The 144,179-nt window shown below is 39.1% G+C and overlaps 1 protein-coding gene and 2 long non-coding RNA genes across 7 annotated transcripts; 2 read left to right on the top strand and 1 right to left on the bottom strand.

The window, feature by feature from the left end:
* Nucleotides 1-28,884: 28,884 nt before the first annotated feature.
* LOC129656586 (uncharacterized) lies at nucleotides 28,885-34,934 on the bottom strand. The gene is made up of 3 exons (XR_008716410.1): nucleotides 34,716-34,934; nucleotides 31,309-31,426; nucleotides 28,885-30,188 (listed from the first exon to the last, which is right to left on the bottom strand). It is a non-coding gene; the product is annotated as an uncharacterized LOC129656586 (long non-coding RNA).
* A 105-nt stretch (nucleotides 34,935-35,039) lies between these two features.
* On the top strand, nucleotides 35,040-76,888 carry NUF2 (NUF2 component of NDC80 kinetochore complex). 5 transcript variants are annotated; one of them, XM_055587229.1, is made up of 14 exons: nucleotides 35,040-35,173; nucleotides 39,075-39,216; nucleotides 40,749-40,823; nucleotides 41,770-41,846; nucleotides 42,344-42,405; nucleotides 54,447-54,544; nucleotides 55,701-55,774; nucleotides 57,983-58,079; nucleotides 59,192-59,254; nucleotides 61,566-61,703; nucleotides 63,684-63,824; nucleotides 64,730-64,905; nucleotides 65,839-65,974; nucleotides 76,492-76,888. In XM_055587229.1, exons 2-14 carry the CDS (start codon nucleotides 39,094-39,096, stop codon nucleotides 76,627-76,629), a joined length of 1,398 nt encoding a protein of 465 aa, XP_055443204.1. In that variant the 5' UTR covers nucleotides 35,040-35,173; nucleotides 39,075-39,093; the 3' UTR covers nucleotides 76,630-76,888. The 5 variants fall into 5 exon arrangements, with proteins under 5 accessions (XP_055443204.1, XP_055443206.1, XP_055443207.1 ...); XM_055587231.1 differs by having other exon boundaries at nucleotides 35,041-35,173; nucleotides 39,082-39,216; XM_055587232.1 differs by having other exon boundaries at nucleotides 35,041-35,177.
* Nucleotides 76,889-98,340: 21,452 nt separating this feature from the next.
* Nucleotides 98,341-108,798, top strand: LOC129655912 (uncharacterized). The gene is made up of 3 exons (XR_008716135.1): nucleotides 98,341-98,516; nucleotides 105,553-105,643; nucleotides 108,372-108,798. It is a non-coding gene; the product is annotated as an uncharacterized LOC129655912 (long non-coding RNA).
* Nucleotides 108,799-144,179: the final 35,381 nt, after the last annotated feature.

Genomic DNA, 144,179 nt, shown 5'->3' with positions numbered 1-144,179 from the left:
AGCATCAGGTTTCTTAAATAATATCTTGTAGGTAGTGTCTCTGAATTCTGATTTTCCCTGGTGATGGTTGTGATTGTCCTACTTGCCTGGAAAAACTTGCAGAGCCTGATTCCCCGAAATGCTGGTCACTGATGTGTTTTTTTTTTTTTTAAGTTTGTATTTCTAGTGGTCACCACTGTATCTGCATAACTCAGTGTTTAGCCAAAGATTAGTCATATTGTACTCAAACACTTCACTGCATAAAAGCATTCCCTGTGGTCCAGTTGTTAAGAATCTGCCCTCCCAATGTAGGGGACACAGTTTTGACCCCTGGTCAGGGAACTAAGACCCCACATGCCACAGCCCCAGCTAGAGAAGCCTGCACACAACTATTGAGCCCACGTACTCTGGAGCCCATGCTTCACAATGAGAGAATCCCATGTGTGCCGCAGCTAGAGAAAGCCTGGTTGCCACAACAAAGACCAGTGCAGACCAAAAAAAAAGGAAAGACAAAAAAGCATTCACTCTCTGCTGATGGACTGTGTGTGTGTTGGTGTCCATTTTCACTTTTTCCTCTGAGATAAATAGAAAATTAACATGGTTCAGAGTGAAATTGTGTATGTCACATGTTCCCTGAGGAGAGATTTACTGATTTTGGGTCACAGCTGCAAAGTGGTTGTTCTTTCCCTTCTCAACTGTACTCTGCCTCACCTCCAGGCAGTTTCTCTGTGTAGAAGGCTAGGTCAAAGAAAATTTAAGAATGGTTCCTTTTTCAGCTTTATTCTCTTTATAGTCTTCATCTGGACCTGGTCTTTATAGAAACATTCCCCAACCTCTACCTGTCTCCCCAACCCATACTTCTTGCTTATTACCCACACTACTTGGTCTCACTGGTTCAATTAAAGAGCCATAGATGAGCTGTTAGGACAGTGCCATTTACTAGTTTATTCATACCCTGGCAGATGTTTAAAATAATGGTTATACACTGCTTCATGCCATTGAGTTATATTTTACAGCTGGTGACTACAAGTGTGAAATTTCTGAGAAGTTATTCCACCCAAAGAATTCTTCCACATGCCTTCTGGATAGACAAGACATCAAGAACCTCTTTCATAGGATTCCTCCAATATATCTTCCAATGCATAAGCCTCAATATTTCCACCACAGCTTTCTCATTAATTTGTCCAAATGTTACAAAACTGAATCGATTGCCTACATATTTTAAGGCTTCCTTATGTCCTTTTTTCAGTGTATTAAAGATGGAGTTTCATTCTAAATTTTTGGTTGTTTGTTATATTCACTGCTTTTCCTGAAGGCAGACCTTCAGTGTGTCATTGTGCTTTGAAGTCCCCAAATCTATAATTAACCCTTTCTAAATATCCTGATAAATGAGCACTTTGCAACCCATAAAGGCAGAAAATATATTAAAGCTTTTCTTTAGAAATTATATTAATTTAAAAGCACAGAGTCTTTATAGAGACTTTTAAGCCCTTCCCTTCTTTTTTTTTTTTTTTTTCAAGCAACAGACACAGTAGAACCTATACATTTAGGTCCAAGAAAGGACCTACTGACCCTATTAGCTCTTAGGTTATTTTAGAGTTCTGTATTTAAGCAAAAAAAAAAAAAAATGCATAGCAAAAATAATAATCTGCAAATGAATTTTGATGAGCGAGAGAGAGTTTAAAGTTTCACAACAATATTGTATAGTGGAAAGAGCTCTGGACTGGAAGCCAATGGAATCATTTGTTTTTCCACTGTATAATCTGATTTCCAATGCCAAGATTTTGGCAAAGATTACCCAACTTGACCCGATGGCCAAATTCCATGATTCTTTTCAAGCCTTATCTCTCTAGACCTCACTGCAACATTTGATATTGTTAACCACTCACTTTTTGAAATTCAACTCTCTCCTTTATCAGTTATAATCTAGTCCATCAAGTCTCCCTTTTTCTTCTCTGATCATTTCTCAATAGCTGTGTTTACGTTTTCCAGATTTTTAAACAGGGTCAGACATTCTTCATTATTTATGTGCTCTCTTTAGTTATCTCATCCACAATAATAATATTAACTAAGATCTCTAGGTTGATGACTCTCAAATCAGTTCAGTTCAGTTCAGTTGCTCAGTCATGTGTGACTCTCTGTGACCCCATGGACTGCAGCACATCAGGCCTCCCTGTCCATCACCAACTCCTAAAGCTTGCTAAAACTCATGTCCATTGAGTCAGTGATGCCATCCAACCATCTCATCCTGTTGTCCCCTTCTCCTCCTGCCTTCAGTCTTCCACAGCATCAAGGTCTTTTCCAATGAGTCAGCTCTTCGCATCAGGTGGCCCATGATTATCATGAACTACAGATTCACATATCCTTTTACACATCAATTGGATGTCCCACAAGCACCTCACACTCTTTCAAAACTGAATTCATTTTTAAATTCCAAACAAACTTCTCCTATTCTAGTACGTAGGCACCATCATCTCTGAAGCCACTCAAGTTGGAAACCTGAAAGCAGTCATAAACTCCTCACCCTTGACAATTCTACCTCCTCGTATTTCTTGAACTGCTTCTCGCTGGCATTTCTAGTTGGCATATTCCAGTTTTATCACCTTGGTATATTACAGTTTCATCACCGTGCTAGATCATGGCCTCATCACTACTTGCTCGGACTGCTCCAAACACTTCCTCATTGGTTGCTTTTCTTTGATACTACAACCAGAAGATCACATAAATTCACATTCAAAATATTCTCAGGCTTAAAACTCTCTGAAAGCCCCATATTACTGTTCCAAAGATTAAGCTTCCAGGTTCTGCCAATGTTGCCCTATAAGACCTTGTCCCTACTTAACAGAGCTCTTGCCACCTGCCTCCACACTTTTCTGCTTATTACTTCCTGTACACGCAATACCCTATCCCTTTGCTCCTATAGTTTACCTTTCCCTGGAATGCCCTTCCTGTCATCCTTGGTTTGGCTGATCTATGTGTCATCTTCTCCAGAAACTCCATATCAGGTACTCTGTTTACCTCTATCATAGTACGTACAATAACACCATGCTCAATATTTAAATCTAGGGAATGCATAGATTGCATTGCTCTCCAATCAGATAGTAGGTAATCAGGTCAAAGAAAGGATTTATTTTTTTTTAATCTTTGTAAGTGCTTAATATAACTATGTTGCATTAAACTTAATTGTGCTATTGACTCGGACCTTGGAAAAGTCCATCTTTCTGAATTTTATATTTTATACTTTGAAACGTAAACTTTTAGACATCTTCTTGATCTAAAATGCTGATTAAATAATTCTATTATATTCTGGTTCAGTGCTAGTGTATCCCATTTCGTATTTAATCTTACAAACAACATCTGACCAGTATCTCCTTCTGTAAAACTCTTTCTAAACTACTGAATAAAATTTATTCACTGTTTACTAAGCCATCCTAATATATTTATAGCTATGTCTTTTTAGTAATCCAATTATGCCTTTATTTGTTGCCAGCAAGGGTTTATTTATTCTCTTGTAATAAATATCAAATTAATATTATATTCTTCTCTCTCATGGCAACACATCCATATTCAAGTATGTTTCCCATAAGATACTTGTACCTCACAGAAAGAAAAATAATAAATCTTTCAAAAATTTCAGACTTCAGGGCTTCCATAATTGAAAGAGAAAAATATAGGCTTTCAAATATCAAAAAAGATTCTTCTATTCATTCCTTTTTCATATATTCACTAAAGAAAGTGTCCCTTTGATAGTCCATGATATCAGCCCAATTTGAAATCTTTTACTCACCTGGAATGTGAAGTCAAGTGAGCCTTAGAAACCATCACGATGAACAAAGCTAGTGGAAGTGATGGAATTCCAGTTGAGCTATTTCAAATCCTGAAAGATGATGCTGTGAAAGTGCTGCACTCAATATGTCAGCGAATTTGGAAAACTCAGCAGTGGCCACAGGACTGGAAAAGGTCAGTTTTCATTCCAAAATCAAAGAAAGGCAATGCCAAAGAATGCTCAAACTACCGCACAATTGCACTCATCTCACACGCTAGTAAAGTAATGGTCAAAATTCTCCAAGCTAGGTTTCAGCAATACATAAACCGTGAACTTCCAGATGTTCAAGCTGCTTTGAGAAAAGGCACAGGGACCAGAGATCAAATTGCCAACATCCGCTGGCTTATGGAAAAAGCAAGAGAGTACCACAAAAACATCTATTTCTGCTTTATTGACTATGCCAAAGCATTTGACTGTGTGGATCACAATAAACTGTGGAAAATTCTGAAAGAGATGGGAATACCAGACCACCTGACCTGCCTCTTGAGAAACCTATATGCAGGTCAGGAAGCAACAGTTAGAACTGGACATGGAACAGCTTGGTTACAAATAGGAAAAGGAGTACGTCAAGGCTGTATACTGTCACCCTGCTTATTTAACTTATATGCAGAGTACATCATGAGAAATGCTGGGCTGGAAGAAACACAAGCTGGAATCAAGATTGCCAGGAGAAATATCAATAACCTCAGATATGCAGATGACACCACCCTTATGGCAGAAAGTGAAGAAGAACTCAAAAGCCTCTTGATGAAAGTGAAAGAGGAGAGTGAAAAAGTTGGCTTAAAGCTCAACATTCAGAAAACGAAGATCATGGCATCCGGTCCCATCACTCCATGGCAAATAGATGGGGAAACAGTGGAAACCGTGTCAGACTTTATTTTTGTGGGCTCCAAAATCACTGCAGATGGTGATTGCAGCCATGAAATTAAAAGACGCTTACTCCTTGGAAGGGAATTTATGACCAACCTAAACAGCATATTAAAAAGCAGAGACATTACTTTGCCAACAAAGGTCCATCTAGTCAAGGCTATGGTTTTTCCAGTGGTCATGTATGGATGTGAGACTTGGACTGTGAAGAAAGCTGAGCGCTGAAGAACTGATGCTTTTGAACTGTGGTGTGGGAGAAGACTCTTGAGAGTCCCTTGGACTGCAAGGAGATCCAACCAGTCCATTCTAAAGGAGATCAGTCCTGGGTGTTCTTTGGAAGGAATGATGCTAAAGCTGAAACTCCAGTACTTTGGCCACCTCATGTAAAGAGTTGACTCATTGGGAAAGACTCTGATGCTGGGAGGGATTGGGGGCAGGAGAAGAGGATGACAGAGGATGAGAAGGCTGGATGGCATCACTGACTAGAGTGAACTCTGGGAGTTAGTGATGGACAGGGAGGCCTGGCGTGCTGCAATTCATGGGGTCGCAAAGAGTCAGACATGACTGAATGACTGAACTGACTGAACTGACTGACTCACCATTAAATACAGTCCTAAAAATGGCTATTATAATAAGAAATATCACTTGAATAGAATTCTTCAGGTTTAGGACTAGAGATTTAAAAAAAGGATAAAATTATGCTTGTAAGTGGCAACCACAGGAATTTAATAATTTGAAATAATAGAAGAGTTCAAATTGTTGTTTCCCACCCCATGGATTTTACTGACTTAACCAACTGAATCAAAATATTCCTTTGATAGCAGATGAATCCCTAGTGCTGCAAATAGTTTCAGGGCATCCATTCTGAGAAAGTGAAATGAGGCCATTAAAAAAAGATAGGGTCCTCTGTTAAAGAACTCTCCCTCCATTACTTCAATCACTGCTACAGCTTCATTATTTTATTTAATGTATTGTTAATTCCAAGGCGGGGCGGGATGGTGGGGAGGGGGGAGGGTGGGAAAGCATAGATGTACCAAAACAATTACTTTCCAAACCCAAATGGAAATGATTTTTGATGTTATATAATATTTAGGATTAGACTCATTTCTATCTCCTCCTTCTCATTATTCTGAAAAATCTGGAGTTGTCAATAGACCCAATGCAGCATAATCATCATACTTGTGGGACTGATAAATAATCTTTGTGATACAGACTAAATTTTAATAAGGAAAAAGAAAATAACATGTGTTCAGGTTCTGTCAGCCAGATTACTCTGATAAAGCAACGTTTTAAGCATACTGGTATCATCTATTTGTACCATTTAATGGTGGGTTGACAGTAAAACCACTAGCATTAATGGTCTGGGGAATATGTTTCAGGGGAAATCAGGTACTTCTTTTTAGTTTCATTTCTCCATTTAAAATTTAGTCTAGATAACTTTCATTTTAAGTAATATTTTAATTATTTGTCAAAGTAATCTAAGAATATTTAGGTGATGTCTAAAATATGTAAGAGTATAAAGAAGTACATAGAAGTCACCATGGTCTTACTCTGGAGGCAACTACAGTAAACAACGGGGATTAACCTGTACATATAGTGTTATGTTCCGCCTTTAAAAAATTTAATAGTATATTGTGAATATTTGCTTTAATGGCACTTTGAATAGAAACGGAAGCACAAGATTTTTATGTAAAAAAATATGACTGAAAACTAAAAGGAGAAAATCTATTCCATTAGTGAACTTAAAGAAATAAATAGATTATACAGATTTGAAAAAAGGGGGGAGCTTGAGTTATTTCCTGGAAAAGAACTGTAGAATGAGCACAGAATAGTCTCCTGTTAATGGGAAAACTAAAGTCACCACTGTGTTATGCAGGGAATTTGGAAACCAAGCAAAATCAGGACTGTCAGTTAGGACCATAATTGAAATTTTTGTTACCTGATCCAACATATATATGTAGTCCAGAAGAGGGGTCAAAATACTTGCATTCTTTCCCTATCAAAATACCCACCAATTCAAAAGAAACCGATTCAGATAATGATGGGTAATATTTATAAAATGATTAATTGTCACCCGTTGTTCTAAGAAATTTACATGGATAATTCACTTAATTCTTAAAATAACTCTTTGAATTCAGGACTATCTTCCTCATTTAACAAGGTGATAGATTCAACCTTAGGCATCTGAATCTGACCTTAATTACTACATCATACTGCTTCCCAGATCAAGATATGCATTCTTGGATATTCTTGCTCAGCCTTCTTCCCATTTTTTTCTCTTCCTTTTCTGCCCATCCACACTCCAATCCCAGGTACTTGATTCCATTTTGGAGGTATACCATCAAGATGTCAAAGGTTTAAGCAAATACCCTGTCTCCATCCTTGATGGACAGCATATTATAAAGCAGAGACATCACCTTGCCAGCAAAGGTTCGTATAGTCAAAGCTATGATTTTTTGCAGTAGTCATGTAAAGATGTAAGTTGGACCATAAAGAAGGCTGAGCACTGAAGAACTGATGCTTTTGAATTATGGTACTGGAGAATTCCTTGGACAGCAAGGAGATCAAACCAGTCAATCCAGAAGAAAATCAACCCTGAATATGCATTTGAAAGGCTGATGCTGAAGCTGAATCTCTAATAGTTTGGCCACCAAATAATAGTTTGGTGAAGAGCTGACTCAATGGATAAGACCCTGATGCTGGGAAAGCTTGAGGGCAGGAAAGGAAGGGGATGACAGAGGATGAGATGATTGGATAGCATTACTGACTCAATGGACATGAGTTTGAACAAACTGAGGGAGATAGTGAACGACAGGACAAGGAACCCTGCCATGCTGCAGTTCACGGGGTCACAAAGAGTCGACACAACTTAGCAACTGAACAACAATTCTTGATAGATGGCATCAGATTGGTATTGTGAATCTTCAGATGAGGCTTTTTGACCCTTAAATTCTTCAGATCATAGTATTTACAAGACAGAACATTTCTTTCCCTCGATATGCCAAATCTGAATCTTTTTTTTTTGTTTGTTTGTTTTAATCACAGTCTCCTTTTCACAGAACCAGGCAGAGCAGAGAAAAAAGGAATAAGGGAGAAAGAGAATGTCATCCTACTACAAGTGTAATCAGAACAAAGGGCAGAATGAAATACATTCCCAAAAGTTTGATAAAAGCACAATTCAATCATATTTGAATTTATGATGAACAATTTTTTCTGAAGAATCTATAACAGCAAAGCTAATGTTTTGCTTTATCTTATTTTTTGAGCTGGAAATTTTTGATTGCTAAGTCATTAAGGAACATCAGCAAGATTGATTTTGCTTGGAAACTGTTCATTTGGTTTTTTGGAGAAAAAAATACTGCCACTACTATCTACTATGGGTAAGTTTTTAGACTGAAGTTTGTCTTTATTTCATGTCATTTCTGACTGATTTGACAAATATTTGTTGAACACTACAAATACACAAGCTCCAATTCTAGGAATGAACAGGCAACAGGGCATAGAGATAGGAAATATCTATTATATGTGTATATTATTTCACCTGGAGTGGCAAGACATGTATAAGCATGTATGCATAGAGTGAAAGTGTTACTCACTCAATTGTGTCCAACTCTTTGCAACCTCATAGAGTATAGCCCACCAGGCTCCTCTGTCCATGGAATTCTCCAGGCAAGAATACCAGAGTGGTTGCCAGTCCCTTCTCCAGGGTATCTTCCCAACACAGGGATCACACCCAGGGTCTCCTGCACTGCAGGCAGATTCTTTACCATCTGAGCCACCAGAGAAGCCTATATATATATATATATATATATATATATATACACACACACATAACAATTGGGTAAAATTTAAACTACTCTAATGACTGCTATTATGTAGGTTAAGTAGATCACTACTCACCTTGCGGCTGCTGGCAAGAAACACAATCCACACTTCCTTTGAAAAGAATACTCAAATTTCTGTGATAGACACACACAATCTAGAGGACAGCCAGTTGTGGGTTTCCCTTGTCCCTATTCTGAAATCTAAACACTGTGTTTTCACAAGAATTATTAAACCAATAGTATGTTCTCTCCCCCCCTCCCTCCCCAGTGGAGGTAGGCACTGGAGGAATGCAGAAAAGAGCTGAATGTATCAACTCTTGAAACCACATGATTTAATTGGATACTGAAGTCGTACAACCTTACAAGAACAAATTATCCTCTTTTATCAGAGAAGTAGTTCTCTGAGCAATATCTCAGTGTTTAAAATGCAAGTCTGATCTTGAGAAGCCTTGGGCCTGCAGTGGCTTTGGTTGCCAACCAGAGACGGAGGTCAGGTCACAGTGGTGAAAGCACTAAATCCTAACCAGTAGACCGGTTGTCAGTGACAAGGCCCAGGCTCTTTGGCTTTGCAGAAAAGAATTTCCACAAAGATGGAAAGTAGTGAAACAAAAGTGAAAAGTGAAAGTGTTAGTCACACAGTCATGTCCAACTCTTTGAGACCCTATGGACTGCCACCCACCAGGCTCCTCTGTCCATAGAATTTTCCAGGCAAGGATATTGGAGTGACTTGCCATTTCCTACTCCAGGACAATGAAGAATATGTGGTCTTTAACCTCTTATCTGGGCATAGCCTAGCCTCCTCCATCATCCTGCTTTTGTGAAGTTTCTGCTATTACGGAGTTTCTGTCCACAGGGGAGAAACTGTTCAGCCTGGAGCCCATCTGTCTCCTGCCTCAAGTCTTCCTTCCTTTACAGCTTTTAAATATTGGGAGGAAAGGTTTGTAGAGAAGCCAGTTGGAGAATAGCAACTAATGTTTCTCCCTTCTTTTTGCATGTTGTTCCCAAACTTGGAGGGCTTCTGAAATAACAATACCAGGAGAGGGTTATCACTATAATGAACAATTAAGGAGCACATGTGAAATGCCTCAAAAAGCTATTAATAGAAGTGCATTATATACACAAGTTATCATTCTTTGTTGATAGTGAATCTAAAATAAATACTGGGATGTTTTCTCATGGAAGGAAACTATCTATGCATCACTGAGATGAAAAATTTTGAGAAATAATGATTTGGATTCTGTTTCCTAGAGGCCAGTGTTACGGCTTCTGAGTAAACAGCATTGCTCTATGAGTTTTACGTAGTAGGTGTTATTCTTTCCTAACTTAGAGACAGGGAAAGAGCCTTCTAACCAACAGTGTTCCAGTGTTTTAAATTTTATTTCATTGCTCTGGGAACACAGGTCTACCTCATTTTATTGTGCTTCACCGATATTGTGTTTTTCACAAAGATCTTCCCTGATAGCTTAGCTGGTAAAGAATCCACCTGCAATGCAGAAGACCCCAGTTTGATTCCTGGGTCAGGAAGATCTGCTGGAGAAGGGATAGGGTACCCACTCCAGTATTCTTGGGCTTCCCTTGTGGCTCAGCTGGTAAAGAATCCGCCGGCAATGTGGGACACTTGGGTTCGATCCCTGGGTTGGGAAGATTCCTTGGAGAAGGGAAAGGCTACCCACTCCAATATTCTGGCCTGGAGAATTCCATGGACTATATAGCCTATGGGGTTGCAAACAGTTGAACATGACTGAGCTACTTTCACTCTCACTGTCTCACATTGTCAAAAGATGGTTAGCAAGTTTTAGCAATAAAGTATTTTTTTAAGTCTTTATTTAATTAGTAACCCCTGCATTGAAAAGCAGAGTCTTATTCACTGGATCATCAGCAATAAAGTATTTTTTTTGTAAAGGTATGTACATTGTTTTTTAGACATAATTCTATTGCATACTTAATAGCATGCTGCTGCTGCTGCTGCTAAGTCACTTTAGTCGTGTCTGACTCTGTGTGACCCCATAGACGGCAGCCCACCAGGCTCCCCCGTCCCTGGGATTCTCCAGGCAAGAACACTGGAGTGGGTTGCCATTTCCTTCTCCAATGCATGAAAGTGAAAAGTGAAAGTGAAGTCACTCAGTCATGTCCAACTACTAGCGACCCCATGGATTGCAGCCTACCAGGCTTCTCCATCCATGGGATTTGCCAGGCAAGAGTACTGGAGTGGGATGCCATCGCCTTTTCCATGCAGTATAGTATAACTTTTATATGCACTGGGAAACAACAACAAAAAAAATTGTGTGACTCGTTTTATTGCAATATTCACTTTACTGCGGTGGTCTGGAACCAAACCTACAGACAGTATCTTGAAGTTATGCCTATATTTGGAGAGGTGGTAGAACTTAACTCTTCTAAAATGACTATACAAAAGAACACACACTATCCCAGAGTATCAAGCCCCACTTTCAACTTTATAGAATCTAATGCTGGTTTCAATCACCATTTATATTCATCATGTTTAACTTTCGTGTTTCCCAAGGCAAGCAGTAAACTTGTCCCTTTCCTAGAGAGGCAGAAAAACAAGTAGAAAGGAGGAAGTGACTCAGCTATCTCACTCCCAAAGTAAGCGACTGACTTTCGTGAGCCCCGGGGGGATCAAGCCTTGGAGCATAGATGGGATGGAGGCCAATGGTCTTGCAGTCAGCCTCACCCACATGACAGAGTGTTTTCTTGTACGGGGGCCACTCAGACAAATGAGAGCAGTGTTCTAAAGGAACCCGATCTCACTGTTCCCAGACTTTGAATATGATTGGTCCTAATTCTATGCTGTGATTAAGCTTCCTTCAGTTTCTCCATCTATCTTTAAACTCAAAATGTCAAGCACTAACCAGGTTTTCAAGTCCTAACCCAAATAATTTGATAAAAATGTGGTGTGATGTGCCTGACCATTCTGTTCTTCCTTTGTGTTATGGTCTTATTTTTACGTCAGCTATTTTAGGACTGAAGGTGCTCTAGCAGTTAACTAAGGACAGCTGTGATAGGTCTCAACAGAATTCATGAGTCTCATGGGAGATTCAGCTTGGAGAAGAGGAAGGTCACCTTTATCTAATTGGAAATAAATTTGAGAGTCTCACAAACATGAACCCAGAATGCTATTAAAAACAAATGAAGAGGCACTGCCAAAAATGTTACCCAGGGCAAATCACTCAAGGACTGGTCTTCTGGGGCTGAAAACACCATGTCCATGTGTTTAAAATCTGAAGGAATCCTACTGTGTCACAGCTAAGTACTTAGGGAGCTTACTGACCCCAAATACAAAGCATGAGGATGAACCTAAGACACAGCTTACTTTGGGCTATGTGAAGAAATAGACTTGAAAGCAAACTGCAGGTCTAATGGGGAGAGACAAGGGTGGTTTCTCTTCAGCTGTAAATCTGTTTTGGATACTAGGCAATGGGGATGGGAATGAAGTAAAGGAGAAAATATAAGAACAAGGGTAACTGCTGATGAGAATTCATTTTTGAAAGAAAAATGCCCAAATGGGGAGGCATTATCTGTAAACACACAAGCTCAGCAACGGTGGCTATTTCAGACAATGACAGGGCTCTTTGGGTAACCGTTCCTCTAGTTGCTACTCTCAGAGAACACATTTATCATGAGTCTTTGTGGCTCATTTTACATAAACAACTGAGATAGAATTCTAGGGGAGAAAACAAGAAACCAGAAGAATAATAATCTAGAATGGATCTCTACACAGATAGACTGTCCTAGTATTTCTCAAGTCTCTCCTTCCCTCTGGTTCTCAGACCGCACGTGCTGTTATTCCAACAAGCACGGAGCATGCCTGAGATTCCCTGGCTCACTAGCTGAGGTACAACTTTCACATCATCTGGTCAGGCCACAGATAAATAAGTAGAAATGGCTGCTTTCACTTAATAATCACCCAGAAACACTCAAGCTCTTCCCAGGATTCCCATTCTAACCATGTGATATTTAAGTTAGGAAGAAAACCAAGGTTTTGTTTTGTTTTGTTTTTTTGATATTGAAGAACCAGTTTAAAGCAAATATTTGGCCCCCACATTCCAAATATTGGTTTCTTGGTTCTTCATGTATTTTTCAATTCAGATGAGCATGCTGTACTTTATTTAAAAATACTAATTCTTTACAAAGAGAGAGAAAGTAAATATTTTTGAAAGGAAGTTTTCTAATTACTAGCAGCATCTTCACCTTTTACAATAAAATAAGAAACTCTGGAAGCTAGAGAGGAATAAGGAATAAGTAGTAAGCAAAATAATAACTCAGCAATTAGTATCTGGTCAGCTCCCACTGTGTTCCAGGTACACGGTGGTACCTACTCACAACATCCAAGCATAACAAGAACACAGTTCATCCTGCTTTACAGATAAGGAAACCATGCTTCAGAGACAGGAACTAAAGTCAGAGGGAAAATGGAGGTTTAAACTCAGAATACTTTTATAGCAAAGCTTACAGTTTTTGCACTTTACCACATTTCCTCTCCGCTTAGTACATATTTTAAGATGTGTTTTCTTTTGTGCACAAAGACAAAACTAACGAGCCATGTTTTCTTAGAGGTGGTTGGTTTGGGATGATCTTTCATACTCTCCTTGTCTCTTTGGTATGCAGTGTCACCTTGGATCAAAAACCTTTGGGCACCAAGCCAAATTCCTTGGCCTATTCAGACTTCCAGTCTACATCCATGGCCACCCACTCCAGTACTCTTGCCTGGAGAATCCCATGGACGGAGGAGCCTGGAAGGCTGCAGTTCATGGGATTGTGAAGAGTTGGACATGACTGAGCGACTTCCCTTCCCTCCCTATCTGTCTAGGCTCTCTTGGTATGACCCAAACTCACCTTTCCAATCTTCTCTGACATTATTTCCCTTCGTATAATCAGGCCATGGTCAAACTGAGTGACTAGTGGACCTCTCTCACTCCACGCTGTCCCTCCAAGACTTTACTGAAGCCATGAAGTCTACCAGGAATGCCTTCTTCCTCTCCCTACCACATTCACATGCCTTCATCCTACCATCTTTCTCAGCCCAGCTCAGAGATTTCCCTTGTTTTTTAAGCCTAGAAGTAATGTCTCCCTCTTGCCAACTTTTATAATCTTCTCACTTTATATTTCTGGTAAATTTATCACTTTTCATTTTGTAATGTGGTTTTACATTTGAATCTCTTTTGACTCAAGGGCAGAATCTATAATTGACTCACTTTTTCATCTTCCCCAGAGCCTAGCTTTTAATAATAAGAATGCCAGATTTAGGGAAAAAAAATTATGATACTTAGTTAAACTTGAGCTTCAGTTAAAAATTAATTTTAAGTCTAATATTTTGAGTATTTTGCATATTTAAATATTACATGAAACATACTTAGAAAAAGTCATTTCTCCTTAATTGAAATTCAGATTTACAGGTGACCTGTATTTTTATCTGGCAGCCTCACTAACAGATGACTGACCAAATAGTTCTTAAATAAATGAATTTGATCTAAGTGCGCCAAATCTGACTATAAGATCATTAGCACTGAATGAACTAGCCTCTCATTTCAGTCGCTCAGTGTCCAACTGTTTGTGACCCCATGGACTGCAGCATGCCAGGTTTCCCTGTCCATCACCAACTATCAGAGCTTGCTCAAACTCATGTTCATCAAGTTGGGGATGCCATCCAACCATTCTCATCATGTCATCCCCTTCTCCTCCTGTCTTCAATCTTTCCCAGCATCAGGGTCTTTTCCAATGAGTCAGTTCTTCGCATCAGGTGGCCAAAGAATTGGAGCTTCTTTGCATCAGGTGGCCAAAGTATTGGAACTAGTGTCTATTACTCATAAATTACAGGTAGCCTTGGAAAGGCTCATAGTGGCAATTTAGTCCAACCTTCTAGTTTTAGGATTACTTTTAAAAATGGTATCTTTCTGATTGCTCCAAATCATACAATTAGCCAATGTCTTAGTATATACCTCCCTGAAACTGGAAATTTTAAAAACATAAGGTAGATCATCAAAACTTCAGAGGGCTGTAAGGATGAAGATAACTTGAACTGCACTTCTTTGTGTGCTCTACTTTTATACACTGAGATGTTATGCAAAAGTCACGCGGGGTCAGCAGTCCTGACTTTTATCAAAGTCAGGTACTTCATACAAATGTATACAGAGGTCTTAGGGGTGTTGCATCATCTTCTGGCCAGGGGGCCTGCTGACAATTTATGACCCTCTCCTTGTGACAAGCGGTCAGTCAACCAGGACACTTATTTCTCCAGGGGTGATTATTCTTAAAACAGATGCCACCCAAATAAAGTTACATTCCTACAGGGTGAGGGTGTAGTGGGTTTTAATTAAGGAAAGAATTTACTTAGCCTAAGGTCTAATGTGATTAATATCAAAGGTTAATACTTATTTCTTCTATATATTCATTAATGTGTGTAAGGGCAGGGGATATGGAGACTTAGCAACAAACATTGGCTCAGCAAATGAAAAACCCTTCACCAATACAGTTTCTAATCAGCCCATTATACTTATACTAATAGTTTTCTAACTTTTCTAAGGAACCTGTTTTTAGAAGGTTTAAAGCATCTCGTGCCTCTCACGGTTGGGAGGCTGTGAGCAATCACATGTGGCCAGACAAGCCTGTCAGGCAGGCTAGAGAACCTTCAGAGGAGTTTGTAGGTTAAAACACTCGTCACGCCCAGGAGTTTTTATTAACTGGAGCTCTAAGTTAACTCCTTCTCCGAAAGAGGTGGTGGGGGACAGCCCCCCATAAAGTCAGAGGTGTAGATGAGCACAAAGTAGTAAAGTAGGCAGGCTCTGGTTATGGGGGTAGATGCTCAAGGATTTCCAGGGGGACTCCTGAGGCTTGATCCTGCCTTTTCGTATGTCGAGCCTCCTTCCTCATGACCTTTGCCACGGGCCGAATGGCTCACTCTGGCCAACACTTACTCATTCTGCTGCGAGCATTTGCACCTAGTTCAGGCCTTGTTTTATTGTCCTATATGAATATCCATCTGCATACATTGTTTCAAATAGCAAAGTCTTAAGAGTCAGTGACTGTCCTGTCTGGTGGACAGAATCCTGTATATGAAATATAATTTCAAAAAGAGCCCCTGAAATAGATCAATAGAACCAGGCCAGACCCAAGCAAAGTGATGTAGGCTACAGCTTTGTCTCCCTCCACTTCTGGCAGAGCTTTTCTTCCTAGTAGCCCTGCTGTATCCCTGGGGAGACTCAAGGAGCCCTGACTTCCAGACTTCACTCCTTGTAAGGCCCTCTCTCTCTGGCACCCCTTCCTTCCATCAGAGCTTCCCTGCTCTGCTCTCATCAAACTGCCAGGTGGAAAAACAACCTGATAAACTAATCTGAGCAAGGCATTAAAGGCTACCATGATTTCATAGGCTTAATGTGCACCTACTCCAAAGTGTAAGTCACTCAGTTGTGTCTGACTCTTTGTGACCCACATTCCATGGCATTCTCCAGGTCAGAATACTGGAGTGGGTAGCCTTTCCCTTCTCCAGGGGATCTTCCCAACTCAGGGATCGAACCCAGGTCTCCCGCACTTGCTGGTGGATTCTTTACCAGCTGAGCCACAAGACCTACTCCAAGAACCAGCTTAAATGTCATGCTTTCTGTGACACCTCTATGATTTCCCTAAGAAGTCAATTGCTTCCTCCTGGGTGTTACTCTACACTTCTATCCACTCTCTGGTATGTCTAGTAGTCCTCTGGTGGAGGTACATCAATAATCTCAGATATGCAGATGACACCACCCTTATGGCAGAAAGTGAAGAACTAAGAGCCTCATGATGAAAGTGAAAGAGGCGAGTGAAAAAGCTGGCTTAAAACTCAACATTCAGAAAACTAAGATCATGGCATCCAGTCCCATCACTTCATGGCAAATAGAAGGGGAAACAATAGAAACAGTGACAGACTTTATTTTTTGGGGCTCCAAAATCACTGCAGATGGTGACTGAAGCCATGAAATTAAAAGACACTTGCTCCTTGGAAGAAAAGTTATCACCAACCTAGACAGCATGTTAAAGAGCAGAGACAGAGAAGGAAAGGCCTGTCTAGTCAAAGCTATGGTTTTTCCAGTAGTCATGTATGGATGTGAGACTTGGACTATAAAGAAAGCTGAGCACCAAAGAATTGATGCTTTTGAACTGTGATGTTGGAGAACACTCTTGAGAGTCCCTTGGACTGCAAGGAGATCCAACCAGTCCATCCTAAAGGAAATCAGCCCTGGATATTCATTGCAAGGACTGATAGTGAAGCTGAAACTCCAATACTTTGGCCACCTGAGGCAAAGAACTGACTCCTTTGAAAAGACCCTGATGCTGGGAAAGATTGAAGGCAGGAGAAGGGCACAACAGAGGATGAGATGGTTGGATGGCATCACTGACTCAATGGACATGAGTTTGAGTAAACTCTGTGAGTTGGCAATGGACAGGGAGGCCTGGCGTGCTGCAGTCCATGGGGTCGCAAAGAGTCGGACACGACTAAGCAACTGAACTGAACTGAACTTATAAATACACACACAATGACCTTTTCAAGGACAGGCAATACTGTCTTTGATATCTATTTATTTAATATTTATTTAAAGATTTTGCAGCACGGCAGCTCTCTAGTTGTGCCTCACAGGCTCAGCAGTTGTGGCACGTGGACTTAGCTGCTCTATGGCACATGGGATCTCAGTTCCCCAGTCAGGGATTGAGCCTTCATCCCTTGCATTGTAAGGTGGATTCTTAACTACTGGACCATCAGGAAAGGCCCCCTTCTTTGTATTTATCCTGCCAACACCTAACATGCTTTCTGCCTAATAAGAGGCCATCGACATATATTTGTTAAATAAATGTTTTGTTGAATTTATTCAAATGGGGATTCCTAAATATACAACAATCAGACACTGACTCTTTAATGATTAGAAGGTCACACACTGAGAATAGCTAAAAAGACTTTTTTTTTTTAAGCCTTCCTTTCTAGTTATTTTAGCTCAGTTGAGTGCATGCATGCATGTTCAATTGCTTCAGTCATGTCCAACTCTTTGCAACCCTATGGACTGTAGCCCACCAGGCTCCTCTGTCTAAGGGATTCTCCAGGCAAGAATACTGGAATGAGTTGCCATTTCCTTCTCCAGGGGATTTTCCAGACCCAGAGATCAAACCCACACCTCTTACATTTCCTTCATTGGTAGGCAGGAAATTCCTTCCTTCTTTACCACTAGCGCCATCCAGGAAGCCCCTTTTATAAAAGCCCTGTGGTCTAATAATCATCTTCAGTTATCTCTAGCTTGTCAGACCTGAAGATCCCTTCTGAGAATGGAACTATGACTTGATTCAAGAGTGTTTACAGTGTAAACATTATAAACCTTAAACTGTTTCATTTCTTCTAATTATTACCTCCAACTAGGCCATCTTAAATCTCTCATTTAAGAGTATCTTAGACAGATTCCGTAATTTTCTGTTCACTTTTAATTACTAAACACAGACTTGTTAGTTTAAAATGGGAGGGGAGTAGGTGAAGCGTGGCATCTCCTCCACTTCTTCCCTCCCTTCTTGGGTCTATTTTCACTGAAATTAGGGGTGGGGCAGGGAGAGGGACAGGAGAACCAGAGGTCATCTTACAAAACCATCCATACACCAAGGTGTAAGGCATTTCTAGAATTTCCCTGCCTTGGAATGGCTCTGTCCTTTGCTGGTGGAGTGCTTAGTTCTTGAAGAGGTGTTCAGTTGTCCTAAGCCTAGTGTGTCTCCAGCCCAGCTGCAATATTTTTTTCTGGATGGGGGCTCAGTCTCTTGGTCCTATGGCTGTCTGAGGTACTTCAGGGATCCTGCCCCTACCCTTCCCCCACCAGTATATCCTTTCTCATGCAGCCTCATAACCCATGGGTTCTCTTCCCAAATATTCCTTACTTTGGTGCCTTTAAGCCTTACAGGTGCAGGCTACACTAGTAAGCCTTTGGCTTTCAGAATATCTAAATAAGAAATAGGCACTTTCTTTCATGTTTAAAACATGCTCTTTTGAATTCCTTGTCAAGCTTTCCTAATCTCTCCTACCCCACTGTGTTCCAAAGGGAACTCTAAAGCAGGCCTGTAGGTTCTACAGATGAGCAAGGAATAAGAGGACAAGCTCTCCCTTTTGTTGGCATTTCTATTTGTGATTCTCTTGCACAACACTCCCCTTACTTTATCCTCTCAGCCAGATTTTAAGTAGGGTTGCAGGTCCTCAGCTGATCAGCTGTGACTGACACTACAAAACTGTGGTGCCCAATGCTGGTATACGACTACCTTCAGAATGATATGGATGTAACATGGATCACTGAACACTGACTACACACATTAAAACAAAGTTTTTCAATGTTAGCAAGCTACTATGCTATCAGCAGGCTGGAGTTTGGGCATATTTTTAAAGTTGTTTCTAAACTGATACATCCTCACTCTATTATGTTCCTTTCAACTTTATTTCTGTGAATTCAATAAGTAGGCTTCCCTGGTGGCTTACTGGGAAAGAACCTGCCTGCTAATGCAGGAGATGCAGGTTCCATCCCCGGCTTAGGAAGATTCCCTGGGGAAGGAAATGGCAACCCACTCCAGTATTCTTGCCTGGGAAATTCCATGGACAGAGTACCCTAGTGGGCTACAGTCCATGGGGTTGCAAAAGAGTCAGACACAACTTACCAATGATAAAAACAACAATTCACTAAGTGCACAGTTTTAGAATTCAGGGACACTGTCAGTTCTCAGTAAATTAGGATAGCCGTCTATGGTCTTTTGAATGAAACCTACTTTTCTCTATGACAAGACCCAAAGTGCCACCAATTCAATTACCTTTGCTTGTTCCCTTTGAAGATATTCAGACAGTGCTTTTTAAGAGTTCTGTTTCTAAGAAAAATAAAATGAAACACATAAACTGAGCATGTTGCACTCAAAGGACATTAGTCAAAACAACAATAATAAATTAGTACTCAATTTAAAAAGGAGGTACAAAAAGGGAATGCATTTTGCTCTGAGGAAAGCATGCACATTTGTCCTGGTTTGAACCCTCAGGCTATTTATAGATCTTGTTCAGGAAGGGTGTTGTGAATCATGTTTTACGGATTGAATTACACCCTCCATAAGAAATATGCTGAAGTCCTAAGCCCCCAAATCTCAGAATTTGACCTTATTTGGAAGTAGGGTCTTTATAGAAGTCATCAAGTTAAAATGAGGTCATTCGGGTGATGCAATATGACTGGTGTCCTTATGAGAAATTTGGACACAGATACAAAATAGTGAGGATGTCATGTGGTATATCTGCAAACCAAGGAACACCAAAAATTGCCAGCAACCCGTCATAAGCTAGGGGAGAGGCATGGAACAGATTTTTCCTCAGAACCCTCAGAAGGGACCAACTCTGTTGACACCTTAATCTGAGACCAAATGCCCCCGAGACCAAAACCCCAAACTTTGTTTCCTCTGCAGAGTTTATGGTCAACCCCTCCATGCAAAATTGCATTCCCTTTCTTGTCCTAATCCTGTTCCCCTCAAGACTGAGGAGTATCAAGTAAAAGGGGGACTGAAACTGCATACAAGCTCCTATATCCCTGTCCTTTGAAGTGAAAGGCTTTGCTTTAGTGTTCCGGGCCTCCCCTGATTCTGCAAATGTTGGCTCAAGAGTTAATGAGCAGGAAATCTGAAGATGTAAAAATGAAGAATAGCTGTTGGGCTAGGAAACTGGTAACAATTTAGACTATAAACCAGCCACAGCGGCAGAGTCACTCAACTCCCAGTTCCCTGAAAGATATAGATAGATAAAGTACTAGTTGTTTTTACAGGAAGCAGACTTCCATCAGATGAAAACTGTTGACTTCAACCATGTAGATTGGTTGAAACCAAAATGTTGACAATGCTCAAAACTTCACTTTGATATCAACCAGCCTGAGAATTGTGCACAAGCCCTTCATGGCCTCTGCAGCCCCTTCCCTCACACTTGTCTTCAAAATCTTTGTCTTCCAACCTGAAACTTGGAGGTGGTCTTAGGACATTAGTCCACCAACCTTCTAGATATTTGGTCTTCTGAATAAAATGACTTCGCCTTTTCCACCAACACTTGTCTCTTGAATGCTGGACTTTCAGTTGGGAAGCAGCCAAGCTTGAGTTCAGTGATGGCCTTGTTTGCTTACAAATCTTGCACTTGTAGTCTTCAGAACTATGAGATGATGAATTTCTGGTTGCTAAAGATACCAAGTTTGAGGTACTTGTTATAGCAGCCCTAGCAAATTATTTAATAATACAAAATGCCTTTTTTCTAATCTTTCAATTTCCGAATTCATATACAAAAGAACTCATCTCATATTTAGGAGCAACTCCTATAAGAGGTAACACTAAAACAGAGGAAAGAGCTATGGGATTCTGATATGACTAGGCTACTCAAAGTGTGGTTTTCCCACTCTCTAGCCCCTGCTATCTCTCCCTAATGCATCTTCTTTCTGAGCCAGAGATGTCATCATTTATATAAAAATTGACTCTAGTTATTTTCCCTGAAATAAAATAGTTTTTTCCAATCTAAGTCTAGCATTTTACATTAGCAAAGTGGTAATAGTTGGAGAACTTAATAAAGACTTCTTAGTTTTTATTTATGAAACGAAAATTAGAAAATTTTGTCTTTTTTTTTTTAAGCAGGTAGGATCTATTAAATTATCTAGAATAAGTTCCTGTTTTATTGAGTAGGAAACTGAAATAATAGAAACAATGCCCTTGCTTCCTGGAACAATGTTCTTAAAACCTTTATAATTTAAGGATTTCTTAAGTGATAAAAGCACTAGGAGCATCTTCTGTTCTCATGTTCGGTCTTTGACCCTAGTTCTGACACAGAGCTCCTAAATTCCTTGGAATTTCCTGGATTATAGGAGTGTGTCTTTTGTTCTAATAAGGCCGTCTTGGTGGGCTCCTGGATAGCGTCCAAGAGGGCTGGTCCCCAGTAAGAGCAAGCTATGACTACAAGCTTGGGCCTTTTAGTTCCAAACCCCATTCTCTGGCAAGGGAAGAAAGGTTAGAGACCGAGTTAATGATTAATCATGCCTACATGATGAAGCCGTGATAAAAATCCCAATAGTATGGTGTTCAGAGAGCTTCTGGGTTGGTGAGCACATCTGGAAGGGTGAAAAAGTGAAAGTGAAGTCGTTCAGTCATGTCCGACTCTTTGCGACCCCATGGACTTTTTGGAGACCACCAGGCTCCTCCGTCCACGGGATTTTCCAGGCAAGAGTATTGGAGAGGGTTGCCATTTCCTGTTCCAGGGTATTTTCCCGACCCAGGGATTGAACCTGAATCTCCAGCATTGTAGGCAGACGCTTTACCATCTGAGCCACCGGGAAAGTCCATCTAGGAGGCTAGGACACTTACGCTCCACAAGGACAGAAACCCCTATGCTCAGGACCCTTCTGGATCTCATCTTATGTATCTCTTCAGCTGATTGTTCATCCGTATCCTTTATTATATCCTTTATTATAAACTGGTAAACACAAGTAAGAATTTCCCTGAGTTTGGTGTGCCATTCTAGAAAATTATCAAACCCAAGGAGGGGTCACGGAAACCCTGGTTTATAGGTGATTGGTCAGAAGTACAGGCAACAACCTGCTGCTGCTGCTAAGTCGCCTCAGTCGTGTCCGACTCTGTGCGACCCCATAGACCGCAGCCCACCAGGCTCCCTCGTCCCTGGGATTCTCCAGGCAAGGACACTGGAGTGGGTTGCCATTTCCTTCTCCAATACATGAAGGTGAAAAGCGAAAGTGAAGTCGCTCAGTCCTGTCTGACTCTTAGCGGCCCCATGGAGACTCCTCCTCCATGGGATTTTCCAGGCAATAACAACCTAGACTTTGTGATTGACATCTGAAATGGGGGCAGTCTTGTGGACTCAATTTCTTAACTTGTGGGATCTGATGCGAATTCCTGGTGGACAGTATCAGAACTGAACCGAACTGTGGGACACCCAGCTGGTTGTTGAATAATTGCTTGATGGAAACTGCACTCCCCCTCTGAGTACCCTCTTTCCCGCCCCCCCCCCATCCCCCATCCAGTGTCAGACGTATTGTGAATGTGAGTTAAGGAGAATTCCCCAAATAGAAATCAACACCCAAATGTTTTCTAGTCCATTTGGTTACTTGCTGGTAAGAAAAGGAGCAGCAGGAAACTGGGGATTAAGAAAGTACTATATTCCTGCTCCTTAATGACAAGTAGGATGACCTTGGCTTCAACAGCAATAAGAAAAAAAGATGAAAAAAAAAATTAGTAACACACAATTGGTTGCAGTCAGAGTAATGCCAAATAAATTATCAGAAACTATTCTACTCATCAAAGTGTAAAGGAATTTCAAAGGAAGGAAAGGAAGTTAACTAGTATTTATTGACCATACTCATTGGACCACTACCTTATAGTTACTATCTCACTTAGTCCTCATCTCAGCAGACTTATTAACCATATTTTCTAGAACAGCTGAGATTTGTAGATGTTAAGAAACTTTCCCCAAAAAATAATGACTAGTAACTGGCAGAACTGGGTCCTGAATCTAGATCTATAATTAGTCTGCCAGGTTAGCAGTTGTTCTCAACTCTAATGAACTACATCAGAATGACTTGGGGAAAGGACTCTAAAATGCTAAAATTCTTAAACCCAGAGATCCTGATTCTGTGGGTCTGGGGGTGGGGGTCCAAAAATTTGAATTTCAAACAAGTTCACCATCACAAATGATTTTGACTACTGAACTACGTTAAAAAAAAAAAACACACACACAAAAATTTCTCTGTGAGAGTGATTCTTAACGTTTAGTTCAGATCACTTTACCAGAGAACATGGTCTGCCAGACAACAACTGAATAAAAAGAATCTCTCCTCATTTCAGTGTTTACCAGCATGTTCTCAATGTGTTTAATATTTAATGCATTTTAAATTGAGTTGGTACTCAACTGAAACTTCTTGAATAAATGAGCCGTGCAACATGAATTAAAGTAACTAATCATTAAATTCTTATGTGACGGCAGTGACGCTCTGACTTTTGGATCATCTGAAGCAGTACAAGCAAAAGTGAGGCGCTGACACAGCACTGACAATTATGTACTTTGACAAACAGGAACATTTAGAAAACAGCCATCTATTACAGTCACCTTAGGAAGAAATGATAATTCAATGCAAAAAGTATAGAAAAGACGATGTAATATTAAGCTGATTTTTAAACCAAATAAATCCAGCTTTATGAGAAACTCACTACATTGTATTATTTTTCTCATTTAAATTGATAAAACTTTATCAGGGATCTAAATAGGTTCATGGGTCAGACTATATTTATAGACCAACTGGAGTTCACTGTTATAGGATGCATAAAGAAATTTTAGGACTTGAGAGTAATTTTAGGACTTTAAGAGTATTTGCAATTAAGATAATCAAATTTACCTGTATGGAAGAACTTATCCAAGAACTTATAGCATGGTATGTTACTATGTGGTACATACTAGGAGAACAAATAAAAGAGAGATCTGTGTGGACTAGAGCAGGAAGTGAAGGATGGGTGAAAGAAGTGATAGCTGAATTCAATTTGGCTAGATATGAAACAGAGGAAAGAGAACCCTAAATGGAAAAGGAACAAAATACACCAGGGTGGAAATAAGCTACTGAGGGCTGATGGTGATGGGAGCTGGGATTATGGTGAGGAGACAGTCTGATGAGAACAGAGGGTATGCTTTAAAAGACAGTTAAAGACAGAAAAGACTCACAGACATAGAGAACAGACTTGTGGTTGCCAAGGGGGAGGCCAGGTGCAAGAAGTGGGGGAGCAATGGAATGGAAGTTTGGAGTCAGTAGATGCGAACTATTACGTATGAATGGATGGACAACAAGGTCCTACTGCATAGCATAGAGAGCAACGTCTTGGGATAACCCGTAAAGGAAAAGAATATAAAAACGAAAGTGTATATATAAATGTATATATATATACACACACAAACACACATATATGTATAACTGAGTCTGAGTCACTTTGCTGTACAGTAGAAATTAACATATTATAAATTAACAACAGGGAATACCAGACCACCTGACCTGCCTCTTGAGAAATCTGTATGCAGGTCAGGAAGCAACAGTTAGAACTGGACATGGAACAACAGACTGGTCCAAATAGGAAAAGGAGTACATCAAGGCTGTATATTGTCACCCTGCTTATTTAACTTATATGCAGAGTACATCATGAGAAATGCTGGGCTGGAAGAAACACAAGCTGGAATCAAGATTGCCAGGAGAAATATCAATAACCTCAGATATGCAGATGACACCACTCTTATGGCAGAAAGTGAAGGGGAACTCAAAAGCCTTTTGATGAAAGTGAAAGTGGAGAGTGAAAAAGTTGGCTTAAAGCTCAACATTCAGAAAACGAAGATCATGGCATCCGGTCCCACCACTTCATGGGAAATAGATGGGGAAACAGTAGAAAACAGTGTCAGACTTTATTTTTCTGGGCTCCAAAATCACTGCAGATGGTGACTGCAGCCATGAAATTAAAAGATGCTTACTCCTTGGAAGGAAAGTTATGACCAACCTAGATAGCATATTCAAAAGCAGAGACATTACTTTGCCAACAAAGGTTCATCTAGTCAAGGCTATGGTTTTTCCTGTGGTCATGTATGGATGTGAGAGTTGGACTGTGAAGAAGGCTGAGCACTGAAGAATTGATGCTTTTGAACTGTGGTGTTGAAGAAAACTCTTGAGAGTCCCTTGGACTGCAAGGAGATCCAACCAGTCCATTCTGAAGGAGATCAGCCCTGGGTGTTCTTTGGAAGGAATGATGCTGAAGCTGAAACTCCAGTACTTTGGCCACCTCATGTAAAGAGTTGACTCATTGGAAAAGACTCTGATTCTGGGAGGGATTGGGGGCAGGAGGAGAAGGGGATGACAGAGGATGAGATGGCTGGATGCCATCACTGACTCCATAGACGTGAGTCTGAGTGAACTCCGGGAGTCGGTGATGGACAGGGAGGCCTGGCGTGCTGTGATTCATGGGGTCGCAGAGTCAGACAAGACTGAGCGAATGAACTGAACTGAACTCAACTGAACACTTAAATAGAACACATGTAGTGGAAGATTAAGTTAAATAAGAAAAGTGGACTGGATGATGTGAGAAACACACTAGTACTGAAATAATGAGTCTAAACTTGAGCAGATAAGAGGACATTGTAGTTTCTTACTGTGCTATTGTGATATAATAGAAAATTTGACTTTAGGCCCTGGCTCCTGGCCAGCGCTGCTAAAACTTTTGTAATTTGCCAACTGATAAAGGTGCTAGGAATATCTTTTGTTCTAATAATTGGTCTTTGACCCTAGTTCCTAACACAGAGCACCTAAACACCTTGGGTAATCCAAGCATCTTTTGCTCTGAGGAAATTTATGGTGAGCTCCTGGATAACTTCAGGATGAAGGCTGATCACCAGAAAGACCAAGCCATGATTAGAAGCTTGGAAACTTCAGCTGCAATCCCCATTCTTTGGAGGGGCCATCAATCATGTCTGCAGGATGAAAGTATGAGGAACACAAGAAGGGGTCTGTTATAAAAATTAACACTGCCCCTACCAGTTATAAGGGTTTGAGATTAGGTAGTACAGTAGAGTAGCTAAAGACAGCTTCCACTGTTAGACCGCATGGGTTCAAAGTTTGGCTCTTTTTCTAGATGTATGACTATAAACAAATTGTTTAAGTTTTCTTAAGTGACTGAAGTTTTTGGTTTTACATCTGAAAAATGGGAATGGAAAGTACTTCATGCAGTTGTGAGAATTAATGAGAAAATACATGGACCTAGCACCTAGAATACCTTCTATGAACATGAACTAGTATTACTTAAATGCTGTATGCAAAAGGTATATAAGTGGAAATTGTCTTAATGGGTTATCCTAGGGACAACATTCAGGTATCAATTTTAAATTTACATGGTCAATTTGTTTATCTGTTGCCTGCTTAACAGTCAGTGAAAACTGAAGGGTAATTTTTTCAAATACTAATGATGAAATTAGATACTCTTACCTGGTACTTAATGTAGAAATGCTTTGATAAAACACAGATACAGCCTTCTTTTTGAGAGAAATAAGATTAGGGGCTATGGAAAGAAGATGTTGAGAACTTAGAAGTGATTTCCTTCTAAGAGTTTATTAAATAAAGTCCATACTAGAAGATTTACTCTAGATAACAGAAGTCACTAGCATAAAAGAATCTATTGGAATGATGTGACACTAAAACTCTGACAAACAACCTAGTTATCTCCAGACTTTTCTGATACTGTCGTCATTGGTGCTATTTTTTAACTTCCTTTTCCAAAATTTGTTATAAATGATTAATTTTAACCTAAGTGTTCACATTTCCTACCCCTCCTCCCCCAAGAATCTCTTAAACTTCCTTGAAATAACTGTTAGCACTATAGGATATCACAATACCAAAATAAGAAATACCCAAAGTATAAAAATCGTATTTTAAAGTCACATTAGACAAATATTTTTATCAATACTCCATTTGTATGGGCCACTGATTTCTTAGGCTCTCTGCTGCTGCTACTAAGTTGTTTCAGTCGAGTCTGACTCTTTGAGACCCTATGGACCATAGTCCACCAGGCTCCTCTGTCCATGGGATTCTCCAGGCAAGAATACTGGAGTGGGTTGCCATGCCCTCCTCCAGGGGATCTTCCCAACCCAGGGATCGAACCAGCAACTCTTATGTCTCGTACATTGGCAGGCCAGTTCTTTACCACCAGCGCCACCTGGGAAGCCCAAGGTTCTCTATGCTATGTTACAATAATACAGGTTGATGTGAAAGTTGAGGATAGGATACTAGGAGGTTAAAGTAGAATATACCAAATTTTTGCTTCATTACATCCGGTTTAGAGTTCATCACAAATTAACAAAGAAAGGACATATATTTTATGGTTTCAGACTAAAAATTTCATTTGAATCAAAAACAAAGATACTGTTTAAAGTAACTCAAATGTATAGCCCAGTTCCCAAATCTACTAATAAAGATGGACACAAATGAGGAATGAAGTAGATTAACAGATTTGGAATGACTAAAAGGCAATACAAAAACAGACACCTACTTTGAATTCGCTGTTTGTCTTAAGCCTGAACTCTAAATATGTATCTTAAAGCCAACAAAGTCAGAATCTAACTTTTCCACCTAGAACACTGTGTTCAATGTTCATCACTCCACTCTACTTGCTTATGTAAAAGCAAATGAAACCGTCTAAATTGTGTAAGGTCAGCATTAATACAACAGCGCCACCCAGTGAATGTGCTGTGGAAACAAAAGTGCTACTAGATTTACCTCTAAATATCAGTCCATCTGTAGTACACCTAGAACCCCAACCTTAAATAAAACTATACACTAAAATGCCAATTCACAATATATAAAAGCATTATTACATATTCATGCATAATTAACTACAGTTAAGATGTAAAAGGAACATTCCAACACTTGTAAAGAAAGGGTTTTGCATGTTGGATACTACTTGTAATGTTAGCAAACAATAAATGTTAGCTGACAGGTCAGAGGCACACTGCTTTCTCGCATATGAACTGTTAGGCAGATATAAAAGTACCATACTCCTTTGGCTTGGTAAGTTTTAACTATACCTCACAATACATAGTTTCAAAGATTTCCTGATGCCCTTAATATAAAGTATGTGCTGATAATTTCATTTTTAAAGACATAAATAAATATTTATGTAAGTGAACTGAACAACAGCAACAATGATACGATCATCAAATTTGTAAACAAGTTGATAATGTGATGTGGTCAAAAAATGCTATTAACAGTATGACTTCATATAGCATTAATATTCTACTCTGTATCAGATCATAGGTGGAGTATTGTTTTCAGCTTAAAGTTCATACAAATTGAGCACTTCTTTTTCATCATTTTTATTTTTCATAGGAAATATAAGCAAATGAGGGAAAAAGCATGAAGAACCAAAATACATACAATAAAATCTTTTGAGCCCCAGTCTCCCTCCTCAGAGACTACTACTATTAATTTCTCCTATTAGACGAACCATGTTTAAAAAGGAGTAGTTCAGTTCAACAATGCCTGGGTGCCCGGTTTGTGCCAGACATGGTGTAAGGTGCTAGGGAATCAAGTCATTTAGAATCAGCCCTCGCTGCTTTGTGACAACCTGAAGGGGCAGGATGGGGGTGGCGGTGGCATGGGGTGGAGGGAGGCCCAAGGAGGTGATACATATATATAATTATGGCTGATTCAAGTTGTTGTACAGCAGAAACTAACAACATTGTAAAGCAATCTTCCTCCAATTGAAAAAGTTAAAAAAAAAAAAAAAAAAAAGGAATCAATCCTGTGTAGTAATGGAGACAGACACAAAACAGATCATTTCAACAAAATATAAAACTTTATTTTTTTAAAGTATAAAAGAATATGCCTGAGATTTCTCCCAATTGCATTGTATCTGTCATTTCCAGGTGTATCTCCCACAGGCATCTTGAGCTGCTGCTGCTGCTGCTGCTGCTAAGTCACTTTAGTCGTGTCCAACTCTGTGTGACCCCATACACGGCAGCCCACCAGGCTCCCCCGTCCCTGGGATTCTCCAGGCAAGAACACTGGAGTGGGTTCAACGCATGAAAGTGAAAAGTGAAGTCGCTCAGTCGTGTCTGATTCTTCGTGATCCCATGGACTGCAGCCTACCAGGCTCCTCCATCCATGGGATTTTCCAGGCAAGAGTACTGGAGTGGGGTGCCATTGCCTTCTCCGCATCTTGAGCTAGACACATCCAAAACTCAATCATCAGCCACCTCCCCCAATGAGTTCACCTCTACATTTCCTAAATCAAAAAATGGCATTTCATTTATCTAGGCTCAAGCCAGAAAACTCTCACTCAGCAGATATTTATCAAGCATCTACAATGTCTAAGGGCTTCCAGGCTGTGAACATATGATAGCAAATAGGGTCTTCACTAAAACTTGTTTGTGGAACTCTACCCTTTATTTCTCTCACCTCTGCCCTTCCAATTCAATTGTCAAATCTTGCCAGTTCTACTTCCTGAATTCCTCTGGGTTTATATTTCCATCCATACTGGCAATGCCCTAGTACAGGCTGCCATCTTCTTTTCCTTGAATCACTACAATGATGGCCTAACTGGTTTTCCTTCCATTAGTCTTGCCACTCCTCAATTCCATTTTCTCACAGTACCCAGAGTTATCACCTAAAATACAAACCTAATCATGTTGAAACCCTTCAAACTTACTATTATCTTTAGGAAGAAGGTCAAATGCCTTAATATTATCAGCAATACTTCTCATGATCTGGGCCTGTTTACTTCCCCTGCATCTAGAATCTCTGTTCCTGGACTATGCTCTCCTCTCATGTCTGGGCCTTTACAGTTATCTCTATCTTGCCCTCCAGCCTTTAATCTGGCTAATTCCTATCTATTCACAAGCATGGAACCATTCAGGCTGAACTACATTTTTAAAATTCGAGTTTCCCTTCCCTGTGAGAATATAAGCTTTGTCACGTCAATTATTAGATTGATTTTTACATGTACGTGTTCATTATTATATTTCCATATCTAGCTCAGTGTTTGGCACAAAATAAGAGGCTAAGTATTTTCTGGATAAATCAATCAACACTCAGAAAGTCAGAAGGAAAGTCAACTAGCTCAGTCTGTGGATTAGGGAAAGGCTTTTTAGAAGACATCTGAAAAATAAGTAAAGAAAGTAAGAGTTAGACAAAGAAAATCAAGACAGTCCAGACAGTGTCAATGATAATATGAGAGTTCTGTAAGTATAAAACAGTGTTATGAATGGGAAGTGGGTGTGATGGAAGATGACAGTGGAAACATAAACAGTGGTGAGATTACGGAGGTCCTAGGATACAGGCTATGGAGGTAGACTTTATCTTGTAGGTGATGGTGGTGGTGGCAGGGGGCGGGGGAGGGTTGTAGACATTGAAACAGACCAGTAAAATGGTCAGATTTACATTTAAGACTGATCATTCTGGCTGCTACTGAAAAGACAAATTGGGGGATGTAGGTGAGGGTTGGAGGCAACAGTGAGATAGATTGGTAGTTGAAATAAAAGGAAGGGATAAATTAGAATCTAAATGGCTCATGAGCCCTCCCAAATGGATCTATCTAGTAGGCAAATAAAAGTCTGAGTCTCAAGGAAGAAGTCAGGTATAGTAGTAGTTTTAGGATCCTTAAGCAAATAGCTTAAAACAATGAGCAAGTATGGTACTCTGAAGGGGAATATTCATGCAAAAAAAGAGAAAAGAAAAATCAAGGTTTAAACTTATATTATTTAAAGGACAGGCAGAGAAAGAGCCCTTAAGAAGCATGAGATAAGGAGAACAAACAGGAGAGAAGCAAAGGGATTTAGGTTTCAAGAAGGGTCTGATCAAAGGTGTCAAAGGTAACATAGGGTCTAGAAAGCAGCACTGATCAATAGCACAGGTGGAGTGGGTGCTATTCATTTTCCAAGATCAATAAGAGAGGCAGATAAATGTGGGGTGGACAGGAAGTTAAGATATGTTACTTGAATTTTCTTGAATTTTCTCAGTTAACTAGGTACAAGGTTGCTGGAAATGTTTGCAGCCCCTAGGAAATCTCCATCCTCAAACGAGTGGGTCTTTGATGGCAAGGAGGGCATAAGACCCAGTCTTAGTATTTCACCTATTCTGACCACACTAGACCAAGTGAATCAATTTTTCATCCTTACTAACCCACTAAAAAAAAGCAGAAACAATTTGGAAATCTTGTCACTTAAAAAGAGATTTAAAAAAATTTAACCAAAAGCACTAGCTACCGCAGGAACACCACCTGAGTTAAAGATGAAGTCCTAGCTGCAGGCTGCGATGGTCTCACTGAGCATCCCGTCTTGTCAGTTAAAGGTCTGCTCAGTCTTTACAGGTCTGTCATCTGGGATCTCAAGCACAATCTATAATAGAAAAAGAACACGAATTAAAAAAGGAACTGGCATAAAAATTGCAGGCACATGTGAATGTGTGTTAAGTGCTTGAAAAATACCTTTTAGACAACTCTAGTCACCTTCCAATAAAAAAAGTAGTTGAAGCTGAGGAAGGAGGAGTAGCTATCACTGAAAGTTATAAGACTGGGAGCTGACAAATGATAAAGGAGTGTCAAGACCTGGAGTAAGCTGAAGCTGCAGACCAAGAATCTGCTGTATGTCACTTTGTGTTATTTCCTCCAAGGTGCTCAGCTGGTGATTTATGGGGCAGACTCAGCATTAAGGTCTTGACAGGCACTGGGGTCTGAGGCAAGGAAACACAGGGCCTCTGGATATTGATAAATCAAGTGGTCTAGGCTGGGAAGGGCAGTAATGGCAGGAGGGCTGAGAGGGAAAATGAAATATAAGAGCAGATATGGACCATGTGAGGGTACATAGGTGCAGGGGAAAAAGATGTTGCAGCCATAAAGAGTAATGGAATCTAATTTTCTGCTGTAGTTAATGTCTTTATGAATGATGACAAAACTCTAGACAGTCTAGGTTGGGATTTCTGTATTTCTGATGTTCTGCCTTCTACTCCACAATGACCAGTAACAGACAACTAAATGTTGAAGAGTTAGATCTACCCTTATAATCAAGACAACCTGAATAAATACCTATTAGTTTTTTCTTAACTTTAATTCTAATAAACTATCAATCTGCCATATCTACAGTAAAATTATCCTTCAAATACACAACTATTATCCTATAAATACCATCATTCTGCTCTTCTTTCACCTCATTTTTCTCTCTCCATATCGTTCATTCTATTTTTGGTTTACAAATAGGTCACTTTTCCTTGTCTGGACTCTTAACAATGGTTGAACACTTAATATTTGCAGGATATTTTACTAAGACAGTGTATAAATAATAATAGTCAAAATAACTGGTAATATTAATACTTATTCTGCCAAATACTTTATACATGAATAAATCTATCTAATCTTCATGACACCCTATAAAACAGATATTATAGCTATTTTAAAGATGCAGAAACCAGTTTAGTTAGGTTAAACTAGCTGCCTGAGTCCACATAGCTGGTAAGCAGTGTAATGAGGGATTTAAAGCCAGCTTCTTCTGACTCAACAGCTGAGCTATCTATATTCTGCTATCTATATTACTGCTATCTATATTCCTTTTCTCTGTTTCTAAGAAGATATGGTCTAGTGGAGTTACATGCATTCACAAGTAATCAGCTTGATTTGGTAAGTGCCAATGAGAAAGGTCTCTTTTTTCCAGACTCTCAATGTTTTTAAAAAATCTATTTCCTAACTAACTTTTGAGTTTTATTAGATTCAGACTTTTGAGAATTACATCTGTAAATGGACATAGAAAGGGGAAAAGAAAGCCCTAAACTGCTGAATATGAAATGGACTTTTACTTCAAATCAGCATAAATTTCTGTATTAATAGGAAGAGCCTCTACTCCCCCATACAACAAAGTACCAGAATTTGTGTCTATTGTCAATACAATCTTTCCAGCATTATTTTTCACTTGATTCAGTGCAGACTTCCCAACCAGTACATCACCATCACTAATTAATACTGTAGCCTGCAGTCAGATGCAAGTTCTATTATATCTTCCAGTGTCCCAATACATAATGAAACTAAATGGTTGTCCCCCACTCTCCTGGACAACTAGGCCATACTATCGTCCCATCTTCTGCTGCAAGGCCTTGATTTGTGACTAGGTATGAGGTGCCTGCCCCTCGTTCAGGCATCAACTAAAGAATCCAACTCACTCAGGTACATGTGTGTTCAGGGAACAGTTGGAAGGCATCGGCAGTGTCTGGCTCTTGTGGCAGCATGAAAGAAGGGAGGCAGAAGACCAGGATTCTACCCACATGGGAGTAGGAACTAGCAACCCACTCCATTATTCTTGCCTGGAAAATCCCATGGACAGAGGATCCTGGTGGGCTATAGTCCATAGGGTCACAAAGAGTTGGACACAACTGAAGTGACTTAGCATGCACGCACGAACTTCTGCACATAGCTTTCGGTGGCATAATTTCCCTGAATTAATCCCTAAGTTGATGATGGTATCTATTAGCCCCTTTTCCCTTTTTAATGAATCCTAAAAGAGATATTGTGGATCACAAAAAACTGTGGAAAATTCTTTAAGAGATGGGAATACCAGACCACCTTATCTGCCTCCTGAGAAATCTGTATGCAAGTCAGGAAGCAACAGTTAGAACGGGACATGGAACAGACTGGTTCCAAATTGGGAAAGAAATACGTTAAGGCTGTATACTGTCACCCTGCTTATTTAACTTATATGCAGAGTACATCATGTGAAATGCAGAGCTGGATGAAGCACAAGCTGGAATCAGGATTGCCGGGAGAAATATCATTAATCTTAGATATGCAGACACCACCACCCTTATGGCAGAAAGTGAAGAGGAACTAAAAAGCCTCTTGATGAAAGTGAAAGGAGAGAGAGTGAAAAGCTGGCTTAAAACTCAACATTCAAAAAACGAAGATCATGGCATTCGGCCCCATCACTTCATGGCAAATAGATGGGGGGAAAATGGAAACAGTGACAGACTTTACTTTTGGAGGCTCCAAAATCACTGGAGATGGTGACTGCAGCCATGAAATTAAAAGAAACTTGCTCCTTGGAAGAAAAGCTATGACCAACCTAGACAACATATTAAAAAGCACAGACATTATTTTTCTGACAAAGGTCTGTCTAATCAAAGCTAAGGTTTTTCCAGTAGTCATGTGGATATGAGAGTTGGACTATAAAGAAAGCTGAGCGCCGAAGAATTGATGCTTTCGAACTGTGGGGTTGGAGAAGACTCTTGAGAGTCCCTTGGACTGCAAGGAGATCCAACCAGTCCATCCTAAAGGAGATTAGTCCTGGGTGTTCATTGGAAGGACTGATGCTGAAGCTGAAACTCCAATACTTTGGCCACCTGAGGCGAAGAGACCGACTCGTTGCAAAAGACCCTGATGCTGGGAAAGACTGAAGGCCGAAGAGGACGACAGAGGGTGGGATGGTTGGATGGCATCACCGACTCAATGGACATGAGTTTCAGCAAGCTCGGGGAGTTAGTGATGGACAGGGAAGCCTGGCATGCTGCAGTCCATGGGGTCGCAAAGAGACATGACTGAGTGACTGAACTGAAAAGAGATAATACCTGTAAGCATCCAACACAGAACCCGGGGGCTCTGTTCAAAAAACATCAGCATTATTACCACTCTGAGTCTCTATGACTTACCTTGCCCCATTGACAGCCCCACGTGCTCCTTTCTTTGTTACCCGGAGCTTAGCTTAAGTCTCCAGAAACCCTCTATTCACTTTCGCTCTTCATCTCTAAAGCCAAACACGTCCACTGACCTCGGGAATTCCGCGGCAAAGCCGGATTACTTCCCCAACCGCGGTTCAGCCACTTCCTGCAGAATCCAATTCCGACCGGACGTCAACTCCGTGAAAAAATAGTTCCGAATAGAGCCCAGCGTTCTCTCTCGCAACTCCAGCGCCAACCGCTCTAAGCATATTGAGCCCAACCGGTACCCGGCGCGATCGGAGCGCAGGAAGTGGGCGGGGCGGAACGGGGAGGGACTTCCAGGAGGAGGCGGCTGGTTTGAAAATTGACAACGGTCGATGTTTGCTGACTTTTGACTTCGCGTGTAGCTGCTCCACGGACTCGCCGCCGTCCTGTGGGCGGCTGCTGCGGTAGGTGAGAGCAAAGAGACACGCGTGGACGGAGTCCGGGAGACAGTGTGTGCTCTCTCGCTCTGGAGCCACGGGCCTGACAGTGTTTTCGTTACACGCGTCGATGGGGAGGAGGCTACAGAAGCCCGCCTTTGGGTGGTGCGGGTGAGCGCATAGGTCGTTTTGGTTAGATTTTAGTCCCCAAAACAATCTGAACTCATTTCCTACGAAACGACTGTCTGCCGTCTGGTACAGCAAAGATTACTCGAAAAGAAACTTGAGGTCCAGCTGGTCAGTTGAAGGTTGTATTTCTATGTTTTTAACCGATTTATTTAGAAGATAATGGGGTTCAAGATGCTGTCATAAATCTCCGTTACTCAAACATCGCTTAACCAAAGTCAAAACCAAAAATCGAAAGGCTAAAATATCATGTTGTTTTTGTTGTTCAGTCGCCAGGTCGTGTTCTTTGCGATCCACTGGACCAAGCTGTGGTGTGATATTAGAAATATCATGCTTAATCCAAAAGTCAGAGGAAGAGGGCGCTGTATATATAGCGCTTTGCGTGCATGGCACGATCATTTTTCCCTGAATAACTTCAGGAAACTTAACTTTTTGAGGTTGGGACTCTTTTCTCTTTGTTTAGCAGCGGTTCCCTGGGGTTTTGATTTCCACGATCTAGTTTATTTTAGAAAAATGAACCTACTGTGCGCTGGTTTGTGGTGTTGCAGATAATGGGACACCGAGATAATAATTATGAAGATATTGTGATTAGCAGTAAATGGCCTGCTACTTTACATAATAGGTCATTTATATATTTTATCTCGGAGAGGCAATGGCACCCCACTCCAGTACTCTTGCCTGGAAAATCCCATGGATGGAGGAGCCTGGAAGGCTGCAGTCCATGGGGTTGCTGAGGGTCGGACATGTCTGAGCGACTTCACTTTTCACTTTCATGCATTGGAGAATGAAATGGCAACCCACTCCAGTGTTCTTGCCTGGAGAATCCCAGGGACAGGGGAGCCTGGTGGGCTGCCGTCTATGGGGTCGCACAGAGTCGGACACGACTGAAGTGACTTAGCATACTTTATCTCACCAGAGAGCTCAAACTGGATTGGAAGGCCTCTCCACCTGTCTTTTTCTCTCCCTCTCCTCCCTGTTCCATTCTCCCTCCTTCTCTCCACACACTCGTGAATAAATTGGAACTGAAATTGTACTATCAAAGAAAGATAGAAGTTAGATAGGAGAGGTGGTTTCAAAGGGAAACATTGGAAGTTTGGGAAATGTCCTGGAGGAGACTAACTTGTAACAGAAAATTGATTAGGTTATTAAATTGTGGAAGTTTCTAAAAGCCAAGCAGAAACATTTGAATTTGATGTGATGGGTAGGGCAAGTAATTATTTTTGTAAAGATGTTACCTGATGCATTTGTTGTTCTATGCAGATTAACCTGATAGCAAAGTGCTCAAGACTTTAGAAGGGAGAGATGTGTGATAATAATTATGAAGATATTGTATTTTGCACCTCTTTCTCTATTGGAATAATCTCTGATCCAGATATATTAATAGTTTGTTTTGGAAAAATGACTTTTTCTGCAGTCTTTGGGCAATGATTTTTAAATCTATGACTTAGATGAAAATACAGAATGCATATTAATGGTAAAAGGGACATATAACATGTGAGGTGTCAGAATCTGGATACAAAAAGATTCTGACAGTAAGAGTTGGACTGTGAAGAAAGCTAAGCGCCGAAGAATTGATGCTTTTGAACTGTGGTGTTGGAGAAGACTCTTGAGAGTCCCTTGGACTGCAAGGAGATCCAACCAGTCCATCCTAAAGGAGATCAGTCCTGGGTGTTCATTGGAAGGACTGATGGTGAGGCTGAAACTCCAATACTTTGGCCACCTCATGCAAAGGGTTGACTCATTGGAAAAGACCCTGATGCTAGGAGGGATTGGGGGCAGGAGGAGAAGGGGACGACAGAGGATGAGATGGTTGGATGGCATCACTGACTCGATGCACATGAGTTTGGGTGATCTCCCGGAGTTGGTGATGGACAGGGAGGCCTAGCATGCTGCGATTCATGGGGTTGCAAAGAGTCGGACATGACTGAGCAACTGAACTGAACTGAACTGATAGAAGGAAAGTCTGGAATTATGAAATTCAATAATAGGAAATGCAAATTATGAAATTCAATAGTATGAAATAGGAATAATGGGAAATTCAATCATAGGAAATACAAATCCTTAAGGTTCAAATAATCAGTTATGTAAAAAGAGCATGGAGAAGTCCTGGCTTGTGGACTACAAAGTCATGTAAGAAGTCATGGAGAAGTGGGCTACGTTGAAAAAGTTCTGGGACTTAGAGTCAGATGCACACACACACACACACATATGTTTGTCAGTAAGTGTTATAGTAGCATTAGATCAGCAGTGACTGTTGCTGACTGTATTGATATTCCACCGTAATCAGACCATATCTAGAGTATTATGTTCAGTTTGAGCATTACATTTTAAGAAGACACTCATGGAATAGTTTTAGAGGAAAGTGAGCAGAATGATAGTTTCTAAAACAGTCATAAATGGAGTGGGTATTCTTAAACTATACTTACTTTAGATCAGAGAGGACTAAGTAGAGAGATATGATAGCTTTCTTCACATTTTTGAAAGTGAAGTCATGTGACCAAGGATTAATAAATTCTAGTTAGTTGTAGTGACAAGAGGTAGGACCAGAAGATGAGTTATAACAAACAGATTTCTGTATAGTATTAGAAAGAGTTATCTGATTATTAGAGCCATACTAAGGTGGACAAAAAGTTGCCTTGAGAGTGAATTCTGTGATGTTTTAGATGTTTAAGCAGAACTGGGAAGTTATTTGTCAATCACCTTTCAGGGTGTTTAGCAGCATGCTGGGGTTGCTACCCACTAGATTCCAGTAGGATCCTCAGTCTAGTGCAGACAACCAAAAGTGTCTCCAAAATTGTGAGAACAACTGCTCTAGGAGGACACAGGTGTGAATATTTCACTATTGAAGTACATGGTAGGGAGTGGTTTTTTTGTTATTTTGTTTTTCAAGTTCTCACTCTGGTGATTGGAATTCCTGCCAGTTACAGCTATTCATGGGTTTCCCTGGTGGCTCCAACGGTAAAGAATCCACCTGCAGTGCAGGTGACCTGTGTTCAGTCCCTGGGTCAGGAAGATCCCCGGGAGAAGGGATGGCAAGCCACTTCAGTATTCTTGCCTGGAGAATCCCACGGTCAGAGGAGCCTGGTGGGCTACAATCCATGGTGTTGCAGAGTGATGATGACATGACTGATGACTTTTCCTCCCTTACAGCTCTTCTATTCGTACTCTGTTTTTTTCTCTCTTGTCCTGCTTACATCTTAAACCTTATTAATCATCTCACTGTGTGTCATTAAATAGAATGTCAAATCAGAGTACAGTACAGCTTATTAATTATTTACCCTATGTTGCTGTTGTTTGTATAGATTCTGCTGATAGTGTTACCTGTATATTTTACTTTGAAGATTAATTCTCAGGATCTTATTGAACTCTGCCTCCCAAACTTTAAAAAACAAAAAACATAGTTTCTCATCTGTCTGTTCAACCTAAGTCCTCTTTCCCATGAAAAAGAAAACAGTATAGTTAAATTAGAAAATGACTGTGTTGCTTTAGAATAAAAGCTGTTTTAGAATATTTTAGAATATATGTGTGTGTGTGTGTGTGTGTGTGTGTGGTGTGTGTGTGCGTGTGTGTATATTTGTTTTTAATGTCACCTTACTAGGATGTGTGATGGTTTGATGATAGCACCACCATAAATACAGCTCAACCCTGGCTTGTGAATTTTGTCCTTACATTTGTCAGCTTCCAGTTGGTGAGAACTGCTGGTTGTGCCATGTTTCTGACCTTTGTTTTTAATTCCTTCAAGCCAACAGGAGACTCCCAAGATGGAAACTTTGTCTTTTCCCAGATATAATGCAGCTGAAGTTGTGGTTCATATTCGAAACAAAATCTTAACAGGAGCCGATGGTAAAAACCTCTCCAAGAATGATCTTTCTCCAAATCCCAAGGTAAAATGTGGTTCTTTTTGCAAGTGGTTAGTATACAGGCCACACTAGGTCTGTAATGTGTGGGGAAAGGCATGTATATCACTGTTTGATATAGGCTAGTAACTTTAATCCAGAGAAAATCTCTCAACTAGAGTTATTTTAAAATAACATTGTTTTTATGTGGGGCAACTTCTGCATTCCCATTAGGAATTCAAGTCTTTAATGCAGTTGTTTTCTTCCAAAAAAAGCTTCTAAACCATAGATGTATTACAGTATATTAAACTTTTTATTATGGACAGGGAGGCCTGGCGTGCTGCGATTCATGGGGTCGCAAAGAGTCAGACACGACTGAGCGACTGAACTGAACTGAACTGAAACTTTTTATTATTGGAGTAGTGGTCTGAAGGTATCATTTATTGGTAAAGCTTGAAGGAACTTACTCCAGGTGGTTTCCAATCACAAAAAGTGCTTAGAAGCAACCTTCTTGGGAAGCTTACATATTAATTTTCTTGCATTATGCTCCAACGGGGAATTGACTTGTTTTGACAGATAGTGTTTTTTTTAATGTCTTTAGTTGTTAAATGCAAAAATGAACTATTCATGTGTCACAGAAAATCCCAAAGTCTCCTTCCATTTTCCTGTGTTCATCTTGAAGTGATAACATAATAAAACCTGGTTTAATGATGTAGAACTTAAACTTTTTGATCTTGATGACTCTTTAATCCTTTAAAATGGAAGGAATAATCTCAGAATAAACAAACTTGTTTGTATATGGATGAGAAAAGGTTCTATAGGCCAGTGTTTGGGAATTGCTGATTTAGAAGATGAAAGTTAAAAATCCCATACTATCCTATTAAATGTATACCTCCTGAATCATAGTAGTCCCTTAAACAACTAAACATCTTAATTAACATCTGAGGCATCAACCAAGGTTTCCCATGTTCTTTTTAAAAACAAAACAAAACAAAAAACACCCTCATTATTTTTGTCATATGTTTGATGACATGTTTTGAAAGACTAACCTGTTCTTCCATTCCCTAATGTGGATAGATTGCCTGGATTGGATTTGAATATTCTTGTTATCATTCTGTGTATAAGCCTAAACAACTGATCTTATTGACCAGCACATATGACTTAGCACATATGAGCAAACTGATGAGTATATAAGGTGTTTTAAAATATGGAAAAATTAAGGATGAGATGTATGGAGAGAGTAACATGGAAACTTACAATACCATACGTAAAATAGATAGCCAACGGGAATTTGCTGTATGACTCAGGGAACTCAAACAGGAGCTCTAACAATCTAGAGGGGTAGGATGGGGAGGGAGGCTCAGGAGGCACACGGGCATACCTATGGCTGATTCTTGTTGATGTTTGACAGAAAACAGCAAAATTCTATAAAGCAATTATCCTTCAATTAAAAAATAAAGTGGCAAAAAAAAAATTTTTTTCAAGGGAAACGGAGTAATGTTGTCACTCTTTTTATCTGTTAACTACAGTAATGGTGATAGTGGTACAACAGAGTATTAAAAGTTATTTTTCTGTTACAGCCTGAAGTCTTGCATATGATCTACATGCGAGCTTTACAGATTGTATATGGGATCCGACTGGAGCATTTTTACATGGTGGGTTTAAGATGAAGCAAAATTATGTTCTTTTGCTGCATTTCTCCTGCTCACATTGAATATTGGTTTTCAGGATAGGAAATTCTTCACTTTATTTTTAGCAAAATCAAAGGCTTATTTAAAGTTAATGTCATTTATAAAGGAATCTTAGGTGTAGTAATGATTTATATTGATAGCTTTACTAGCATTAAAACTATTACTGAAGACCTAGATGACACAAGTTATTGATTCCCTGAAGTTATTCACAGATTTACAGGCTTGTCTTCAGAGACTACAATAAGAAATAACAAAGTCTTCACAGATACTGTTCTCTTCTCAGGAAGAACTTCCAAATTAGAAAAAGAGATATGCACTGAGATTGAAAACAGTTGAAATAAAGCAGTTGAGCTTTAAGCAAATTAGGTGTTTCTAGTAGGAAGATTATTTTTTGTAATTTCTTTACTATTATTGTTAAATCATCAGGGCATCAACTGAAGATGTACAAAAAAGCAATATCTGTAGAATCTCAATATATATTGTTTGAAAATCTAAGGGTTTGTTATTTATTTGCTATGAAACCTTATTAAGGCTTAGTTTCTTTGTCTATAAAATAAGGTTAGTACTCTGTCCTACTGTTGTTATAAAAATTAAGAAGGAATATATGTTAAGAATATATTTATAATTTAGCAGAGTACCTGATATTTAGCAAATGCTAACCATTACCCCTTTATTTTTTCATTCATTTAAACAGTCTTTATTGAGCACTCACTATGAACTAAGCATTATTAAAATTAGTGACATGTCTAGTTTTGTGCCAGGATCTGCATGGTTTGTTTAAATTAATGATAGTAAGCAGTAGCAGCAAGTTAATATATTTTGATTTTAATCTGTGATTAAACTTTCTTGAGGTTGAAAATTTTTCTCATTTTGTCTAATCAATTTGGACTTTGTGATTTATTACATTTAGATGCCAGTGAACTCTGAAGTCATGTATCCACATATAATGGAAGGCTTCTTACCAGTCAGCAATTTGTTTATCCATTTGTAAGTAAAGAGTCATTATTTTCTTAGTCCACATTCGTATTTACATTACATTTGGCTTTCTTAAAGACATGATTTTCTTTGGAAAGGAATTTCTACCATTTTTCTCTCTACTCCCTCCCATAAACATTCAAAATTGTACATTTCCAGCAAATACAGCTAACTGCCCCCACTTTAGTTCTTTCAGTTGATGGATTAAGACACTGGGAGTCTAAAATCGTTAGTTTTGCATCTTAGAGAGTCCTAGTACTTCTAAGAGTGTGTGTTGTTTATTAGAATCTATAACTATACCTTGGTATTACATGAATACTTGTGTAATATACAGAAAAAGTAGATTTCAGTGCTATATGATTATGTATTGTAGTAGACTTCTGACTCAGTCCTTTGACATTGAGAAATATATCCAGAAATCTTTCTGATAAAAAGATGTTTATCCTCTTTGACTTAGTATGTAATTCAAAAGATACTTTTCAATATACTTGCTCCACTTTATCTTCAAGGGACTCATTTCTGCCCATCTGTCGGGTGAATGACTTTGAGATTGCTGATATTCTATATCCAAGTAAGTGAAAATTAAAACAGTTTTTAATGTTTGGCCTTAATCTAACATTTTACCTTTCTATCAATAATGTGAAAAAAGAAAAGACTTAAAGGAACTTGGATTTAGAAAATGTGTCTTGATTCTCAAGGATGAATTTTTTAATATCCCATTATTGGAAATTTTTCCTTTATAAAGTCACAGAAAAGCTGTTTTTTTTGATTAATTTTTCTTAACTCCTTACATTTGAAAATGTTCTGTAAATTTGAGATTATGAATACAAACAATATGCAAGCTGTGGTGTTGCATAATGAATTAATCATACCAGTTTTATCAAATATCATAATTACTTTTTACCATGAAGAAAACACCTTTTAACACTGATAATCATGATAATCATTGTATTGTATTAAAAGGTAAAGTTCTCCTAATTTTGTGTCTCTTAATTTATTTGACTCTTTAGCATTTACAAATCAAGTTATTTTATGTTTCAAGATATTAGGTGTACTATATAAAGATTTATTTTTTATCCCATTTTGGATCTCTTACTTTTTTTGTTGTTTATTGGCATATAAATTATACAAAATAAAAATTCACTAATTTTAAATGCATAACTGAATAAATCTTAGCAAATGTATATATAGTTATATGACCAGCACCAGTCATGACCCCTCAAACCTCCCTTGCACCCCTTTGCACTTAGGTTTCTTTGGTCATGCACTTAACCTGCAAGCACTAATCTACTTTTTATCACTATAATATTTTGACTTTTCAGAACCTCATGTAATTGAAATCATATAGACTATACTCTTTTGTGTCTGGCTTCTTTAATTTAGCATAGTGCTTTTGAGATTTGTCCACGTTGATTGCATTTATTAGTACTTTGTCCTTTTATTTTAGAGTAGCAGTCTATCATAAGTACACAGTTTATTTATCCATTGTCCAGTTGGTAAGACATTTGAATTGCTTCCAGTTTTGGCTATTGTGTATAAAGTTGCTGTGAACATTAGTGTACAAATCTGTGTATGCACATATTTTCATTTCTATGGATAAAGGTTGCTGTTGTTGTTCAGTTGCTCAGTCTTATCTGACTCTTTGTGACCTCATGGATTGCAGAACACTATGCTTCCCTGTCCTTCACCATCTCCCAGAGCTTGCTCAAACTCATGTCCATGGAGTCAGTGATGCCATCCAACCATCTCGTCCTCTGTCGTCCCCTTTTCTTCCTGCTTTCAATCTTTCCTAGCATTGGGGTCTTTTCTAATGAATCGACTTTTCACATCAGGTGGCCAAAGTATTGGAGCTTCAGCTTCAGCAGCAGTCCTTCCAATGAATAGTTAGGACTGATTTTCTTTAGGATGGACTGCTTTGATCTCCTTGCAGTCCAAGGGACTCTCACGAGTCTACTCCAATACCACAAATCAGAAGCATCAATTCTTCGGCATTCAGCCTTCTTTATGATCCAACTCTCACATCCATACATGACTACTGGGAAGACCATAGCTTTGACTATATATATCTTTGTTGTCAAAGTGTTTTCTCTAATTTTTAATATGCTGTCTAGGTTGGTCATAACTTTTCTTCCAAGGAGCAAGTGTCTTTTAATTTTGTGGCTGCAGTCACCATCTCCAGTGATTTTGGAGCCCAAGAAAATAAAGCCTGTCACTCTTTCCATTCTTTCCCCATCTATTTGCCATGAAGCTATGGGACCGGATGTAATGATCTTGGGTTTTTGAATGTTGAGTTTTAAGCCAGCTTTTCACTCTCCTCTTTCACCTTCATCAAGAGACTCTTTAGTTCCTCTTCACTTTCTGCCGTAAGAGTGGTGTCACCTGCATATCTGAGGTTATTGATATTTCTCCTGGCAATCTTCATTCCAGCTTATGCTTCATCCAGCTCGGCATTTCACGTGATGTACTCTGCATATAAGTTAAATAAGCAGGATGACAATATACAGCCTTGACGTACTCCTTTCACAATTTTGAACCAGTCTGTTGTTTCATGTTCGGTTCTAACTGTTGCTTTTTGACCTGCATACAGGTTTCTCAGGAGGCAGGTAAGGTCTGGTACTCCCTCTTTAAGAATTTTCCACAGTTAAAGGTTTTCAGGTCAGTTCATTTCAGTCACTTAGTCATCTCTGACTCTTTGCGACCCCATGGACTGTAGCACGCCAGGCCTCGCTGTCCATCACCAACTCCTGGAGTTTACTCAAACTCATGTCCATCGAGTCAGTGATGCCATCCAACCATCTCATCCTCTGTTGTCCCCTTCTCCTCCTGCCTTCAATCTTTCCCAACATCAGGGTCTTTTCAAATGACAGGGTCTTTTCAAATGAGTCAGTTCTTTGTCTCAGGTGGCCAAAATATTGGAGTTTCAGCTTCAGCATCAGTCCTTCCAATGAATTTCAGGTCTGATTTCCTTTAGGATGAACTGGTTGGATCTTCTTACAGTCCAAGGGACTCTCAAGAATCTTCTCCAACACCACAGTTCAAAAGCATCAGTTTTTCAGCGCTCAGCTTTCTTTATAATCCAACTCTCACATCCATACATGACTACTGGAAAAACCATAGCCTTAGCTAGATGGACCTTTATTGGCAAAGTAATGTCTCTGCTTTTTAATATGCTGTCAAGGTTGGTCATAACTTTTCTTCCAAGGATTAAGCATCTTTTAATTTCATGGCTGTGGTCACCATCTGCAGTGATTTTCATTTCAGTTCAGTCACTCAGTCGTGTCCGACTCTTTGCGACCCCATTAATCGCAGCACACCAGGCCTCCCTGTCCATCACCAACTCCGGAGTTCACTCAGACTCATGTCCATCGAGTCAGTGATGCCATCCAGCCATCTCATCCTCTGTCGTCCCCTTCTCCTCCTGCCCCCAGTCCCTCCCAGCATCAGAGTCTTTTCCAATGAGTCAACTCTTTGCATGAGGTGGCCAAAGTACTGCAGTTTCCTTACTGCATCATTCCTTCCAAAGTAATCCTAGGGCTGATCTCCTTCAGAATAGACTGGTTGGATCTCCTTGCAGTCCAAGGGACTCTCAAGAGTCTTCTCCAGCACCACAGTTCAAAAGCATCAATTCTTCGGCTCTCAGCCTTCTTCACAGTCCAACTCTCACATCCATATGTGACCACTGGAAAAACCATAGCCTCAACTAGATGGACCTTAGTTGGCAAAGTAATGTCTATGCTTTTCAATATGCTATCTAGGTTGGTCATAACTTTTCTTCCAAGGAGTAAGCATCCTTTAATTTCATGGCTGCAGTCACCATCTGCAGTGCTTTTGGAGCCCAGAAAAATAAAGTCTGACACTGTTTCCACATCTATTTCCCATGATGTGATGGGACCGGATGCTATGATCTTTGTTTTCTGAATGTTGAGCTTTAAGCCAACTTTTTCACTCTCCACTCTCACTCTCATCAAGAGGCTTTTTTGTTCCTCTTCACTTTCTGCCATAAGAGTGGTATCATGTGAATATCTGAGGTTATTGATATTTCTCCCAGCAATCTTGATTCCAGCTTGTGCTTCTTCCACCCCAGCGTTTCTCATGATGGACTCTGCATAGAAGTTAAATAAGCAGGGTGACAATATACAGCCTTGACGTACTCCTTTTCCTATTTGGAACCAGTCTGTTGTTCCATGTCTAGTTCTAACTGTTGCTTCCTGACCTGCATACAAATTTCTCAAGAGGCAGGTCAGGTGCTCTGGTATTCCCATCTCTTTCAGAATTTTCCACAGTTTATTGTGATCCACACAGTCAAAGGCTTTGGCATAGTCAATAAAGCAGAAATCGATGTTTTTCTAGAACTCTCTTGCTTTTTCCATGATCCAGCGGATGTTAGCAATTTGATCTCTGGTTCCTCTGCCTTTTCTAAAACCAGCTTGAACATCTGGAAGTTCACACTTCACGTATTGCTGAAGCCTGGCTTGGAGAATTTTGAGCATTACTTTATTAGCGTGTGAGATGAGTGCAATTGTGTGGTCGTTTGAGCATTCTTTGGCATTGCCTTTCTTTGGGATTGGAATGAAAACTGCCATTTTCCAGTCCTGTGGCCACTGCTGAGTTTTCCAAATTTGCTGGCATATTGAGTGCAGCACTTTCACAGCATCATCTTTCAGGATTTGAAATAGCTCAACTGGAATTCCATCACCTCCACTAGCTTTGTTCATAGTGATGCTTTCTAAGGCCCACTTGACTTCACATTCCAGGATATCTGGCTTAGGTGAGTGATCACAGCATTGTGATTATCTGGATCGTGAAGATCTTTTTTGTACAGTTCTTCTGTGTATTCTTGCCACCTCTTCTTAATATCTTCTGCTTCTGTTAGGTCCATACCATTTCTGTCCTTTATCGAGTCCATCTTTGCATGCAATGTTCCCTTGGTATCTCTGATTTTCTTGAAGAGATCTCTAGTCTTTCCCATTCTGTTGTTTTCCTCTATTTCTTTGCATTGATCGTTGAGGAAGACTTTCTTATCTCTTCTTGCCATTCTTTGGAACTCTGCATTGAGATGCTTACGTCTTTCCTTTTCTCCTTTGCTTTTCTCTTCTCTTCTTTTCACAGCTATTTGTAAGGCCTCCCCAGACAGCCATTTTGCTTTTTTGCATTTCTTTTCCATGGGGATGGTCTTGATCCTAGTGCCCAGAAAAGTAAAGTCAGCCACTGTTTCCACTATTTCCCCATCTATCTGCCATGAAGTGATGGGACTGGATGCCATGATCTTAGTTTTCTGAATGCTGAGCTTTAACCCAACTTTTTCACTCTCTTCTTTCACTTTCGTCTAGAGGCTCTTTAGTTCTTCTTCACTTTCTGCCATAAGAGTGGTGTCATCTGCATATCTGAGGTTATTGATATTTCTCCCAGCAATCTTGATTCCAGCTTGTGCTTCATCCAGCCCAGCGTTTCTCATGATGTGCTCTGCATATAAGTTAAATAAGCAGGGTGACAGTATACAACCTTGACATACTCCTTTCTCTGTTTGGAACCAGTCTGTTGTTCCATGTCCATTTCTAACTGTTGCTTCCTGGCCTGCATACAGATTTCTCAAGAGGCAGTTCAGGTGGTCTGGTATTCCCATGTCTTTAAGAATTTTCCACAGTTTGTGGTGATACACACAGTTAAATACTTTGGCATAGTTACTAAAGCAGAAATAGATGTTTTTCTGGAACTCTTTTGCTTTTTCAGTGATCCAGCAGATGTTGGCAATTTGATCTCTGGTTCCTCTGCCTTTTCTAAAACCAGCTTGAACATCTGGACGTTCACATTCACATATTGCTGAAGCCTGGCTTGGAGATTTTTGAGCATAGTTTACTAGCGTGTGAGATGAGTGCAATTGTGCAGTAATTTGAGCATTCTTTGGCGTTGCCTTTCTTTGGGATTGGAATGAAAACTGACATTTTCCAGTCCTGTGGTCACTGCTTCGTTTTCCAAATTTGCTGGCATATTGAGTGCATCACTTTCACAGCATCATCATTTAGGACTTGAAATAGGTCAACTGGAATTCCATCACCTCCACTAGCTTTGTTCCTAGTGATGCTTCCTAAAGTCCACTTGACTTCGCATTCCAGAATGTCTGATTCTAGGTGAGTGATCACAGCATCATGATTATCTGGGTTGTGAAGATCTTTTTTGTATAATTCTTCCATGTATTCTTGCCACCTCTTCTTAATATCTTCTGCTTCTGTTAGGTCCATACCATTTCTGTCCTTTATCGAGCCCATCTTTGCATGAAATGTTCCCTTGGTATCTCTAATTTTCTTGAAGAGATCTCTAATCTTTCCCATTCTATTGTTTTCCTCTATTTCTTTGCATTGATCACTGAGGAAGGCTTTCTTATCTCTCCTTGCTATTCTTTGGAACTCTGTATTCAGACCGGATAAATACTAAAAGTAGAAATGCTGGTTTACACAGTAAGTGCATGCTTAACCTTTTAGGAAACTGCCAAACTGTTCTTCTAAGTGGCTGTATCGTTATGCTCTAGTGCATTGCCGTTGGCAGTATGTGATAGTTTCAGTTCCTCTACATCCTTCTTGTACTCGATACTGTAGGTTTTTAATTTGACATGCTAAAGGCTGTCTCTGAGTTTCCCAGGTGGCACAGTAGTAAAGAATCCACCTGCTAATGTAGGAGACACAAGTACATGGGTTTGATTCCTGGGTCAGAGAAGATCACGTGGAGTAGGAAATGACAACCCACTGTAGTATTCTTGCCTGGAAAATTCCATGGAGAAAGAAGCATGGTGGGCTACACTACATGAATCATAAAATGTGGGACATGACTGAGCCCGCATGCACGCAAAGATTGTCTAGTTATATTTCATGGTTTCAATTCACATCTCCCTCATGGCTAGATAATAATGAGCAAACTTTCATATGCTTATTTGCTATCCATATATCTTTGGTGAAGTATCTATTTGAATCATTTAGCTACTTTTTAAAAATTGAATTGTTTGTCTTATGATTGAGTTGGAAAGTTTCTTCAGATATTTTGGAAACAAGTAGTTTATCAGATATGTGTTATACAGATTTTTCCCTTGGTCTGTTACTTGCTTTTTCAGTTTCATAACCATGTCTTTTCAAAAACAAGATGTATTTCAGTTTTGAATATTCTGATATTTTTTATTTTGTCATTCATAAAACTATTTTTTGCATTCTATCAGAAAATCTTGGCCTCGAGGATTTATTTGGCTAAATTTTACTCCTTTATTTTGCTGTAAGCATATTATAGTTTCAGCCTTTATTATTTAATGCCTAAATTTTTGAATATCATGTGAGGCAAAGGGCAAGGTTCCTTTTTTCCCTTTATGCATATGATTATCAAAGTATTCCAGCATCACTCATTGAAAAGTTTATCCTTTTGCCGTTGAACTACCCTGACACTTTTGTCAAAAGTAATTGATTCTGCACATCTATTAGGATGGCAGAAATTTAAAACACTGAGAATACCAAATGCTGCTGAGGAACGATATGGAGCAACAGGAACTTTCATTTATCTCTTGTGGGAATGCAGCCTTGGAACACAGTTGTCAGTTTCTTACAAAGCTAAGTGTATTCTTACTGTATGATCTAATAGTCATGTGCCTTGGTATTTATCCAAACATCTAGAAAGCTCATATCCACACAAAAACCTGCTAACATCTTTTTGTAGCTTTATTCATAATTGTCAAAACCTAGAAGCAAGCAAGACATCCTTTAGTAGGTGAATGGTGAAATAGTACATCAAGCCAGGGGAATATTACTTAGTGCTATAAAGAAATGAGTTATGAAGCAATAAAAAAACATCAGGAATCTCAGATGCGTATCACTAAGTATAAGAAGTCAGTCTGCAAATGCTATTTGCAGTACTGTTACAATTATGACAATCTGAAAAAGGCAAAAACTATGAGGATAGTAAAAAGATCATTGTTTGCCAGGGACTGCGGGGGGAAAAGAATAGATAGCCAGGGCGGAGAGGATTTTTTACAGCAGTGAAACTATCCTGTGTCATACTGTAGTTATACAGTGTTATATTTGTGTCATTATACCTTTGTCATATATATGGAATTTAGAAAGAAGGTAGCGATAACCCTGTATGCGAGACAGCAAAAGAGACACAGATGTATAGAACAGTCTTTTGGACTCTGGGAGAGGGATGATATGGGAGAATGGCATTGAAACATTTATAATATCATATGTGAAACAGATCGCCGGTCCAGGTTCGATGCATGAAACAGGGTGCTCAGGGCTGGTACACTGGGATGACCCTGAGGGATGGGATGGGGAGGAAGGTGGGAGGAGGGTTCAGGATGGGGAACACATGTACACCCATGGTGGATTCATGTCAATGTATGGCAAAACCACTACAATATTGTAAAGTAAAAATAAATAAATAAATAAAAAGGCCTATACCTTTGTCAAAATCTGTACAGATTTCTACGTACATTCCAAGAGTGAATTCTGATGTAAACTATGAACTTTGACTAATAATGACGTGTCAGTGTAGGTTCATCTTTTGTCACAAAGGTACCACTCAGATGGGGGATGTTGATAGTGGAGTAGGCTATATCAGGACATAGAATACATGGAAACTCTACTTTCTGCTTAACTTTTCTGTGAACCTAAAGTGTGCTAAAGATTCTGCATTAAAAAGTCAATATGGTAAAACCAATACAATATTGTAAAGTTAAATAATAAAAAAAAAAGTCAATTGATATATATATTTCTGGCTTTGTTCTTCGCTCCATTGATCTCTATGTCTGTCTCTGCACCAACCATACTACCTTGATTACTTTAGCCTTTATAATAAGTATTGAAATCAGGCAGTGTTTAAGTTCTCCAACGTTGTTCTCTATTTCATAATTGTTTTAGTTATTCTGGACTTTTGTATTTTCATATAAATTTTAGAATTAGCCGGTCACTTTTATGCTCCTCTACCCTCCATAATCTCCTAGAATTTTGACTGAGATTACTTTGAATGTATAGTTCATTTGGTGGATAATTGAGACAACTTGATAATATTAGGTCTTGTAATCCAAGTGTATTTACCTCCATTTATTTAGGTTGTCTTTAATTTTTCATGACTATGTTTTATTATTTTCAGAGTACAGGTCATATACATTTTGTTAAATTTATCTGTAAGTGATGTATATTTCTTTCAGTTTAAATTTTGGATTGGTCATTACTAGTGGAGAGAGACAATTGATTTTTATATGTTGACCTTATTTCTAATAGATTTTTAGAATAGATTCCTTAGGGTTTTCTACACTGGCAGTCCAGTTGTTTGAGAACAAAGAAAGTTTTACATCTTGCCAATCTAGATGTATTTTACTTATTATTCTTTCCTTCTGCAGTGGCTAGGACTTCTAGCATAATGTTGAATAAAATGTTGAGAGTATGCATCATTGTGTTATTCCTATTCTTCAGGGGAAAGCATTTAGGCTTTTATCAGGAAGTGTGTTAGTTATAGGATTTTCTTAGATGGCCTTTATCAGGGTAAGTAACTTCTCTTTGCATTTTGTATCATGAGTGGGTGTTCACTTTTGTTAAATTTCTTCTCTGTGTCTAATGAGAAAATCATGTGAGTTCTCTTCTTCAGTCTAGTGGATTACATTGTTTGATTTTTTAATGTTAAGTCAACTCTGTATTCAGGATGAACCCCATTTGGTTATGATATAGTGTTTTTTAACATATTGCTGAATTTGATTTGCTAATGTTTTGTTGTCTTTTGTGATCATGTTCATGAGAGCTATTGGTCTGTATTTTTTTTTGTAATGCCACTGCAGTGACAAATTTGGATATCAAGATTTTGCTAGCCTTTCAGGATGAGTTTATAGAGATTCCCTCTTTCATTTCCAGAAATAGTTATGTAAAACTTGTATTCTTTCTTTCTTAAATGTTTGATAGAATTCACCAGTGAATCCAACTGGGATTGGAGTTTTCTCTGTGAATTATTAATTAATTTATTTTTTAATAAATAAAGTATTATGCTGGTTATTTCCAGAGCTACTAAATGACCTTTTGTAGGTTACCTTTTTCTGAGAGTTTATGTATTTACTTTAAATGGGCAGATTTATTAACATAACATTGCTCATATTTTTCCTATATCATTGAACAGTCTTTGGGGTCAGCAGTGATGTCCCTCTCTCATTTTGACATTAATAATTTGTTTCTTCATTCATTCACTTTTCCCTGATCAATCTGGCTAGAGGTTTATCAATTTTGCTGATCTTTTGAAAGAACCAGCTTTTTTAGTCTCACTAATTTTTTGGTATTTTATTTCTGTGTTTTGTTTTATTGGTTCTTGTGCTCATTGTTATTCCTTCTTTTTTCATGCTTACTTTGGGTTTTCTTTTCTTTCTTTTTTCCTCCAGCCTTTTAAAGATAGAAGCTGAGGCCATCAATTGAGACCTTTCTTCTTTCCTAACATAGATGTTTAGTGCTATAAATTTCCCTCTAGCTTTGCTTTAGCTGCATCCCATGACCTTATTATAGATGTTTGTGTGATAGTTTCAATTCCTCTACATTTCCTTGTACTTGACACACACACACACATGCATTTGTGATTATAAATTTAATTTTGTCTTCAACAGAGTAGTCCTGTGACACTCTGGCTTTGGGAATTGAGGCCACATCCCTTCTGAGATATCTTCTTTTTGGAAGTTATTTCAGGATTATCATTGGTCAAAGACCAATTTTTATCTAAATGCCTAATTTTGATAGTTCTTAGATCAAATATATAGTTTAAAATAAAAATCCTTATTGCAGTGGGTCCAAGATTTAGAGTTCTCAGAGATTATTTCCTCACAGAGACAATGCAGAAACACTACTAACTTTGTCATTTCCCTGCATTTTCGCCCCTTAATCTACTATTTCACTAAGGATGTAGCCTTTCTAGAGTCCCACATCTTTTAGGGACCTCAGCTCCAGTTCCCTGTGTCATGTGAGTCCAAGGTATGATCAGCTGTTTCTTCATGAAAGTTAATAATCCAGACTAACTGCTTACTGAGCCTGGAGTTATTCTCTCTTGATTCTCCTCATGTCTGGCTGTTTTTAATAAGACTTTCTCTTATCACAAGTTTGCAGCAATTTGATTATCATGTGCCTTTGAAGATTTTATTTTTGTCCCCCTTTCTTAGATATGTTTATAGTTCCTTGGATATGTTTATGTGTGTGTGTTAGTCACTCAGTCATGTCTAACTCTTAGTGACGTCATGGACTGTAGCCCTCCAGGCTCCTCTGTCCATTGAATTCTCCTGGCAAGAATAGTGGAGTCGCTTGCTATTTCCTCCTGCAGGGGATCTTCCTGACTCACGGATTGAACCCACATCCCCTGCATTCCAGGCAGATTCTTTGCCATCTGAGCCACCAGGGAAGCCTGGATATGTTTATGGTTTCTGTCAAATTTGGAAAATATTTAGCTATTCTATAAAAGTTTTTTCTACTGTTCCTTTTTTGTAGGACTCTAATTACACATTTATTATGCTGCTTAATATTGTCCTTAAGTTCCTAAATACTCTATTCATTTTTTTCTCTCTGGCTTTCATTTTAGATAGATTTTATTGCTATGTTTTCAGTTTCACTAATCCTTCATCTGTAGATATAATCTGCCCTTAAACCTATCTATTGTATTTTTCATCTCAGGTATTTTATTTTTCAACTGTAAAAGTTTGATTTGGGTCTCTCCTTTCTGTCCTTATAATACTATTGCTTTTCTGAACCTTCCTGAACAAACAGAATGTATTTATAGACCATATTCATGAAGACTGAGTCAAGAAGATAGAGTTTTTATATATTCTAGCTTCCTTGGCCTCTTGAAACTTTAAAAATCCTAATTTTTGTTCTCTCCAAACTCTTAATTCTGTTTTCATGTCTCAGCAATACCCAAGAGTTCTGTTTGTGATCTCCCCCAGGATATAGCCTAAAAATTCACTCAAGTGGTAGACTAGTGCATTAGTAGGGTTCAACTCATTTACCTTTCTTGGAAATTGCTATTGTATATTACTTACAGTTCAGTGTCTACACTGAGAAGGCAATGACACCCCACTCCAGTACTCTTGCCTGGAAAATCCCATGGACGGAGGAGCCTGGTGGGCTGCAGTCCATGGGGTCGCGAAGAGTCGGACACGACTGAGCGACTTCACTTTCACTTTTCACTTTCATGCATTGGAGAAGGAAATGGCAACCCACTCCAGTGTTCTTGCCTGGAGAATCCCAGGGACGGGGGAGCCTGGTGGGCTGCCATCTATGGGGTTGCACAGAGTTGGACACGACTGAAGCGACTTAGCAGCAGCAGCAGCGTCTACAGCTTGTTATTTTATACTTTTTAATCTGCTTTTCTGGTTGTTTAGGATGGGATAGTATATCTGGTCTCTGTTCTCTCATGGCCAAAAATGCTTTTTGTTTTTTGGGTTTTTTTTTTAATTTAGATAATTGTGATCATTAAGTTAGAGCAGATATTCTTACTTTGGTTAATTAGCATACAAATATTTTTGTTCTGTATACTATAAGCAGAATATATGGTGGGAGAAAATAAATTTTCATTTTTCTTGTTTCAAAGATTTATTTAAGGAGGCTTGCTTTCTATTTTTAGAGGCAAAACGGACAACTCGGTTTTTAAGTGGCATTATCAACTTTATTCACTTCCGAGAAGCATGCCGTGAGACATATATGGAATTTCTTTGGCAATATGTAAGATTCAAATGTATTTTGGGGATCATATACCAGTTCAGTAACATCATTTATACACCAATAGTATGTCTTGAAATGATTGATACAGATAACTAATTTTTTATGGCCATTAGAATCAAATTTACATATTATATTTATATGAAATTTCAAATTTAGTAAGCTTATCTCAGAATGAGATTTTCTTTTATATTTGGTATCATTAGGGAGAGGCTGGGTTTTTTATTTAAATTTTGTACCAGGGACTCCTTTTCCTTTATTAGGAAATGGAGGGGAAGACAATAGTGATAATCAAATTCTTTTTCTTTAGAGTTTAATAGATAGTGTAATGTTCTTTAAATAATTGAGAAATTTGAAGTTTATATTTGCTTTCTAAATAATGGCCTAATTAGGTGTTTTGTTCTGTTCATCTGTTTGCTCAGCATTGCAGTATAAGAATCAAGTAAATCACTTTAAACTCCTTTCACCAACAATTTAGAGAATTTGGAAAGATTTTGGGTCATCTGTGTGATTTGTTCCCATCTGCCCTCAGTTTGGGATACCATACTTTTAGAAAAGCACTTGGGTAACACCAGAGAATTAGTATTTAAACAAGTGAGCTACATAGATAAATATTTCCTTATACAAATCATGATCAGCCTATATCACCTAAACATCAAATACTCTCCAAAGCATACAGATGTGTGTGCCAACACATACTAACACACAATTTTGCTTGGCTAATTTCTCATTTTTTTTAAGATATGGCTCAGAGTTCTATCATTTCTGTGAACCCTCTGTGATACTTCTTCCCAGACATTACCCAAGTTGGGTTGAATGTCATTATATTCAGTCCTATGACAAGTTGTATATATTTATTTTTCTGACTCGTTAAAGAGACTGAACTATGTAAGTCTGGGGACTACAAGTTAGTCTTCTTGGGAGTTATTCCTGGTTCCTAGCACCATGATTACCTGTGTTAACAAGAACTCAACATTTGTATGTTGAATGAGTAAAGAAATTCCTAACTCATATGTCATAGGTGCCTAATTCTTTCTTAAATTTCTTAATTCTCATGGTGAAAGTTGTAGAGTGTGCAAGTACTGGTAGATATTTTTTAAACACATCACTGATTATGTTGAAAAATGTTAATATTAAATTGTTAAAATTGCTTTAATAGAAATCTTCTGTGGACAAAATGCAGCAGTTAAATACTGCTCACCAGGAGGCATTAATGAAATTGGAGAGACTTGAGTAAGTAGGAAATTTACAAATAAAATGCAATTTCAAAATGCAAAATGAAGGTAAAGAGTATTTTACAATCTACAGTCTACTTCATCTCTTTTATCTTCCTTACTAAATAGAGTGTTTAATTAAGTTGACCTTTTTTGAAGAAGAAAAACTAGTGTGTGCTTCCTTTAACTCTTAATATACACATAGTGTATTCTTTTATTTCTTTTCTTGTTGTTAGCACATTAGCCAGACATGTTTAGAGCCATTAACTAACTCTCCTGAATTATATCTAGTGGTATTTATCTTACGTGTAAGCAGTAACTGACAGGATTCTCTTTCTTCCTTCAGATCAGTTAATTCTTTAAAATTTTTATTCCTTCAATGGAGGTTTATTGTTTGGTTTGTTTTGTTTTAACTTAAAGGTCAGATAGGAGAAGAAATCATTCAAGGGTTATAATTTCTTGGCTTTATATATATTGATTTTGAACAAAAGGATTTTTTAATCCCTTCTAATATGTTGATGTTTTGGGTTTTTCTGTTTCAGTTAAAAACTTTGTTTTTAGCCTGCTCTAGCATAAATTGCCTTTAGAGATAGCCCATTTCCTTCTCCAGGGGATCTTCCCGACCCAGGGATTGAACCCGGGTCTCCCGCATTGTAGGCAGACGCTTTACCGTCCGGGCCACCAGGGAAGTTAGAGACAACAGTAAACTGAAAAGACTGGGAGTAGGAGGCCAATAATACAATTTAAGACGGCAGATTTGTACAGTGTTCAAATATCAACAACCTCAGATATCCAGATAATACGACTATAATGGCAGAAAGTAAAGAAGAACTAAAGAGCCTGTTGACAAGGGTGAAAGAGGAGAGTGAAAAAGCTGGCTTAAAACTCAACATTTAAAACATTGTGGCATCTGACCCCATCACTTGATTTCAAATAGAAGAGGAAAAGTGGAAGCAATGACAGACTTTATTTTCTTGGGCTCCAAAATCACTGTGGATGGTGACTGCAGCCATGAAATTAAAAAATGTTTGTTCCTTAGAAGGAAAGCTATGACAAACTAGACAGAGTATTAAAAAGCAAAGACATTTACTTTGCCGAGAAATGTTTGTAAAATCAAAGCTGTGTTTTTTCCAGTAGTCATGTATGAATGTGAGAGTTGGGCCATAAAGAGGGCTGAGCACCAAAGAATTGATGCTTTCAAATTATGGTTCTAGAGAAGACTCTTGAGAGTTCCTTGGACTGCAAAGAGATCAAATGAATCAAGGAAATCAACCCCAAATATTCATTGGAATGACTGAAGCTGAAGTTCCAACACTTTGGTCACATGATGCAAAGAGTCAATTCATTGGAAGACTGATGCTCGGAAAGATGGAAGCAAAAGAAGGGGATGGTAGGGAATGAGATGGTTAGCATCACGGACTCAATGGATGTGAATTTGAGCAAACTCCTAGAGACAGGAGAGAACAGAGGAGCCTGGCTTTCTATAGTCCAGAGGCTCCCAAAGAGTTGGACATGACTTAATGACTGAACAACCACAAAATTTATGATAAACCAAGTCAAAAGAGAAATGGCAAACTGGAAGTGAAATTTGCAACATTTGCAGCAAAGTGTTTCAATCTCTAATGCCCATGTAGTATTCCTAAAATACAAAGAACTACAAACTGATGGGAAAATATAATTTTAAAAGTGGGCAAGGAATTTACAGAGTATTAAGTGCAAATACTAATTAAAAATATGTAAAAATCATTAAACTCAATAGCAGTCAAGGAAATGAAAATTAAAGTAACAATTCTATACCACATATCAAAACCTAAAGTTGAGAGCATTCATATGGAAGAGACTAGAACATGTGACAGTGCTCTTAGGAAGGATTTGTGGAGCAAAACAAATGCATGATACAGTAGAGAGATGTGAGGAAGTGAGAGCCACAGAAAGATGGAATCAGCACTAAAATTAGGAGTGGAGTTAGGGTAGATGTGTATGCAGATGAGTCCATATATAGATTGGTGGCAGAAATTTAAAGAGCTCATCTGATTTTTATTTTTGCTGGATAGTAGAGTCCAGGTCATGGATTTTAAATTATTGTCATGTGGAAGGATGAGAATTCAGAAACATGAAAGCAGATAGTTTTTTTTTCATTTAAGTTGTTGAAGAGCAGAGACCTTTTTTGGACTTTCTAGGTTAAGAACTTGATACATCTTATTTTAACTTATTTTGCTCTGTTCAGTTCTGTTCCAGTTGAAGAGCAGGCAGAGTTCAAGCAGCTTTCAGATGATATTCAGGAGCTGCAGCAATCGCTGAATCAAGAGTTTCGTCAAAAAACGGTATCTAAGCAGGGTACCCAAACCTGGTGCCCGGGTATCCAGCCTGGAGGGATGGGGTGGAGAGGGAAATGAGAGGAAGGTTTGGGATGGAGGGGCACATGTATACCTATGGCCGATTCAGACTGATGTATGGCAGAAACCATCACAATATTGTACAGTAATTATCCTCCAATTAAATAAATAAATAATAATATATTTTTTTTTATATATATTACATATATAAAAAACAATTAAATAAAAACTGTCTATTGTTAGACACCTTAAATCTTTTTCAAAAGTTTTTTGTATATGTGATGTGGAGGGGCCAACAGCACATTACTTTCAGTTACTAAACAAATAGGATATACTGTTCACCTTACAATGAATATATATTTCTGTTGTCCAGGTCAACAGAATTTTAAGTATTGATGGTGTCAAGGGTATATGCTATCTTGTTGACTAGAATTAAGATTTTTTTCTGTATCTAATCCTGATGTTTGTAAATTGTGCACCGAGGCACCCTGGGGGCTACAGCAAGCCCTCAAGGGTGCTTCAGGATATTTTAAATTTTAAAGGAAAACAACATTCAGCATCTGTCATACACTGCTTGAATATCTAGCTCAAGGCAGTTCACAGTTTCAACATGAACTCGTGTTACCGTCCTTTCATATCTTTTGAACCTGGGTTTTTGGCTTTTGCCATAATAAAAGGCAAGTGCTGTGTGAATATTATCATACAATAGGAAATGAGAATTGCCTGTGACCCATGGTTCTAAGATGTGTACAGTACTCAGTTTTACAGTATACCATACCCATCCAATTTGGAAGTAGTTGTAGCTGTTTAAGAATAAAATAAAAATAATATTTTTCTTCCAATTCACATGTATTACTTTTTCAAGGGGCTACTAAATTGTTAGGACATAAATACTCAGTTATTTGAATTTAATGACCCAATAAACGATCTGTTACAGGTTTATTATGGCCTTAGGGTCATAATGAACAGAGAAAGTTTGAGAATATCTGGTCTAATCTGTTTAATTCCTCTACTTTCTGACTTCTATTTTGTGAAAAAGCATTGACTAAATTTAAATCTGTTTCAATCATTGTAAAATAGTTGTTTGCTTTTTTCCCTAGATAGTGCTGCAAGAGGGAAATTCACAAAAGAAATCAGATATTTCAGAGAAAACCAAGCGTTTGGTAAGCATCTTTTCATTTAACTAGCATTTAAGGTTTGAATCTTGTGTGTAGGAGTATTTTAACTGTGCATTATTATTAAATGTTTCTCTCTTTCTTCCCTTTAAGTGAAGCTAATTTACCTTTTTCCAATAGAATAGATGACTATTGTTTTAAAAAATACAGAAACACAGAAATGCATGACAAAAGTAAAAATCACCTGCAAATTCACCACACAATTAGATACATTCACAGATTACATTTCTCTAAGCAAATATACATATATATGTGTAATTTTACATAAATGATATTATACTCTATGTGACTCAAACCTGCCTTTTTTCACTTTATAGTATAAATAGTTATCATATCTATGTAGATCCCCATTATTTTGATAACTGCACCTTAATGTCGATCCTGTGTCCTATTGATAGACATTCACATTGCTTCTAACTTTTTTGCTATTGAACAATGGCATATGTGTGCTACACACCTATACATGTACATGTATATTTGCCCACCAGGCTGCTTTTTATCTTAGTAGATTCCTAAATGCAGGGTTTTGGGGCTAAAGAGAATTACACTTAAATTTAGCCCATGTTGCCAAACTGACTTCTAAAAAGATAATCAGTATAGAATATGAGAGTATTCCTTTCTCTGCATTGTTGTCAAAATTGGATATTTTTATGTTTTTTTTTTTCTTTTTAATCTGTGTCATTCTTATAGAGGAATAAATGTCTCATCTTCATTTTGAATTTTTTGATTTTCAGTGATTTAGACCACCTTATTCACAGGTTTGTTATTATTTCTTACTTTGTGAATTACCTGTTTATGTTCCTTTTTAATTTCACTTTTTTTTAAACCTCCATGAGTTACGGGTTTTAACTCTATTTGTCTTTCAAATTCATCATGTTTTCTTATTAGAAGGTTCATGTTTTTATGTAGTAAAATTGATAGACATAGCCTTTTACATTTGGTTTTAATTCTATGTATAGAAAGGCCTGTCTCATTCCTCAGTTTTTTAATCCCATATTTTCTCATTGTACTTTTATGATTTCCCTATTATTTTGATATTTATATTTTATAACTATCTGAAACTTACTTTAGTATAATATATTCCTTATTTTTCTATCACTCTTTTTATTGCCAGATGTTTTTATCAGAGTAGTATTGACTATGGTTCAATTTTATTCATTTCTCTGTCCCATTTAAATCTATACTAAAATCACTTTGTAGTTATATATAATAGCAAATTTTGGAATTTTTGTGAAGGGACTAAAAGTGATAAAGAGTCAGTGCTAATGTAAGGAAAATGATCTTTAATTTCATAGGGTATTAAAAGAGTAGATAACATGGTATGCTAAATTCTAATAATAAAATGACAAATATATTGTTTCAGACATTCAGTTTTGGCTTCTGAGTTAGTTGATGAAAAAGTGAGAACTTTTAAAAAATTTTTTAGTTAATAATTTAGACAAATTATACAAGTGATACAGTAATACATTCCTGTTGTAAATATATATATATATATAGAGAGAGAGAGAGAGAGAGAGAGAGAGACACACACACACACATGAAAGACCGTGTTCTCTCAGCCAGCCTTACCAGTCCTTTTTCTGTGCTATTACATGCACATGTATAGATGCATATACTTACTTGTTGCTATTTTGCTCTGTTTTCATAGGACTGAATTTGTGTTATGTAAGAGAGTTCTCAGAGACCCTTCATTCAGTTCCCCAGATAGTCTGAAATTCAGAAGGAAATTTGTTTTAGTTCAGTAACCATATACTGAGTACCTTCTCAGTGCTATTACTTTCTTGGTTGTGGGAGAGCAAAAATAACTGTTCACAACCCCAGGTTGCTCAGTTAATTCAGAAACACATATTAAATACATAATTATAATTATCACATACATGATGATACTGTTTATAGAAAGAATACAGAGTAGGTAGGAATAGGATTTTCAAAGGTTAATGGAAATTCATTTGCAGTACAGGAATCGGATGGCAGTATTCTGAGATCAGAGAGAGATCGCTTGTAATTGTCCAGACATAAGGCAGACTGGAATTACCAGATTGTAGGGTATAGTAGGAAGCTGGTGGAAGATGACACTGGACCGGAGGGTGAGAGCTACGTGATGTTGTACAAGGGAGCCTGATCTCTGGCCTGTAGACAGATGTGAGCCATCAAGCAGGAATGTGATATGGTCAGAATTTAATATGTTGTTCTGACTACAACAAAAATAGAGCCATTTTCTTTTTTCTTTTCCATTATTATAGTGGCAAATCACTAGTTTTATTATAATATCTAATATATTTAAACATTTTTTCAACAGAATGAACTAAAATTGTCAGTGGTTTCTTTGAAAGAAATACAAGAGAATTTGAAAACAAAAATTGTGGATTCTCCAGAGAAAGTTAAGAATTATAAAGAAAAAATGAAAGATACAGTCCAGAAGCTTAAAAATTCCAGAGTGAGTTTTCTTTTTATTTTAATGCTTTTCTGTCCCTCTTTTATTTTTAAACAAATGTTATTTAATCATGTGTTAATTTTCTAATTTCCAAATTATCTATACATCTCTCCCTCTTAGACTTTTTGTCCTTGTCTCTAAGTTTTAGCTCTTCTCTAAAGTGGATATAAGAAAAGAAGTATAATTTCAAGATATTTTTTTTAATTATGCAACAAATTTTTTTTGCTGTGGGTGATCAAAAACAGAAGTGATTTGTCCTCATAAGACTTAGTCACTATATCTTAAGGGAGAATGGTGTTAATTTTATAATCCGTTATATAATTTTAAGTTGTAATATATACTATGAAAAAGTATAGGATATGCATGTATGGAGGAAAGAAGTATATGGGAATTCTGTACCTTCTGCTTAATTTTGCAGTGTACCTAAAACTGCTCTAAAAACAGTGTTGTTGTTTTTTTTTTAAGCACCAAAAAGAGAAACAAATAAATAAAAAATAGCATAGGGTGCTTCAAAAAAAGCATAATGAGAGTACTCTAGTTTAGTATTGTGAAAGTTAGAGGTAAAGATGGGAAGGAAGTAGAAATTTATGCTTACATCTGAAGGATGAACAGAGGTTATCTTAGTAAATGTATACTCTGAAGAGCATTCAAGGCAAAGGGAATAGCATGTGCCAGTTGTATGAGGTAGTAGTACAGAGGAAGTTATATTCAAGGAAGAAAGTATGATGTATAAGAAGGAGAATGGTATGAGATGATGATGGACAAATAGGCCACTGGCAGGTTTTTCAGGATGCTGGATTTTCACAAGAGCAGGAGTGCACCATTGGCTAATTTATGAGTCGGGGATGTTGGAACATGGTATGATTTATGTTTAAAAAAGATTATGAGCTACAGTGGGAGGTAGATTTAGGAGGGGAGAGAAGTGGGTAGACAATTTAGCATCCTTTATGAGGAAAGGTTTTAAAACTATTAATTGAAAAAAAGTTTCTGGTTTATTTCTGAATTTGTTATTTAAGTCATTTCTGATAATTGAGAATTATCACATGAGAATAGACAAAGATTAATAGAACAGTAGTGAGAGCCCAGAAATAGATCTGAGTATTTGAGGTCTATTTATTTAATAAGCAATTTTGGTTCAATTGGCTGTTCATCTAGAAGAAAAGCAAGTTGGGTCTGTACCTTGTACCATTTACAAAGATAAATTCTAATTGGATTGAAAATTTAACAGTTTTAGGTGAACATTAATATTATCTTGGATAGAATTTTAAAATTAAGATTGAAAATCCAAAAGCTGCAGAAAAAGTAGACCTGTGAAACATATATATAACGCATATGATAGGTAAAGGGATTATATCCATAATATGCAAAGACACAAAAGAGTATTTACAAATTAGTAGGAAAAAGACAGCTTAATGGAAAAATGAGCAGTGCTATGATTAAGCATTTCACTGAAGACAAAATCCAACTGGTTAATAAAGTGGGAAGAAGCGGTAGACTTGGAAAGAAGCCTTGGTATTATTGCAGTGCTTGTGGTAAACATGTGCTCATTTCCTAATTTTGGAAGAAGAATTAATCTTTTTGAAATAATTACTTGTAGTAATAGTTATACAAATGAATCGGAAGATTGTAATTGGTAATATAATTGCCCAGGAGTAGTTGGGAGTAATTTGAGTATTAGCAGAAATGAACTCTTTTAAAATCATTACGAATAACCTTTGGAAGGTACTTCAATGAGTGGTTTAGTAAAATTATGGTATGTTTTCTTTGTTCAAGGATATTTAACGATTAGGAAGCCTAATTATATGTGCTTAGACACATGTCAGTAATAGTGCTTTGTTACTGACCTAGAAACCTAATTGTTCTTTGCTCTTAAGCTTTCAGTATTAAGTACAGAAATTAAGAGCAAACAAATTGACATTACTGCAGTTTCATAAAGGAGAGTGTCAAACTGGTTTCTGTGTTTTTTTCTTTTTTCTTTCAAAGCAAGAAGTAATGGAAAAATATGAAATCTATCGAGACTCTGTTGACTGCCTGCCTTCATGTCAGCTGGAAGTACAGTTATATCAAAAGAAAATACAGGACCTTGCAGATAATAGAGAAAAATTAACCACTATCTTAAAGGAGGTTTGTATTGTGTGGAATTTTTATGTCTTTTTATTATATAATAGTTTACTATAGTCCCTCGGGTTTGCTTTTACTTTCTGTTGCTATTTTCTTACTGAAAAGCAGGATCATCCTACAGTATAATAGATGTGGCAATGTATGCTCAGAAATAAAACACTATTCTTTTTAAACATAGCAGTAATAGACCCATTGTTACCTTCAGATGAAATGAATAATAAATTAATTAACATAGCGTATTGCCATGTATATTTTGGGGAAAAGTCATGGAATTTTAAACTCATTCTGACAGTTGGAAATGATCTTCTAGTCAGTAAGCATAAAGTCCCAACTTACTGCCTAACACTGTAGCTAGGATATATAAAGAGATTTTAAGGTTCATGATACAGACCCTGCCCTGAGCGATGATGGACCACTAATGCCAACATTTTTAAAGTTTCTCAGGCTAAAAACTTGAAAATCCTTTTCACTTCATCATCCCAATCCAAACTGTCCCCAGGATCACTAACATAGATTTTGATGAACGATTTCTCTTTTGAGGGAAGAAGGGGCTGGAAAGTGAGATTGTCTGGGATATTCTTTCCCAATTGCATACTTCCCTTTTCTCACATCAAGAGTCAGAAAAAAAGAGATTGAGATCTACTGCTTTGAATTGTTTCTGGGGTCTACCCTTTCCTCTTTCTTCCTGCTCCTTTAATTCAGACCCTCGCCCCCTGAAACCTAGCCTGTTGGCTGATCTTGATATGTTCCTCTGTTCTGGCCTTTGCTGATAAAATGACGTGATAAACACACTTCTCTAGTTTTATCACATTTTGAAATTGTATTTTCAATTTCATCCTCGAAGACAGTCCTTTGTTTGTAAATTCTAATTTGTTGTATTGACTTTAAATGCATCTCATAAAATATAGAGCCTGAACTTGGAGGACCAAATTGAGAGTGATGAGTCAGAATTGAAGAAATTGAAGACTGAAGAAAATTCCTTTAAAAGACTGATGATTGCAAAGAAGGAAAAACTTGCCACAGCACAGTTCAGAATAAATAAGAAGCATGAGGATGTCAAGCAGTACAAACGCACAGTGATTGAGTATGAACTTATTTTCAATTTAATGTATTAGAAAGTAATTAGAAAAGCCTAATTCATTTTATTTTCCTTAAGATTCCAAACCTCCTCTAATTTCAAAAAGGTATTCCATGTTTGGGTGACTAAAGCAGTTAGTTATGACTCATAATGCTACTACATCTAAATGTATAGAGATGTTTAGGTATTAGTTTTTTTAATTTATTTTCCTGATAATCACAATTCTAAATCCTTTGCATAATTCGTTAGAAGGGTTCTAGTGCTATTGCTTATTTCAGTACACTTCAGAGCCAGCGATCCAGAGTTGTATTAGAATAAATCAACTAGTTCATGTTATTGTTCAGCTAGTCTAGAGCATTATAGCACATTTTGAGAAAAAGTCTTACTTTTTAATTTAAGTACCAAGTACTTTGCAAGAATTTCGTCACCATGGTTGTTGGCTAGTATGTTTGGATGTTTCATTGGTAGAATCTTCTTCCCATCAGTTCTAAAAATGTGTTTTTAGAATAAATGCCCCAGATATGTCTATGAGATGACACTATTTCAGTTTGTAAAAGGTATATTAGGATGGTCTGAAGATTTCCTTTCCTCTTCCTCATGCAGATGAAGAAAAAGGGCAGAACCTGGTTTTCATTTGTCACCTGCCTTGCAGGAAAGTTGTATTAATTCACACTCCCACCAACAGTCATGAGTGAGTGCAGCTGGGAGAGGTGACTTAAAAATCTCATTTTTAAATAACAGCTTTGTGTGGAAGAGCTTACTCTTCCTGATTATAGCAGCACCTTGTGATTCTCATCTGCATGCTTTTAAATCTTGAGATGTAGGTGTGTCAGCCAAATATTGATACAAATACTCTCTTTGGAATCAAAATTAGATTTAATGTTTGACTGTTTAAATGCTTAAGTGGAATTATAATTTCACCCATCTCTTTTCCTTTAGAGACTGTAATAAAGTTCAAGAAAAAAGAGGTGCTGTCTATGAGCGAGTAACCACAATTAATCAAGAAATCCAAAAAATTAAATTTGGAATTCAACAACTAAAAGATGCTGCTGAAAGAGAGAAACTGAAGTCTCAGGTGAGTATATGTTCATAAGAAATAATTTCAGATAATCGCATGAGTTTAAAATGTAAATTATGTCACCCTCATTTTGAAGATTTTGTCAGTTCTTCAGAGTAAAAATTGACCCCTCAGGCCTGTTGCTTTTCTTTCCATTTGTAGTATCTTTTCCATTACCCTGGGATAGTTTGCATGTATGTCTCCTCACACTTTTTCCTTACTCACCTTTTTTCCCTGTCAGCACCTAGAATCGTGCTTTGCAGCAAGAGTAGGTGCTCCATAAAGTTTCTGAATTTTTTTGATAAATTAACTTAGATGGTGATTTAAAGTCAAGTCTTCCAAAAAATGTTTGTATCTTTTTTCTGGTAAAAGAATCTCAAAAGTATTTCTTAGGATCAGTTTAGATGTATTTGAGTTGTTACCTGAAACAAAGTAGCTTAGATCTGTTCCTGTATTTTGAGATTTTTTAATGATAATTTTATCACAATTACCAAGTTACTTTGCCTGTTTCAAGTATATTTATTTTATTGTTTCATAGACAGTCTCAAGTTTAATGTGGACAGGCGTCTTCTACATTTTTATTTTCCAGAATATCAGTACAGCGCCACACATGTTCCCTGCTTCTGTTTTTCCTTGACTGCCAGAGACCCAAAGAAGTTGTCTATTCCTACTGTTTATCACATTATCATTCTCTCTTTAGCCTTTAAAGTTTGTCTCGTATTCTCAAGATGGTCCCAAACTGCTCTACCAGGAGTCACTAAAAATAGCCCTTTATCATGTAAAATCCCTTGGCCTCTTTTTTTTTTTTTTCATTTTGCTTCATCTTGCCTACATTGATATCCTACAACCTCTGAAACCTGAAAGATATTTAAACATGCTGTCATTACCTTTCACCATTCACATTTAATTTGCAAGGATTCTTAAAAGAAAGAATCACAGTAAACAATCCCCTCACCTGTTCTCAGGAATCTTTATCCTCCAAAACATTAGATTGTTAGCATGTGCACATATAAGTTGGAGAAGGCAATGGCACCCCACTCCAGTGCTCTTGCCTGGGAAATCCCATGGACGGAGAAGCCTGGTAGGCTGCAGTCCATGGGGTCGCTAGGAGTCGGACGCGACTGAGCAACTTCACTTTCAGTTTTCACTTTCATGCACTGGAGAAGGAAATGGCAACCCACTCCAGTGTTCTTGCCTGGAGAATCCCAGGGACAGGGGAGCCTGGTGGGCTGCTGTCTATGGGGTCACAGAGTCGGACATGACTGAAGCAACTTAGCAGCAGTAGCACATATAAGTGTATATATACAGAAGTATCTCAGGGCTGCTTTAAAAGGAAGGAAAGAAAGAAAGAAAGAAAAAGAAAATAGTTGAGTTTCCTCTCCCATGATGCCATCCAGCCAACTCATCCTCTATCTTCCATCGTCTGCCCTGATTTTTTTCTTTCTTTTTACACTCCAATTACTTTTCTTTTACATTCCAACTACTTTCCTTCAACTGGATATTTGCCAAGCCTTTGGCCCTCAGTTTATCTCTGGAATGAGGGTTAGAAAAACCTATTTAATCCTACTTCTTAACCAAATCGTATGAGCAGATTTATTATCACCTGGTCAGATATAATTAATGAACCAGTTACTAATGTAAGTACCTTTTGTCTGTAGTCATAACAGGTGCCTGTGCCTGCTTTAAATTCCTTTTAGTTTTGTACATATGTGTCTCACCAATAATATTTTAAATTTCTTAACAATAGTGATCAAATTTTTACCTTAGTATGTCATGCCAAACCATGCCAGAATGGTGCCTTATATTGTAGTATGCTTTCCATAAATATTTGTAGCATGCTGTTTCTTAAAACTAGCAGTGTATTAGAATACAATAAAGAATTCAAAAGAATTAAAGATGAGCAGCCCCTCATCCAAATATATTGAATTAGAACCATCAGCAGTGGGGCCCATGAACCTAAATTTTTTTAGCATAACTCTTGAGAACCATTGATGTATTCTGCTTCATTGTTTCAGTATTATAAAGCTCTTCACCAGGCAAGCTGTTCTACTAGGACAGCTTAGTTATTAAACTATTACTTCTTGTTTTGAGTTTAAAATTTTTCATTTCTGTACTCTCAGTTCAGTTCAGTTCAGTCACTCAGTTGTGTCCGACTCTTTGCAACCCCATGAATCGCAGCTCGCCAGGCCTCCCTGTCCATCACCAACTCCCCGAGTTCACTCAGACTCACGTCCACGAGTCAGTGATGCCATCCAGCCATCTCATCCTCTGTCGTCTCCTTCTCCTCCTGCCCCCAATCCCTCCCAGCATCAGAGTCCTTTCCAATGAGTCAACTGTTCACATGAGGTGGCCAAAGTACTGGAGTTTCAGCTTTAGCATCATTCCTTCCAAAGAAATCCCAGGGCTGATCTCCTTCAGAATGGACTGGTTGGATCTCCTTGCAAGGGACTCTCAAGAGTCTTCTTCAACACCACACTTCAAAAGCATCAATTCTTCGGTGCTCAGCTTTCTTCACAGTCCAACTCTCACATCTGTACATGACCACTGGAAAAGCCATAGCCTTGACTAGACGGACCTTTGTTGGCAAAGTAATGTCTCTGCTTTTGAATATGCTATCTAGGTTGATCATAACTTTTCTTCCAAGGAGTAAGCATCTTTTAATTTCATGGCTGCAGTCACCATCTGCAGTGATTTTGGAGCCCCAAAAAATTAAGTCTGACACTGTTTCCCCATCTATTTCCCATGAAGTGATGGGACCAGATGCCATAATCTTCGTTTTCTGAATGTTGAGCTTTAAGCCAACTTTTTCACTCTCCTCTTTCACTTTCATCAAGAGGGTTTTGAGTTCCTCTTCACTTTCTGCCATAAGGGTGGTGTCATCTGCATATCTGAGGTTATTGATATTTCTGTACTCTAGTGGACCGAGATCATCTCTCTGGAACAAATCTGTACCCTCTTCTACTTAATAAAATTGTGCTTAAGATATTTGAGGATAAAGATCGTGGGTTTTTTCAGCCTTCTCATCAGGTTACTTAGTGCTCGTTTCCCAGCCATTCTTTATATAGTTTAATTTCCATTCTGTTTGCTGTCCTCTACTCTGTTTCCTGCTTTTTTATTCTGCTTAATATGTAGAGTTCAGTACTGAATGTAGTCTTCCAAGTAATGGTGTCACCAGCTGCTGAGCACTATACTATTGTTAAATGGAGCATAATATCAAGTTGGATTTTTAGCAGCAGCAAAACTTTCGATGCAGTTAGTTGTTCACCTTGGTAAGTTGTTCCAACTTTACTTTACCCAGATGACATTGTCATATCCATTTGTTGCAAAATAGCTTGGGAGAGTGTCTAAGTCCTATGATGACATTGAGACACATTTTGTCAAAAAATACCCATTTAGCTTACTTTATAGTCATCTTTCATGAAAATGAAAGAAGGATGTGTTAAAATTGCCAATTTCTCTTTTCGTAATTTTGTTGGATCCTAATGATCCTTCTTTTTCATTAAATATTCCTTTCCATAGACATTTCATCACTTCTAACTTCAATTGTCATCTTTATTTATAAAGCTTTTAAAAATTTATTTTTCCTATTCTATCCACCTCAACTCTACTCCTTATTTTAGCTGCCTGATGGATATTTTCAGTGGATAAGCTTATCATTACAAAATAACATTTATGAAATTTAACATCTTTCAGTGTCTTTCTTCTTCCTCACCCTCACTTTCTCCTTCCCCCTCTGCCTCTGTCTCCTTCCCCTTCCCTCTCCCTCTCTTTTTCATTTAGCTTCCTCATATTCTTCAGTGGCATCATCATTTTCAAAATATCACAAAGAGTTGCAGTTTTGGATTTTCTTTAGGTAATCCTGATATCCAAACAGTCACCAAGTTAATGTCATGACTTGTAAAAACTCATTGATAACTATTCATAACAACTGTTTTCTAATCATATTTCTATCATGTAATTTTCTAATATTCATGAATTGCAGCAAAAACTTGCTAAATTTATTCCTTAAGATTCTCCTGCATCAAATCTGCCCTGAATCCTAAGTATAGTGAATTTTTCCTATTAAAATATGACTCTTATTGCTACACTTTCTTGTTTAAAACCCAAATTCCCTGTTTTCCTGTAGTTATTCCTACATTTAGTCAACCATTCAGCAAACGGTCTAAATACCTACAAGATTGTTCTTGTTCAGTCACTAAATCGTGTCTGACTCTTTGCGGCCCTATGGACTATAGCTCACCAGGCTCCTCTGTCCATGAAATTCTCTAGACGAGTACTGGAGTAGGTAGTCATTCCCTTCTCCAGGGGATCTTCCTGACCCAGGGATCAAACCTGGGTCTCCTGCATTGCAGGCGGATTCTTTACCATCTGAGCGACCAGGGAAGCCCTATATCTCCTGGAGTTTCCTCAAATTCATATCCACTGAGTTGGAGATGCTATCTAACTATCTTATCTTCTTCTGCTGGCTTCTTCTTTTGCCTTGACTCTTTCCCAGGATCAGGGTCCTTTCCAATGAGTCAGCTCTTTGCATCACGTGGCCAAAGTGTTGGAGCTGCAGCTTCAGTCGTTCCAATGAATTTTTGGGGTTGATTTTCTTTAGAATTGACTGGTTTGATCTCCTTGCAGTCCAGTGGACTCTCAAGAGTCTTCTCCATCACCACAATTTGAATGCATCAGTTCTTCAACACTTAGCCTTCCTTATACTCCACCTCTCACATCCGTACATGACCACTGGAAAAACCATAGCTTTGACTAGGCAGATCTTTGTAATATGCTGTCTAGTTTGTCATAGCTTTCTTCCAAGGAGCAAGTGTCTTAATTTCATGGCTGCATTCACCATTTGTAGTGATTTTGAAGCCCAAGAAAATAAAATTTGTTGCTGCTTCCATCTTTCCCCTTCTATTTGCCATAAAGTGACGGGACCAGATGCCATGATCTTAGTTTTTTTGATGTTGATTTTCAAGTCAGCTTTTTTATTCTCCTCCCTTGTCAAGAGGCTCTTTAGTTCCTCTTCACTTTCTGCCATTAGAGTGGTATCATCTGCATGTCTGAGGTTGTTGATATTCTCCCGGCAGTCTTTATTCCAGCTTGTGATTCATTCAGTTCAGCATTTTTCATGATGTTATCTACATATAAGTTAAGTAAGCAAGATGACAATATACAACCTTAACTTGAGTAATTTTGAACCAGTCAGTTGTTTCGTGTCTGGTTTTAACTATTGCTTCTTGACCTGCAGAAAGATTTCTCAGGAGGCAGGTAAGGAGATCTTGTATTCCCATTTCTAAGACTTATCAACAGTTTGTTGTGATCCACAAAGTCAAATGAAGCCGAAGTAGGTATTTTTTCTGAAAAACTCTGTTACTTTCTCCCTGATCCAACAGATGTCACAATTTGATCTCTGATGTTCTGCCTTTTCTAAACCTAGTTTGTACATCTGGAAGTTCTCTGTTCACATACTGCAGACTCCTCACTTGAAGGATTTTGAGCATAACCTTGCCAGCATGTGAAATAAGCGCAATTGTACAATAGTTTGAACATTCTTCGGCATTGCCCTTCTTTGGAGTTGTAATGAAAACTGACTTTTTCCAGTCTTGTGACCATTGCCAAGTTTTCCAAATTTGCTGACATACTGAGTACAGCATTTTAACAGCGTCATTTTTAGGATGTTTAAATTGCTCAGCTGGAATTTTGTCATCTCCACTAGCTTTGTTCGTAGGAATGCTTCCTAAGGCCCACTTGAGTTCACACTCTAGGATGTCCAGCTCTAGGTGAGTGACCGCACCATTGTGGTTACCTGGGTCATTATGATCTTTCTTGTATTATCCTTCTGTTTTCTGTGTATTCTTGCCAACTGTTCTTAATTTTTTCTGTTTCTGTTGCGTCCTACCATTTCTGTCCTTTATTGTGCTCGTCTTTCCATGAAATGTTCCTGAAGAGCTCCCTAGTCTTTCCCATTCTATCATTTTCCTATGTTTCTTTGCATTGCTTCTTTAAGAAGGCCTTCTTATCTCTTCTTGCTATTCTCTGGAACTCTGTATTCAGTTGGGTATATTTTTCCCTTTCTCCCTTCTCTTCTCTTCTTTCCTCAGCTATTTTTAGAGCTTCATCAGACAACCGTTTTTCCTTCTTGCATTTCTTTTTCTTTGAGTTGGCTTTGGTCACTGCCTCCTGTACATTGTTACGAACTTCTGTCCATAGTTCTTCAGACACTCTGTCTACCAGACTTAATCCCTTGCATCTTTCATCACCTCCACTGTATCGTAAGGGATTTGATTTAGGTCATACCTGAATGGCCTAGTGGTTTTACCTACTTTTCTCCAATTTAAGCCTGAATTTTGCAGTAATGAGCCATAGCCAGCTCCGGGTTTCTTTGTTTGGTTTTTTACTGACTGTATAGAGCTTCTCCATCTTTGGCTGCAAATAACATAATCAGTCTGATTTTGGTATTGATCATCTATCTGGTGATGTCTATGTGTAGCGTCGTCTCTTGTGTTGTTGGAAGAGGGTATTTGCTATGAGCAGTGCCTTCTTTTGGTAAAACTCTGTTAGCCTTTGCCCTGCTTCATTTTGTACTCAAGGCCAAACTTGCCTGTTATTCTGGATATCTCTTGACTTCCTGCTACTACTGCTGCTAAGTCACTTCAGTCGTGTCCAACTTTGTGCGACCCCATAGATGGTAGCCCACCAGGCTTCCCCATCCCTGGGATGCTCCAGACAAGAACCCTGGAGTGGGTTGCCATTTCTTTCTCCAGTGCATGAAAGTGAAAAGTGAAAGTGAAGTCGCTCAGTCGTGTCTGACTATAGCAACCCCATGGACTGCAGCCTACCAGGCTCCTCTGTCCGTGGGATTTTCTACGCAAAAGTACTGGAGTGGGTGCTGTTGCCTACTTCCAATATAATCCCCTATATTGAAAAGGGATGTCTTTTCTAGTTCTAGAAATTGTTGTAGGTCTCATGGAACAAGTCAACTTTAGCTTTTTCTGCATTAGTGGTTGGAGCATAGACTTGGGTTACTGTGATATTGAATGATTTGCCTTGGGAACAAACCAGGATTGTTCTGTCATTTTTGAGATTGTACCCAAGTACTCCATTTAGGACTCTTTTGTTAACTAAGAAGGCTACTACTCCATTTTGCTAAGGAATTCTTGCCCAAGTAGTAGATATAATGATCATCTGAATTAAATTTGCCTATTCCTGTCCACTTTTAGTTCAGTGATTCCTAAGATGTTGATGTTCACTCTTGCCATCTCCTACTTGACCACATCCAATTTACTTTGATTCATGAACCTGACATTCCAGGTTCCTGTGCAGCATTGTTCTTTATAGAGTAGTATCATCTGCATGTCTGAGGTTGTTGATATTTCTCCCGACAGTATTTTTTTTTTTTATTGAAGAATAATTGCTTTACAGAAGTTTGCAGTTTTCTGTCAAACCTCAACATGAATCCGCCATAGGTATACATATATTCCCTCCCTTTTGAAGCTCCCTCCTATCTCCCTCCCCATCCCACCCCTCTAGGTTGGTACAGAGCCCCTGTTCGAGTTTCCTGAGCCATACAGCAAATTCCCCTTGGCTACCTTTTACATATGGTAATGTTAAGTTTCCATGTTGCTCTTTCCATTCATCTCACCCTCTCCTCTGGCAGTCTTTATTCCAGCTTATGATTCATCCAGCTCAGCGTTTCACCTGATGTTGTCTGCATGTAAGTTAAATAAGCAGGATGACAGTATACAGCCTTGGACTTTACTTTCACTACCAGACACATCCATAAGGGAGCACTGTTATTGCTTTGGCCCAGCTGCCTAATTCTTTCTGGTGCTATGAGTAATTGTTCTCCGCTCCTGCTCGGTAGCACGTTGGGCGCCTTGCAACCTGGGTCACTCATCTTCTGGCATAGTATCTTTTTACCTTTTCATATTGTGCGTGGTGTTCTCCAGGCAAGAATACTGGAGTGGACTGCTATTTCCTTCTCAATTGGACTACATTTTGTCAGAACTCTTCACTATGACCCATCCATCTTGGTTGGTCCTGCACAGCATGGCTCATAACGTCTTTGAGTTACTTAAGCTTCTTTGCTGTGACAAAGCTATGATCCATGAAAGGGATCTATTAGGTAGTAGCCTTTATATTTGATTCAGAGAATAAGTATGAACAAAGAAGCCATGATCCCTACCTTCTCGGATTATTAAAGTTTTGTATCTAAACTAATCGTTTTCATTGTTTAAGGTGTAATGAAAAATATATTCTCCGTATAACTTTCCGTGGCTCCTTTCAGATATCGTTGATTTCTCTCCTCACATACTATAGCATTATTAGTCTATTCTGATCTGTGCTGTCCATAGCTACTAGCAACATGTGGCTGTTTACACTTACATTTAAATTAATTTAAATGAAATAAAATTTAAAAAAAAGCATGGCTGCTGCCCCGTTGTCCTGTTGCACCACCTACAGTGCTGTTGTCGGAGGCACTCCATGATATGTTGCTTGATGAGTTAATACATACTCGGTGGATAAATGGCTATACTGGCCGTAAAACTCCAGAGATATTATATAATCCTGTTACCTCTGATTTGGAAAGCGAGGTAATTACCTAGACCAACACTGTCCCATAGAAGTTACTGCTGGGAATGTTCTGTACTACTGAGTATGGTAGCCATTAGGTATTGTAGCTACAGTGCATTTGAAGGGTGGCTAGTGCAGCTGAGGAGCATGCAACTGTTTAAATGTAAATTTAAATAATCACATGTTCCTAGTGGTTGTCACGTTAGACACTGTAGAACTAGAGTTTGAGTTTAAAAGTATTTGACTTCAGCCAAGCCATCACAGTAAGACTTACTTATTATGCAAGTTAATATAAAATTCCACTTGGATACAGAGTTAATTGGAAATTGAAATACATAGCTTTTGTGAGGGCTCTGATCTATTGCTGTTAACATCCTGTGAGGATTGGCTTGGAACTTCAGATGTTTGTTTGCTTCTATGGACGTGCAGTGGAACTGGGCTTTAATATTTCATTCATTTATTCATGTGGGTCTACCTGCCAGATTTGGTTCCTCCTTGAGAATATAGTTGTCCTCAGGATAAAGTTGTTCCTCTGAGTGTGTCTAAATGGTTGGTTCAGATATTTACAGATTATGTATCTTTATTTAGCTATACTTAATTTTAATAATTTCTCCTGAGTAATATCTTTCTACCAAGTTTATTCAGCTTTCTTTTAATATGAATAAATGCATATTCCTATATAGAACCATGAAATTAAATTGATCTGTACCTGCTGATTGTGCCAATTTTAAAAAATGGTGTTTATATAAGCTAGCAACTAATTCACCTTATTTTTCCTATAAGCTTTAAGAAATAAAGATGTCAACATTTTTTTATTTATTTCCCTAATGATTTCTATTCCATCATAGTTGTAGTCGTTTTATGTTTGATTAGATGTTGGGAATCTAAGTACACTCTTCTGTTTTTGTATTATGATTTAATAATGATCCATGTTTAGATTTTAAGAAAGTGTTTACCTTCACCTTCTATTTATATTCACTTAATCTAGAGCAATAGTTCCCAGATTCCCAGCAATAGTTCTTGTATAGGTAGCAGTCTCTGGAAATAGTGTTGTTCTTTTTTGAAACATTTTGAATTCTTACTATATTTAATTATGACCTATATAATTTGCTCAAAATCAGATAGTATCTACACTAGAATTTAAGATAAGTACTAGCTATACTATGGGTTTAAGAAAAGTTTAATGGGAGCAGCAGTTAAAATTGAGAATATTTATAACCATTATACCCATTTATTGCTTTTGGAAAAGGCCTGCTGTTTTATTTCAGTGGTAGAACACCTTTTATAATCTTTCAGAATACTACTTTTTCTTGTATCAAGATTTGAGAATTGTTTTGTGTAAGAAAAATCAATAATAAATGGATCAAAATTGCATTTGCTAAGCATGAGATAAAAGATAATGCATGCAGACTAATTGGTTTATTATTTTATTCAGTCTATAAAAATTGTTTTGTAGTTTTTTCTTAATTCTTAACGTATCCATATAGGTTTATATGAAAACGTTATTGCTTATAGTAGGACTGCCCGATCAGTTTATTAAAACAAAGATATTGGTATATATTTCAGTTCTGTAGATTACTTATTAAACCTGTTTACATGTAATTTAAATGATGATCAGAGTCAAATGCAGAGGTTATAGCTGTTTACAGAAATCTAGGTATTTGCCTGGTAAACATGAAAAGCTCCAAAGTAAAAACTTTTCTTTGGTTATTAAAAATATGTCCTTAATGTCTTAGAATTCAAGCCATTGTTAATGTCTGCGCTTTGTTCTTTCTAAGTAGCTGACTTTTTGGTGCATCTGGTGGCTTAATAAGAGCAGGCACATGCATGTCTGTATGTGCGTGTGCATAAGGTAATGTAGGCTTTAAAATATTATGAATAAATACGAATGAGACTGTTGGAATTCTAATAACTCACTTTTAGTTTTGGTCATTGCATGGAATAATCCTTATTGTGTTTCATTTTCTACTTAGGAAATATTTCTCAGCTTGAAAGCTGCTTTGGAGAAATACCACGAAGGCATTGAAAAGGCAACAGAGGACTGCCAAGCTAAAATAGATGCGAAAACAGCTGAACTAAAGAAGAAAATGTTCAGAACCCAACCTGATTAACAGAATTACACATCTTTTTATAAAAAGCTTGTCAACTTTTAATTTTATATTCTGAAAGGGGAATAGTTAAGTTGAAGTTAATGAAAGTATCAAAAGTACTAAATAATGTTGGCTCGGTCATTTTTTATATACTCTCATAGATTATTATTTTGTAAGATAATACATTTATTCTAGACTTCCATGAACTTAAATTGTGCAGGTATTCATGTCTCTGCTCCTTGTTGTAAGTAGTGGTTGAAATAAACAATTGCATTTGAAATTTTTTTTCCCCTGTTATTTTCATGGCTGTTGTCGCTTTGTTTGTCAACATACAGAGGTATAGTATTACTGAGCCCTGACTTTGCACTAAGCATTGTGGGATCTCATTTGATCTTCACTCAGGCAGCTCTAGGTAGACATTTTTATAACTACTTGATGGGTGAAGTAACTATGAAGGTCCTGAAAGAGTAAATAGTTGAGCCAAAACTTGAACTGTGCTTTGTATAATACTGAGATCTGGAATGTTTTCACTATACCATACTTTCTAATGTAATTATTTGAAAGATGAAATATGAGAGTGGTGGTCTTATGCTATGACATTTTTATGAGGAAAATAAAATGTGCAAACTGCTTAGAACAGTGCCATGGTAGACAATACATATTAATTAATGGTATTTAGAGTTCCAGTTCGGAGAAGGCAATGGCAGTCCACTCCAGTACTCTTGCCTGGAAAATCCCATGGACGGAGGAGCCTGGAAGGCTGCAGTCCACGGGGTCACTGAGGGTCAGACACAACTGAGCGACTTCACTTTCACTTTTCACTTTCATGCATTGGAGAAGGAAATGGCAACCCACTCCAGTGTTCTTGCCTGGCGATCCCAGGGACGGCAGAGCCTGGTGGGCTGCCATCTATGGGGTTGCACAGAGTCGGACATGACTGAAGCGACTTAGCAGCAGCAGCAGCAGCAGAGTTCCAGTTATTTTTCTCTTTGACAGAAATATAAAATACTACAGTAAGTAGAGAGTAGGCTTTCAGTAAGAGGAAAAGCCGTAGGAAGAGTGGAAAGGGCTAGGGGCTAGGTGTCCAATGGAGGAATAGGTGGGGCACAAAATTGAGCTATTGCCCTGTCCCTTTCTTGCTTTAAAAAAAAAAAGTTCAGCCCATGGAAAGGTCTATTTATGGGGCTGGGCACCAGGTGTAAACATGACCATGTCTCTCATTTTATGTTTTAAAAATGTTTAACTCACCAAGACCTGTCTCCACCTTTAGCTCTTATTCTCTTTCTTCCCCCACAACCAAATTTCTAGAAAACCTAATTTATACGTACCTTTATTTCTTTCCCTGCCCATAATGGTGTTGTTATTTCTATTCATACTGGTTCACTGAACTTTCTAAAATAATTTTACTAGTTATCAAAATTCCCTGGACCATTTTAATCTTTATCTTCCTTACATTCTACCTGTCCAATACCTTTTCCCCTGTGTCTCAGTAACACTGCTTTCTTAGTTCTCTTAATTGTCTGTTCCTTTTAGATATTTGCCCATGAGGGTCTCATTCTCTGTTCTTCCCTAGAATGTTTGTATTCTCTAGGCGTCTGCCCTTGACCCTCCTTCTCTTCTCAGCCTCTGTACCCCTCCTTGAAAACTTTCATCTACACCCACCACTTCAATCATGAATTAAACATCCATGCAACTTTTACTGCATTATGTACATTGTTAACATTTGTCATATTTTTCCTGAATTTCAGACTTGGGTATTCAATAGCCAATACAGTATACCCTGACAACACTGCTGTGAACTGCAAGGGTCTACTTTTACGTGGATTTGTTTCAGTAGAACTTTTGAATAAATGATCCACAGTTGGTTGAATCCATGGATGCAGAACTGTGGATACGGAGAACCACTATGGCCCTTGGAGCATCAGCAGACACAATCTGAGACCCCCAGTCCTGGGGCAAGTCCCCTGTGGATACTGAGAGGTGACTAGATATTTTTAACCTTGTGGCATTCTGGTGAAGCCTAACGGACCTTTTCAGAGTGATGTAATGTTTTTTGTGCATAAAATAGAATATAGGATTTCAGGTGGAACCAATTGAATTCAAATATGATTATCAAAATACTCAAAAGTATGTTATGGAAAAGGAACTTAGCCAACTTTCTCTTATGCCAGTACTCACTCCTTATATCCATTTAGTTAGCAAGAACTACGGATTGATGTACCCAAGTCTCCTCTTCTCACATCTTTGCCCACGTTGCAATTTATATCATCTTCATTTCTTAGCTGGTGTACTTGCAGTAATCTTTTTTACTAGGTTTACAATCTCTAATCCACCTCTTCAAAGGCACTTGGTTATTCTAAACACGCTAATTGCTTCCCTGGTGGCTCAGACGTTAAAGCGTCTGCCTGGAATGCAGGAGAGCCAGGTTCGCTCCCTGGGTCGGGAAGATCCTCTGGAGAAGGAAATGGCAACCCATTCCAATACTCTTGCCTGGAGTATCCCATGGAGGGAGGAGCCTGGTAGGCTACAGTCCATGGGGTTGCAAAGAGTCGGACATGACCGAGCGACTTCACTTCACTTCAAACACGCTAATTAGATTATGTCAATTATTTTTACAAAAGCTTTTAGATTTTCAAATTGTGCTTGGGTATCATAGTAAACTCAATTTTTTAAGTTTGCAAAGGAAATAGAGTGATCGTTGCTATCTGTTGGACACCAATGCAAACTGCTAGCTCAAGTTAGTTCACAGTTTCAATGTTAGATCACACTAAATTCCTTTCAATGATACCTCTTTATGAAGCTGGGTTTTGGGTTTTGGCATTCACTGGTTTGCTGTAATACAAATCAAGTATCACATGAAAATCATTATGGAATCAGAAATGAGAGTGCCAATATCCAATCTGATTTGTACAGTTCCGAATTGGCATGCACACTGTTAATTGCTATCCAGCAGAAGAAAATACTCTTTCAGTTTTGTTTTGTTTAAATGAACATTGCTAGGGCATAAATACCTATTAAGTTATTTGAACCTAACTACTTGATAATGGAACTTTTCAGCTTTTGGGTTTTGTTTTTTTGTTTGTTTGTTTTCACCAAGGGGCATAGTAAAAGAATTTCGGATACACTAAGAGCTTCTTGAACTGAGAAAGTTTTGGGACCTGTCACTTAGAGGAGAAATTTGCATGAATTTCAAGACCTTTTGTACTCTAGACTCCCATGCCTTTTCTCTTGCCAGTTCTCATTTGAACTTCATCCACGAGTAATACCTATTTTCGCTTTCTTAGCACCTCACACTTTCATGTGTTTCCACGTTTCTTCTCATTGTTTTTGTTTTTTTTTTTTTTGTATGTCCAACTGAACATACAGTACTCATTTTTAAAGTCGCCAACCCAAACTATTGCTGTAATACCTTTTTAAAGGTCAGGTTTTCCTCTCTTTTTTTGTTATTACTTTCACTGTAATTTGTATCATATTGTAATTTTTTATACATCCTCCACTTGCCTAGGCCAGTGACTGTCTCTCTTTAGTACTAATAGGATAGTATAGTGCCAGGCACCTGGTAGCTACTTTGTTTACTTAAGAAATAGGGTTTTTTTTTTTCCTCTTTGACCAAATAATATATCCACTGAGGCCAAGTTTTCTTAGTCCAAGAAGAAACATTTATCTTTCATGCATTTTTTTTTTCACACCAAACATAAGCATAGGTTCTAGTAGTTCAGTATCTTCACTCATCTTTGTTTAGTCCCCAAACAGATAAAAGCCTTGATCAAGAAGCTGTCAGTATAATGCCCATTAAAACCATTATTTGGCTGTTTTGATTGGAGGGCAAATTATAAAATTTAGAACTTTTTTCTAACACCTTCTTGAAAATGACTACGTGGGCTTATGTAACCTTGAAAAGTTTATTAATAGAGGGAAATTAATGCTCTGAAAAAAGGCGATGGTATTATGTATATGTGACATATGCTAAAGTCTGATCTTAAAGGAAATTCTGTATATAGACTTCAGTTATGTTATATGAGTGCAGCTACTTATTAGCTATATGTAGAGCAAATATTTAATTTCAAGTTCAACTGACATATTTCAAGGAGCTAATCAATTTTATGACAAAGCAAGGAAAATTGAAATATGCACCTTACAGGCTGAAGTTAACACATCTGATTTTAGTTTTAACGGGATGTTTCCTATTTTTAGTAAGACCAGAAAAGTTTTATATGAAATTCCATTTCAAGTTCAGGACCTGTCCCCTGTTTCAATTAAGTCGGCTCTCTCATTTTGATTGAAATATGCTTCTCATCTTCCTATCCTTATTGCCACCAGGGGGCATAACACAACTTGTATAACCAATGATATTAAATAGAATAACTCGATTTTAAGATTTGAAACAGCAGAGCTGAAAATTTTTAAAGTGATAGTAACAACTCAAACGGAAGAGCCTGGTAGGCTGCAGTCCATGGGGTCGCAAAGAGTCGGACACGACTGAGCGACCTCACTTTCCCTTTTCACTTTCATGCATTGGAGAAGGAAATGGCAACCCACTCCAGTGTTCTTGCCTGGAGAATCCCAGGGATGGGGGAGCCTGATGGGCTGCCGTCTATGGGGTCCCACAGAGGTGGACATGACTGAAGCGACTTAGCAGCAGCAGCAGCAGCAACTCAAAAAAAAAAGTATCAGAATTTATAGACAATATATTTAGGAATTGAAGTAGGTTCTAAATAGTAACTTAAAATTATTTTAAAAGTTTGCTAAGAGGATGACTCTGCCAAAGCTCCAATTCTGACCCTATTTCGTTATCTTTCTTTAGATTACCTAAATTATCCTCCTAGTACTTGGTTCAGGATTTCTAGCTTAGATTCCATGCAGCTCTTAAAACTGAACTTTCCTGCACACTAATTTGAGATACCCATACTAGAATGAACAAGTCACTTAGGAAATTAACCTAGACCACCACCTGGCCTTATTTTAGTGTGATATTGTTTGTCTTCATAATAAGATGATAAAGTCCTCTACTACTACCATCCTCCTTTAATCCATTCATACTGCCAATACATAGATCTCCCTAAAATACAAATTTAATCATCTCTTTGCCACTGCTTTACAAATATTTGATGCTAACTCATTTCAGGATATGATCCATAATACTTTGAAGGATAGTATACTTTGACAGAGGCCATGTGGTATAACGCTGCTGCTGCTGCTGCTAAGTCGCTTCAGTCATGTCCGACTCTGTGGGACCCCATAGACGGCAGCCCACCAGGCTCCCCCATCCCTGGGATTCTCCAGGCAAGAACGCTGGAGTGGGTTGCCATTTCCTTCTCCAGTGCATGAAAGTGAAAAGTGAAAGTGAAGTCACTCAGTCATGTCCGACTCTTAGTGACCCCATGGACTGCAGCCTACCAGGCTCCTCCGTCCATGGGATTTTCCAGGCAAGAGTACTGGAGTGGGGTGCCATTGCCTTCTCCGTGATATAACACAGTAGTTCCCAAACTATACTGTCTATAACATTTGCCTGGGGTGCTTGTTAAATATGCCTTGGTTTGAGGGGGTCTCTGGGAGGCTACACTTAAGTGTGCTACATGCTGTTAACAGTGATCTTTGGAGATCACTTTAAGAATCTCTGCTGTGTGATTAAAAGCATACACTTTAGAGTCAGTATTTATATTTCTTATAAAATGGGAATAATAAATACATCTTTAGCTCATAAGAATTGAGTGAGTTTTAAAAAAAAAAAAACAGCACAGTGCCTACTACACAGCAAATACACGGTAGCTGGTGCTGTTATAAACATAACTGGTAGTAGATTGCTCCAGGGAGTAGTCTTTCTATTTTCTGCACTACCTCTATTTGCAGTCCTTTATACCTACTTGGTGATGAGTGAATGTTTGCTGAATTAAAGGATCTTGTCAGCTTGGCCAAAATGAGCAGAGGATTCTAAAGCATATCTTTTACCAGGTAGCAAATCAGCTTTGTATTTTTAGTACAAAGAACATAGATCATGACAGTTTTATCTTTCTTACCAGGAGCAAAAGGCAAGTACACTCAGCAAACATGCAAGCTTCCCTTGGCTCCACAGGGTGTCACTGCTGACTCCTCGCTCCAAGCAGAGCACAGGTGTGAGGATTGTACAACCTTTGAAGGATGGGTCTCAAACCTCGGGTTTCATCAGAATCACATGAAAGGCCAAGAAAGGCTTGGAATTTCTCATTCAGAAGGTCTGGGGTGGGGTTCTAGAATGTTCATTTGAAATTCCCTGGTGAAGATGACATTCCTGGTCAGGGATCCCACTTAGAGAATCACTGCAAGAGAGAGATCCATTCACAGGTGGGGATGGGTTTTTTTCATAGGTCTTCTATAGCAATTGAAATGCATTGATGTGCTTACAAGTCACCTAGACTGATCTTGTTAAAATACAGATTCCTATTCAGCTGGTTTGGGTGGGATCTGAGATCCCGCAGGGCTTCCCAGGAGAGTCTGATTCGATCCCTGGGTCAGGATGATCCCCTGGAAGAGGGCATGGCAACCCACTCCAGTATTCTTGCCTGGGGAATCCCATGGACAGGGAAGCCTGGTGGGCTACAGTCCATGGAGTTGCAGAGAGTCAGATACAACTGAGCACACGTGCAAAAAACTGAGATCCTGCGTTTCTAAACAGCTTCTGGGTGAAACACACTGCGGGACTCCTGACAACACTTTGAATAGCAAAGTCAATATCAATCAATCGTCATTGATTCCATGTTCATATCACCAAGTCCTTTATTTTCCAAGGAAGTGATGGTATGTGTAAAGTGCATGGCACAGCACCTGTGCATAGGCAAGCACCTTACATTATGTTAACAATTATTAGGATGAGCTATTTAGTCTAGTGGTGAAGAATGTGGGGTTTGGAGAGACTTTGAAATTCCATGTTTGCGACTTACCAGCCATGTGAACTGGGTCATGTTATAGAATGTCTCGGAGCCTCAGGTTCCTCATTTGTAAATTAGAGATTATAGTAGTCTTTACTCCACATAGTTGTTGTAAGAATTAAATCAGAAAATCAATGTGAGCTTCTTATCACTCTTTGTAAATGGCTAGTATTACTAGTAAAACCCAAGAAATAGAGATGACAAAAATAGCTGCCAGAGGTGCTAGGTGAGCTTTTACAATTTGAAAGAAATAGAATCTAACCAGAAAAAAAAGCATGTGTTACTCGCGACTGTGACCTACCCACTACTAATGTTTATTGCTCTCAGCTATGTCACCTGGCATACCTGAGAAAGGATTCAGAAAACAGATGCTTAAAGCCATCTTTTAGACTAGACTTGAAAAAAAAAGTTATAGAAATATTAATATCTTTTAAAAAGTTCTCAGTAATCAAATATATTTATCTTAGAGGCAAATTTGTCCTAATGTAAATCAAGGCAACTTTATATAAGTACTCATTCAAGTCAGAAGCCACAAAATTTTAATCTACAGAATTTAGCATACAATAGAAGCAAACTAATATTTGTTGAAGAAACAAATGGAGAAACCCTACTGTATTCAAAGGTGTAGTCATCTGTCCCTCAGGTTCTCCAATTTTCTATTTTTCTTAGAAGGGTTTCCTTTAGTTCTCTCAGTGTCCTAGTTTTTAACCCTGCATGTCCCACATTCCAGGAAACCCCTCAGTTCAGAGCAAGCCAGAATGATTGGTCTCCCTAAATATGTGAAAGATACACACGTATCTTCATATACACACACACATACATACATATGGGCCTCCCAGGTGGCACTAGTGGTAAAGAACCCACCTGCTGGTGCAGGAGACATGAGGCGCAGGTTTGATCCCTGGGTTGGGAAGATCCCCTGGAGAAGAGCGTGGCAACCCACTCCAGTATTCTTCCCCAGAGAATCCAGTGGACAGAGGAGCATGGTGGGCACAGAGTCAGACACAACTGAAGTGACTTAGCCCACATATATAGCTATACATGTGGCCCTATTTGCTCCCTTACTCATATCCATGATTGGGCTTCATTTACTTTCACAGAATTTAGGTGTCCACTTCAATCCACAATACAATGGTCCTTTACTAAGAGTAATTATACCACATGCAATATGAGTATATACACTGGAAGAAGTCAAGTGAAAAAGTCAGTTTCTGCTGTCAAGAAGTATCCATGGACACTGTCAACTCTTAAGGGCTTTCTCTCCATGCAAATGTTATGCTTTCCTTTTTGCCCAAATCCTTTATTAGTTATCCACTGCTATGTAACAAATTAGGTTACCAGGTTCCAGAGAGTTCTGAAGAAAACTCGCTTGTCTTTTGCTCATACAGAGAAAAGGTAACTTTTTTTCCTCTTTTTTTTTTTTTTTTTGCTTAACTTTTATGTTCAGAGGGATTATTCTTCCAACTTCTCAGAAAGGTGAATGGGGAACAAAAATCAGCTCCACACGCCTTACCCACACTACAGGGCATCTGCCCAGAGGTACACTTCTCTCCCCCAACACCTGGTTCATCTGCGGAAGCGAAGGCATTCCAGGGTAAAAGCCCTTCTCCTTTCTACACACTCAGGCCCAAAGTCACCCTTACCCCCTCCCCTCTGTAGATATATGAAAAGGAAAAGAGAAGCAAACCTTGGGATTAGGGCCGGAATTCCCCCAGGTGCTCCCTGATTTTGTTAATAAAGTTTTATTAGAACACAGCCAGGCTCATTGTTTACATATTGTCTATGCCTGTAATCAAGCCAAGATGGCAGAGTTCAGTAATTGTGACAGACACCACATTGTTAGGGGAAGCACACTGAAACCACCCACCCTGTCCAGGCACTTTAGTAACCATTTAGATGAGTTATTTCACAACAGGAAGTCCTAGTAAGAAACATGGAACTAACAAACCACCACCAACCAGAAGAGAAAAGAGAGGTCCCATCACCTCCTAGAATCCTTCTCACTGGCGTCCATCTTGCCTGAGCAATGCATGCGTCACTAAGAAGGACCCTGAGCCAGAATGATGGATTAGAGACAACCCAGAAAATAATCCCGTCACCATAAATCCCAAGACTGGGAGCCACATGACAGAGCAGTGACAGAGCAGTCCTCCTGGGTTTCTTTACCTTCCTGCCCTCTTCCCAGGCGCCCCTTCCCAATAAAATCTCTTGCTTTTTCAGCACAAGTGTCTCCTGGGACAATTCATTTCCTAGTGTTAGACAAGAGCCCCCTTTGGGGCCCTGGAAGGGGTCCCATTTCTGAAACAATATGACCTACATTTCCAAAAATATTTACTATTTGGCCCTTCACAGAGAAGGATTACGCCCCTGATCTGGTAAATAAAGGTGGACGCATGGGAAGCATGCCTATATCATATGAAGTCAAAGTGTTAGTTGCTCAGTCGTGTCCGGCTCTGTGATCCCATGGACTGTAGCCCACCCGGCTTCTCTGTCCATGGGATTCTCCAGGCAAGAATACTGGAGTGGATTGGCATTCCCTTCTCCAGGGGAATCTTCCCAACCCAGGAGTCAAACCCAGAGCTCCCACATTGCAGGCAGATACTTTACAGTCTGAGCCACTTGGGAAGCCACATATTTATGCTTCAAAAGAAAACATGCACCTCATCTCTTTTCTGTCACTTTCTTCACATTGCCAGACTGTATTTTGCTACTTCTTACCTCATCCTATCTTAAAAGAATGAATAGCAAACTACGTAGAATATTTTAAAATAATCTCAATCAATGTGGGTCCCATATAATGCTATCAGCCCTGAAGTTATGTTATCATTCTGTCTTTAATCTAATCGGTCAGTACAGAAACGTATCTTACTTCATAAGATTGTTTACCAAAAATTACCTCCTAGACCATAAACTACTGAAGGACAGAGGGAATGTCTTCAGATTCCTCTATAACCCCCTTCCCCTTCCCTCCTCCATCTGCCCCTCGTTCAGTGTCCTGCTCAAAGAGGTCACTCCATAAACGCTGGCTTGTGGCTGGTGATATTAGCATGCCTGGATTTACCTGATTACATTTTGTAAGAAATAATTGTGGCATACAGACAGGTGTGGGATGGGTGCGGGGCAGGCAAAGGAACAGAGGGATGCAATGGGAAAAGGTGGTTCTAAAAGCATTTGCTAATTTACAACTCCCAGGGCTGCTGAAACCATTTTCAAATTTTGCAGCCTTTGACATTTTTGCAAATTTTCCCTGTCTTTGCTGCTGTTCTAGTATCACAGATAAGAAATCCCTCTCAAACCTTGCTCTGTTCTGGAATAATGAGATTGGAAAAGATTTTTTTCGTCTTTTTAACATATTAAAAAAAAAAAAAAAACATTTAGCCACAGCCCAGCAGTTCAACAAATATTACTCATGTCGCAGCAAGAAGAAAAGGAGACTTTTGAATTAAAAAAAAAAAAAAAGTAGAAAAGACGAACACAAGAGGCATTGTTTGCATATCAGAAAAATTAATCTACATAGGAAAGTGTAAGAACCTGCAATTCAGAAAGCAAAGAATTAGGACAGCCCAGCTGAGAATAATTTTGTAGCCGGTTAATTTAATTGCATAAATCATTCCTTTGTTAGCAATAAAGAGATATAATTAAAATGAGATTGCCTCTAGTTTCTATTCTCTAGAAACTAAAGGAATTGATTTGGGGTAAAGCATTCTTCCAAATACCAGACCGGCAAATTACATTTACCTTTTAAGAAAAGCTAAATTATTTTGCCGTAATATCATGGTGGGTTTAATTAATTATAGATCTGCCATATGATCTTAAAGAAATAATTTATTTAATGTCCTTAGAACAGAAGTTTGCAATCATGTGTGTATCCCTTTGGTAGATGGTGTGCAGATTTTTACAAACAGGTCAGAAGTTTAACAGGCAGCTGTCAGGAGGAATTTGAGGCAGTATAACGATTGTTTGGGGTTTTGGTTCACTGTCCTTGTTTTAAAAAAAAAAAAAAAGCCACTGCTTAGTATTACATAATTTAACTGAGCTCATTTAGATTGGCTTTATTCTAAAATTGCTACTGGTAATTATTTGCTCTCTCTGAACCTTTGGGATTTAAAGAGCCTATAATTGTCTATTAAATAGGGGGAAATCAGATCAAAGAGGAATGCAAAAAGTCTCCTACTATAAAGCCCAGGTCTGCTGATCAGTCAATTGAATGTCAGAGAGAATTGCAAGCTGTGACAGAAAAGAGGCTCATTTTTATGGTAATAAATTTGAATTTTTAAAAATGTACTAAACTACACTTGCTTGCTCCAGATTTTTAAAATTCATTGGCATTACTCCGCAACAGGGATTTACACAGAGGTGGGAGGGGATTCTGCCAGCCTTCAGAGGGCCTGGTTTCAGGGAAAACCATGCCCCTGCACTAGGCCCGCCTTGAAGTTTTCATACCACAGCTTGCCCCACTGAGACTGGTGACCCATTTCAAACTCTAATTTCATGTAATGCTGACCTGAGAGCAGTGAGAGAGCTGTCATTGTGGAGGGCTACCAGAAAGGGTTTCAATTGTATTCTTAAATTTTTCTTTTTTAAGTTAGGCTTTGGAACACGGACATGAGTTTGAGTAAACTCCGGGAGTTGGCGATGGACAGGGAGGCCTGGCACACTGAAGTCCATGGGGTCGCAGAGTTGGACATGACTGAGCGACTGAAATGACTTGGAACACGGATGTTCATTATTATTCACAATGTGGTAGGTCACCTTGTATATTTCTGGAAAAGAATCCCTCTCTTAAAGGAAAACAGACATGTTGTAAATACTTCATTTTTGTACTAGATAAAATGTTTGATTTTGCTGTTGGAGGCTTACATTATTGACCTGTTAGAACAAGAAGTTTGTTGATTTTGTTTTAATTGTTAAGTCATATCTGACTCTGCAAACCCATGGACTGTAGCCTACCAGGTTCCTCTGTCTGGGTGATTTCCCAGGCAAGAATACTAGAGTGAGCTGCCATTTCCTTCTCCAGGGGATCTTCTCAACCCAGGGAGGGAACCTGCTTTTCCTGTGTTGGCATGTGGATTCTTTCCCCCTGAGCCACCAGGGAAGTCCAAGAACAAGCAGTGCAAAGCACTATTTATCTGGATTCCAGTGGCTCATAAGCAGACAGCTAGAGGAGAAATATAGCCCAAGACTCAAGAGAAACAAACTTTTCCTGCCTGATTTCCACTACTCAGTGAAGATATCTTACCAAAGGAGCTAGGCAGTGAGGTACATTATTCTGACACTTCTTTTTTTTTTGTTTAATAAATTTATTTATTTTAATTGGAGGCTAATTACTTTACAATATTGTATTGGTTTTGCCATACATCAACACTTCTTAACTCCACCTTCAGTCCATAGGGCAGTACAGATGATCTGAGCTCTCTCTGCTCAAAAAGTTGCAGAAGATTCCTCTCTCTGTTGGGCAATCTCTACTAGGGACATGTTCTATCCTAAATACTTTGTGGATTTTCCACCTAATGCCATAACTTTCAGTCTCACATTTCTTCTCTTGCCTCACTGCCTGACATCATGAAGACTGGCTGGCCCCTTGTCAAGCTTTTCTATGTGCTCAAAGCTGGCATTATCTCCTTCCCTTTGTGACTAAGACCATTGACTTGAGTGGGGTATTAGTGCAACAATAAATAAAATATAATGTTGAGGTTAATCAACAGATGTCCTGATTTATTTGGAAAGTCTGGACTGAAAATTCATGTGAAGGGCATATTTTAGTGTTAAAATGATGGCATCAACCAGAATTGTTATCCAATTTAAATAATATTCAGTGTTAGGACTAAAAACAGCTGTTTACCCTCAAGTAGTTTCAATTTATCACCTGATTCTGGATAATCTCAGTCCATTAATCTCAACTTTAGGCCTGCTTCTATGTACTGTCCCCCAGACAAATGGGGATTCTGACTTGCTCCACCAATAATGTGGTTTTGGTTATACTTTGTCTTCAGTAAGTTTATTCATGATTGGTACAGATGATGTTGGTAATTAGATATCCCAAGATGTAAAACCTCACCCCATGTACTTTAAATGTAATGTCTGTCCTAAAAATAAATCTAAAAGTACATATTAGTGTCACCAGGTGTAGTAAGAATACTTAGATATCTTGAGCCATCTGTTTCTGGGACATCATGACATTCATCCTCAAAACATTTAGTAGTCACAAGTTATGAACTAGATTACCGATAGGGAACTTTAAGGTCGGAGCAGCTTAATATCACACATTTAGCTCAGGAAAAGAAGAAAAAGACCAGCAGTTCCTAGTAGCAGTCTCTGGCTTTCCTACCTTAAAACTTAGACCCCATTCAGTCAGCTGACCAGTACCAGGTAATAGTGAGCTGATATTACCCAAACTATTTTGCACCAGTACCCTATAAAGCTCTCATTACTGTAGTGTTTGAAAATAGATTCAAAATACCCACCAGTATTTTATGAACTGTAAGGAGTTTTAAGGGCTTTATTTTTGCAAGTACTGATAAAGATTAGTAAGATTACATGATATAACCTATCTCAAGGTTAAGTGTTTGGCCTGCAACCTTGGACTAAGCTCATCAGCTCCTCTCCATAGTGTTCTAGACTGTTGTATCAGCTGTCTCTTCCAAGTCCTGTAATTCCTTTACCTACCTCATCATGTCTTATTATCATTTCTCTGTATGAATAACTTCATCATCATCTGTGAGTTCTTGGGCTCATTCACTGTTTAATTGCCAATATCCAGCAGAGTGCCTGGCATAGAGACAACCAATTACTGTTGTCATTATTAACCAATAGGGAGTGGGGGACTCCACATCCCTGGCTTCCAGAGCATCCTATCCATATTCTTGGCTAACTATACATGGTTAATATCAACAGGTATGTTGAATGCATTATACTATGCTTAGCACAGGCCCTTTCTCATGCTGGGTATTTAATAAGTTGTGCAGAATGAAAGTCATCCTGCAGTATGACAGGCCTTTTAACAGCCACCAGGAGATGTGGCTCCCATCAGGAAGCTTCCATAAGTCTCTTAACCTTATCCTTCAGAGGGCAAACAGAACGAAAATCACAATCACAAAAAACTAATCAAACTGATCACATGGACGGCAGCCTTCTCTAACTCAATGAAACTATGAGCCATGCCATGTAGGACCACCCAAGACAGATGGGTCATGGTGGAGAGTTCTGATAAAATGTGATCCACTGGAGAAGGAAATGGCAAACCACTTCAGTATTCTTGCCTTGAGACCCTCATGAACAGTGTGAAAAGGCAAAAAGATATGACAATGAAATCCTCAGATTGGTAGGTGCCAAATATGCTACTGGAGAAGAGTGGAGAAATAACTCCAGAAAGAAGGAAAAGATGGAGCCAAAGTGAAAACAATGCCCAGTTGTGGATGTGGCTGATGATAGAAGTAAAGTCCAATGCTGTAAAGAAAAATATTGCATAGGAACCTGGAATGTCAGGTCCATGAATCAAGGTAAATTAGAAGTGGTCAAACAGGAGATGGAAGAGTGAACAATGACATTTTAGGAATCAGTGAACTAAAATGGACTGGGATGGGTGAATTTAATTCAGATGAACATTATATCTACCACTGTGGGCAAGAATCCCTTAGAAGAAGATGAGTAACCCTCATAGTCAAAAAAAGAGTCCGAAATGGAGTACCTGGGTGCAATCTCAAAAATGGCAGTATGATCTCTGTTCATTTCCAAGGCAAAGCATTCAATATCACAGTAATCAAAGCAATCAAAGTCTATGCCCCAACCAGTAATACTGAAGAAGCTGAAACTGAATGGTTCTATGAAGACCTACAAGACCTTCTAGAACTAACACCCAAAAAAGATGTCCAGCAGCTGAGAGGAGCAACCCCACATCCAAGGAGCGGCAGCTACATGGGTGCAGGAGGGCCGAGAGGAGCTACTCCACATTCAAGGTCAGGAGGGGTGGCCGTGATATACCCCTCATCCAAGGTAAGGAGCAGCGGCTGCGCTTTGCTGGAGCAGCTGTGAAGAGATACCCCATGTCCAAGGTAAGAGAAACACAAGTAAGATGGTAGGTGTTACGAGAGGGCATCAGAGGGCAGACACACTGAAACCATAATCACAGAAAACTAGTCAGTCTGATCACATGGACCACAGCCTTGTCTAACTCAATGAAACTAAGCCATGCTGTGTGGGGCCACCCAAGGTGGGCGGGTCATGGTGGAGAGGTCTGGCAGAATGTGGCCCACTGGAGAAAGGAATGGGAAACCACTTCAGTATTCTTGCCTCGAGAACCCCATGAACAGTATGAAAAGGCAAAATGATAGGATACTGAAAGAGGAACTCCCCAGGTCGTTAGGTGCCCAATATGCTACTGGAGATCAGTGGAGAAATAACTCCAGAAAGAATGAAGGGATGGAGCCAAAGCAAAAAAAAAAAAAAAAAAAAATACCCAGTTGTGGATGTGACTGGTGATAGAAGCAAGGTCCAATGCTGTAAGAAGCTATATTGCATAGGAACCTGGAATGTTAGATCCATGAATCAAGGCAAATTGGAAGTGGTCAAACAGGAGATGGCAAGAGTGAATGTCGACATTCTAGGAATCAGCGAACTAAAATGGACTGGAATGGGTAAATTTAACTCAGATGACCATTATATCTACTACTGTGGGCAGGAATCCCTTAGAAGAAATGGAGTAGCCATCATGGTCAACAAAAGAGTCTGAAATACAGTACTTGGATGCAATCTCAAAAATGACAGAATGATCTCTGTTCATTTCCAAGGCAAACCATTCAATATCACAGTAATCCAAGCCTATGCCCCAGCCAGTAGAAGAAGCTGAAGTTGAACGGTTGTATGAAGACCTACGAGACCGTCTAGAACTAACATCCAAAAAAGTTGTCCTTTTGGTTATAGGGGACTGGAATGCAAAAGTAGGAAGTCAAGAAACACCTGCGGTAACAGGCAAGTTTGGCCTTGGAATACGGAATGAAGCAGGGCAAAGGCTAATAGAGTTTTGTCAAGAAAATGCACTGGTCATAGCAAACACCCTCTTCCAACAACACAAGAGAAGACTCTACACATGGACATCACCAGATGGTCAACACTGAAATCAGATTGAATATATGCTTTGCAGCCAAAGATGGAGAAGCTCTATACAGTCAGCAAAAACAAGACTAGGAGCTGACTGTGGCTCGGATCATGAACTCCTTATTGCAAAATTCAGACTTAAATTGAAGAAAGTAGGGAAAATCACTAGACCATTCAGGTGTGACCTAAATCAAATCCCTTATGATTATACAGTGGAAGTGAGAAATAGATCTAAGGGACCAGATTTGATAGAGTGTCTGATGAACTATGGACGGAGGTTCATGACATTGTACAGGAGACAGGGATCAAGACCATCCCCATGGAAAAGAAATGCAAAAAAAGCAAAATGGCTGACTGGAGAGGCCTTACAAATAGCTGTGAAAAGAAGAGAAGTGAAAAGTAAAGGAAAAGGAAAGATATCAGCATCTGAATAAAGAGTTCCAAAGAATACGAAGGAGAGATAAGAAAGCCTTCCTCAGCAATCAATGCAAAGAAATAGAGGAAAACAATATATGAGAAAGACTAGAGATCTCTTCAAGAAAATTAGAGAAACCAAGGGAATATTTCATGCAAAGTTGGGCTTGATAAAGGACAGAAATGTTATGGACCTAACAGAAGCAGAAGATATTAAGAAGAGGTGGCAAGAATACACAGAAGAACTATACAAAAAAGATCTTCACGACCCAGATAATCACGATGGTGTGATCACTCACCTAGAGCCAGACATTCTGGAATGTGAAGTCAAGTGGACCTTAGGAAGCGTCACTATGAACAAAGCTAGTGAAGGTGATGGAATTCCAGTTGAGCTCTTTCAAATCCTGAAAGATGATGCTGCAAAAGTGCTCCGCTCAATATGCCAGCAAATTTGGAAAACTCAGCTGTGGCCACAGGACTGGAAAAGGTCAGTTTTCATTCCAATCCCAAAGAAAGGCAAGGCCAAAGAATGCTCAAACTACTGCACAATTGCACTCATATCACTCGCTAGTAAAGTAATGTTCAAAATTCTCCAAGCCAGGCTTCAGCAGTACGTGAACTGTGAACTTCCAGATGTTCAAGCTGGTTTTAGAAAAGGCAGAGGAAGGAACCAGAGATCAAATTGCTAACATCTTCTAGATCATGGAAAAAGCAAGAGAGTTCCAGAAAAACATCTACTTCTGCTTTATTGACTATGCTAAAGCCCTTCACTGTGTGGATCACAATAAACTATGGAAAATTCTAAAATAGATGGGAATCCCAGACCACCTGACCTGCCTCTTGAGAAACCTATATGCAGGTCAGGAACCAACAGTTAGAACTGGACATGGAACAATAGACTTGTTGCAAATAGGAAAAGGAGTAAGTCAAGGCTGTCTATTGTCACCCTGTTTATTTAACTTCTATGCAGAGTATATAATGAGAAACGCTGGGCTGAAAGAAGCACAAGCTGGAATCAAGATTGCTGGGAGAAATATCAATAACCTCACATTTGCAGATGACACCACCTTTATGGCAGAAAGTGAAGAGGAACTAAAAAGCCTTTTGATGAAGGTGAAAGAGGAGAGTGAAAAAGTTGGCTTAGAGCTTTCAGAAAACGAAGATCATGGCATCTGGTCCCATCACTTCATGGCAAATAGATGGGGAAAGAGTGGAAACAGTGTCAGACTTTATTTTTTTGGTCTCCAAAATCACTGCAGATGGTGATTGCAGCCATGAAATTAAAAGATGCTTACTCCTTGGAAGAAAAGTTATGACCAACTTAGATAGCATATTGAAAAGCAGAGACATTACTTTGCCAACAAAGGTCCGTCTAATCAAGGCTATGGTTTTTCCAGTGGTCATGTATGGATGTGAGAGTTGGACTGTGAAGAAAGCTGAGTGCTGAAAAATTGATGCTTTTGAACTGTGGTGTTGGAGAAGACTCTTGAGAGTCCTTTTGACTGCAAGGAGATCCAACCAGTCCATTCCGAAGGAGATCAGCCCTGGGATTTCTTTGGAAGGAATGATGCTAAAGCTGAAACTCCAGTACTTTGGCCGCCTCATGCGAAGAGTTGACTCATTGGAAAAGACTCTGATGCTGGGAAGGATTGGGGGCAGAAGGAGAAGGGGGCGACAGAGGATGAGATGGCTGGATGGCATCACTGACTCATTGGACGTGAGTCTGAGTGAACTCCGGAGTTGGTGATGGACAGGGAGGCCTGGCGTGCTGCAATTCATGGGGTTGTAAAGAGTCAGACGACTGAGCGAATGAACTGAACTTACATCATAGAGGCTGGAATGCTAAAGTAGGAAGCCAAGAGATTCCTGGCATAACAGGCAAATTTGGCCTTGCAGTACAAAATGAAGCAGGGCAAAGACTAACAGAGTTTTGCCAAGAGAATGCACTGGTCATAGCAAACACCCTTTTCCAACAACACTAGAGAAGACTCTACACATGGACATCACGAGATGGTCAATACCGAAATCGGATTGATTATATTCTTTACAACCAAATATGAAGATGCTCTATACAGTCAGCAAAAACAAGACCAGGAGCTGACTGTGGCTCAGATCATGAACTCCTTATTGCAAAATTCAGACTTAAATTGAAGAAAGTAGAGAAAACCACTAGACCATTCAGGTATGATCAAACAAATTCCTTATGATTATATAGCAGAAGTGATAAAAAGTTTCAGGGGATTAGATCTGATAGACAGAGCGGCAAGAATACACAGAAGAAGTATACAAAAAGATCTTAATGACCCAGATAGCCATGATGGTGTGATCACTCACCTAGAGCCAGACATTCTGGAGTGTGAAGTCAAGTGGGCCTTAGGAAGCGTCACTATGAACAAAGCTAGTGGTGGTGATGGAGTTCCAGTTGAGCTATTTCAAATCCTAAAAGATGATGTTGTGAAAGTGCTAGACTCAATATGCCAGCAAATTTGGAAAACTCAGCAGTGGCCACAGGAGTGGAAAAGTTCAGCTTTCATTCCAGTCCCAAAGAAGGGAAATGCCAAAAAATGCCCCAACTACCATTCAATTGTACTCGTCTCACAGGCTAGCAAATTAATGCTCAAAATTCTCCAAGCCAGGCTTCTATAGTATGTGAACCGTGAACTTCAAGATGCTCAAGCTGGATTTAGAAATGGCAGAGGAACCAGAGATCAAATTGCCAACATCTGTTGGATCATTGAAAAAGCAAAAGAGTTCCAGACAAATATCTACTTCTGCTTTATTGATTACGCCAAAGCCTTTGACTGTGTGGATCACAACAAACTGTGAAAATTTTTTCAAGAAATGAGACTACCAACCACTTTACCTGCCTCCTGAGAAATCTGTATTCAGGTCAGGAAACAACAGTTAGAACCAGACATGGAACAACAGACTGGTTCCTAATTGGGAAAGGTGTACGTCAAGGCTGTATATTGTCACCCTGTTTATATAATTTATATTCAGAGTACATCATGCAAAATGCTGGGCTGGATGAAGTACAAACTAGAATCAAGATTGCTGGGAGAAATATGGATAACCTCAGATATGCAGATGGCACCATTCTTATGGCAGAAAGTGAAGAGGAACTGAAGAGCCTCTTAATGAAAAAGTGAAAGAGAAGAATGAAAAAGCTGGCTTAAAACTCAACATTCAAAAACTAAGATCATGGCATCTGGTCTCATCACTTCATGGCAAATAGATGGGGAAACAATGGAAACACTGACAGACTTTATTTTTCTGGGCCCCCAAATCACTGGAGATGGTGACTGCAGCCATGAAATTAAGACACTTGCTCCTTGGAAGAAAAGCTATGATCAACCTCGACAGCATATTAAAAAGCAGAGACAAAAAAATAAATAAATACATAAAAATAAAAAAATAAAAATAGAGACATCACTTTGATGACAAAGATCCATCTAGTCAGAGTATGGTTTTTCCAGTAATCATGTATGTATGTGAGAGTTGGACTATAAAGAAAGCTGAACACCAAAGAATTGATGCTTTTGAAATGTGGTGTCGGAGAAGACTCTTAAGAGTCCCTTCGACTGCAAGGAGATCCAACCAGTCTATCCTAAAGGAAATCAGTCCTGAATATTCACTGGACAGACAATCCTGAAGCTGAAACTGCAACTTTTGGCCACCTGATGCGAAGAACTGATTCATTGGAAAAGACCCTGACTGGGAAAGATTGAGGGAGGGAGGTGAAGGGGACGACAGAGGATGAGATGGTTGGATGGCATCACTGACTCAATGGACATGAGTTTGAGTAAACTGCAAGAGTTGGTGATGGACGGGGAGGCCTGGAGTGCTGCAGTCCATGGGGTTGCAAAGAGTTGGACATGACTGAGGGACTGAACTAAGCCTAATTGAACTGAAATATCCTTAGCAGTACTCTTGGAACATTCTCAGAACTTAAAGCTGTGAATAAAGAATGATCAATTGCAGACAGATACTAGGAAAAATTTTCACATGGTAATAAGAGCTGTATTGTTTGGAGGCATTATTCCAGAGAGGCCAGTGTAGGATAAGAGCAGAGTGCAATATCCAGCAGAATCTCCAAAATTAAACTAGACAGAAGAGGAGGAATCTGGTTGTCTCTCGAACAGGGATATTTTTCTTCTCTTGGCCACAGCAAACCAAACAATTTTTTTTTCTAATTTCTTAATGAGAATGAATTGGAGAGGAGCATTCAACTCCTATATTATGGATGCTCTGCTTGATGAACAAAGTTCTTCCCAAATTAGTCATACTCCTTAAAGTGATTATTTTCATTTGTAGTTTATACTTTTGTACTTTCATAACATCTTAATGTATATATTTCTAAACTCCAACACCATTGTAGTTTAGACTGCAGACTGCAGGTTAGACTGCCGGGAGCCGGCATATTGCATATTGAGTGCATATTTCATATTGAGTGCAGCACTTTCCACAGCATCATCTTTCAGGATCTGGAATAGCTCAACTGGAATTCTATCACTGCCGGGAGCCAGCGTGAGGAACTCCACCCGTGACAAAGGTCATGAGGAAGGAGGCTCGGCATACGCAAAGGCGGGATTGAGCCTCAGGAGTCCCCCTGGAAATTCTTGAGCATCTACCCCCAAAACCAGAGTCTGCCTACTTTCTGATTTGTGCTTTCACCTACTCCTCTGACTTTACGGGGCGCTGTCCCCCACTACCTCTCTCTGAAAAAAGAATTAGCTTACAGCTCCAGTTAATAATTCCTGGGTGTGACAGTGTTTCAACCTACAAACTCCTTTGGAAATCCTCTAGCCTGCCTGAATAGGTTTTTCCGGCCACATGTGATTGTTCAGAGCCTCCCAACTGTGAGAGGCAGGAGATGTTCTAAACTGTCTAAACACAGATTCTTTTGAGTAGTTAAAAGATTGATTAGAAATTGTATTGGTGAAGGGTTTTTCACTTATTGAGCCAATGTTTGCTGCTAAGTCTCCATATCCCTTACCTACTGTGTCCTTGGCAGTGTATTGATTGATATAATGGGTGTATAGAAATGTAAAATGCAGCTTTGTCCAATGCTTTTTTGGAGGCTGGTGCCTGACTTTGGAATAATCACCTTTAGAGAAAGATAAGTTTCTTAAAATGTTAATAGGCCTCCTGGCCAGAAGATGATGTCAATCACCTGACCTTTTGCATATGATAAGTTTGAAAGCCTGGCTTCGATTAGAACCAGGAACTGCTGTCCTTGCATGACTCCACCCCTTCCCCCATTATCCTCTATGCATAACTTAAGATATAAAAACTACTTTGGAAAATAAAGTGTGGGCCTTGTTCACCGAAACTTGGTCTCCCCATGTTGCTCTCTCTCTCAAATTCTGGCTGAGTCTCCATCTGGAGCGCGGAACCCACCATGCTTGCTAATTATGCCTGGGCTTCTAAGATCCGACCGGGGAGGCCTCAGTGTCTCCTCTCCTTCGGGAGAACGGAAGGACGCCTGTGGCCTACGTAAGTGGTGCAAACTTCTTGTCTTGAAGTTTTATTGGTCTCCCGCATAAACCAAGCTACTCAGCCTCTTTTCTCCACTGAATTTTCCTACTGAGCTATCCTCATTCTATTACTCTTTATATCTTTAATTAACGTTTAATTAAGCAGTTGTTTCCTGACCCTCGCCTACGCCGTCTCTCCTTCGAATACCCTGGATCAGCTGGGGCTGGACCCCGGCAGGACCACCTAACCACTGGTGTTCCAGTGGTTAGAACCATGAACTCTCTAAGGGTCCAGAGACTGAGGGCCGAGTAACAAGCTGCATGGCGTGGTCAAAAATATACATATATAGAGAGGTTAGGTAACAGCTACTGTGACTCTAACAATCAAAATGTTGTCTTTCTCACGTGAGCAACTAGGTAATTTGTAGCTTTGCTTAAACAAGTTTATCTCTCTGGGTAAGTGACATAAAATTCAGTGGAACCAGTTGGTAGATAATGAAATCTATCAAATGACTTGCTCCACCAAAGCGTTCTAGGGAGTGCTGATGAAAGAGAATGCAGCTGGGGCTTGAGAACAGGAATTCTGCTGTTAACTGTGCCTAGTTCAAACTCACCTCCGTGTTCGCCCAGGCATTGTAAGTAGTCCCATAGTTTCTCCAAAGAGCTTTTGCCATCCCAGCAAAACCTTAAAATTAGGGTTGGCAGATGAAATACAGGGCAATTCAGTTAAGTTTGAATTTCAGATAAACAAGGAGCAATTCTTTAATATAAGTATGTCTCACATTTATATTTACTGTTTATCTAAAATTCAAATTTAACTGGGCATCTTGCAGTTTTTATTTGCTGGATCTAGCAATCCTAATTAAACTACATTCATCATTAAAAGAAAACTGCTGTTTCTTTCCAGTCTTTCTACCCATAATCACATGAAGCCACAGAAAATTAGAGAAGGAAGTGAAAGAAGTTTCCTTGAGCTCTTACTAAGTGCCTATGGGTGTCACGTGAAGCATAGATGTTACATTACTTGGACTTCTTAAGGAGAAGAGTTAAGAGTCTACTGAGGGAGGTAGCATTTGTGAAGCTGGTGATTAGCTTTTCATGTATGGTCTTTTGTTATCCCTATCTCTGTTGGCATAGCAGGATGGTGTGTTTTGCAGCATTTATTTCCTTCGATAAAGCCAGGTACTGATGAGGCTTTGAATTCAATTTTCAGGAGTATAGGTCCACTCACTCTCTGAGTTTAGGGACCTCAGTTACATTATTAATACCTTTGATAAATCATAAACAACCAGATGATTGCTTGGTCCTAGGAATTTAAATATCTAGGCATTCAGTTTAATTAAGCATTTCATTGGAAAACACATAACACAGACTACAGTCCCTAGAACTGTGACAGCTATATTGCAATTTTATAGCCCCAAATTTAATCACCAGGTGCTGATTAATCCTGCTCTAAATATCTTCCATAGCAAGGAAGTGACCCAGATTCTCTGTGCTTCTAAAGGGGAAGTGGGTTTGGGGGAGGGGTGGTGGGTACAGTGCTAAAAACACAGATGGCCATCCTTTTATTTTTGCTCCCCTGTTCTTTTGGATTTTTGATCTCAGCTGAAAGCAAACTTCCCCCTCTAGCACCCATGTTCATAAAACCATCATTTAATATTTTTAAAAAACTTTAAAAAAAGAATGCCCTTTTAAAATTACCCAACTTAGAGTTTGTCAAGACTGGGTTCAAATTTTCATAGCTCATTTTCAGTCAGTGAAACACAAGACCCCTCCTGGGACCACATTCCCATTCTGACTTTCCTCCTCATTTTGGCCCTCTTCCCCCAAACTGTACAGGATTTCTCTCCTTGAACCATTCTGCCTAGAATGGCCTCACTTTGTTTAGCCAAATGGTCTTTATACTTTGTTCAGCCATCAGCTCAGATGCCACCCTCTTCTGAAGTGGGCTTTATGTTCCCCCTCAGACTGTACCAAGTGCTATTCCTCTGTGACCCCACGACTGCTTTGATGTGTCTATATCGCTAATGTATGTACATGTCAAGATATTTATTTTTATCTCCTTCTAAAAGTGAAGTTTGCTTGTGCATGCGTGCATGTGTGCTAAGCCACTTCAGTCATGTTCTACTTTTTGTGACCCTATGTACTGTAGCCCTCCAGGTTCTTCTGTCCTTGGGCGTCTCCAGGCAAAAATACAGCAGTGGGTTGCATGCCCTCCTCCAGGGGATGCTCCCGACCCAGGGATCAAACCCAAATTTCTTATGTCTCCTGCATTGGCAGGCAGGATCTTTACTGCTAGTGCCTCCTGAGAAGCCCAAAGTTTGCCTGTAGAAAATGGAAAATGAAAAAGTATAAATAAAACTAAAAGTCATCAGTAATTCTACCATTCAGAAATACAGTGCAAATATTTGGATGTATTGCCTTCCAGCCTTCTTTCCATGTATATTGTGATATGTTAATTACAAACATTTTCCCAATTCTCTACCCATGCCTATGTTCTCGTCATTTGCAATGTGACTTCTGTCAAGAGGTGAGTTCTGTTTTCCCTTCTTTTTTTTGTGGAGGGGTTGATCTGACTTTATTTGAAAAATAAAATATGGCAAAAATGCCAGTTCTGCGCCTTGTACACTTCCACTTTCTCCCATAACCCTGATTCACTATGAGAGCAACCACAGGCTAGCCTGAGGAAGCATAAAAGAACATTTGGAGAGTAGGTGGTCATTCCAGCTGAGGCCATCCTACATCAGCCAGCTCCCGACTGACCAGCTAATCAAAGATGCCCAAGCAAACCTAGCTGAGGTAAACCTTGAAGAAAATCGCCTAGGCGAGCCAGCCTAAAATGACTACAAAATTATAAACTAAATAAATGGTTAAGTCACTAAGTTTTGAGGAGTCCTTTGTTATGCAGCAATAACTTACTAATACATATACTGTATATGGACATGAGCCTATGTATGCAACAGTATGTTACTGATACAAACATACATATGTACACATATATACATGCATTTGTATACACATACACATAGGAGAGAATACAAGAATCACAACAAATTTGTATCCCACTCTCCCCTTAACATTTTAATCAAAACTATACTACTAAAAAAATCGTGCCATTATATTATGCATTATATTATGCTTGGTATAAAAATGGTATATTATCACTGTATAATAGTCTATCTTTAGAATGCAACATATGAAACTTTACATTTTCCTATTATTCTGTATCTATATTGTGTTTTTAAAAAATTTTTATACTAGAGAACAATGTAATGGACATATTTAAAGTAGAGGTAGAACTACTTAGCTAAAGGCCATATGAACATTTTGAAGTTCCTTGAAATATGTTGAGTAAGTTTTTTCCAGAAAGATTTCATCTATCTACACAGTCACTGGTGCTGCCTGGGAAAGTTCATCTTACCGTGATCTTGCCACAGTTAAGTATTAGTTCTAAATAAATTGCAAATATGGTAGCAAAGAAATGCATTTTATTCTATTTTAATTTTTTATAAGTGAAGTTGGATTATGTTCTTTTAAAAAATTAGCTATTTGCATTTATTATTTTGTTAGTCATTTCTTCATGCACATTGTTCATTTTTCTTTCTTTTTTTGGGATAATTTTGTATTAATGTGTATACTCCATATACTAATAACATATATTACCAATAGATACTATTTATTTAATGACTACTAAGAAGCAAGCTCCTCATATTAAGTATCTCATCTAAAATCTCACAAAAAGCTTTTCAAGGCAGATTCTAGTACTCTTCTTTTTTATAAATGGGAAAAGTGAGACTGGAGGAATTTAGTATCTTGCCCAAGATTATACATAAAAGATCTAGGTTCCAGAGTCTGGCTTTTCCTTCAAGAGACTGATGCTTCAGTTTGTACCTCAAAATTTTGCAAGAATTTTTTTGGTCTTAACTTGTAAATTATGGTATTAACATAGAGATTATCTCTTTACAAGTTCATCTGTCTCTCCCCGTACAGTGTAAACTTCTTATGGTTGGAATCATATCTTTAAAGCTATTGCACCTAACATGGTCCCTGGACATAATATACATTCCATAAACATTTGTCAAACTGAATGGTTTGCTCTCACATTGACACTGATACTTGACGGCCAGAGTCTTTGTCTAAAGGGCTATTACATATATTAAAATCCCCCTTCCCCAACCACATATTATAAAATAAGCAGGCTAATTACATTAGATCATTTTACTTAGTCAATTTATTTTCCCCAGAATTAGGTAGCAAACGATGCCAGAGCCACAGTTTATTATCATGACTGAAAGCAGATAACATCAGGTTTCACCATTCCCCAAATGGCTGTCATCCAGACTCCCTGAGGTAGAAAATCACTCACAATACTCCTCAGTCCTCTTCCATATGATTATAATTTGGTCCAAAGTACATTGATGTGCCTTTCCTCTTCCTCTTAAAAATTGTTAGGGATCAATCCAACTAGTCCTTGAAAAATAGTTCTGGAAAACATAAAACTTAAGTTACTGATTACCTGGTGGCTCAGACAGTAAAATTGTCTGCTTGCAATGCTGGAGACCCGCGTTTGATCTCTGGGTCGGGAAGATCCCCTGGAGAAGGAAATGGCAACCCACTCCAGTACTCTTGCCTGGAAAATTCCATGGATGGAGGAACCTCTTAGGCTACGGTCCATGGGGTCACAAAGAGTCGGACACAACTGAGCAAATTCACTTCACTTTTCACTGCATACAAGATCTGTGTACAACTTTTAGGTCTTTTTCATATACCAATCACTTTGAAAATAAGATCCAAAGCTATCTATGAGAGGATACTAAGCTAACCTAATGATACATTGGGCTTCCTTGATGGCTCAGTGGGGAAAGAATCCACCTGCAATGCAGGAGACACAGAAGATACCGGTTTGATCTCTGGGTCTGGAAGATCCCCTGGAGGAGGAAATGGCAACCCACTCCAGTATTCTTGCCTGAAAAACCCCATGGAGAGAGGAACCTGACAGGCTCACAAAGAGTTGGACACGACTGAGTGACTAAGCATGCACGCAGTGATTCATTGAACTGTTGATTTGTTTTACAGGACCAACTGAAAAACTGTGTATGATTGCCCCTCTTTTAGATTTTAAATTCGCTCTAACTTGGGTCAGTTTTGGACTTTGTAACTTTTCTGAATGCCAGATTATACCTGTTATTTCTGTGAAAGCTTTTCAAAATCTTTGGTCAAAATAGAAAAAAATTCTGATCTGATTCCTGAGAGAGTCATTCAATTTGCAGCCATCTTGTCTGTGGGCACAGTGAAATCGCCTTGGAAACAGGAAGGTTGATGTCATATAGTTACACAGTGAAATAGTCACTCAGTTAACAAATGAGTTCTCACAGACGTTTACTAAAATGTGTAGGTATGTGCTTTCTAAAGCAAACCAAAATTAAATAAGCAAGACTCTCTTCTTTCCTGGTGGGACGCTTAGCTTCCTTGGGGACAGACGGACAGAACTGCTAGCTTCAGCCTACAGAAGAGTTGGAATAGCCTGGAAATGCTGAGCTGTGCCTTTGTAGAAATGTGCAGCACCTGCCACTAGGATTTTAAAACCCCCTGGAGGGAGTCACCAGTTTCTTAAAAGCTGAGCAACAACTTGCTGGGCTCCAAACTAGGTCAGGGAACACAGAAGGTGGGAACTTTCTTTTAAGATCAACTTCTTGTTACATTTAATAAGAGTTTCAAACACAAAGTGAGAAGGGCATGTATACAGGATTTCTCAAATGGAAAGACCACGTGGTTACACAATTCTAAAGTCTATTTAATGATACTCCAATCATTTTTTCCCTAGGTTATGCAGGGGTTATTAACCAGTTGATTGGAATCTTTTAGCAAATACCTTTTCTCTTAAGCATCAACACAATATCAGCTTAGAAATATGCAGCTAGGTCAGCTCAGGGGTATTGTATAACTAAATAGCCTAGAAAAAACATTAAAATATGTGTGAATTTATCAGATGATCAATGTGATGTTTCAGAATGATGGGCAAGGTTGATGTGGATGCCAGAGTTTACTTACCTATTTTGAGGAGACAGTCCCTGATAGCTCAGTTGGTAAAGAATCCACATGCAAAGTGGGAGACCTGGATTTTATCCCTGGGTTGGGAAGATCCCCCAGAGAAGGGAAAGGCTATCCACTCCAGTATTCTGGCCTGGAGAATTCCATAGACTGTATAGTCCATGGGGTCGCAAAGAGTCCGATATGATGGAGTGACTTTCACTTTCAAAAGCCAAATTCCTTTCTTGTAACTTCCATAAAAGTAAATGTCAAAAGAACTAAGCATTAAGTCAGAATTTTAGAATATATTACACTATCTTGCGTTCTGTTCATCATTAATCCTGCACATTGCCTTACCATACTTATTTCTGAATTCTTTATCCTTTTTCTTCTGATGTGTAAGAATAGGGTTAGGTGGGCTTTGCACACGGCGCTAGTGGTAAAGAAGCAGCCTGCCAATACAGGAAAGGAGATGCAGGTTTGATCTCTGAGTTGGGAAGATCCCCTGGAGGGAGGCATGGCAACCCACTCCAGTATTCTTGTCCATAGGCTACCACAGAGTTCAACACGACTGAAATGACTTAGCCCGCACTTTCAGTTGCCAAGTCTTGTCCGACTGTTATTGCTATACCATGGACTGTAGCCTGCCAGGCTCTTGCGTTTTTGGGATTTCCCAGGTAAGAACGCTGGTGTGGATTGACGTTTCCTTCTCAGGTGGGTCTTCTCCACCCAAGGATCAACCCCGCGGCTTACCCTGGACACCCCCACCCCCACCACCCCTCGGTCACACCCCGCTCCAACTCCTGTATTGGCAGGCGGATTCTTTACCACTGAGCCACAGGGGAAGAAGCGCTTAACAATTATAGTTCCATCTGATTTGTTAGTTTCAAAGAAGGCTGTTTAATGTTAATCTCATAGCCAACAACTTTATACATTCTTTTAGTTCTAATAGTTGTTATTATTTTATTTTGGATGAATCTCTTGGAATATATACATATGTCTTCTTGTGTGTTTTATTTCATTAGCTGTTGATTCTAGAATACCATTTAACTGGTGAAGACAGCAGGCATTTATGTCATGTTTGACTTTAAGGAAATACACCCGCTATTTCAGCAGGTAAGTTTACATTTGTTATTGATGTATATTTCATGCTTTTTGTTGTTTTTGAACATTTTTATTCTACTATTTTACTTAAAATTTTTGTTATGAATTGGTGTTTACTTTTATTAAATATATGTGTATATATAATTCCCTTTGTTTTTATTTATTTATTTTTTAATTGGAGGATAATTACTTTACAATATTGTGATTTTTTTTGCCATACATCAACATGAGTCAGCCACAGGTATACATGTGTCCCCTTTCCCTCTTGAACCCCTTTCTCACCTCCCTCCCCACCCACCCATCCCTCTAGGTTGTCACAGAGCATTGGCTTTGGGTTCCTTGCATCATATATCACACTCCCACTGGCTATCTATTTTATATATGGTAATGTATATGTTTCAATGCTATTTTCTCAAATCATCCCACCTCCTTCCCCGACTGTGTCCAAAAGTTTATTCTTTATGTCTGTGTTTCCTTTGCTGCCCTGCATGAAGGATGGTTGGTACCATCTTTCTAGATTCCATATATATGCGTTAATATATGATGTTTGTCTTTCTCTTTCTGACTTACTTCACTCTGTATAGTTGGCTCTAGGTTCATCTACCTCATTAGAACTGACTCAAATGTGTTCTTTTTTATAGTTGGGTAACATTTCATTGTATATATGCCCCACAACATCTTTATCCATTCTTCTGTCATTGGACATCTAGGTTGCTTCCATGTCCTGGCTATTGTAAACAGTGCAGTGATGAACACTGGAGTGCACGTTTATTTTTCAGTTTTTGTTTCCTTAGGGCATATGCCCATGGGTGGGATTGCTGGGTTATATGGTAGTTTTATTCCTAGTTTTAAAAGGAATCTCCATACTGTTCTCCACAGTGGTTGTATTAGTTTGCCTTCCTACCAACAGTGTAAGAGGGTTCCCTTTTCTCCACACCCTCTCCAGCATTTTCTGTTTGAAGATATTTTGATGATGCCCATTCTGACTGGTGTGAGATGATACCTCATTGTAGTTTTGATTTGCATTTCTCTAATAATGAGTGACGTTGAGCATCTTTCCATATGTTTATTAGCCATCTGTATATCTTCTTTGGAGAAATGTCTGTTTAGGTCTTCTGCCCACTTTTTAATTGGATTGTTTGTTTTTCTCATAATGAGTTGCATGAGCTGCTATATACTTCAGAGATTAATTCTTTGTCAGTTATTTCATTTACTATTATTTTCTCTCATTCTGAGGGTTGTCTTTTCACCTTGCTTATGGTTTCCTTCATTGTGCAAAAGCTTTTAAGTTTAATTAGGTCCTGTTTGTTTATTTTTGCTTTTATTTCCATTACTCTAAGAAGTGGTTCATAGAGGATCTTGGTGTGATTTTTGTCAGAGAATGTTCTGCCTGTGTTCTCCTCTCAGGGTTTTATAGTTTCTGGTCTTACATTTAGGTCTTTAATTCATTTTGAGTTTGTTTTTATGTATGATGTTAGGGAATGTTCCAATTTCATTCTTTTGCACATAGCTGTCCAGTTTCCCAGAACCACTTATTGAAGAGACTGTTTTTCTTCATTGTATATTTTTGCCTGCTTTGTCAAAGATAAGGTATCCATGGAAGTGAAAGTGAAAGTTTCTCAGTGGTGTCTGACTCTTTATGACCCCATGGATTATACAGTCCATAGAATTCTCCAGGTCAGAATACTGGAGTGGGTAGCCTTTCCCTTCTCCAGAGGATCTTCCCAACCCAGGAATTGAACCGGGGTCTCCTGCATTGCAAGTAGATTCTTTACCAACTGAGCTATGAGGGAAGACTAAGATGTCCATGCCGCTGCTGCTGCTGCTAAATTGCTTCAGTCGTGTCCAACTCTGTGTGACCCCATAGACAGTGCCCACCAGGCTCCTCTGTCCCTGGGATTCTCCAGGCAAGAATACTGGAGTGGGTTGCATTTCCTTCTCCAATGCATGTATGCATGCTAAGTTGCTTTAGTCATGTCCGACTCTGTGAAACCTCTTGGACATAGGTGCATGGATTTATCTCTTGGCTTTCTTTTTTGTTCCATTGGTCTATATTTCTGTTTCTGTGCCAGTACCATACTGTCTTGCTGACTGTAGCTTTGTAGTATAGTCTGAAGTCAGGAAGGTTGATTCCTCCAGTTCCATTCCTTTTTCTCAAGATCATTTTGGCTATTCAGGGTCTTTTGTGTTTCCATACAAATTATGAAATTCTTTGTTCTAGTTCTGTGAAAAATACCATTGGTAGTTTGATAGGAATTGCATTGAATCTATAGATTGTTCTGGGTAGTATAGTCATTTTCACTATACTGATTCTTCCAATCCAAAGACATGGTATATCTCTCCATCTGTTTGTGTCATCTTTTTTTTTTTTTTCTTTCATCAGTGTCTTATAGTTTTCTGCATATAGTCTTTTGTAAATTTCGGTAAATTTATTCCTAAGTATTACTTATGTTTATTTGTATTTTTTTGTATCTAAATTGATAAATGACATTGGTCTATAATTTCTATTTTATGTTTCTTCCACCTTTTCTAATCTTTGATGATGTAGAAAAGATCTTCTCTTATTACTTGTCTATTCAAATTTTTATCTCATCTGGAATAAGTTTTGGAAAATTTAGATTCTCTTAGAAATATGTTTATGCCATTCAAATTTTTCAAATTAATTACTATACTATATATTTAAAAATTATTTTGTTTTAATTGTGTTTGTATTATTGTAGCACTTTTCTTTTCTTTCCAGGGCTTCCCTGGTGGCTCAGATAGTAGAGTCTGCCTGCAGTGAAGGAGACTCTGGTTCGATCCCTAGGTCAGGAAGATCCCCTGGAGAAAGAAATGGCAACCCACTCTAGTATTCTTGCCTGAAAAATCCCATGGACAGAGGAGCCTAGCAGGCTACAGTCCATGGCTTGCAAAGAGTTGGACACGACTGAGTGACTTCACTTTCTTTTCTTAATTTGTATATTTTTGTTCCCCTGTTTTTGTCTTTTATTTCCCCTTTGAAATGTGTTTACATTTTTCTCAAGTTGCTATAGGTTTGTCATTGTCTTTTTTATTATTTTCTGGTTTTATTGCATTGTTCTTAAGAGAGTTTTGAAGTTCACTTTCTTTGTGTGCACAAATATATATTCTCCTTCAGTTGGATATAAATTCCTATATATCCAGTAAAACAGTTTCCTTAACTGTGTCATTCAAATTATTTTCCTATATATCGAGCAACTACTATGGGCTAGGCACTGTGGGAAGTTCCAGGTTCATTGTGGCAATGAAAACAGAGATCCTCCTTCTTTCAGACTAGAGGTTTTTTCCCCTACAATTTTTAATACATTTAATGAGGTAAATTTTACATAAAATAAACTCTTCCCGCTTGAAGCACACAGTTAGGTGAGTTTCGAAATGTTGTGTATACTGATGAAACTACAGCCACAGTCATTATACAGGACATTTTCATTCTTCCCTAAGTTTCCTTGTGTCTCTTTACAATCTAGCTTATCCACCTGGTCCCAGACAACCAGTGATCTCTGTTCTCTCACTATAAGATTATCTTGCATCTTTTAGAATTCTCTATAAATGAACTCTGTGGTGCTGGAGAAAACTCTTGAGAGTTCCTTGGACAGCAAGGAAATCAAACCAGTCAATCTGAAAGGAAATCAACCCTGAAGATTCATCAGAAGGACTGATGCTGAAGCTGAACCTCTGATACTTTGGCCACCTGATGGGAAGAGACGACTCATTGGAAAAGACGCTGATGCTGGGAAAGATGGAGGGCAGGAGGAGAAGGGGGCGGCAGAGGATGACATGGTTGGATGGCATAACTGACTCAATGGATATCAGTTTGAGCAAACTCCAGGAGATAGTGAAGGACAGGGAAGCCTGGCCTGCTGCAGCCCATGGTGTCACAAAGAGTTGGGCATGGCTGAGCAACTGAACAACAGCAACATAAATGGACTCATAGAGTATATGCTTCTTTGTGTTTGGATCCTTTCTTGGAGCATAATGATTCTTTAGATTTGTCCACATTTCTGTATGTCAGTAATTCCTTCCTGTTTATTGTTATGAGATATTCTATAGTACAAATATGCCATGGTTTGCTTATTGATACTCTTTAAATGGACATTTGGATTGTTTCCAGTTCTTGCTATTATAGATAAAGTTTCTATGAACTTTTGTGTACAAGTGTTTTTGTGGACATGAGTTTTATTCCTTTTTGGATAAGTAATTTGGCTGAGTCCTGGAGTAGCTGTATTAGATTAATCTCTAAAGACAGAACAAACTTAGATTTTGGCTTTGGACCAAATGTGTATATTTTTTCTTTATAACAATAGAATTTAATCCACATATATTTATGGGTCCAACTAAACTATAAAATCTCATCTATGTTATTTTGTTTGTATATGCTTTCATTTTTCTACTAAAATATTTTCCCTGATATTTTTTCTTTCTGGTGTAGTATTTTACAAACTGTGTTCTATTGAATAATATTCCTATTGAGAAGCTTTACAAAAAGTAGTTTTCATAATCAAGGAAACTGAGGAAATGCTTCTTCTTAGGTATTTACAATACATATTAGTATTTTAAGAGGTGTGAGAAGTCTCAATTAAAGCTCTTCAGTGGTTTCCCATCACGTTTTAGACAAAGGTCCAAATCCTTAGCACAGTCTGTTCAGTTCAGTTCAGTCACTCAGTCATGTCTGACCCTTTGTGACCCCATGGACTGCAGCACGCCAGGCTTCCCTGTCCATCACCAACTCCCATAGCTTACTCAATCTCATATCCATTGAGTCAGTGATGCCATCCAACCATCTCATCCTCTGTCATCCCCTTCTCCTCGTGCCTTCAATCTTTCCCAGCATCAGGGTCTTTTCCAATGAGTCAGTTGTTCCCAACAGGTGGCCAAAATATTGGAGTTTCAGCATCAGTCCTTCCAATGAATATTCAGGACTGATTTCCTTTAGGATTGACTGGTTCTCAAGAGTCTTCTCCAACACCGCAGTTCAAAAGCATCAATTCTTCAGTGCTCAACTTTCTTTATTGTCCAACTCTCAAATCCATATGTAACTACTGGAAAAACCATAGCTTTGACTAGATGGACCTTTGTTGGCAAAGTAATGTCTCTGCTTTTTAATATGCTGTCTAGGTTGTTCATAGCTTTTCTTCTGAAGATCAAATGTCTTTTAATTTCATGGTTGTAGTCACTATCTGCATAGTATATGGACTCCTGCAATCTGATTCCTCCCAACTTCATGTTGTTTTGTCTGACCTGATTAGTTCTGTGACGATGCCAGTTTCCTTCCTGTCTCAGGAGTTCTCAAAACTGTTCCTTCTGCCCAGAGTTCTTTTTCCTACTTCTGCATCTGAATAACTTATTCTTCTGGTTCACAACCAATACCATTTCATCAGAGAAACCTAGACTGTAGATGAGGTCCATATTATACATTCTCAACACATCCTGTGCTTTTCCTCTGTAGAACTGGTTATAACAGCAAATAATTATTTGCACAATAAATTGATCATTGGTTGTTTTCCTGGCTGGGCTGTAAACTCCATTAAAGCAGGAACTTGTCTGTTTTGTTTATCAATACAGGCTCAACATCTGCCTGTTTTATACAGATAGTAGATAATCTGTAAATATGTATTGAATTAGTCAAGAATCAAAAAAAGACTTCATTTAACCCTATGTTCCCTAAGCTTATTTGATGTGTCTTTTGCTAATACCTGTGGAATTAGTATTCAGTCAACAACACTCTTGGGAATGCAACTCTGTGTGGTATGTATACCTGTGTGGATGTGTATTGTTAGTATTTATCTCATTCTCTTTCTCAGTTCAGTTCAGTTGGTCAGTTGTGTCTGGCTCTTTGTGACCCCAGTGACTGCAGCACGCCAGATTTCCCTGTCCACCACCAACACTTAGAGCTTGCTCAAACTCATGTCCATGAATAAAACATGGTCCACTGGAGAAGGGAATAACAAACCACTTCAGTATTGTTGCCTTGAAAACCCCATGAACAGCATGAAAAGGCAAAAAGATTCATTTTCTCAGTTCAGTTCAGTTTAGTTCAGTCGCTCAGTCATGTCTGACTCTTTGTGACCCCATGAATCGCAGCACGCCAGGCCTCCCTGTCCATCACCAACTCCTGGAGTTCATTTAGACTCACATCCATTGAGCTGGTGATGCCATCCAGCCATCTCATACTCTGTCATCCCCTTCTCCTCCTGCCAACAATCCCTCCCAGCATCAGAGTCTTTCCCAATGAGTTAACTCTTCACATGAGGTGGACCAAGTACTGGAGTTTCAGCTTTAGCATTCTTCCTTCCAAAGAACACCCAGGGCTAATCTCCTTTAGAATGGACTGGTTGGATCTCCTTGCAGCCCAAGGGACTCTCAAGAGTCTTCTCCAACACCACAGTTCAAAAGCATCAATTCTTCAGCGCTCAGCTTTCTTCACAGTCCAACTCTCACATCCATACATGACCACTGGAAAAACCATAGCCTTGACTAGACGGACTTTAGTTGGCAAAGTAATGTCTCTGCTTTTGCATATGCTATCTAGGTTGGTCATAACTTTCCTTCCAAGGAGTATATGTGCCAGACCCTTTAGTGTTTAGAAGCACTGCAGATTCAGCCAAGTTTGTGTGCCTATGTAATCTTCTGGTGGGGTCAACCAGCCAATAAATGTCCAAAAGTAAACAATATGTCAAATGGTAATGAGTGCTGTGAAGAACAAGAATATAGCAGGATAAAGAGGCTGAGGAACAATACTTTAATTTATAAAGGTGATCCACAAAACATTTGAATGAAGACCTAAAGATGAGTCCACAGAGCTGCCCTCTGGGGTTGAGCATACCAGATAGAGCAAACAGCAAGTGTTAAGTGCTTGAGGTGAGAACTCATTTGGCAAAGAGTTGAGTCTACTGATAGCAAGAGGACTGCCAGGCAAAATGGTGGGTCATGAGGTCAGAGAAAGTGGGAGGAGGGGCTTGAGGTTGTGCAGGACTTTGAAGGTTCTGCCGAGAACTTTGAATTTAACTCACAGAGAGATGTGAAGGTATTGAGCAGAGCAAGGATATGATGTAACACATTTTAGAAAGGTCCCTGGATCTTGTGTAGAGACTCTCATAGGAAGAAGAAAACTTGTTAGAGAAGTCTCTTGCAAAAATATGGATGCAAGACATAGCTAAGTAACGACACATGTAGTGGGAAATGGCAGGATTCTAGATATATTAAATGTAGAGACAGCTGGATTTGCTAATGGATTAGGTTTGGGGTGTAAGACAAGAGTCAGCCATCCCTTGTGGGATTTTGGGCTTCAGTAACAGTTCAAATGTTGTTGTCACTTATTGAGAATGTAGATTGTGGATGAGGAGACCCAAGTTCAGTTTGATCTTGCTAAGTTTTAAAGGTCTATTAGAAATCTAAGTGGAGATGTAGATTAGGTAATGACAGATCTGAGTCTGAAGTCAGGGGAGAGATCAGGCCTAGACGTATAAATTTGGAAGTCAGCAATACATTGATATTATTTAAAACTACTGGCTTGGGTGAGATCATCAAAGAAATGAGAATAGATCAAAAAAGAAAAAGAGTCCAAACACTAAACCTTTGGTTCTTCAGTGTTTTATCATTCACAGTCTTTAAAATAGACGACCTTGCTATCTAAGAAAATAAAATTGCCATAAAAAGCTTTTCTCTGTATCATCTAAATTTTTTTTTGTTGCATGAGAAAAATTTCTCTTCTCCTTTCTTATTGGAAACATACTTTTTAATAATAATTTAGATCAGTATATGCTCATATATTTCTTGTCTTTTTTCATTTTATGTGGATTCCTTCCTCAATTAATAGAACGTGTATATGTATCACAGATTCACCTTGCTGTACAGCAGAAACTAACACAACATTGTGAATCAACTATACTCCAATAAAAATTAATTTTAAAAATAGCACATGACATACATTTTCAGGATCAGTACATAAATGATTCCTTAGTCCTTGTGTACTTGAGAGTGTCTTTTCCTGAACACGTGTGTTATAACTCCACTGAATATGTAATCCTTGTACTTAGCAGTTGTCTGGCGTTAACTGTTAAAAGTAGAGATCCTGTGTTTGTTGGTCTCTCTTTACTTTTTTTTTTAGAGTTTTTATTGAGCATTTTTTTATTTTTTTAAATTTAATTTTATTTTTTGACTTTACAGTATTGTATTGGTTTTGCCATATATCAACATGAATCGCCACAGGTATACACATGTTCCCCATCCTGAACCCTCCTCCCTCCTCCCTCCCCGTACCATCCCTCTGGGTCATCCCAGTGCACCAGCCCCAAGCATCCAGTATCGTGCATCACTTTTTTGATTGTGGTTATAGGTGTTGGCCTTTCTTTCCCCTGACTGGATACTCATGAGGTTATTTCTTCATTAAATCGAAAAAAGTTACCACATTTTATTGAGGTCTTGATTTCTGTAGTTTTTTTTTTCTTCAGATTTTAGTATTAGTGTTACACTTTCTCCATAAAATAAATTGAAGAACTTCCCCAATTTTTTATGGGTTAAAATAGTTTAATAAATATTGAATATGAATGATAGAATTTTAATGGTTTTCCAAACTCTTCTATGGTATCTGGGCCTTTTCAGATTTTCCAGTTATTCACAAGTCATTTTTATTTGTTTATATTTTATTAGTAAGTTACATGTTTTCTCCAGGTTTTTAAACATGGCTCCACAGAGTTGCATGTTATATTCTTTTAAAAAATATATACATTTGTTTATTTATTCTAAATTTTTACTGAAGTATAGTTGCTTTACAATGTTGTGTTAATTTCTACTGTATAGCAAAGTGAATCAGTTACATGTATACATAAAAGTGTCTGTCTCTCAGTTGTGTCCAACTTTTTGTGACCACATGAACTGTAGCCTGCCAGGCTTCTCTGTCTATGGAACTCTCCAGGCAACAATACTGGAGTGGGTACCCATTCCCTTCTCTGTGTATCTTCCCAGCCCAGGGATTGAACGTAGGTCTCCTTCATTGCAGGCCAATTCATTACTGTCTTAGTCATTAGGGAAGCCCACACATTTATACATATCCCCTCTTTTTGGATTTCCTTCCGATTTAGGTCAGCACAGAGCACCGAGTAGTGTTCCCTGAGCTACCCAGTAGGTTCCCATTAGTTATCTATTTTATACATGGTATCAATAGTGTATATATGTCAATCCCAATCTCCCAGTTCATCCCATCCCCCTCCTTTCCCCTTGGTATCCATATGGTTGTTTTCTATGTCTGTTTCTCTCTTTCTGCTTTGAAAATAAGATCTCCTATACTGTGGTTTTTCCAGTAGTCATGTATGGATGTTAGAGTTGGACTGTGAAGAAAGCTGAACACCAAAAAATTGATGCTTTTGAACTGTGGTGTTGGAGAAGACTTTTTTCTTTTTTTTCTTGAGAGTCCCTTGGACTGCAAGGAGATCCATCCAGTCCATTCTAAAGGAGATCAGTCCTGGGTGTTCTTTGGAAGGAATGATGCTAAAGCTGAAACTCCAGTACTTTGGTCACCTCATGCGAAGAGTTGACTCATTGGAAAAAGACTCTGATGCTGGGAGGAATTGGGGGCAGGAGCAGAAGGGGATGACAGAGGATGAGATGGCTGGATGGCATCACTGACTCGATGGATGTGAGTTTGGGTGAACTCCGGGAGTTGGTGATGGACAGGGAGGCCTCGTGTGCTGCGATTCATGGGGTCGCAAAGAGACACGACTGAGCGACCCAACTGAACTGATACAGTTTTTTCCCTAGATTCCATATACGTGTGTTAATACATGGTATTTGTTTTTCTCTCTATGATTTACTTCACTCTGTATGACAGTCTCTAGGTTCATCCATATTTCTACAAATGACCCAGTTTCGTTTCATTTTATGGCTGATTAATATTCTCTTGTATATGTGAATCACATCTTCTTTATCCATTCCTTTGTTGATGAACATTTAGGTTGTTTCCATGTCCTGGAATTATAAATAGTGCTGCAGTGAACACTGAGGTGCATGTCGTTTTTTAATTATGAATGTTATATTATTTTCTAATTTTCAAAATTTCTTCATCGCTTTTTCTTTAAGTTTTATATTTTCACTCTATCCTTCCCCCTTAAAATTGCTTGGATTTTTTCTTCCATTGTTCTTTCAACCAGTTTTAGGAGTTATTAATCTTCTCTAACATTTTTGGGTTTAATTGTGGCATTTGTTTTTATTGATTCTCTTCTACTACTTTCTTTTGAATCCTTTTGTCCCTTTACAAAGTTTTTAAATTGAATACTAAGCTCCGTTGTTACTTTTATTAATATGCATTATTTTAAAATAAACATTTTATTTTTAATTTTAGATGAATATTTAAATAACATTTACTAAAATTTTCCTTTGATCAGAGATTTAGCTATTTCATATAGGCTATAATATGACACATACTTTTCCTTGCTAGAGATTGTCATTTCAATTTTTACTTCTTTTTGAATCATGGCTTGGTAGAACTACTTTTCTGAATTTCTAATGAGTTTAAATTTTTATGCCATCTTAATTTCTAATTGGATTGAAACAGTATAAAATCTGTCCTCTGAGAGTCATTAAAATTTGTTTTATGACAGTTACATGGTAGGTTTTTGTAAATATTCTATGGACATATGAAACAAATTTACATTCTGTTTGTAAGGATGTACGTTTCTTTCCCTCTTTCTTTCTCTCTCTCTCCACACACACACACACACACACACACACACACACACACAAGCTGCATGTGCATGAAATGGTTTGTTGGTTGTATCATGCTGTTCCCTGCCCTTGCATACTTTTGCCCACCAGCTCTGTTTGACTATGTGCTCTTTGTGCAGACAACTAATAGAAAAAGAGGTAAAAGTTATGGACAGGCATTTTCACAGGAAAATGGCTCTGAAACTGATAACAATCTAGAGAAATGGTCACTGTCTTCAGGATTGCTGTTTGTTGTTTTAGTGCTAAATCATCTCTGTCTCTCTGCGACCCCGCACACTGTAGCCCACCAGGCTCCTCTGTCCATGGGATTTCCCAGGCAAGAGTACTGGAAGATCCTTTTCCAGGGGATCTTCCCAACCCAGGGATTGAACCTAAGTCTCCTGCATTAGTAGGCAGATTCTTTACCACTGAGCCACCTGGGAAGCCCATCTTTAGGATTGGGTAAATACAAATCAAAATGACTTATTTTCTACCCATTTAATAGGCAGATTTTTTTTAATTCCACATTATCAAGTGTTAGAGAGGATGTAGACAGAATAATTTCTTATACAGTGTTTTATGCTTTGAAAAATAGCTTGTCATCATCTTCTAAAGTTAAATAGTCCCATACCCTATATGCCTAGATATGTATACTCAAGAGACACTATTGTCATATCCACAGCAAGTGACATGTACAAGAATGTTTATAGCAGCACTAGTTACAACAAACTAAAAAACTATAAAACCCCAAAGTCATCAGTGGAAGAACAGAAACATGTATTATGATTCAGTGCAATATTCTACAGCAGTCAATCCTGCAAAGTCCAACATAGTGAATCTTTCTTAACAATACAATTTCAGTAAACAAGTAAATCCCCAAAGACTTCATAAATAAAATTCTTTTGTACAAAATTAAGAATGAGTGTGTGGGACTTAACATATGGATGTTAAGGAAGGAACTTCTTTGTTCCTTGTTCCTTCCTAAGTTAAGGAAGGAACTTAGATGGAAAGGAAAGCAAGTGTGTGATGAATTCAGGACTCACAGTGATATTTATATCAGGTCAGGTGAAATGGGAAGGTAGGACAGGGAAGGGATGAGATGGTTAGATATACGCCACAATAGCTTTCTTACCAACTCTTTTGGGTGGGATTTCTTAAGTGTTTGTAGCATAAGTAAAAATAATGGATGAAATATTCGAATAGCTTAATAAAAATAAGCTATGGATGGACCAATGAGAATGTACCATGAGCTAGGAATTATGAATAATCCACTTTTGTGAGCACAAGCTCAAATAAAAATAATTAATTCAGCATATAGAAAATCAACATATGGTTTCCCTCTTTGATTTATTATTTAACTTAAAATAGCACCTTATCTAAGTATTGACACTAACTTCTTTTGTTTGTTTGCATTTGTCTGGTACCTCTTTACCTACCTCTCTATTTTTGGTGTTCTTTTACAAAATTGTTTTAAATGTGTGTCTTGTAACATAATTTTCTCAGACTTTTATGTGCATATGAATTGCATAATGGAGATTCTTTTTAAGCTACAATTTTTGTTTAGTGGGTCTGGGGTTGGACTTGAGAGTTTGCATTTCTCATTCAGGTGATGTTCTACACACTTGGGGTAACAAAGCTGTTACAAATGAGCTTTGGCTTTTTGTTGTATTTTTCCTTTAGGCATCAAGGAAAGTTTCAGCCTCTGTATTTGAACAAGAAACTTCAACATATTCACATTTAGCAAAAACAATGAATAATTTGGCTTAAACCTTTCCATTCTACTTTATTAAGCATAATTTAGCATTTTACTTATTGTGTTATTAATAGTTGAATCAAGTTACTATTTATTTACTTATTCTCTTGCTTGGAAGTTCTAAAGTCATTTTCTGTTCAACTCATGGTATTTTTTTTTTTCATTCTTAACACCTGAAATTTATTACTTCATCAAATACTAATGAATGCCTACAATTAGTTGGTGAGTACATTTCCTTACTATTCATTGAAAACAAAATGCCAACTATTTCTTCCTTTCATACAGGATCCATCCACTGATTATTTCACCTCAATAAAGTGAGATCTTCAGATCATTTTTTTCCTCTCTTCCCCAACAAGGGGAAATCTTTATAATTCATTCGCCTGTCCCTGTGATCTATAACTTCCAGGTATTGCTGACGTAGTGGTATACCTTTCATTCCAAGCCATTTTTAGGTTTCCCCTTGCAGCGTGTGCCTTCTATTCTAAGAATTCTAGTGTCACAGTGATGCTGTTCATCATTCATCACTGTCATTATACTTTTAGATTAAATTACATATATTGTAAGTTTCATCCCTCACTTCTTTTCCTTTCCTTTTCATCTCTCCCAGCTGAACTTCTTTATTGGAATTTATTCATTGTTTAAAGTCCTTTTTTCATTAATATTTCTTTCAGATAGATATATGAGTGACATATTTTCTAAATTCTTGTATATTTTATTCTTATGAATAACTGCTATCTTGGCTGGATACAGAATTCTTGGGCTGCATCTACTAACTTTTAAAATTCAACACTTACAAAGGAATTCCCCAGTGGTCTAGTGTTGGGACTCTGTGCTCTTACTGCCAATGACCCAGGTTCAATCCTTGGTCAGGAAACTAAAATCCTACCAGCCACACCATGAGACCAAAAAACAAACAATTAAAATTCAACACTTGCATTTCAAATTCTAGAAAGTGTCTGTGCTTTAATTTATTTTCCATTACCATTATCTTCAAATTATATTCAAATTGCCATTTCTCACCTCCAAGATTTTTTCTTCACTAGGAAGGAGTTTGTGCTGGGTGCTTGGATGATTATTCTTCTCTTTAGATATTTGTTTTATTCTTTTCCTTGTATGTCATTGCTCTATTAGATCTTGGGGCTCAGGTTCAGACACTGCACTCTCCATGGGGTCAGTGCTGGTCAATAAGGCTAAAATAGTGATGTCATCCCTACAGACTAGGGCCAGTATTATAATGGCCAGCAAGTCACCTCTCCATTTCTCAGCTCCAAAGGCTAGTGCTCTTTGAACTTAAATGCCAGATTACTGCCACAGCCTCTCAGGAGCTGGGGAGACCAGATGGTCCCAACACCACTTGCTCCTGTTTGCTGTGTTCTTTCACTTGTGGGTTCATTCTACAGAAAGACTAAGCTCTACAAAGACAGTAATCTGACAGTTCTACTATGACTGATCACTTCCATATGATCATCCACACCAAGATCCCTACTATTTTCAATCTAGAGATTTTAAGATCCAGACATCATGAGTTATTGTCAATCAGATTGGGCAGTTATCAGATTACATTCAATTATGTCCCATATCCAGGCACTCAGGGTTCTAACATGGTATCAGCATAGAATAGAGTTTTGATAAGATATTTTTCTGAAGGAGTGCCTATATTGGTTTCTTAGAGATTAAAACCAAGAAAGCTATTGTACTACCATGTCAAATTATATATATATATATATATATATATATATATATAGAGGTTAACTGTAACATTTGGCCAAACAAATCAACTCTTACTCTTCTTCTCTGTTTCTAAAGTAATAGCTAGTGGAACTTAATTGTTTCTCTGTTTTCAACAGAAAAGTCTGTATTGATCATCTTGATAGGAAGTTATGGTTACAACAGTTTTGGAATGAAAAACAATCTTAATTGCCTGGAAAAATTAATTGATTAACTTATTGTGGCTTCAACTGCATACCTATTTAGTATCTGTTTTGAGTCAGCTGCAGTAATAGCTTGGATTTAACACATATGTCCACACTCTGGACAGAGTTTCTTAATTTGAACAGTTAGGGATGTTGGTATAATTTTGGCTCTTATCACTCAGACTGCATAAGTCTTTGTATTTTGCCACTCTCAATATTTATATGGCATCCAGTGACTGATTGATCTTCTGTAGGATGCTATTGTCATTCACATTTGCTTATCATAGGCACATAGAGGGCAATCCCCAGATTTATGGCTGCCAATAAAAGTTGTTACCAAAAGTAAAATTTCTTTTTTTCTGTGTGCTAATTTCTAATAACTCTTGTGCATGAGAGCAATTACTGACAAAAGTCAGCTTCTGTTAATAGAGTTTATCACACTTCATCATATATCCTTTGTCGCTGGAAGCATTTTGACAAGCCCAGGGTTAATTAAAACCAAGAAGACAATAAAATACACCTAATCAAACATTACAGGTACAGAAATCAATTAGCAGATTTATAGTACTTTGGAGGTTTCCATAATGTATAAAATTCAAAGAAACTGTCATTTCCATTTCCTCAAGACAGTGTAATTAAATTTCTAATTGAAATTATTTTTCAGTAGGTAATGTACAATTCACCCAAGTTTGATTTGCATTAAAGTGGGGTCTACAGAGGTTGAAAGAGCCTAAGAAATTAAAAAGATCATCGAATCATTTCCACTACTGTTATTTTGTCTACCTGAATGTTGGGAAAGTTGTACTGGATTAAAAAAGGGAGGAGGGGCACTAGCACTTTGCATGATAAAGAGAACAAGTGAAGTCGTCTTATATATCAAGGATCTCTGTCCTTACACAATGTTAAAAAAAAAAAAACAAAAAACACCACCTAGGAGAATGCATATAATTCACTAGATTTGTCAGCATTGATAAATAATAAATCTGACTTATCTGTTTTCTCTAACTTGACTGATTATATTGACTGGATTGATTGCAATGATTTGTTGCTTTGGTATCACGTAGATGTGGCTTTAAATAAATCACAGATTTTTGCAGTTTGATTATCCAACCAGCTAAGTTAAATGGTGGTGCTGACTGCCTTACCTGGAACACATTGTCTCAATGGGGAGTGGGCAGGGCGGTCAGGTAGGTGATATGTATTTGCTGCATGTCTGCAAGGCTGTGTTCAAGCTCCTTGTGGACTGCTGACTGATGGTCATATTTTCCCTCCCTGTCCTTTAGCCACTTGTCCGTGTTGTTAACAAAAATCTTACCACTAGCTAAACATAGAAATGACCATATTCTTTACCCTTGATTCAAAATTAACCCTGATTAGAAATTTCTGTTTAATGGAAATTTGATTTAAAAATAAAAAGCTTCTTTTTCCTTTAAGTAAATACTATCTCCAAATATAATTATTATGTTAACAACAATATACATAACTTGTGCTTATTTTCTGAATTCAGAATCAAACCATACCTATTTTTAGTGCTTTACTTCTAAACTGTGAACAAATCAATGTTTACTTTCCTTTCATAGAATGATTGCTATAGAACAAGCCTCAATAATAAAATATATTTCTTTTGATTTGTGCGGTTGTGCCCACATAATGTCAAGAAAAGCTAGATAATTTGAACAATTTTATGGAAAAAATCAGTTGAAACATTTTTGTGGTTAATATTCAGTTCAGTTCAGTTCAGTCGCTCAGTCATGTCCGACTCTGTGACCCCATGAATCGCAGCACGCCAGGCCTCCCTGTCCATCACCAACTCCTGGAGTTCACTCAGACTCACATCCATCGAGTCAGTGATGCCATCCAGCCATCTCATCCTCTGTCGTCCCCTTCTCCTCCTAACCCCAATCCCTCCCAGCATCAAAGTCTTTTCCAATGAGTCAACTCTTCGCATGAGGTGACCAAAGTACGGGAGTTTCAGCTTTAGCATCATTCCTTCCAAAGAAATCCCAGGGCTGATTTCCTTCAGAATGGACTGGTTGGATCTCCTTGCAGTCCAAGGGACTCTCAAGAGTCTTCTCCAACACCACAGTTCAAAAGCATCAATTCTTCGGCGCTCAGCCTTCTTCACAGTCCAACTCTTACATCCATACATGACCACTGGAAAAACCATAGAAACCATAGCCTTGACTAGATGGACCTTTGTTGGCAAGGTAATGTCTCTGCTTTTCAATATGCTATCTAAGTTGGTCATAACTTTTCTTCCAAGGAGTAAGCGTCTTTTAATTTCATGGCGGCAGTCACCATCTGCAGTGATTTTGGAGCCCAAAAAAACAGCTAATTATATTTTTCTGTTAAAAGTTAAGATATATTGTTGACAAAGTAAAACAAAGGAAAAAGCTGAATGTGCATAAACCAATTTTTAGTCAAGTAAAGGCAGAATTAATATTATTTTCATAAATAAAGCCTAGTGCTTTTTCTTCTTGCCTAATGCTACCTGTTTTCTGGCCAGTTCGTGATTTTCAACAACTTCATTTGAGTGTTAATGGGTATTCAACTAATATGAAAGAAGCAATGATCCCGTGGTGGCTGACCTACACTGCAACATGTTGCTAACTTTAGGGTGGTGCCGTTTTCTTCTGCTGTTGGTCAGTGGACGATGCATCAAGAACAAACCTAAGGCCAAAATTAGATTTTTAAACTTGAGCCCTCCTAGTTGTTTTCCTATACAGTCATCTCTCAGTATATGCAGGGGATAGTTTCCAGGAGCCCATCAAAATCCATGGATACTCAAGTTCCTTTTATGAAAAGGGTAGTATAATAAATACAGCTGGCTCTCTGTATCCGTAGGTTTCACTTGCACAGGTGAGGAAAACTATCTTGGAACCTTTCTCAGTTCTTCACTGGCTGTTCTTCCTTCTTTTATTCCTTAACTGTGAACATATATTTAAGACAGTCTTCAATTCTTATTCTTACTTTCTTACTCTGTTCATCTGAGAATTCTTTTATTCTGTGGTTTCAACAAGCTTTATTTTGCAGATAACAAATCTCTATTTCCTATTCTTAAGCTTTGGTCCTGCTATAACACCAGCTGCCTAACAGACTTTCTGCTCTGATTTAGTATTTTCTAAAACCCCCAAATGAACATCCCTTTTCCAACTCACTACTTCTGTTATTGGTGACTCCTTCCTTAAGACAATGGTTAGATATGATTTTTAAGGTAAATAGGCAAAAAATGTACAATGATTTAAATTTAATTGAAGTTTTCTCTTTACACAACAGCACAGAGTGGAGAACAAGTCTGCAGGTAACCTTTCTCTAAGATGTGATTTTGGGGCCTTGAGGCTTGTTTTCATTGCTAAGAGATGAATTTTGTCTGCAGGGGTGTTATAGATGGGACTACCCTGACTTTAAAGCACTGCATAATCTCTGACCTCTTAATTGCTAGAGCTAAGTGTGAGGGCCACACTTATCTGCCAGGAAAACTGGAAAATGTAGTCTAGGAAGAAGAATTTTACCAGGAAGAAAAAAAAAAAAGCAAATGGATTTTGATGTGAAGCCCTTAGTCTCTGCCACACCCACCTAAATTAAAAATTGTAGATTTAAACTCTATTTTATTCCCTGTATCAGGTCAAAGACTAAGTCCTGTTATACTTTCATTTAAATGTTCTTTTGTTACATTATCTATCTAATCCTATCTCATGATAGAGGCCATGGATAGGACCCTGGCTCCTATCACCTCGAATCTGAATTATTATGTTAGTTTTCTAGGTAATCTGCACAACTACAGCCTCTTCTCCTTCAGTTCATCGAACAAAGCCTTTTCACATTCATTTTCCTTATGTACAACTTTCATTGCTTCATGTCACAGTTCAAAACTTTCAAAACTTTCAACAGCTCTCTTGTCTAACAGATCAAATCATATCTTCCTGTTTTCCTTTTAAGAACTGATGTAAATTAGAAACTTCTCTTCCTACAATAGCCAATCTTGGTCACCTACTTTTTAAAGCTTTTGCAGTATTTGTCTATGCCTCTCAGTTTAGATATCATATGAACTTGTGTTATTTAATATTACTTGTGCTATTTAATATTACTTGTACTATTTAATATTACTTCATGTGTTTTAGAGCTGTCTTCCCTACTATGTTTAAAGCTTCTTGAGAAAAAAGAGGATATCTGGTATTCTTTTGTTTTGGACCCTCCTAAAGAGACTAGCTTACTAAAGAGCTTCCTTGGTGGCTCAGGTGGTTAAGTGTCTGCCCGCAATGTGGGAGACCCGGGTTTGATCCCTGGGTAGGGCTTCCCTGGTGGCTCAGAGGTTAAGCATCTGCCCGCAATGCGGGAAACCCAGGTTCAATCCCTGGGTTGGGAAGATCCCATGGTGAAGGAAATGGCAACCCACTCCAGTATTCTTGCCTGGAGAATCCCACGGATGGAGGAGCCTGGTAGGCTACAGTCCATGGGGTGGCAAAGAGTTGGACACGACTGAGTGACTTCACTTTCACTTTCAAAGAGACTAGCATGTTGCTCAGTGCATACAAGGTTGGCTTCCAATGAATACTTAATGATGAGGCTAGCTTTGAGAAGGAATTTGTTATTATACTAATTTTATGAAATTTTACTCCTGAACTGTGCCCAGATCTTTGTTACAAACTGCCATTTGTTCATGGAAATCAATGCTTAATTTTAATTAGTGACAAAGTCTCTCAGCATAACTAGATATAAAGACATTTATTTATAAACTTGGGGAAACAAATTTCAATTAATTCTTTGTTTCATAATTTAACCAGTTTAATCAGTTTAAATTCTGGTGCCTGTCCTGAAGTGACTCATGGACTGGAAGGGAGTAAGGATTTATACTTTGTATAGACAGAATTCTGAGATCGCCCTCCAGATCCCTGCCCTCTGGTGTGCCTGCTCTGTATAGCTTCTTCTTGTGAGTGTGAGCGGGGTCTGTAAATATGTTGTGATATCACTTCCATAATTATGTTACATTATATCAACAAAAAGAATTGTGTATATATATAATTAAAAGTCCTTAATCAATTGACTTTGAGTCAATGAAATGAAAGATTATCTTTGGTGAATCTGACCTAGTCAGATAAGCCCTAAAAAAAGAGGCAGGAGGGAGCACTCCTGAGGGCCTGGAAAAAAGCAAAAGCCACACTGTAGCCTGACTGTGGCCACACAGAGGGGACCAGGGGGCAGTTTCTAAGGGCTGAGTGAGGTCTCCCATGAAGAAACAAAAAGAGAGGGGAGACTGCAGTTCTACAGCCATAAGTAACTGAATTCTGCTAACAACCTAAATGAGCTTGAAATAGGATGAGAACGCAGCCCTGCTGACACCTTGATTTTGCCCTTGTGAAACACTGAGCCATGTGAAACACTGAGATTATTATTTTTCTGACCTTGAGTCTCAAGGAAATGTGGATCGACTTCCCCTGATTTATTTTCAAAGACTTGTTCAGAAGACCGTTCTACACAGTTATCAGTATTTTACGAGAAGGCCACTCCTTCACTCTTACTTGCTTTAGCATGCATATTGTGCTGACTTAACATTATCTCCTGGAATCCACTGGGTTAAATAATCCAAGAGTTGTTGGAGGAAAGCCAAGTAGTCTTTTTCTCTTTAAGAGGAAAGTGGTTTAAAGGAGGCGGCTACTTAGCAAAGTCATCACTCTACTGCAAAACAGGCAAGTTTCCAAAGGGCATTAACAATGCTAATGAGAAAACTGGAGTGAAAAAAAGAGAAAATGAAGAATTCATTTCATCATAGGCAGTCCTGGAATGCTAGTTGAGATACAGAACCACCACTGACTGATTGGCCCTGTGAAGGTCTCTAAGCCTCAGTTTTCTTATCAATAAAATGGGAACATGAACTAGATAATCTTTGAGTTCTCTTTCAACTTTGGTGTCAATGATTCACCTTTTCAATGATAAAATGGAGGGAAAAAGCAAGAGATCTGTGGAAAATGTAGTACACTCAACATCTGTATGAGGATGGTGATGAATAATTATATACTTTGAAGACCAGTTCCCATGTGGAGCAGCATATCAGCAGTTCTCTGTCTTCCCACTGTTCAAATTCCTTAATCTGAAATGCTGAGCTCCTTTGCTCACTTTCTCTGGTCTTTCATATTCTTAAATTCATTATTTCCTTTATTCTTTATGTTTTCTTCATATTAAGCTGTTCACACACACACACACACATACACATACATTCTATACTTTCCCATCTGTGCTTGGCTTTTGTGGTACTCATAACTGGATTACTTTACATTTTCTCCTGACCAATCCTGCTCATCCCTAAAGGTCTAACTCAAAAATTACGTCTCCATAAAGCTTTCCCTACTGGTTCTTCTCTGTGTCCAATTATGACTGAGCTTTGAAAACTCCCTTGGGGACTACCATCCCCTGAGCACAAATCTCCCTCCACCTCATATGCTAAGCGTGCATTTCTCATTCCTCAGACTACAAACATAGAGATGTAGGAAGTTGAACAGAGTGGTTGCTGAATCCAGGCCATAACCTGAAAGGATAGCTCATGTTAACTGGTTTGCCTAATACCATCTTGTCTTCTTATAATTCTTTTTTCTGTTACTAGAATGCAGCAAAAGTAAAAACGTAGTTCTCTGATAATATAATTAAGTTCTCAGGAGCCCTTCAGGGTTATACGATTTCAGAAACCAGATGCTATAAAATTAGCCATATGTACCTGCAGGAAATGCAGGTTTGATCCTTGGACCAGGAAGATGCCCTGGAGGAGGAAATGGCAACCCACTCCAGTACTGTTGCCTGGAAAATTCCATGGACAGAGGAATGTATTGTCCATGGGATGATAAAGGAGTCACACATAACTTAACAGTGACAACCTCCATAGGGGTTTTATATGAGCCTGAATGTTGGCCAAAGTAAAAAGGCTGAGAGAGCCTATTTGAACTGAGGAGAGCCCAGTTTGGGCTTCCCAGAGAAGGCAATGGCACCCCACTCCAGTACTCTTGGCTGGAAAATCCCATGGACGGGAGAGCCTGGTGGGCTGCAGCCCATGGGGTCGCGAAGAGTCGGACATGACTGAGCAACTTCACTTCACTTTTCACTTTCATGCATTGGGGAAGGAAATGGCAACCCACTCCAGTATTCTTGCCTTGGGGAATCCCAGGGACGGTGGAGCCTGTGGGCTGCGTCTATGGGGTCGCACAGAGTCGGACACGACTGAAGCGACTTAGCAGCAGCAGCAGCAGCTTGGGCTTCCCAGGTGGCAACAGTGGTAAAGAATCTGCCCTCCAATGCAGGAGACTGTAAGAGACTCGGGTTCAGTCCCTGGGTGGGGAAGATCCCCTGGAGGAGGGCATTGCAAACCACTCCACTGTTCTTTTGCCTGGAGAATCCCATGGACAGAAGAGACTGGAGGGCTACAGTCCATTGGGTTGTATAGAATCAGATACGACTTAAGCGCCTTGGCACACAGGCACTCTCACATCCAGTTAGAGACTTGGGCTCCTCTCTCCTGACTTACAGTGCAGTAGGGGGTTTTTCTCCCCTCCTTTCATAGGAGAGTGCTTCAGAGCCCATCCCTGAAAACTGCTCAGGGCTGCTACAATCCCTGAGGCAAAAATATCTTCTGAATAAAAAGAACGCTTATTTATTTCTTTACAAGTTTTATTCTCAGATGGTGCCTCCAGACTTTCAGAATCTCAATAACTTTTTATTCCCTCTCAGTCCATGGCTGGATTTGCAGTGCTTTTCCATTTATAATATCCAAGTTGAAGACATAACTTTTCTGTTTCACTTCTTTTTCAACTTGGAGCTGGAATCTAGGAAAAAAAAATAGTTATGAGGAGTTAGGGGGAAATTGCAAAGACTTACAAACAGGTCTAAAAAAGGAAAAAAAAATCCAAAACCTAAGGAAATAACAAAATCAGTAATGAGAAGAACGGTGGAGAACACTGTGAATGTTACTCAAAATATAAAAGTTATGAGCTGTACTAAGTACTTACCTGTGATGATTCATTTCATTGTCATGACAACTCAGAAAAATTAAATAATGTGCCCAAGATCCCATAGTTAACAAATTATGAAAATGAGTTTTGGATCAAAGACTGACTTCAGAACTCATGTTCTTTATACCCCCCTTGGCTGGGGAGGGTACTGGCTAGCAAAAAGGAAGGCTATATATGCATCAGGTAAGGGACTGACTGGGGACAGAGGGAAAATGATGGGTATATTTTCCTGTTTTTCAAGTTAAAACAGAATATCCAAGCTAGAAGGCACACTGGGGCATCCTCTGATTTCCAGGAACTGTGGCAGAAACCTAGAGAAATACAACCAGAGGGGATTTAACGAACTTAATTTAAAATATGCTTCTGTGTTTCCACTTTCTTTGATTTTCATGAATACTCAACTAGGTATATTGGTCCAGAAGCTTTGTTTCAAACATTCTTTTCCCTCCTTCCTTCCCTCTCCAGCAAATATGACATTTTCTCTTCTGAAAACCTAGAGTGTTGTATCCACCTGACTGGGCCCTTGAGGTTAGTGTTCTCAAAGTGAGAAGGAACAGGGAAGTGTCTCAGCAGAAAACAAGGAGTGGGATCAGTCTCAGGCCCCGGTTATTTGGGTGATGATCTCAGGTCTCTGATGTTTTCATAATGCATATGCCACAACCCGTCCCAAGATTTCTTAGCCACCTAAAACTTAACCTGTGTTTTTGACTTGCTGGGATAAGGAGAATAAGGGGAAAGAAAAGTAAAAGGTATTATTATTATTTTTTTTACTTCACTCATTCATTCACTCAAAGCTGTGCTAGTCTATAGGAGAAATATAGATGAAGTATATGCACAGTCCCTGGTCTCGAGTTCATAAAAGATATTGACCTAAAATTAGAGAATAAGATGACAGATTTAAGGCAGTGAAATGAAGATGACAAAGTATATAAATACAGTACAGAAAATAGACTATAAGGATTGTGAAGGAAAGAGAGCAGAGTGGGCTGAATGAGAGCTAGAGCAGGGGAGTTGAAAAGAGCACAGGAACTTAGATAGACAGCAGGGGTGTCCCCGGAGCTTCAGTGCAATTTGTCTGAGAACTGACTTCAATGCATGAAACAAGTGAATGATTAAGAGGTGGTCTCCAGGGACAAAACTGAAGCCAGAAGAAGGCAGGCTGTATACCCAGTTGTTAGAGAGGGCTGTATGGGAGGGAGTCACCATGGTGATGGACCAGTGGTAATGTTCCTTCTCAGAGGCCCCTGGTACAGTGTTTATGGCAGGCTCTGGAGCCAGACTGACTGGCTTTGAACCCTGGCTTCATAGTTTATTCTCTGAATGACCTTGACATGGTTACTTGACCTTCTTGTTTTACAACTTCCTCACCAATGGCACCCCACTCCAGTACTCTTGCCTGGAAAATCCCATGGACGGAGGAGCCTGGTAGGCTGCAGTCCATGGGGTCGCTGGGAGTTGGACATGACTGAGTGACTTCACTTTCACTTTTCACTCTCATGCATTGGAAAAGGAAATGGCAACCCACTCCAGTGTTCTTGCCTGGAGAATCCCAGGGACGGGGGAGCCTGGTGGGCTGCCGTCTATGGGGTCACACAGAGTCGGACACGACTGAAGCGACTTAGCAGCAGCAGCAGCACCTTTAACATGCCCATGATGAGAATGGTGCTCGCCCAAGGAGAAGTCAATTGCATAAATACTTGAGTTTACACAGGTAAAATGCTATAAGTGGTTTCTGGCATTTGGTAAGTGATCAAAACTGTTAGTTTTTTTTCTTCCTTTTTTATACTAGCTTTTGCTAGTTAAGGCCACCTCTCTAAATATAGTTTGAAGGTAAACTTTGAGAATGATTTTCAAGCCCATTCCTTATCAACATCTTTGTCATTAGGCACCTCCATACCCTAGCCCATTCCAGACAGCCAAAGAGAAGAAAAGAGGAAAGAAAGCAAAACGAAACTAGAGGGACTAAAATAAGCTCGCATAGTCTTTCTCTGAGCTTCTCTTTGGGCGTCTAATTTTAAAGAATAGCACGTGGAGGCAGTTTGAAGAAGGGAGAATGTACGCACTGACCATCTTGTTATGTGACATTGGTTGACTCCGTCAACACACTTCTGGCGCCACCCTCCAGTTTCTCCCGATTTTCCTTATGAAGGATTTGAATTCTGTTTTGTCCTCTCCATCCCAGACTCCAAATATTCTTTTTAAATTTTTCTCACAAAAGCAAAACTCCTAGGCTACATCCTCTGTAACTGCAGCAATGCGAGTAAGCTTTTGTTCCTGGGATTGGCAGCGTTTCTTTTTCGTTTGTGCCCCTGCCTGTCTGCAGGTCTCGGAGCTGCTCTCTGCTGTCGGAGATTGCAGAGCTGGTGGATTTAAGCCATGGGGCTTCTTTTATGAGCCAAGTGCAGAGAAAGGAGCCTTTCAGGCTCCAGCCTCACAGTCAGGTACTCCCTGGTGGGTTCCTTACAAAGCACGGGATGCAGGCTCTTCCCCTGGAGTTGACATTTGTTTTCTTATAGGGCATGCATGCTTCTGGCAATGGGAGAGGGAAAAAGTGATCCAAGCAGGCAGCTCCCTTTGCAACCACTGCAGGTTACTTTAGTGCTCCACCCATAGAAGTCACCGGTTTGACCCGGTCCTCCCTAAAGCCAGCCTGAATTCTTTATTAGTGAGCATGAAAAATGCTTCAGTGCTAGCACCAGATGGTACCCAAACCAATTTGGATCATCAGCTGAGGCCTACTCATTTCCAAGTATTTGGTCTAACATCAGTGTTATTTCCCTTAGTACCCATCTAGCCCTAAGAGATGATCTTCCTGAGATGATTTTGATGAGGAATAATATTTTCCTCTACATAGGACCACAATCATTATTTCTTAGAATCTTTATTAATTCATTCAACAAGATCTTATTGAGTTCCTGCTGTGTACACTAGATGTTTTAGGGAATAACAAAGAGAAATCGACTTCCGTTAAAAAATTATCAGTTGAGAGTGTACAATGTACACAACAAAACATTAGACAAACCATTACTAAGATGATGTGCTTGCCTTTAAAGAATTCATAGTCGTTGAGAAATTAATGGAGTTGCATGTGAGTACTGAGGGGAGCCAGGTCACCCCATATCCTCACACAGCTCTTTGCATTTTTGCTGCTTCTTGTTGTTGCTCACTCAGTCATGTCCTACTCTCTGCGACCCCATGGACTGTAGCACGCCAGGCTTCCCTGTCCTTCACTATCTCTTAGAGTTTGCTCAAACTCATATCCATCGAGTCTATGATGCCATCCAACCATCTCATCCTCTATTGCCCCCTTCTCCTTCTGTCCTCTTTCAATCTTTCCCAATATCAGAGTCTTTTCCAATGAGGTGACTCTTTGCATCAGGTGGCCAAAGTATTGGAGCTTCAGCTTCAGCATCAATCCTTCCAATGAATGCTCAGGGTTGATTTCCTTTAGGATGGACTGGTTTTATCTCCATGCAGTCCAAAGGACTCTTAAGAGTCTTTTCCAACAGCACAGTTTGAAAGCATCAATTCTTTGGGGCTCAAGCTTTTTTTATGGTCCAATTCTCACATCAGTACATGGTTACTGGAAAACCATAGCTTTCACTATATGGATCTTTGTCAGCAAAGTGATGTCTCTGCTTTTTAATCCACTGTCTAGGTTTGTCATAGCTTTCCTTCCAAGGAGCAAGCATCTTTTAATTTGATGGCTACAGTGTCCATCCATAGTGATTTTGGAGCCCAAGAAAATAAAGTTTGTCACTGTTTCCTTTTTTACCCCATCTATTTGTCATGAAGTAATGGGACTGGATGCCATGATCTTCATTTTTTAAATGTTGAGTTTTAAGCCAGTTTTCTGAATGTTGAGCTTTAAGCCAACTTTTTCACTCTCCTCTTTCACTTTCATCAAGAGGCTCTTTTGTTCCTCTTCATTTTCTTCCATTAGGGTGATGTCATCTGCATATCTGAGGTTATTGATATTTCTCCCAGCGATCTAGATTCTAGCCTGTGACTCATCCAGTCCAGCATTTCCTGTGATGTACTTTGCATATAAGTTAAATAAGCAGGGCAACAATGTACAGCCTTGACGCACTCCTTTCCCAGTTTTGAACCAGTCCATTGCGCTGTGTCCAGTTTGCTGCTTAAGCCATAAACAAAATTTTGTTTGGTGTTCCGTACTCTCTTCTCCAAGAGAACTTGCCAATAGCATTACTATATCACCTACATGTTGCTGCTGTCACAGAAGGAGAGCATTAGGGAAGGATGTAGACAGAGTCAGTCATGTGATTCTCTCTTATCTTGCTACCCAAAGAGTGAGCCATGGACCAGAAGCAATGGCACCTCCTGGGAACTTATTGTAAATTCAGGCTCTGCCCTAGACCTGATGCATTAGAATCTGCAGTGTAAATAGGAACCCCAGGTGATTCATACGCCTGTTAAGGTTTGAGAAAGCCTGCTCTTCCAGTTTTTGGTTCCTCAGGTATTTCAACAAGGATGGCATACTCAATGAAAGATCATCACCTTCAATTTTTTGTTTATTGATTGTCAATAACTCTGTAACTGCTAGTCACATAATCATTCTGTAAAAAAGAGGGGTAGGTAATTCCTTACACATGGGCCACTGAGTTTTGGGCCATGCCACCCTGACCTGAGTGGCCACAGATGATTGGACAGGAAACTGAGTCTAAGCTGAAAATGGTTGCTGACAGACCAGGGACCTTTGTTGCATCCTAGCAAAACAACTCTTTGCAGTAGGACTGCTTTATATTGCATGACTAAGCCACTCAGAGGCATTTCCTTAGGGAAGTGTATGTGTATATATATATATACACACACTCACAAAGAAAGAGAGAGAGAGAGAAGATTGATGTTCATCATAGGGAGAACTAGAGAGATACATAAAAAGAGGCAGGTAGAAACCTTTGGTTAAGAGTAAGTAGATAGGGAATATGAGAGAAACTGACAGGGCAATACCACCGTTGTTTTTTTACTTTTTACTTAGAAAAGTGCTGAGAACTTCACAGATATAACCTTCAATCCTCACCACTCCATAGAAAGGCAAATGTTGTTATTGTATTTTTTAAATCGAGCCATCTAGGGCTCAGTAAAAGGAGGTAATTTATTTATGCCACTCAACTATAGAAGAGTAAAGTCAGAATCTGCACCCAGTTCTAACAGACCCAGAGATACCAGTCTTTTCATATTTTTCCTGCAACTATTGCCTCTGTCTTTGTTTTGGAGTCCTGTCTTCAAGGCAAAGTTGTGGACACCGCTCATCCTCAAGAGCCACCTACAAGAAAAGGCTCAGTGGACCTAAGAGTGCTTTTTCCTCCATGCATTCACATGAAGGCAACAGTGGGAACTAAGAGATAAATCCTGGCTTGCCTTCTTTATTCAAGTCCTTTTAAAGAAGAAAAGCCTGAAACTGAATAAAAAAATGATGATGTAAGTTAGCATTTATGAAATCCAGAAACTTCATTCAAGTGGTAGGATTTTAGTAGGGCCATAGAAGAAGGGTTTTAGATAGCTGATAAGGAAGAGGGATAATTCCAGGTTGGGGTACCAGTGTGAGCAGAGAGGCAGCAATAAGCCTGCTGAGGTGCAGGAGGGAAAGAGAAAAATGTTCTCATTTCTCAAAAGAGTGTCTAATTCAGGCTCAGTAAATGTATGCTATGGTCACACATTTGCAAGGAATCTGCAGATCTCGTAGGTACTGGAGACAGATTGCAAAGGGTCAGAGAAGAGAACCCAAATAATGAGAGAAGAGCCATGAATAAATGGATCAATGAGAATGGCCTGACGTAAAGTGTAGATGGATCAGGGGAAGTGCCCAGTAACTGTGTCTAAGCACAGAAGAGTGGGTGCACTTGGAAGTGTGTTAAACTAAGTCACATTTCCTTTCCACTACTGCTAGGATGGCAAGGGTTTTGACGCCAGTTACTTCCTAAGTTCATTTTTGGAACAGGCAGGGATTCTACTACCTGAGAAGTCTTAGAATCTGTAGTTATGCATGCAGAGACTGATAGTGCTCAACAAATAACCATGTGCGCTCCTACATTTCCTAGGTTCTCTGGAGGCTATGGGCTTCCCTGGTGGCTCAGTGGCAAAGAATCCACCTGCCAATGCAGGAGCCATAGGTTAGCTCCCAAGATTGGGAAGACACCCTGGAGAAGGGAATGCCAACTCACTCCAGTATTCTTGCCTGGAAAATCCCATGGACAGTGGAGCCTATGGGGGTTGCAAAAGAGTCAGACAGGACTTGGCAACCAAACAATAATGACAACTAGAAGTTATAAAGTGGCCAGTGCTTGGGTTTTGTCTAGTGAAATGCAAGCAGATTTTAAGCACTTCTCTGCCTGGCCCTTGACAACTTCTCACACATTCTTCAACTCTCCTGTCCTTTTTTAATGATTTGGAGGTCACATGTTCCAGACAGTGTAGCTACAAGATGGAGAATAGCTTACAGATATTGAATTTGAAATATTCATTTAGAGCTGCTGAAAGTTTGATGTTTATGATTATATAACCAAGTCCAGTTTATTCCATATTGTTTGCTTCACCCACTAGGTAATAAATGCCAGAGGGTTGGTCACCAGTACACTCCCAGTGATTACACATATAGGTGTTCATAAATATTTTCTGAATGAATACATGAACCTTGTATCAATCACTAAGACCAAGTTGGTATGATTTTATAATCTTAATTTTCTAGTCTCCAAGAGAAAAGTAGTTTTTCTTTTCTTTCTCTTTTCCCTTCAAAGTTATCTTGAGGTCTTCTTTTTCTGGCATCACCTAAGTTTTTCAGATAAAGTTGAGGAACGAGTGAAGGTGTTAGAATGATTTCTCCACTCCCTGACCCTGCTGGTAATTGTTCTAGGGTCCATCCTCCCCTGGGGATACTAAAAAGTCACAGCAGAGCATGCTGTGGTCCTGACTTTTGCCTATATAAAGAGTGCAAATCCAGGAAGAATTTTTTAGAAGAGTATTGTAAATCTCTGCACCTACTCAACATATTATTTGTCTGATAAACCCACCCAATTGTGTCAAAACCTCTGAGTTTGAAAGAGATCATTCTGTGTTGTAATGAACACATCTGGTACAGCTTGATGTCCACGAGGGTCTGACTTGTGCTAGAAATGGTGGAAACTCACAAAGTGCAACCTGGATTCTGCGCAAAGGAAAAGGGTTCCTGCTGGGTGGCCCCTTTTCTCTTTCCTTATGTGCAAATCTTACCCACTTAGCTCCTCAATTGGAACAAGGTGAGGATTTGTTTGTTTTACAATTAAGTGCTAAGTGAAACCTTTTAAAAGTGTAGACTTCAGGGACCAGGTCTGCACTTTCCCACCAGGTCTCTGCCCCCTCCAACCTTTCTGCTAAATACTGCTCATCCACATGCTTGCTGAGAGGACAGACCCCCATAGGGTCTATTTGGAATCAGTGGCCTAATTTTTTTTCTTTGAGCTTCAAACTCATTATAACTGCCACATGAACTTTTGTTTGTAGAAAGTGGGGAGCCTGGGAGCATATCCATAATAAAACTGCATCTTTTCACTAATTAATACATGTTACAATTTGAGTCCCAGCAGAGAACTGGTATATTTAGTCCAGAGAGAACTCATTGAACCAAAATTTGATCATTTATTCCAGAATCCATTCAGAGTGACCCCACAGTATTAGAGATGTGAAAAGCTGTTTAACACCCTTGGATAGTTAAGACATTCTCTTTCTGAAATATGAACTGAATGCCTCAATATTGAGGGAAAACTGAAAGCAACCAAGTTTACAAAATGTCGTCATCTGTGGCAGGAGGGAATCGAGGGAAGTGCTAGCTGTGGGGAGAAAGCCCAGATTGTACCTGCCATTTTACTGCCAGCTGTGTGACCTTGGGCAGGTCTCACATTTTGTAAAAATGGTTGGCCCACTAAGTGATCTTTGAGTTCCTTTTCAGTTCTAACAATCTAAAGTTTTCTGGAAATCTTAACACAAAGCATATATATTTGCATAGCAGAATAGAAAGGGGCTCAAAAAAAGGATACACACTCCTATGTATAAAATAAACAGCAAAGACCTATTGTACAGTACGGAGAACTATATTCAATATCTTGTACTAACCTATAATGGAAAAGAATCTGAAAAAGAATATGCATATGAAGAACATAATAAAATATATCGTTATCCCCCCACAAAATCCCCTTCCAGAGCCCTGATTAGTGCCTACTTGTGGAGTCACCGTCTATGAAATATTCCCTTTTCTCCTTTATCTCTCTTGTTCTCTGTCTCTCTCATCGTCCCTTGTTCACGCAGAGCAGGGCTGCTCATTCAGTTCTCTTGCTTGTTTCATTCTTCTTTCCAGGGTTCTGCATGGTGGAGAAATCAGATACCGGGACTTGAGAATTGGGAGAAGTAAAGAGTCTTCACAGCCTGTTTCCATCTGAAACTATTCATAGTAGTCAGAATCAGGGAGAAGTCCTACTTGACCTCCCAGCATCCACAGCATTGGATTTGTGAGCCAAACTTACTGGTTCATTGTACACTTTCTCTCAGGACTCCAAGGTGAGGGTGTCTCTGTTTTTAAAGAGCAGTGAGACATTCCTGAGTTCCCTGGCCCAGGATCATCTGAAGTCTACCCAGTCTTACCCTGATTTTTACGAGACTGAGTAACAGATATAGGTTCCCCAGGTGGCTCAGTGGTAAAGAATCTGCCTGCCAATGCAGGAGCCACAGGGGACATGAGTTTTATCCCCAGGTAGGGAAGATATCCTGGAGGAGGAAATTGCAGCCCACTCCAGTATTCTTGCCTGGAGAATTCCATGGACAGTGGAGCCTGGTGGGCTACACAATCCATAGAGTCATGAGACTCAGACACAACTGAACGGCTAAACACACACACACACACACCAGACGTAAGTAGTAGCCTGACTTAATCTATCAAACTCAGGTTCAACCTCTGGTGTTCTCCTCAACGTGCCTTTAAAAATTAAACAAGGAAGAAAACATAATCAACCTCCTCTCGCCTTTCCCGGATGGTCTAAAGCCTTCACCCTTAAGTATGTCATCCAGGGTAAAACACTGGGCTCCAATGAAGGAAGGGAAAATATACAGACTTGGTTGACTTAGAGGGCAGCTGCTGAAAGTATGGGCATTTGGAGGAGCAGGTGGTATTCTGAGCCGGGCAGGTGTCTTTCTGACTGCATCAGCATGGTGAGTTCCATCTTTCATTGAAATCTACCTTCTATTGAACAGTTCCACTCTTCCAAACCCCTCACCCCATACACGCTTGCCCCATCACCTGCTCCTTGCCTAGATTGTGAGCTGGCACTTCTGTTTCCCTTCCATTCATTGAGAAGAGTGGCCACAAAAATCATTTATGCAGTTGGGAAACTCAGCCAAGTGGCATCACATGTAGTAGAATCTGTCCCTGTTTTTCTGCCCAGTGGGGGTTTAAACTTTTACCCGGGGGTGGGGGGTCATTTCCCTCCATTGCAGAGGAGTATTTATCAGGGACGAGGAAATAAACACTTTAATGGTCAACCAAATTCCAGCCTGTATTGATTCTATCATTCACAGGTTAGGGATTTTTTTTTTTTTTTTGGCTTAAATATAGCATCACGAATACACAGCTGCAGAGACTGTGCCAAATAGCTCAGCCGGCTGTACACAGTGCCATCAACAGAAAACCGTTTTTCTTTTCTCCTGATTGAGGTGTTATCACCAGGAGCCATGTGGATACTCTCTGGGCCAAACAGACATCTCTCCAGCACATCCACAAAAGCAGCTGCAGAGGGTGGTGGGCTTTGCCCGTGGAAGGTCTCCCGGTGGTAGGCCAGCTGTGAGGGCTGGGATAGAAAGGGGAGAGGAAGACGAAGTACAAGACCACTGCAAAAACCAGAGCTTTGACTACACGGACCTTTGTGGGCAAAGTGATGTCTGCTTTTTAATGCACCGTCTAGGTTTGTCATAGCTATTCTTCCAAGGAGCAAGTGTCTTTTAATTTTCTGGCTGTAGTTACTGCCCACATTGATTTTGGAGCTCAAGAAAATGAAATGTAACACTGTTTCCACTTTTTCCCCAACTATTTGCCATGAACTGATGGGACCGGATGCCATGATCTTCGTTTTGAATGTTGAGTTTTAAGCCAGCTTTTTCACTCTCCTTGAAACTTAAACTCTATAGGGTCTGGGGGACCAAGATATGGGCCTTAGACACTGCAAAATTATTATAGATATGATGAAATAATTAAAGAACAATGCCAGTATGTGTTTATATAATGCCCATACTTATAGCTCTCTGTGGTCGCATATTGTATAAAGAATGAATTTCCAATCTCATCACACAAGGATCTTCACAGCAAGACCCAAGGCCTTCTTAGCAGCCTTATCTTCTGCCTCTGTGACTTGCATGCTATTCTTTGTCCACACAAAGCTACCTGCCACGGCCCATACAAGACAAGCCCTTGAATGCCTCTTTGATTTTGCATGTGCTTCTTTCTCCACTAGGAGTGCCTGAATCTTTCTCCTCCATCTTGTAGACACCTGCTCATCGTTCCCATTTGGCTCCAGGGTGTTTCCCCTCCCTAGGCCTTGCTGATTTTCCCTGACAGCTAGCATCCCGCTCTTCTGAATCCCCTGGACTTTGCATATCTTGATTTCCCAGCATTCAGCGTGTCCCCACCTCAGGTCCTGGTGGTTTCTCTTCCAGGAAGTGGCACGGAAAATGCATACTGTTTTTACACTTCGTCATCACTATATCAGAGAAGACTTTACATGTCAATACTCGCAAGTGTGCATCATTTTTAAGCAGTTTCCAGTATTTATTTTAGTACTGGTAAGGTTAAAAGAATAGATACAATGTGCTATAGCAGCTCAAAGAGTCCAGAGGTCACCATAGACTAGGAATAACCAGAGAAGGCTCAGTAGAGGAGATGGACTTGACTGGCTTAGAAGGATAGATAGGAGTGGACAGTGGAGAGGAGTGGGGTCGGTGGCAGTGGCTCCCTGAATGGGGACATTGTGGAAAAGGCATAAAAAGGGTGTTTGGGGTGATAAGCGGATGGGCAGTCCAGCGTTAGTGCTGAACAGTGGGGAGACACGAGGTGATGACAACTTGGGCACAAACTGAGGAGGGCACTAGATAACCCAGGAGTTTGGAGTCCCCCTTCAGGTGCCAGTGGTGGAATAAAGGGATGGCCTGATGTGATTTAGTGTCTGGTAGTATTGGGGGTGCAGTGTGGACTGGAGGGGAAGAAAATAGAAAGAGATAAGAAGCCTGGGAGTGACTCCTGCGAGATACTCTCCCTATCTCAGGAGAGAACTGAGATCGGGAGTCTGGCGTTACTCAGCGGCAGTAGGGTAAGGGTGGTTTTGGTGGACACCATCCCTGTCCCCTACACCGTGCTGACACCTGACCCTCCGTATGTCACTTACTCCTCCCACCGACACCATGAGAAGTCTGTTATCGGCCGTGTCTCAAGATGAGGAAACAAAGGAAGCTCAGATCACCGTGCATGTGGATGTTCATAGTTTTGAATTTTGAACCCACATTTGTTTAGCTTGGAAATGTTTGGCCTTCACACTGCTTCACTGCTGGCAAGAGGATCTGTGGGAAGTGGTGGAAGAGGAGAAGGAAGAGATGAGGAAGATGCTGCAGAGGACAGACTGAGGGCAGAGGGGAACTGAATCCGACTAGGACTCACAAACGCAGGATTTAGAGTGGCTCAGTGGCTCGTGGGGCCACAGACAGTCGGACGCAGCTGAGCTACCGGCACGTTTACTTTCAAGGGCTCACGAGGGGACCTACGGGGAGCGCTTTGACTGTGGAACGTGATAACTGCTGGACGGAGCTTTACTGAAAGAGGAAAGATCTACTTCTCTAAGATATAGTCTCATATATGAAAGTGAAGTGGGACTGTTAGGTGCTCAGTCGTGTCCGATTCTTTGCGGCCCTACGGACTGTAGCCCACCAGGCTACTCCGTCCATGGGATTCTCCAGGCAAGAATGCTGGAGTGGGTTGCATTTCCTTCTCTAGGGGATCTTCCCAACCCAGGATCAAACCTGGGTCTTCTACACTGTGGGCAGTTTCTTTACTGAGACGTCAGGGAAGCCTACATGTGTGTGTTTTATATATATAAACCATATATATATATATATATATATATATAAACCATATATATATATATAATGTCCCATATATATATAATGCCCTGTATAAATATAATATCCATATATATATATGTATATATAAAATGTCCCTCTGCCCCTTCTCACCCATCCCACATTGCACTGAATTTTCCTTTTTTTGAGGATTTCTATGAGAAGTCTGCATTTCTCCTGCCATACACCCAAACTGCACCTTTGGGCCCTTTGTGTTTGTCAAAAATGTCTGCTTTCAGTGACTGGAGTTATGTCAGTCTTATGAGAAAAGCACGGAGTGACATGGACATTCATTCAGAAGGAGGAACCATTTGGGACTTCCCTCCCTCTGCCCTGAATCTAGACCCCAGTCTCAAGAGCAGCCTGAGCAGGTCATCTCCAGCACTCCCGCACTGCCTTCAACTGAACCTCTTTTGTTCCACTTGATCTGCATCTAGCACTTGTGCCGCTAGAGGGCACTGTTTGCCTTGAAATGAAGTTCTTTAAGTTTCATCACCTTTTCCTCTGGGGTCTATTGTTTTTGCTCTGCTTACTCTGGAAGGGTTTTCTTTCCTTTGTGCCAGTGTATTTGTGTGAGCGCCTGTTTCTCCTTTAGAAGTAAATTTAGCACGTATGAACATGGCAGATAATTACTCTGACCAAAGCCTGTCATTGTCTAGGCAGATCTTTTGAAAGCTTTCTCCCCCCATATATTCTTCCAGTGCCCCTCCGTCTGACCCACCGTGCACCTCCCCCAACCCCAATTATTTCAGTCTGGGGTCACCGTCACAGCTCTGCCAATGCATCTCAATCCTGCCTCACAGCTGCCTGGTCTGGTTTAGCCAGGGCTACCCACTCAGGGCAACTGAGCCTTGATTTATTACTTTGCTTTACACTGGTCCTGGTCTCTCCTCGGGCAAGACTGCTGATGATGCCACATTTTCAAATTGGTTCTGCGCTACAAACCAATGCCTTGGAGGGGCGATAATTTGGTCCTCAAACCCATTTCAACTGTGGCTGCCCTCACTCTGGGGTGGGCCTCTGCTTCGTGCCTCTGCCTCATGCCCTTAGGACATGAAGGGCACTTGGCTGCCCTGTTTATGTTGAGAAGGTGGCTGGGTAAATGTTGCTTCTGGTTGCCCCTTCCTCAAATGCAGACACACACACACACACACACACACGCACACACACACACACAGTCTCTGCTATTATGTCTGTGGGATGCATAGACACTGCAAGGATTCTGGGCAGGGCTGAGTGCCAGGCTGGCTTGAGCATTCCTATTCTTTCTTCATTCTGTCCTAGGGGCCTGGCCGTTGAGTGTTTCCTGCTGCATGCATGAGAGATAAAAGCATGTATCAGGAGTGGAAATTAATGTGGGTGAACCTTTGAAAGGGTGGGATCTGGGATTGGAGAGATGGATGGATAGAAACTTCTGGGTAGAAGGATTGGGCATTCCTTGAGGCAGAGGGTGTTTATAGGTGGCTTTAGGATGGGTTGGTAATGACATTTCCTGATATAAAACCAACCAACAACAATTGCTTCATTGCAATTTCAGCTGATGGAGATACATTCATTAAGTCATTCCTGTACAGCTGTATTATTTTTCATGAACAACTCATTTAGAAGTGTTCATCTGAAAATTTTGTAAAGTTTCTTGTCTGTTTGTGGAGTGTTCTCTCACTACCATATCCTTGAGTATGTATCCCCGCCCTCACCCAGCAAGTGCTTGATTATGATATACCTTTGTTGAGTGGGGCAGGTAATGGGGCTGAGCCAGACTGAAGGCATATGGGGTCAAAGGAAGTAATACATATGGACATGATCTGAACATTATAAATCCCTGATAACTGCCATTAAAACCGAGAAGCTGTTATCCACACATCTTTGCCCAACTCTGAGTCTGTTCCATCAGGACATATTGTGAACTCTGGAAAAGGGATCAGGGAACACTTTAGTGCCCTGTTTTCTGATCCACGGCCACTATATTTGTCTAGAGCCCAGCATGATGACCATCACATACGGGGCTGTCAAAGTTTGCTGAGTGCATGTACTCTCAGAAAGCTTGTTCTCATCACACTCTTAGATCACATTAAACAGGATCTCCTTTCCCCTCTACTTTTGACTATGACATCAGGAAATAATAAGCAGAGTGGTCTCATCCAGCCATTACACATTCTGTGTGTGTGTGTGTGTGTCTATGTGTGCGTTTGTAGATAAGGCCCTGGCATTAAGCCAACTCTATCTTGGATTTGTGTTGTGTCTTTGGCAACACTTAAGTTTGTTTTCATCCATAGAAGAACAGAGGTCATGGCTCTTGTATTTTTTGTTTTTAACTAGACTTGAATTTGAAGAGGGACATTGAATAATCAATTCCTCATATCATAAAGAGCTAGATTTAGTATCAGATCTTTCCCTAGAAAGTCCATCTCTCTTGATCCTTATAACAGTGAAAAAAAAATAGAAACAAAATAAAAAGTGATGCAGGCAAATGAGGGAGATACAGGTTCCACAGAGGACAGTCAGATTTCATTTCCCAAATTTTAACATGTAAATGCTGGTACTTATGCTAGCACATCGTCTGGGACACCATTACCTCATTCTTTGTAAAGAAAAATCCTTTTCAAATGTCACCTTTTCCAATAATTCATACTTGACACTACATTTTCTTTTCCTGAAACCCTTGCTTTTGGTTGTATCTCTTTTTATGAAGTTTATTATATACTGTCTAGGTTTACAGTGTTTGGGGCATGTACCAATGTTGCCTAGTAGATTGTAATTTTCTTTGGGACAAGAAACATACTTCCCCAAATAGAAAATACTTCGTTCATCTTTGTATCCTCATTTTTGTACTGTATTTTTGTACTGGAACTGCTCAATTAAACTCTGTTGAATAAATAAATTAACGAAAGGGTAGAGATGCAAGATCAGGTTGTGAATGACCGCAGTCTTCTTTCTGAGCTGATCAGTAAATTTAGATAGAAAACTTAGCTGAGCACCAGGCAGAATGGAACCTGAGTATTACCATCAGCTGCTTGACCTGTCCCTTTCTAATGCTAAACTCTCCACTTGTGAAACTGTATTCTCACCCTTCTTGTTAATTAACAAAATCTCCCAGCAATACTGTTTTCTCTTACATCATCAAAATCATCCCTCTTTATCAAATGATTCCCATTCACAGATAAACATCCACTAATTTCCCCCATAATCAGAAGGAAAAAAAAATCCTCTTGATTTTACATCCTTCTCCAGTCACTCTATCTCCATTTCCATTACAATAAAATTTCTTAGAATTCCTGTCCCTACTGCCTATCTTCCGTATCCTTTGCTCCTTTTGTATTTATTCCAGTCTATTCCTTTTGTCTCCACTTCTTTACTGAAGTGCTCTAGCTAAGGTTGCCCATGACTTCCCTGTTGTGAAGACCAGTGGTCCACCCCGTTCCTCATCTATCTTTCCTATCAGCAGCCTTTGACACCCATGATCCCCCTCCTGTCCCCTGGCTTCCAGAGTGCTGCACGCACTCTCCTTGTTTACTTCCTAATTCACCCACAGTTCCTTGCCCTGCTTTTTGCTGGTTCATCATCATGGTTTTGCAGCTCTAGAGTAACCTGTGGTGTGATGCTCAGACCTCTACTCTTTTCTATCTCTACTCACTTCCTACATGAAGCCCTCCAGCCTCATGGCTTTCAATATAGTCTGTCTACTGTGGGTTACCAAATACATATACTGACCTTTGCTCTGGTTTCAGCTGCCTGTTAAGCACTGAATCTCGGATGTTCACAGGACATCCTAAACTTAACATGTCTCAGTCCTCATGCCTGAGCATCTCTTCACATTCGTTTCCTCCCCTCCCCACTGGTGATTCTCCTGTTCTTAGTAAATGGTAATTTTATTCGTGCATTTTCTCATATAAAATCCTTAGTGTCTTCACTGAATCTCTTCCTTTCATATTCCATAACTAATTCATCATCCAGTCCTACCAGTTCTACCTTCAAATTTGCCCCAGTTTCCTTAATGTGGTCGTCATCTGTGGTCTTGCTGC

The sequence above is a fragment of the Bubalus kerabau genome, chromosome 6 (genome assembly GCF_029407905.1).
Source record: "Bubalus kerabau isolate K-KA32 ecotype Philippines breed swamp buffalo chromosome 6, PCC_UOA_SB_1v2, whole genome shotgun sequence".
NCBI classification, from domain to species: domain Eukaryota; kingdom Metazoa; phylum Chordata; class Mammalia; order Artiodactyla; family Bovidae; genus Bubalus; species Bubalus kerabau.
The sequence above is the reverse complement of the archived record's forward strand: the minus strand, read 5'-3'. Positions and strand labels throughout refer to the sequence as shown.

Excerpts from the sequence above, each read along its gene's own strand:
- NUF2 (XM_055587228.1), top strand. The coding sequence starts at position 35,277 with ATGGGGAGGAGGCTACAGAAGCCCGCCTTTGGGTGGTGCGG. Across the intron at positions 54,545-55,700 it reads TGGAATTTCTTTGGCAATAT|AAATCTTCTGTGGACAAAAT; the intron begins GTAAGATTCAAA and ends TTGCTTTAATAG. Across the intron at positions 58,080-59,191 it reads AAGAGTTTCGTCAAAAAACG|ATAGTGCTGCAAGAGGGAAA; the intron begins GTATCTAAGCAG and ends TTTTTTCCCTAG.